General features: G+C 36.8%; 14 protein-coding genes, 1 non-coding gene and 1 pseudogene across 17 annotated transcripts in view; 10 read left to right on the top strand and 6 right to left on the bottom strand.

Moving 5' to 3' along the window:
- LOC137713674 (uncharacterized) overlaps positions 1 to 151 on the top strand; it is a 6143-nt gene extending 5992 nt beyond the window's left edge. For both annotated transcript variants that reach the window (XM_068453006.1, XM_068453005.1), the window contains exon 6: positions 1 to 151. This exon is cut by the window's left edge and continues 77 nt beyond it. The gene's annotated coding sequence lies outside the window, so the exon portion shown is untranslated.
- Positions 152 to 5625: 5474 nt separating this feature from the next.
- Positions 5626 to 6851, top strand: LOC137713766 (CASP-like protein 1F2). The gene is made up of 3 exons (XM_068453118.1): positions 5626 to 5952; positions 6065 to 6188; positions 6501 to 6851. The coding sequence occupies exons 1-3, from the start codon at positions 5741 to 5743 to the stop codon at positions 6714 to 6716; spliced, it is 552 nt and encodes a 183-aa protein (XP_068309219.1). The 5' UTR covers positions 5626 to 5740; the 3' UTR covers positions 6717 to 6851.
- Positions 6852 to 7487: 636 nt separating this feature from the next.
- LOC137714011 (U6 spliceosomal RNA) lies at positions 7488 to 7590 on the top strand. The gene has a single exon (XR_011065354.1). It is a non-coding gene; the product is annotated as a U6 spliceosomal RNA (small nuclear RNA).
- A 14864-nt stretch (positions 7591 to 22454) lies between these two features.
- LOC137713237 (U-box domain-containing protein 13-like) lies at positions 22455 to 24571 on the bottom strand. Its single transcript, XM_068452521.1, has one exon. It carries the CDS (start codon positions 24435 to 24437, stop codon positions 22770 to 22772), a length of 1668 nt encoding a protein of 555 aa, XP_068308622.1. The 5' UTR covers positions 24438 to 24571; the 3' UTR covers positions 22455 to 22769.
- A 16495-nt stretch (positions 24572 to 41066) lies between these two features.
- LOC137713600 (uncharacterized) lies at positions 41067 to 44423 on the bottom strand. Its single transcript, XM_068452923.1, has one exon. It carries the CDS (start codon positions 44138 to 44140, stop codon positions 43214 to 43216), a length of 927 nt encoding a protein of 308 aa, XP_068309024.1. The 5' UTR covers positions 44141 to 44423; the 3' UTR covers positions 41067 to 43213.
- Positions 44424 to 49373: 4950 nt separating this feature from the next.
- On the bottom strand, positions 49374 to 53512 carry LOC137713263 (sialyltransferase-like protein 2). Its single transcript, XM_068452552.1, has 12 exons — positions 53113 to 53512; positions 52944 to 53017; positions 52622 to 52711; positions 52260 to 52337; positions 51962 to 52062; positions 51685 to 51877; positions 51513 to 51603; positions 51373 to 51437; positions 51089 to 51243; positions 50911 to 50992; positions 50512 to 50621; positions 49374 to 50015 (listed from the first exon to the last, which is right to left on the bottom strand). Exons 1-12 carry the CDS (start codon positions 53198 to 53200, stop codon positions 49829 to 49831), a joined length of 1314 nt encoding a protein of 437 aa, XP_068308653.1. The 5' UTR covers positions 53201 to 53512; the 3' UTR covers positions 49374 to 49828.
- A 4674-nt stretch (positions 53513 to 58186) lies between these two features.
- Positions 58187 to 58819, top strand: LOC137712313 (uncharacterized). The gene is made up of 2 exons (XM_068451413.1): positions 58187 to 58312; positions 58502 to 58819. The coding sequence occupies exons 1-2, from the start codon at positions 58187 to 58189 to the stop codon at positions 58817 to 58819; spliced, it is 444 nt and encodes a 147-aa protein (XP_068307514.1).
- A 33-nt stretch (positions 58820 to 58852) lies between these two features.
- Positions 58853 to 59344, top strand: LOC137712312 (uncharacterized). Its single transcript, XM_068451412.1, has one exon. It carries the CDS (start codon positions 58853 to 58855, stop codon positions 59342 to 59344), a length of 492 nt encoding a protein of 163 aa, XP_068307513.1.
- A 7772-nt stretch (positions 59345 to 67116) lies between these two features.
- Positions 67117 to 69955, bottom strand: LOC137713781 (basic helix-loop-helix protein 80-like). Its single transcript, XM_068453132.1, has 8 exons — positions 69462 to 69955; positions 69050 to 69235; positions 68864 to 68929; positions 68683 to 68751; positions 68492 to 68575; positions 68107 to 68304; positions 67826 to 67963; positions 67117 to 67477 (listed from the first exon to the last, which is right to left on the bottom strand). Exons 1-7 carry the CDS (start codon positions 69828 to 69830, stop codon positions 67868 to 67870), a joined length of 1068 nt encoding a protein of 355 aa, XP_068309233.1. The 5' UTR covers positions 69831 to 69955; the 3' UTR covers positions 67117 to 67477; positions 67826 to 67867.
- Positions 69956 to 88840: 18885 nt separating this feature from the next.
- Positions 88841 to 91905, top strand: LOC137712311 (uncharacterized; annotated as a pseudogene).
- A 145-nt stretch (positions 91906 to 92050) lies between these two features.
- On the bottom strand, positions 92051 to 94956 carry LOC137713439 (mitochondrial phosphate carrier protein 3, mitochondrial-like). The gene is made up of 6 exons (XM_068452733.1): positions 94541 to 94956; positions 93049 to 93410; positions 92914 to 92957; positions 92604 to 92818; positions 92388 to 92512; positions 92051 to 92284 (listed from the first exon to the last, which is right to left on the bottom strand). The coding sequence occupies exons 1-6, from the start codon at positions 94829 to 94831 to the stop codon at positions 92239 to 92241; spliced, it is 1083 nt and encodes a 360-aa protein (XP_068308834.1). The 5' UTR covers positions 94832 to 94956; the 3' UTR covers positions 92051 to 92238.
- Positions 94957 to 96557: 1601 nt separating this feature from the next.
- On the top strand, positions 96558 to 97833 carry LOC137711953 (acyl carrier protein 1, chloroplastic-like). Its single transcript, XM_068451104.1, has 4 exons — positions 96558 to 96724; positions 97163 to 97253; positions 97428 to 97544; positions 97702 to 97833. The coding sequence occupies exons 1-4, from the start codon at positions 96645 to 96647 to the stop codon at positions 97831 to 97833; spliced, it is 420 nt and encodes a 139-aa protein (XP_068307205.1). The 5' UTR covers positions 96558 to 96644.
- A 2128-nt stretch (positions 97834 to 99961) lies between these two features.
- On the top strand, positions 99962 to 105939 carry LOC137712691 (coiled-coil domain-containing protein SCD2-like). The gene is made up of 17 exons (XM_068451823.1): positions 99962 to 100513; positions 100851 to 101020; positions 101129 to 101204; positions 101376 to 101417; positions 101561 to 101623; positions 102394 to 102443; positions 102522 to 102549; positions 102641 to 102715; positions 102819 to 102929; positions 103009 to 103069; positions 103342 to 103458; positions 103566 to 103684; positions 103796 to 103865; positions 104376 to 104417; positions 105027 to 105067; positions 105157 to 105283; positions 105554 to 105939. The coding sequence occupies exons 1-17, from the start codon at positions 100148 to 100150 to the stop codon at positions 105682 to 105684; spliced, it is 1689 nt and encodes a 562-aa protein (XP_068307924.1). The 5' UTR covers positions 99962 to 100147; the 3' UTR covers positions 105685 to 105939.
- A 5212-nt stretch (positions 105940 to 111151) lies between these two features.
- LOC137712692 (serine carboxypeptidase-like 45) lies at positions 111152 to 114458 on the top strand. The gene is made up of 10 exons (XM_068451824.1): positions 111152 to 111455; positions 111681 to 111782; positions 111932 to 112027; positions 112590 to 112682; positions 112782 to 112861; positions 112956 to 113237; positions 113437 to 113561; positions 113668 to 113760; positions 113840 to 113957; positions 114059 to 114458. Exons 1-10 carry the CDS (start codon positions 111188 to 111190, stop codon positions 114206 to 114208), a joined length of 1407 nt encoding a protein of 468 aa, XP_068307925.1. The 5' UTR covers positions 111152 to 111187; the 3' UTR covers positions 114209 to 114458.
- Positions 114459 to 116071: 1613 nt separating this feature from the next.
- Positions 116072 to 121487, top strand: LOC137712845 (dual specificity protein phosphatase PHS1-like). Of its 2 annotated transcripts, none has more exons than XM_068452019.1 (11): positions 116072 to 116545; positions 116788 to 116865; positions 117022 to 117143; positions 117250 to 117451; positions 117587 to 117763; positions 117849 to 118009; positions 118333 to 119407; positions 119525 to 119671; positions 119755 to 119982; positions 120204 to 120361; positions 120502 to 121487. In XM_068452019.1, the coding sequence occupies exons 1-11, from the start codon at positions 116492 to 116494 to the stop codon at positions 120857 to 120859; spliced, it is 2760 nt and encodes a 919-aa protein (XP_068308120.1). In that variant the 5' UTR covers positions 116072 to 116491; the 3' UTR covers positions 120860 to 121487. The 2 variants fall into 2 exon arrangements, with proteins under 2 accessions (XP_068308120.1, XP_068308119.1); XM_068452018.1 differs by having other exon boundaries at positions 117022 to 117164.
- Positions 121488 to 121610: 123 nt separating this feature from the next.
- LOC137712846 (ATP-dependent Clp protease ATP-binding subunit ClpA homolog CD4B, chloroplastic-like) lies at positions 121611 to 127290 on the bottom strand. Its single transcript, XM_068452020.1, has 10 exons — positions 127044 to 127290; positions 125778 to 126348; positions 125285 to 125400; positions 125071 to 125193; positions 124785 to 124970; positions 124384 to 124599; positions 123880 to 124097; positions 123562 to 123637; positions 123380 to 123469; positions 121611 to 123084 (listed from the first exon to the last, which is right to left on the bottom strand). The coding sequence occupies exons 2-10, from the start codon at positions 126337 to 126339 to the stop codon at positions 121906 to 121908; spliced, it is 2766 nt and encodes a 921-aa protein (XP_068308121.1). The 5' UTR covers positions 126340 to 126348; positions 127044 to 127290; the 3' UTR covers positions 121611 to 121905.
- Between the last annotated feature and the right edge of the window lie 15279 nt (positions 127291 to 142569).

Here is a 142569-nt window from a genome sequence, read left to right as displayed (position 1 = left end):
TAAAATAGACAGTTGCATACTTGCATCATCTGTAGTCTCTGTGTATAGTGATAGTTGTACATTCAAATCTCCGGTCATCTTTTGGGGCAATTCCCCGTTCAATCTGTAAATAACTGTAATTATCAATAATTAGTCTATTTAATATGTTCTACATGCTTGTAGATATATGATCACTTTGATACACTTTCATTTAGTCATTAACTCCTTTTTTCATGTTTCATTTCTATAAAACAATGTAAGCAAAAAGGGTAGTCAAACGCAGGATAGCCGGCGCGTGGGTGAATAGTCTTAACCAACTAGAATACAAACCAACCTCGATAGTTCGTAACTCGAGGATGAGACTAAAGCTTGGAGTTTTCGTTTGGGACTTAAACATGGCACCCTGAGAGCAGTTTGTTTCAAAGGCAGTGGAGTTATGTCAGCTAATTCAGCCATGGCTACTACTTATAACAAAGGGGCAAGCACATACTACCCTCAAATGTAGTAAATTTCAAAAGAACAGTATAAGGGGGATCCAAACCTCTTTTTTTTTTTTTTTTTTTTTTTTTTTTGGAGTTTTAACGAAACAATTTTGGTACTGTTCACTTTTAACGAAAATGACATTTTTACTTTAAAAATGTACTCCTGGTACTATTCACTTACAACATATTTTTGTCATTTTGATTAAAATTCAAAATTTTCAAGTTATTTTCATTAGTTTTTTTTTTTTTCCCCTTTTCGCCCATCATTCTTTCCCTCCAACCAACCACCAAACTGTAATTTTATTGTCTTTGTAAAAAGGGGTCATTTGAAAAGGAAAAAAAGAGAGTCAAGATTAGGTATACGAAGCAATAAAAAAGTAGGGAATGAGAATCGAACTTAAGACATTTTTGTGATAACTTTAAACTGAGATGTAAGAGCAAAGTTGTGGTTTTAGAGGGTGGCATTGAAAGGAAGAGATGGTTGTTTCCATGCACAGCCATTCCAAGTGGCTCATATGTAGAGGATTTTAATTAAGCTGAAAGAAAGTGTGAGCCATCCCAACAAACCTACTAGTAATTGTATTTGGTAACAACAATGATTTAGAGCATACTCGGTATCTGAGAATCACAATTTGACACGTAATAATATAACTCATCAAAATTACAAAAAGAAAAAAGAAACTATATATATATATATATATATATATATATATATATGTCAAATTGTAATTTGTTTACAACAGAAATTATTGTAAATTTGTGGTGTATGCCATTGTGCTAGAAAATATATGCGTGTCCTTAAGTGAAATCAGCTTTGGTAATGCACACATACATATATATATATATATATATATATATATATATATATATATAAAATATCTTTTCTGTTTCAATTGAAGATTATTTTTAATATATACGATATTACCAACACTAAGGATTGGAGAGTGATTAAGCCTCACAATGAGTTAACTACAATAATTTGATTTGAATTCACCTTTAACACAAATCAAACTTAAAACCTCCAGATTGTAGTACAAGTGGCTCCATTTCAATCAAAGTTAAGGAACCGTCGTCTTCTTTGTCTACAACAAATAAGAAGTGGTCCAGCTAAGAAAAAATAAGCATCCAAAAAAACTGCTTACTAAATTGGAGAAAATGCTTTGTAAAAAATAGCAAAATACAAATTTAGTTTAGAAAGAAAAGTAAAATAGTGCTACAAATTGAGGAATCTCATAGTTCTTTCATGAAGAGTTAATTTCCTCTAAGAATCAAAATGAAGTACTGATTGGACTTTATTTGCTATTCCATCAATATATACTTTTGATAAATCACAATGAAGTACTGATTGGACTTTATTTGCTATTCCATTATATATGCTTTTGATAAGTATTATTTTTGATAACAGGTGAGCATGGTCATATTTGATTCGGTTTAACTAGTTTTCAAATGAGAGTTTAGTTTTGATTCAGCTCAAGATTATACTTTTTCAGTGCAAAAACTTACTAAATCGCCAAATTAATTTGATTTAGCCAGTTTGAACAATTCAGACGTTGTTTTGCCCTCTGCTAATTTTGGTATTACTTCAAAACCTACCTAATTTCTCGAGTAGAAAGTGAAGGTGCACATTGATAGTGAAACCTAGCCAGCAAATCTCCCTCCCTAGTGCCTTACACACCCTATATATGTTGGGTTCTACAACACTGATTGCATATAGTGTGGTAAGTTTTATGGTCTAATATGATTGGATCTTTTACTTCCATCCTGAATTTGATGCCATATTGGTGCATTAGATTTTGACATATATGTGTCTCAAGTGCTTGCAGAACGACATACACAACACAACCAATATACAGTGGCAAAGAGGAAAAAAAGGAAGGTTGTTTGACAAAGATGTGAAATTTGAACCACATGTTAAATGAGTACACTTCCCTTACGCCATGTTTGTTGCATCAAATGAATAATGGACATCTATAAATCTTAACTACTCTTAGCAATGCGTGTGTTGCATTGGATATTGCTCAATGGTCGTTTTTCGTAGATGAATTTTTTATATTTAGACTTTGGATATAATGACAGAAAATGTTCTTTTGTCATACACCAAGCTCGTTTGGTGCTTAGGATAGAATTGGATTAGATAGCTCATATAAATAAAGGTATGTGTGATGGGCGTGGTAAATGATTTTTTCATTTTGAGAGGATTAGAATGTAGGTAAATTATTTTCGGATACCCATTTTTACTTCTTGCACGTTTTTTTTTTCTTTTTTCTTGCCATTATTGACCAAATTAAAGAAACATCAAAAGACATACTGTAGATGCATCTGCATAAGGTGAAAAGAGGTGGACATAAATTACTCTATAATTAACGTATATGCCATAAAGGAATAAGTTTATTTTTTAATAATACATCATCTACTTTCAGTTGGACAAAAGATCTTCATTTCTTCCTTAAACATATCTTAAATACAAGGAGTTATTCAATCCAATCTAATCTCATAAGCACTATCTCATAAGAGACGAGCCCATAGTATTTACATTATCAAGCTACAACAGCCTAATAATACATTTGCTTCACAACATAAATTTGATAGAGAACATTAATACTCTTAAGGAGCATGTGATAGGATTCATCATATAGTATCATCCAATCTTTTAAGCAATCTAATCTAAACCTAGACACTTTCATAGAAAGACAAGCCAGTAGTATTTATACCATAATTGTTTAACAACATAAGCATATAGTTGGCCCACAACGTAAAGTTAAATAGAGAACATTTCCCTAATGAAGCGCGTGATAAGATTCATCATATTGTATTATCCGGTCTTTTAAACAATCCAATCTGATTTTAGACACTGAATCAGCTCATAGAAAGACGAGCCCATAATATTACATTGTCAGACTACAATAATTTAACAACATAAGCATACATTTGCCTAACTTAAAGCTAAGCTAATGAGAAAACATTACCCTAATGGAGTATGGTGATAGGATTCATATAGTGTAATCCAACCTCTTAAGCAATTTATTTTTATACATGAATGCATATATTTTGGTTCCGTCTAGTCTCTATAATGTAGCTTGCCGAACATGGCCACCAAAACCTTGTAACTCAAAAAACCATGCATGGCATTGAATATGGTTAGGGAGTCGTATCCCGAGTCCCAAAACGTGTTGTGTCGACCTCTTTTTTCTTGTATCGATTGCAGCTTTTGAGAAGAACTCCCATTCTGAAAGCATCCTTTACCTGAAAGGTCGGAAAGTTGGACCAAACTTACATGATTTCCACCAATTTAAAGACAAAAGTGCTGTACAGTTTTCCAGTAGAGGGTTTGTAACTTTTTACTGAATGACTGGAAAAAAAGTGATAGACATGTTATGGGTTCAAAGCTCAAAGTTCTACATATGAAGTAAATGCCTTGAACAAAAGGTAAACTTTTCAATTGGTATGTAAATATGGATTGAGATTGTTTTTGTTAAACTCATCGGACAAATTTATATTGTTAGACTTTGAATATAAATTATATGTACGAGTGAAGATTAACATGACTAATAATTTAAATTTACAGTTTAATAACATAAACATCTTACTAGTAAGAAAACCTTTCTCGATCTACTTTCTTAGTTGGTAGTAAGTGTGAAGCCAAAAGTGGAAGAAGGAGAAAAAAGAAGCCAATCCAATTCACCATTGGCTTGGGAATTCAATGGGATCCTGAATTACAGGTCACTTATTTGGTGTTTAGCTCAGCACTACGTTAAAAAATTAGTAACCTTTTACATGAAGTCAACATGGTAGACAGATGGCTGTAATTCTCTGTTACGAGCGGTTAGAAATTATGTGAATAATGCCATAAGATTCATGAAGTTTAAACCAATTTGACTACACAGTACCTCTCTCTTCCAAAACTGACAAACGTTTCTGAACCACTCAAATGCTCTAGGAGCATCATCACTCAATCCGAGGGTAATTGAGTTTAATCTAGTTTGTCAGATGAGTATATTTTATCATTTGTATTTAAATTCGAATTTCACTCCTTATGTATTTTAAATGAATTTGTTATAATTATCTTGTTATTTGTCAAAAAAATAATAAAAACGAAGTACACTTTATGCAAATATCAAACCTAATTTCAAGAGACGAGTTTGAGTTAGAATCGTCATGAGTTTAAATTTAACGATGTACTAATTCTTGAACTTACGGTTTAAATGATTAGAATGTTTATTCTTTAACTAGAAGTCCTATATTCGAATTTCCGTTTCTTAATACCATTGCATTAAAATTAAGAAAAAACCATGTAATTGTCCAACATTATCCATGCCAAAATTTGGCAAATGAGATAAAATGGAAACCATTATACATAATTTGCACTTGAGTTGACAAGTCACACCAACACCCTCTTCGCAAATCGAACCACGATGCTTCTCGATTCATTTGTTCCCCTCACTCTGACTTCTCTTCTTTTTTCTTCGGACTAGGTCTAGGCCCTTCTATGTTTACAGCATCTGCTTTTATGGTGGTGCTCTGGAAGTCGGTGAAGAAAAGATGGGGATGAGAGGATGGGAGGGAGAAAAGATAAGAGGCAGATTGTCTGTTCTCCTGTTGGATGTCATTTCCATTCCTTTTTATATGTGCAGTCACGATTAAGGCACGTTAACATTTTATATTTATATTCTTTTTTGTCTTATTATCTCTATAAAAAAATCAATATAAAATATTGACATGGCTTAACCGTGACCGCGCAAAATAGGAGGGAATGAAAAAGATAACCAAACAGGAGGGCAGACAATCTGCCTTCGAAAAGATAAGGTTTGTAAAGATAAATTTAATTTTATATAGATAAGTTTAATTTTCAATAATTATAGCATAAAAATAATTTATTTTCAACAAGGATAATTTAGTAATCAAGCTAATTTTAATTCCGATTCCAGTAAACTAATAAACAATATATATAGAACCAATATAATTTGTATTCCGATTCTAGTTTAGTTTAGTAAACAATTTTAACAGAAATCTAATTCTGTTTTCTCCTCAATTCAATTCATCTTCAATATAATTCATCCTCAATTCAATTCTCCTCAATATGATTACGGATTAGTAAAAGAGCCTAAAGGTAAAGAATCTTCTCACCATTTTCTTCTTCTATAAATGCTCTTCTTAACTCCACACACTACTCAATATCTCCCCTTACCCTTTCCCTTCAGCACTTATTATCTGTTCTTTGTTTTCTGCAATTGTTCTTCCTCCTCAGAAACCCACCTCTGAAAACCCAAGAAATTTTCACCATGGCAATCACAGAATCCAAGTTCCAGCAAAACCCACCTCTGAAAACTCCTCTGAAAACCCAAAAGATTTTTCTTGGAGTCCAAATCTTCATGAGGACTGTCACAGTGGCTGCTACATTGGCTGCAACTTGGTTGATGGTCACCAACAAGCAGACCAGTCAGATTATTGGCATAGAATTTGATGCTCATTATTATTATTCACCTACCTTCAAGTAAGATTAAAGATCATAAAACCAATTTTTATATTCCCTCAAAAAAAAAAAATAATTATTTTTCAGTCATTTTGTTTAATTAATTTTCCATAATATTATGTTTTTTTTGCAGGTTCTTTGCTTATGCAAATGCTGTTGTAAGTGCCTTCTGCTTGCTCTCCTTGTTCCTCGTTTTTCTTATCCACCACAATGGCTCGAATCCCGCCAACTACTTCGTCTTGTTCCTGCACGATTTGGTATGCGAACTCGGTTTTATTTTCCTTAGTACCAAATAATTATTAGTCTAGCAGAGTTTCTGCGTGTTTCGTAAAAGATGTCTCAAGTTCGAATCTCTATGTTCAAACCATAGTATCTTTTTCCTACACAATTTGGTATGCCAGCTCGGTTTTTACTAGCATAAAATTACTGTATACCAACTATTGACCTAGTAGGATTTTCACCTTTTTCCCTATAACGAGGTTTCAAGTTCGAATCTCTGCATCAGACTAAAGCATCATTGTCTGATCAGCATGATGATATCTTTATGATGATTTTGGAATGGTTGGCAGGTGATGCTGTGTTTGTTGATGGCTGGATGCTCGGCTGCAACTGCAATAGGGTACGTGGGGCAATATGGGAATAGCCACTCGGGCTGGGCACCAATTTGTGATCACTTTGGGAAGTTCTGCAAAAGAGGGACTGATTCTGTGGTTCTCTCCTACTTGTCTGTCGTTTTCTTGCTCATGCTCACCATCAGCTCTGCAGCCAAGTCTGGAAAGATTTAGGTTTTGATCCTCTCGTTAAGTTGTTGTAGTAGAAGAAGAAAGAGGTTTTTTCCTTATTTTTGTTGTAAAAATAATGAGTGTGATGGAGGTGGACCTTTGTGAAAGTTGCACTGTGATATCTAAGAATATGTTGAGCTAGAGTCGTCCCAATACAAACTGAGGTCTAAGACGAGAATTTAACGAGACATTCCTAATTTGAGCCCTCGTGTTATCGAATCCACTCCCCTAAGATGGGTTTACCAAAAGCACTTCGTGAGTTAGATCAGCTGGTAAAAGCAATGTACATCACTTTGAACCAAAACTCGTTCGTAAAGCACTTCATTCGTGAGTTAGATCAGTTGGTAAAATCAATGTTCATCACTTTGAACCAAAACTCGAATTCTCTACTCCATAATTCAGAAGCATAAACAGTTGAACTCACATTTGGTTGTTAGCTTCTAAGTTTAGGGAAGCTTATGAAGAGGTCAAATTCATTGATGATGTCATTGCTAACTAGGGTCACCAAGCATTTTCTAGGACCATGCTATTCATACATCTGCTAGAAACGCCTCCTTTTTGGCTGTATTAACTCCGATTGTCCTACAAGTTCTTTGTAATTGTCGTCCTACAAGTTCATATTCCACTAGGTACCCCAGAATCTAATTGGCATATTGCGCACAAACGACAATAACATGGGTGCCGTTCTTAGTATAGAGGCGAGCTACCAATCCCACATCGAGCAGAAGACTTTTTTCTATAGCCTTTATATAGCATTCACTTGGAAACATGCTTGTCCCTTCGGGGACATCCGATAAAATTGGAACGATACAGAGAAGATTAGCATGGCCCCTGCGCAAGGATGACACGCATAAATCGAGAAATGGTCCAAATTTTTTTTTTTGCATCTTCCGAATTTTTCAAGATTTCTGAGTTTCGTTTTTCTTTTCATAACCAAGTTCAATTTTGTTCAATATTTCGAGAGCATATGAGGACTTGCACACTACATGTTTGATGAAATGAATCTGACAATCTCTCTATCTGATTTCTGTTGCTTATGTGAACTCTATAATCCTTTACTTATTGTAATTCAATGGGTTTTTTATGTGCACTGCACTCCGGAAACTTCTTCAAGCATGGGAACCATTTAGTTTTCTTCAATATCATATGAAAAAAAATACATTTAAAGCACCGTTTGGAAGAGAGAAAAAAGAATTGTAGATTCAAATATATATAATTGTGCTCGATTTTACTATAATTTAAACTAGTTAAAATTAAGTGATGAGTTAATATTATATATTTTATCATATTCTTAGTATAATTTGGTAATTATTTTGGTAGAATTTTGATATTTTACTTTATATTTTCGATATAGGATATTCGACTTCCTCTGGAGCAAAACATGATCAAACGGACGAATTTTGGAGTGATTCAAATTGAAGGATGTTCGTGTGTCTCTTGGATTTTTTGTGTCAAAATTTGGGATTTTTCTACCAAGCGGTTATTTTCTGGCGATTAAATAAATGAGCAGTGCGCGTTGCTGGAAATTAACGTTTCTAGACTTAAATTATGTTTCTGAAGCCCAAGATGACCTCAGATGGGTTCGTGGCCTTCTGCAGAAGTGTTCAGGATAGTTCAAGCTTTAAATCCAGCTATTTTGGGCCAGTTTTAAAGCTGACTTGGGTCCAAAACGTAGCTGTGCAGATTTCTAGGCGAATTTACAAAGTTAATTTATGATTATGTGTCCTATTTTATTTCAATTTCTTTAGTTTCCTAGTCTGATTCTAAGACCTTTTACTAGGAGAATTTTATTTAGAGTAGTATAAATAAGCCTTTTGGCAGACCTAGGGTCTCTCTTCTACAAGATTTGGGTAGAAGATTTTGGCTAAAGCTTAGATAGTTCAAAACTTATACTTTCAGGTGTTTTCATTCTTTTTCTAGTTTAATACACTTATGTTGATTTTAATTGTGAATATGCGTAACTAATCCTTTTGTTAGGGTGAGGTCATGATCCTTAGCAAGAAAAAATTGTAGAAGAAATGAAAATGATCATAGATCAAGATTACTCACAAGAAAAATTATTCATAATGCAGAGTTAGAGCAGAGAGAGAGAGAGAAAATTGAGAGAAGATTTAGAAAGAGAAAATCATCAGTTGAGAGAAGAAATTCAGGAGCTCGATCTTGAATTAAATTATGAGAGAAGTAAGAGAGATAACCCACTCCATAACCATTTAAACAGAAATTCTTATGTGAGGAGTGAATTTAGAAAATTACCATAAGAAATCAGAGTTCAAATTTTAGAACGAAAAGGGAAACAAGGCTCCAGTTTCTTTATTAAAGTTTGCCAATTCCTACCATTAGAAAGTGACTACCTAGTTCTTCAAACTGATGCATCAGAAATTGGTTGGGGAGCTATTTTGTTAGCAAACAGTTTATATGTGAGGTTCTTCTTGTCTTCTTCCTATAGTTCAATTCATAGAGTATTTCTGTTAAAATTAACAATGGAGTAAACCAATTATATTTGGCTTTTAAGGATAAAGTTATATTTCTTAACCATAAATAAGATTAATTGACTATATATAATTGGGATCCCTATAGAATTCACTAAGTATGAATTGACTATATATAATACAATTTTTTTTTCTTATGTTAGGATCCCCATCCTCGCAAAGCATGAAGTTTTGTTAGTTTGGGGTCGCCCTCTCTAGGAACAAAAAATTTCTTACAAGAAGGATCCTTGACGGATCGGTAAACCATACATGAGTATGATCATGCTTATGACCTATCATTAGCTTGCATATTAGCTTCACGATAAATAGAAGGAATTGCCAAACAATAAGAGTTCGTTTGAAAATATTTCTTTGAAAAGCACTTATGCTTAGAAACATTTCTAGTAATTGGAGTACATCAAAATTTTTAAGAGAAATGCAAGTGCCTTCTAGAAAAGCACTTGAAGTCCTCTATGGAGAAAGCATACAAGAGATGCTTCTTCCACGAAATTCTCCCTTTTCCCATCAAACACTTGTGGACATCGAAATTTCGGTGAAATGAATGTTGACCAATAATTAAAATTTCAACGCTCACGTGTCACATAAATTTTACATGTAGCGTGTGACTCAACGAAAAATCGAAATAAATTGGAAAAGTCATAAAATAGGACACGTGTCATTACCTGGCAGAAATGATTTATTTCATCTGATTATTTAAATCCAAAAATCAAGTTTTGGAATTCTATAAATAGGAAGCCAAGGCATTCATTTTGGGAGGAGAAGAAAGGAAGAAGAAGAGAAAGAAAGAAGGGAATTTACATCACACCAAAACCTTGAAGCCTTGAAACTCTAAAGCTCTCAAGCAAAATCCCGAAGGATCAAGAAAACACTCTTCGTTCTTCGTCAAACCCTCCTTCAAGGTCAAGCCCCAACGGCCCTTGAAGAACTTCCGCCGACTCAAGATCAAGCCCCGATGGCCCCTTGAAGAAAGCGTTCATCATCCGTTCATCCTAAGATCAAGCCCCAACGGCCCTTTGGATCAACAACCTCAACAAATCCACACATCCAATCGTCCTTCAAGATCAAGCCCAAAAGCCCTTGAAGAAATCCACACAACCATTATTCAAGATCAAGCCCCGACGGCCCTTGAAGAAAGTGTTCATCGTTCATCATCCGTTCATTCAAGATCAAGCCCAAAAGCCCTTGAAGAAATCCACACAACCATTATTCAAGATCAAGCCCCGACGGCCCTTGAAGAAAGTGTTCATCAACTGTTCATCCTTAGATCAAGCCCCGACGGCCCTTTGGATCAACAGCTCATCCACAAACCTACACCCTACGAAGATAGAATCAGAGGATCAAATTACAAAGAGATTGTAACCCCAAAATCATTAAATACAAAAAATATATTTTGTACACGTATTCTTGTTTCTTGTTTCAGGAATTTTTCGTGTTTACAAACTTGGCACGCCCAGTGGGACCATCTCTACCTCTCATCTCTGTCTCCGTTCAAGATATTCAAGCACAGTCCATGGCTTCAAACAAAGAACAAGTCATGACTATCGGCACTACCTCCATTGAAAGACAGCTGGTTCAGATGAAGGAAACAATTGCAAGGCTGATAAAGACTGCAGAGGAGAAAAACTTGCAAACCGCCGGACTCATCAACCGTCTGGAGGCACAGCATGGCGTCAAAGTGAAACCAAGCTCTCTTCCAACTAAGAGGACCGAAGAAGGCTTCAACCCAAATGCCTACGAACTCATGTCAGAGGCTAGGCATGACTTTGCTTCCTCTTCAAATCTTGGAAAGAAGGTTTCAAACACCGTCAACGACAAAGATCGTGACCTCACCAAAACTCAAAAGAAGTTGAAGGAGCATGGTTACGGAGTTGACAACAACCAAAGCACACCTCCAAAATCAATGGTATCAAGCAAGGGACAAGCCGTTCTTGCAACCACCAAGGGAAGAAGCATAAGCACTTCCGCCACAAATGGAGCATCCATTGGTGCCACAACCACTCCTCAACATGCCGCTGCAAAGTTGGTACTGCTAAGCAAGCAAGAGCAGCATCAAAGGCGCGAGTCGGTCATCCACCTGACCTTGCTGGGGGCACCAAAGCATGCTATTGAGGCACACAAGATGGCACCCCAAAATGGCCAATGGGGTTCTTCATCAGCACTATGGATGTCTGAAGGAAAGTCATGTCTATTGGCTGCACAAGTCATGACCATCGGCGTCACCTCTGTTGAAGAACAACTGGCTCAAATGAGCGAAGCAATTGCAAAGCTTACACGGACTGTGGAAGAGAAGGATTTGCAGATCGCCGCACTCATCAACCAACTAGATATGCGGCTCGACATGAAAGTCGACCCAAATGTTGGTCCATTAAAGAAAGAAGTCGACGAAGAAGAGGAGCCTCCAGTGGAGAAAGTCGAAGAGAAACCGAAGCTAGACCAAGCAACGGCGTTCATGGAATCTCTCTCTATCCAGCAGCTACAAGAGATGATCGCAAGCACCATCAAGACACAATACGAAGGAAGCTCACATGACTCAGTACTGTACTCAAAGCCTTACTCCAAGAAGATTGATGCTTTGAAGATGCCAATGGGTTATCAGCCCCCAAAATTCATGCAGTTCGATGGAAAAGGCAACCCAAAGCAACATGTCGCCCATTTCATTGAAACTTGCAACAATGCTGGGACGGAGGGAGACTACCTCGTCAAACAGTTCGTGCGTTCGCTAAAAAGTAACGCTTTTGACTGGTACACTGACCTCGAGCCTGAGTCTATCAACAGTTGGGACCAGCTAGAAAGGGAATTCCTCAACCGTTTCTACAGCACTCGTCGTACTGTAAGCATGCTAGAGCTGACCAGTACGAAACAGTGGAGAGATGAACCTGTCGTCGACTACATAAATAGATGGCGTTCATTAAGCCTGGATTGCAAAGATCGGCTTTCTGAAACCTCTGCCATTGAGATGTGCGTTCAAGGCATGCAGTGGGGACTACACTATATCCTTCAAGGCATCAAACCACGAACATTTGAGGAGTTAGCCACCCGCGCCCATGATATGGAGTTAAGCATCACCCGTCATGGGAAGAAAGAACAGATCGCCGACTACAAGAATGACAAAGTTTTGGGGCCAAAGGTGGATAAGGCTGCGTGGAAACCCACCAAGGAAGCAATGACGGTCAACACAACTCCAGTCAAAATCCATACACGAGGCAAGGCGATTCAAACCGAAGCTTTTCGTGATCAAGAGATACGTAGACGCACTTTGAAGGAGCTTGAGGAGAAGACTTATCCATTCCCCGACTCTGACGTGGTTGCCATGTTAGATGACTTGCTGGAAAAAAAGGTGATCAACCTACCTGAGTGTAAACGGCCGGAAGAGATGAACCGTACTGACAGTCCAAGGTACTGTAAATTCCACCGCTTCATTGGTCATCCGACGGAAAAGTGCTTTGTGCTAAAAGATCTCATCATGAAGTTGGCTCAGAAAGGGATCATCGAGCTAGATCTTAATGATGTGGTGAAATCAAACTACACCTCCGTCACTTCTGGCTCTTTGAACTCAAAATCTTCACCTCAACCGCTGGGGGCATGCTCCAAAACCATGTCAGTCAAATCAAGTGAAGATGAAGGATGGATTCATGTCACTCCAAAGAAAATGTACAAGAAACATAGGTCTCCTCCACAAGTTCACCAATCGGAAAGGGGGCAAAGCAGCTACCGTCAACCTTCAAAGCTACATGAAAGTGTTGAGGATGATGAAGTTATGACACAAAGATCGTCCGTTGCCATTACGATGCGCGATTTCTTCCCAGAAGACTTCTTCAATCACTCAGTCAAGACTCCTTGCTATGAAGATTGCAAGGAATGCCTCTCTAAGATCGTTTGACAAAATCATCAAAAAAAAAAAACGCTCCTCGTTCGCACGAGCATAAAAGGCGACAACCAAAGCTCCTTGTCCGCACGAGCATAAAAGGCGACAACAAACGCTCCTGGTCTGCACGAGCATAAAAGGCAACATCAAAAGCTCCTTGTCTGCACGAGTTGAAACTGCAAACAGCACCAAAAGCTCCTTGTCTGCACGAGTTGAAACTGCAAACGACACCGCAAGCTCCTCGTTCGCACGAGCCTAAAAGGTGACAACCAAACGCTCCTGGTCTGCACGAGCATAAAAGGCGACACCAAAAGCTCCTTGTTCACACAAGCCTAAAAGGTGACACCAAACGCTCCTTGCCTGCACGAGCTGAAACTGCAAACGGCACCAAACGCTCCTGGCCCACAAGAGCATAAACTGTGTACGGCAAAAGCATCATCAAAACCATCACTCATTTGAACTACGTTATGACTTGATCTCTTCTTTGGAAGAGTACGTAGGCAACTTGAAACTTCAAAACTTCAAGTACAGTCACATCAAAATAAATAAATAAATGTTTCATTAAAGAAAGTCAATTTTATTACAAAAGAAAAGAAAAAAAAAAAATACATATGTTACTATGTATTAGAAGAAAAAAAATATATATTCTCTATCAAAAAAAAAAAAAAAAAAAAAAAAGTTTCTTCAAAAGAAAAAAAAAATATATATATATATATATATATATATATATAAATTCCTTATATACAGTAGCAGCCCCAGGCTTAGCAGATGGACCTCAAGGCCCTAGACAAAACGGACGGTGCAGACCCTCGTTGAAGCCCAAATCCGGGCCCAGGCACAGCTTCGACAGCTCCGCTCGCTTCTTGGCTTCCGTTTCTGCACCTCATCTTCTGCATCTCCGCCCACGCCAAGAAGAATAGCCTCCTCCTCTGCCCCGTCTGCAGCACTGCCTGGAAGGAACTGCCGTTAATCTCCGTCAACAAACCACAAACCCAGCAGCAACCGCTGCCAATTTCATTGCCCAAGAAGCAGCAAAGCTTCATCCAAGAGTCGCTGGTCAACCTAGCCAGATCGCGGGGCATCGATCTCGTTCGGATCGACACTGAGCGCTCGCTGGCAGATCAGGGGCCGTTCGACTGCGTGCTGCACAAGCTCTACGGAGACGATTGGAAGCGGGAGCTGGCGGAGTTCAGGGTCAAGAACCCCGACGGGGTTATAATCGACGCGCCAGAGGCAATCGAGCGCCTACACAATCGGATTTCCATGTTACAGGTGGTTTCGGAGCTGAGAATCGAGCACGAGAGCGACACGTTTGGGATTCCAAAGCAGATTGTAATATACGACAAAGAAACGCTGTTTGATCGCCAGGCGTGGGAGGGTCTAAAGTTTCCGGTAATCGCGAAGCCACTGGTGGCCGACGGCAGCGCCAAGTCGCACAAAATGGCGCTGGTTTTCAACCACGATGGTCTCGACAACCTCAAGCCCCCAATTGTGCTTCAAGAGTTTGTGAACCATGGCGGCGTCATCTTTAAGATGCAGTGGCAGGAGGGTTTCCGAGAAGCAGGGGAATCTGCGTGCTGCTCTGTAAAAAAAAAGGACCTGGTACTACCATGGAGTTTGCTGTTGCACTGCTCGAGCAATTGTATGAGAAAGAAAAAGCTGATGAAGTTTCTGGGCCACTGGTGATGTGGTCCAACCATAGGGATGAATATGTCATAACTGAGCTAAACACAGTTGAGTGGACTGCCAGTGATTCCCCTAAGATTCTTGTACCCAAAGCTGTTGCAGCATCAGGTGCAAGAACATTGGTTCACCGTCGTTATGTGTGCACTCGAGTACAAGAACTCCGTGAAAATTGGAATGCCATCCAAAATGGTTCATTGAGCTTCTCTTCGAGTTCAATTAAATCTGGCTGCATTAGTAGTCAAAAGCCTGAAAATGGTGTGGTACTCCATGAAAGATCAGGCTAGACACAGTCCTCAGCTTCCACAAGTGGTCAACAACCGAGAAATCGAGACAGTTGTGGCTTAAATGATATCGACAAAGCATGGAAAATGATGGAAATTGCAAAGTCAAGAATGGACGCTGGTAAAAAGTGCAGCGGCAGTTCCGTCAACACAACAAGTGATTCAAGAAAACGAACTAATGTAAATCCTTGTTTTGGTACATCAAGTCAAGCGCAATCCTCATCTTCCGCAGGGTATTATCGACCAATAAATCAAGTTGGTTGTGGAACACGTGACATTAAGTCGAAACAGCACGTTCATACAAACACTGGCAGCAGCAGTGGCGTTCAGCACCCAAAACTTCTTTTTAGAATGTCAAGTGCTTCAAAAGAAGCAACAAATGTAACATCGAGTTTTGATATTTTGAGAAGCCAACAACTTGGAGCCTGCGATCGGAGAAGAAACCATCATCCTCCATGTTTGAACAAGTGGAGGAGAAGAACCCATCGTGCCCAGCGATGGTCCCGAAACCCGCCGATGATGCAAGGACGGTTTCGAACAAAACAACAGCAGTGACGGACGAACAAGCAGCAGCCTTTCCTTCTTTGCATAACGCTGCAGCAACCGCCGACGTCAGGCAGAAGCCCAAACAGAGACAGCAGATGCGCCATGTCTTTGCCGTCATCAACACCCTGCAACTTGTGATGTCCAACGGAGATTTCACCAAAACACAGCAGCAAACCGTGTTCCCACAGCTTCCTGCAGCCTCTTGGGTGTCTAAAGAAGTTTTTCGACATCTCTCTTTCTCTTTTCAGAGATGCAATGGAGAAGAAGCCATCACTCTGCACGTTTGAACAAGTAGGGAAGAGGAACCCAACATGCCCAGCTATGGTCCCAAACTTCTGTGCCATGGTCGTCTTCAAAAGCTTTTTGGTGTTCTTCATTGAGACAGAAACCCGAAGAAAGCCCAGCCAAAGAAGAATGGGCGCTAGTGGTTGCTGACCAAGTTTCATTCGAATTCCAGTTTAAATTAGGAATTGATAATAAAAAAAATAAATAAAAAAAAAAAATTCTTTCCTTCTGCAGCATCTCAGCCTGCGGCATATGGACAAGGATTTCTGATCCACCAATAACCTCAAGCTCGTCACTCTAGCAGTCGTGATCAAAATCGGCGAAGAACTTCAGTGACCGCTGTCAAACGACTAGCCGATCGCGAAGCTCGACGCTTTGCACTACTTCAAGCTCTGGCTGCTTCTGCACTTCCGCCATGGCTGCTGCCTTTGAATGTGATCAACAAAATCAAAGTTTGTCAACTCACACCAAAAGATCTCATCCGTCTGCTTGCCTCTGCTGCTGCCTTTGAATGTGATTGACAAAATCAAAGTTTGTCAATTCACACCCAAAGATCTCCTCCGTCTTCTCTCGGACTCGGCCTGGGTTTTCACCCACAAACTCAGCCTTGCAGATCACCATATAAAGAAAAAAAAAATGATGAAATCTGGATGGACAGCACCATCCCAACAAAAAAAAAAAAATATATATATATATATATAATAAAAACAATGATGGTGCTTCTGGAACCATGTGCAAAAAGAAAATATATATATATATATATAATAAAAAGAAAGAAAAAAACAATGATGGTGCTTCTGGCACCATCTGAAATATATATATATATATAAATGAATGGTGGATCAGTGCCACCGAAAGCAAAGAAAAGTAAAAAAAATAATAAATAAATAAATAATAAAATAAAATAAAAAGGAATGATGATGGACGGTGATGTATATGTTTTATCTGTATTTAGCACAATAAACTGAATAAAATAAAGCATGTCCATTAATCTCCAAGAAATTACAAGTGTGTACAAAAAAAAAAAAAAAAAAAAAAAAAAAAAAAAAGATGGAGCTTTCACAAAGGATGTTCACGTGAAGCCCCATTACTTGGCAAAACTCTAGAAGCGGAAGGCATCGGAGCAGAAGACATCGGAGCGGGAGGCATTGAAGCTAGAGCATTCCAGGCCTCAATACTTGGCCAAACGCTGGAAGACCCAGGAAAAAGGTGCCTCTGGAGGAAAGACGAAAACCTTTGACGGTCACTTTGAATCCGGCCTTCAGACTCTTGCAGCTCATCAAGCTTCCTCTTCATGCCCGTCGAATAGTTGTTTGCAAGCACGTGCAAACTTCTATTCTCATACTTCAGCTGCTTGATCTCTTGCTTGAGACTTTCCACCTCTGCCATCAACGATTCAACCTGACGGGAGCGAGCAAGTAGGCGTTGGCCCATGTTGGACACAGAGCCTGCACACTGAACGCTGAGAGCGAGGGACTCTTGAACGGCCAACTCATCGGACCGTCCTGAAAGCAGCCTACTATCCTTAGGAGTAAGGAGGTTTCTAGCTACTATCGTAGCTGTTGTTGCATCCGTCATCATGGAGTCTTCACCTGTAAGAGGACCGTTAGAAGATAAAAAAGAAGGGCGCCATACATTACCTTGACAGGGTGCAACCGGATCGCTGCTGAGACTCAAATCTAAGCAAAGGTTCGATGAGTTAGTCATTTTTCAAAGGTGTTCAGAGAGAAGGAGTGAATGGAGATAATTCTCAAAAGGCCGGAGACGATTTTCAAGAATGGGCAACTTTCAGAGTGTGTATGTTGGAGTGATCGATACCTCTGTAAAAAGCCAAGCGACACGACCACCGATTCAAAAATCCGGATTTTCCTGCGTGAAGTTCGGCGACGCGTTCGCGGCTTTTCAGAAAACGCGTTCAACTTTGTCAAAAGATATCTGACAAAGTCGAGAACACGTGGAGGCCATCATCGCAACTACACGTCTTTAGCCAACAAGCGCAAAGTTCGGCGACGCTTTCTCTGCTTTTCAGAAAACGCGTGCAACTTTGTCAAAAGTGGCGCTCGTTCAGAAATCGAAGAGGCGTCGTTCAGATATCAAAGAGACGTTTGTCGACAAGGGTAAAAGAACGGTACCACCACTTGCTATTAAGAAATCCCTATATGTGTCGACCTTCATCTCTTATGGCAAGGTAGACCTGAAGAAAATGCCCAACTCTTCCTCACCTCTGAGGGCGCACTCCCAGCAAAGCCTCTCGAAATACACAATTCTTCTTCTTCCTTTGAGAAAACCTATTCAACCTTTGAAGATACCAGATGCCTGGAGTACAGATGACCCAGGAGGAAACGATAGATTGAAGCATGTGCTGATTCATTCACCGCTTCTTCAAAAGCAAAGGTATCTCATATCATCAAGGGCGAAAGCAAAGGTATCTCATATCATGCTTTTTCCCTGTCTTTTCCTTTGTCCTTGTTCTTACTCGCATGGCAAAGTGAAAGAAGCAATCAGCCGGCACTTGGAGTCAGTCTTCTGATCTGGAACCGACTACCTGGAATCTATTCCTGATTGCTTACCTAGTATTGCTCTCGAGTAGTCATCTTCAACGGTTGATACACTGCCAGAGAAGGGACAAGGAAACTTCAATCTTTCCGATTCGTATTCAATACGAATTGGAAAGATTGAACAAAGAAACAGGTCAGCACCTCCACCTCGTACTTGCCTGCCATATCCTGAAACCGCTCGTAGACCTTCGGGGGGAGACCAAAAGAATCCTGCTGCCCAGTTCAAGAGTAGCACAAAGGAAAATCAACGAGCGGAGGAGACCAGAAGAATCCTCCAGCCCAGTTTTCAAGATCAAGCCTCAATGGCCCTTGAAGAAATCACAAGTCCGATTCAAAATCAAGTGTTCACCACCCTTGAATCAAATTCAACTCCAGATAAAAGGAGTAAGTTCAGACCTTCGGAGGAGACCAAAAGAATCTTCCAGCCCAGTTCAAGATTAAGCTTGTGGAAAATCAACGATTGGAGGAAACCAGAAAATCTTCCAGTCGAACTCAAGATCAAGCATCGATGGCCCTTGAAGAAATTTCCAGCTCAATTCAAGATCAAGCCCCGACGGCCCTTGGGTTGACATCTACATTAAGGGACTTCAAAACGCATCTTCTACACGTGACAAGCACATGTCTACGACGCGCCTTGAAGTGGGGGCATTTGTGGACATCGAAATTTCGGTGAAATGAATGTTGACCAATAATTAAAATTTCAACGCTCACGTGTCACATAAATTTTACATGTAGCGTGTGACTCAACAAAAAATCGAAATAAATTGGAAAAGTCATAAAATAGGACACGTGTCATTACCTGGCAGAAATGATTTATTTCATCTGATTATTTAAATCCAAAAATCAAGTTTTGGAATTCTATAAATAGGAAGCCAAGGCATTCATTTTGGGAGGAGAAGAAAGGAAGAAGAAGAGAAAGAAAGAAGGGAATTTACATCACACCAAAACCTTGAAGCCTTGAAACTCTAAAGCTCTCAAGCAAAATCCCGAAGGATCAAGAAAACACTCTTCGTTCTTCGTCAAACCCTCCTTCAAGGTCAAGCCCCAACGGCCCTTGAAGAACTTCCGCCGACTCAAGATCAAGCCCCGATGGCCCCTTGAAGAAAGCGTTCATCATCCGTTCATCCTAAGATCAAGCCCCAACGGCCCTTTGGATCAACAACCTCAACAAATCCACACATCCAATCGTCCTTCAAGATCAAGCCCAAAAGCCCTTGAAGAAATCCACACAACCATTATTCAAGATCAAGCCCCGACGGCCCTTGAAGAAAGTGTTCATCGTTCATCATTCGTTCATTCAAGATCAAGCCCAAAAGCCCTTGAAGAAATCCACACAACCATTATTCAAGATCAAGCCCCGACGGCCCTTGAAGAAAGTGTTCATCAACTGTTCATCCTTAGATCAAGCCCCGACGGCCCTTTGGATCAACAGCTCATCCACAAACCTACACCCTACGAAGATAGAATCAGAGGATCAAATTACAAAGAGATTGTAACCCCAAAATCATTAAATACAAAAAATATATTTTGTACACGTATTCTTGTTTCTTGTTTCAGGAACTTTTTCGTGTTTACAACACTATTAGAAGCGTTTTTGGTGATTTGAATGCGCATTTGGGTTCTTTTATAAGCAATTTCAAACTAATCCTAAATCATTGGCAGCGTGTCCTTTAAGCGAGTGTAGTGAAATTAGGATTTAAAATGATAAAAGACTTTATAAAGTGATAGATTTGATTTCAGAGATTTTATTATCATTTATCTAGACTTTAAAAATGATACCAAACTTTTAATCTGAATGATTTAACACATCTAAATAGTTAACATTGTCTCCACATTTAAATCATATAACATGATTATTGATGATTGAATTATTAATTAAGTGTTGATTAACGTGATTATTTCATACTGATGATAAAAATCATGTAATTTATAAATTGAGTCTAAAAATTGACCAAACTAGCCTTAGTCATTTTTTTTTCTTTCTTACAGCCCTTCATCACCAACCATCCGCAACCATTTTTTTTCCTCTTCAACCATTCTTCCGCCGTCAAAAAAATAAAAATAAAAACCAAATGCAAAGTATATATATCCATTTGGATTTTGGACAACAACCAAATGCAAAGAGAAATACACATGGGCCGCACTGCAGCATCTATTGACAGGTTCCGAAAGACCGCAACCCAAACTCCATTAAATTGACAAAGCATATTAATACGGTCCCTTATCTTTCAGCGCAGCAATTGCTAGTTGTATTAAGAATATATTGTAATTAATGTATAATATTGTATTTGTCTAAACTAGGAAAGGCTATTCCATGTATTGTGCGGATCACGGCTTTATAGGATTAGAATCAGGATTTGACTTTACCGCTCGTATTTGTGTGTGTGTGTGTATATATATATATATATATATATATATATATATATGGGCTACATAGCCTCTGTTCAATATACAGAAAAGCATTCAGCCATATTATTCATTCATATATTCTTCCATATATCAATCCCAGGAACTACCTAGCTCTTTCTTATTTAGTTGGTACCCCTCTCTTTAATCACACCATATCTATTACAATTTTTACACGCTCAAAAATTCAAAATACAGAGAGTTTCCACTTTCAACTAAAGAACCACACCGAGCTTACATGAGTTAAGTCAATTGGTCACGTCAGTATTCACGCCCTTTTAACACTCGAGTTCTGATTACTCTCTCTGTCGAATTACTCTCTGCAAACCATTTGGAAGGATCATGTTTTGGAATAAGTGGGAATATTACATCTTTTTATAACAAGATAAAGAATATGAAGATGGGCCACCCACACCTATACCTGAGGCTCATCGAACTCATAAATAGCTAGCTACCTACCTACCTGTCTTATTTCATTTCCAACTAGCAGCAATCCAACAGAGCAAAAGTTAAGTGAGCGAGACAGAGTGATAAGTCATTTTCTTTCCAAATTAGTTCATTCCGAGTCTCTGTATATGTGTGTGTATTAATATATATGGCAAATAATATGTTTTGGAGATTCGTCAACACAACAGTGCAAAATTGGGCGACCGATAGAACAAAACCACATGCTCCACCAACAAAACCACATGCTTCTTGACCACAAAACTCCACTCTATCATCACAATTTACATCTGTTAAACCATCTCATTAGCTGAAAATTACGTGATTGCAGCAACAAACCCAAATTGAAACCCGAATAAACCCGCATGAACCCCCAAACCGGAATTGTGAACATTAGGTTAGGGTTGCGTTGACCATCCAACCCGTCCAATCTGCCCGAGTTGTACCTCTAATAACTTGAATGGCAATCCGATGAACGCTATTCAATTACAAAATCAACTTGGAGAGACATTCTTAGCTATCTCCGGTTGTATATCTCCTTATCACGCCAGAAAGATAACATGGACCCAAGAGCCAAAAAGATTGACACTTGAAATGACCAGCGATGAATGCAGAAGAAGATGATAAGGTGGTGGTGGCCAATAAGGCATACCAAATTACAAGAATTGGCATTGCAGGGGAGGAACATTTAGAGACAGTAATGCAAATAATCTAGAACATGGTTCTGGCCCCACCCAAGTTAATTGTCCTCCAAGTCCAAATTATCATCGAATTAATCAGTGATTAGGTAAGCAGTGACCTAACTGCAAATTTCTTCTTTTTTATGCATTGACCAATACTCAGAAATTTGAGAAAATTGAACCCATGTGCATAAATTGGATCAGCAAATGAAATTTGGAATTAGCCACTCTAATAAATAATTAAATTGCAATTAAAAACCAATCTAAAATTTCAAAAATCTTGCTTTGAATCGATCATAAATTATACAGAGTGTGGTAAACTGTCAATTCCTGTATCAACTACTTCACAAAATAACAGCAAGAAAATGATAAATGTGGAATCAGCCTTCTTAAGTCAAATAGCGGTTAGTGATTTTTGCACTCCCGTTTTCTCCTTGGGCGGAAATTGCTACCCTAAATAAGGCTCAATCTTTACTAACTATGGTTGGCTAGATTGTGAAGTCAATGAAACAGGTAAATGTTGGCAACACAAGTATGAACTCACACCAGGCAGCAACATCAACCATTGGCTTTTTTGTTGAGAAAACAAAGCCTTAGATGCCTATCCAGTTAGGTCACCACAACTAGATACAATGAAGCTAATTTAATTTTTCTACCATAAACCAACAGCAATTATAAACAAGATATGAAAAAGAAAACAAAGGAAAATCAAAAGCCAAAACTAAAAGTAATCACAACTATTGTACATACAGAACAGTGAATCATCTTCGTGTACCTCTATACTCCGAAATTCAGCATTCGTCATGTCTCCTCTCGTCAAGATCTGGCAAAAACACCCCAAATTTTACCCCGACCGAGGCTTTCCAAAAGCTTCTTAGACCCCTCTACTTCCAAGTCGACGAGTTTCTGCAAATGTAGACAAGCACCGGCAGCAATCATTTGCTTCCTACACTTCTTTGAATGTGCAAGCGATGCCAATAAGGCAACAGGATATTTCTTATCCAATTTCTGAACTGATGGGTTTAAAAGCTGAACTGAACTCACAACTCCACCCCCATGTTTCTTAAAAATCTTTCGATTACCAGCGTATAAAATCAACGCGGACAAGGCCTTCACAGCCGATTCTTTCTCCTCAACAGCTTTACCATCCAACATTTTGATCAATGGGGCAATGCAGCCACACTCACCCATCTCCTTTTGAGTTTTCGAGCAAAATCCAAGCTCATAAGCAGCCTTAGCTGCTGCAATTCTCACTCCTAACACACCAGAACTCAACACCCCAACAAGCCTAGCTACAAACCCATCTGAAACAAGCACTTCAGCAAACGGAGAACAAGAAGCTAAGTGCCTCAAGAACTCGACTGCAACCTCGAGGTTTCGATTGTTATTGTTCCAGCCAGAGTCCCAGTAATTCTTCAAACATTCAATCCCACCTTCCCTAACAACCAAAAGCTTCAAACTTTCACTCCCAGAAACCAAATGACACAAACACCCAATCGCATTCTCTTGCGCCAAAGCCGTCCCAGAACCGGCAAGCCCCAAAAGCACACCAACCCCATTTTCCTCCACGAAATTCTCTTGATTCTCAGCAAATCCAGCCAAATTTCTCAGCACACCCGCCGCCGAAGCCTGCGAGCCGGGCGTGCCGCCCTGGCAAATGTCCAAGAGCGACGAAACCCCACCTCTGGACCCAATTGCCCTCGCGTTCTCCTTCGAAAAGCTCAGAGCTTGAAGCGCCAAACAAGCCTTTTCCTTCGCAAACCCACTTCCCGAATCGAGCACCCGCATCAAGTGATTCAATAGCGACAAACCCTCCGCAATCAAGACGTGCTTGCTGCTCTCCACCTTCGACACTATCGATATCGCAAAAACGGCGTTTTCCTTGGTTTCGATTGAGCTTGAATCGAGTAACCGCACGAGCACTGGAACAATCCCCTGCGCCACGGCGATCATCACGTGCTTGTCGTCCTCCTGCAGAAGCCCCAAAAGCGACTCCATTGCTGAGTTCCTCGACTCGGCGCTTCCGACTTGGAGCCGAGTCACCAGGTTCCGGCACTCGGCCCGGACCGTCTCCCTCTTGGAGGAGGAGCTGCCGGCGGACGAGACAGCGGAATCGACGAGGACGCCGCTCTTGATCAAAATCTCGGCGTCGGCGACGTGTCGGTCGAGGCGGGCAAGGATCGAGTCGACGTCGCTCTGAGTGCGGAGCTTGCCGGCGGAGAGATTGGAGGTCTGGCATTTGAGGGAGAGCGAAACGGCGTCGCTGAGGGTTAGGGAGACGGAGAGGAGGAGGTGGAGGGAGAGGGGGTGGGAGGTCGAGGTTGGGAAGTCGGCGAAGTCGACGAGCTGGGCCTGGAGCTCCGAGAGCTTGGCCCGGATTAAGGCCCATTTACCTTTGAAGTTTTGGATGAGTGGGATTTGGTCGTGGAGTGAAGAGATGAGCTGGGTCGACGATTCGATTGGGTCGTTCTCTGGTTCTTTCATGGCTTCTGCTCGTCCTGTGTAGAGAGAGAAAGTGAGGAGAGAGAGAGAGAGAGAGTTTGGGGGTTTGCTTTTTAGGGTTTACAGAGGAGAGAGAGAGTGTGTGTGTGTGGGGAAATGTTGGAGCAAGTAAACGACGACAGCAGGGGAGGTCGTGGCGGAGGAGAAGAAATAGTTGGGGAGGTGATGTGGAATTTGACCGGCGGCTTCGGCGTACACGCAACTGCCGACCGTAATTTCACGCGCCTTTAACTGACTTGGATTAGGCTACTGTTAAGTACGTTATCCATTTTATTCTCTAAGTTAGAGTTACTTTGATATTGTTATGCTTTTTTCTAAAAAAAAAAAAAAAAAAAAAAGAAAGATATTTTGCTGATACTGTGTTGTGAGTATAAATAGTTGTAAAATAAATTTATTAAATATTTAGTAAATTGTTCTGTGTAAAAGTGATTTTAACAGAAAAAATGTCTTAGTGTTTGGTAAATTTTTATATAAATTGCTATGAATATGTTAAGTGACTAGAAATTATATGGTATTTAATGTGATATAATAATTGTTACACAGAATAATGTAGGGGCAAATTTCTAATTTTGTTAAACATATAGAGGTATACTTGTGATTTGAAAAAAAAAAAAAAAAAAAAAAAAAAAAAACTATTTTTTTAGAAGTAGGGACTTCTACTTTTTTATGCTTCTCTACTATCATTAATAGTAGTTTAAAAGAAAATACTTTTTTTGTTAATGTTCTAAATTTTTTTAATAAGCTGTTTGCTTTTTTAAACACCACAATCTCAAACTAATCCTGAAAAGATGTAAACATTTTATCTAACACAAACTAAGTGGGGTGTATTCAATTGGGATTTTGAGAGATTTTAATTCTTTTAATGAATCTAGGGGTATTCAATTATGATTTTAAGATAGTTTATTTAAATCCTTAGAAATCCAAATGTATTCAATTAAGATTTTAAAGAAGTTTATAACATTCTAGGTGTATTCAATTAAAAACTGATTTTAAAGAATTTGATAAAATTGAGGAATTAGAGAGAATTGGAGAAATTTCGTAATGTATTTTAAGAATCCACAAATCTCACCTCTCCCCATGAGATTTTCGAGGGAATTGAATCAAAATTTATATAGAATCTCTACAAATCAATTAAACTCCATAAAAATTCATGGATTTATAAATCCATTAGAGCACTTCCATCGTGTGCTCTAGCTCGAGGGATAGGCTCAGGAACAGGGCTTGAATGCCCGAGTGATGAAGCCCAGCGTGTGCTGGTGAGCAAGCTCGAGGGAGAGGCCCGGCAATTCATGTCGGCTCGAGTGCCCAAAGGGAGTATGACGTGGGCTAATGTCAGGGCGACGTCAACCACAATATAAAATTAATAAAAATTAAAAATATTAATAAAAATTTTAAAAAATGAAAACCCAGGCTTCGAATTCAACGACTCTCGTCGGAGTTCATCGTCGAGGCTGATGATACACAAATAGACAAATGGCAGAGACTAAACCCAAGGGTTTCAACTCGAAACACATAAAAAACCAGAGAATAACTCAAGCAATTGAAGTAGGGCAATAACCTCATCTGGATTTGAGCAATGGAGGCTTGAAGCTCTCGGCTTCAATGGTGGATCACCCAAATGGTGCTCTGATGATGCATGCAATGATATATTCGAGTTCCTCTCATCCAGGGGATTGAGATTTCAGAGTTTGTTAGTTTGATTTTCTTCGGTTTCGAAGAAGATGAAGGATGAGAACTCTCAGAGCTGGAGAAAGAGAATGAGAGAGATTAAAGAGAGAGAGGTTTTAGAAATAAGAGAGAAGGGGCGTTGGTAGAGAGAGAGAGAAAAAGTGTAAGGGAAATGAGAGAGGGTAGGTGAGGGAACCAGTCAAATAAAAGGGACAAAGAGAGTGTTTAGGGAAAAAAAGGAAAAGGAATAGGAAAAAGGGAATAGGAGAAAAATTAAAAATTATTTTGTATTATTTTATAAATAAATAAAATACTAATATTTTATTGCTTATTGTCAAGGCTATTGAAGTACAATGGTAGAGATGTAAAAGGCGATTACTGTTCATTAAAAGCAATTACTGTTCACTTGATGGATATCATAGTAGCCTGAGGAGCCTTTCCCACGATGGAACTGCTCTTAAAATCTCTCAAATTCTCAATTGAATACACATCTCTAAACAAAGGAATTTGGTTAGAAACGTAAAGGGAAACGCAGACTCGGTCCGCGCCGTTTGTTTACCTACCGCGTGCAACACACGTAGCTAGAAAGCAAGTGAAGAAGCAACTAGTCAGAGTACCCGGCTCGGCCGAAAAATCGGGTTATAATAATCGGGACTTGAGCCAAATTCCGGTCCCACCTCCCCTCCAGTGACTGGAAGCAGGACCCACCTTCTTTTCAACAATACGCCTCCTTTATTAGAGTTTCTCAGTGACAGGTACGAAAGCGAAAGTTCCCAACCCTCCTGGTCTTTCTCCGAACTCGGTGGTAATCTTGCACTTGTAACTCAACTGCATCGTCACGGCCGCTTCTGGACCGTTGGATTGGCATACGAATCGGAGTCAGTGGTGGGTTTGGCTAATGCTATTGGGCTGTGACGGAAGAGGTTGACTGACGAGCTGCTTTTTTTTAATTTTTTTGGCCGAAGGTTGACGAGGTGCTTTGACATTAAGTATGTGACTTTTCGCCGGCTAGACTGGTCATATGTACGTGTTTATTGGTATCTGGGCTAAAAGTACCGCGTCTTCTTCACTGGATAAAAAAGCCCACCGAAAGATACTTTAACTATTTATTATTAGTTATATTTTTGGTAATTAAACTTTTTTTTTGGTAAAGGTAAATAACCATTTATTTATTAGTTGTTTTTTATTTGAAGTGCTTCCACTTAAAGATATTTTTTTAATGTCCCTATAACGATCTATGCAGATAACACATCATGTATCGAATGGCTTAAAAATGGACACATCAAAGGAGACAACATAATGCACATTGCATTGAAGTTCTTCTTCTCACATTAGCAACAAGAACATTAGAAAATTACAATCGAGCAAATCCGTTCCCAGGACAACTTGGCCATCCACTTCACCAAGTCTTTACCGAAGATGATGTTTCAAAAGCTTGCTCAAGGAATTGTTATGCATAAACTTTTTGAGTTGTAACATTGTTAGTTCTCTTTGGAATTATGTCAAACTCAGGAGAGTATTCTGAAATATACTCGCTTGACCTTAATGTACTCTTTTTTCCTTTGGGTTTTTACTACTTAATGAGGTTTTAACAAGACATCCATCTTGGGTTGGTCATACCCATGTGTACATCTCGTAGACGTTTAATTGGGGTTGCACTTTCGCACGTACTTTTCCTTATACTATAGAGTTATGTCTTGTATCAGATTTTACCATAGCCCTGGGGTTTTGTGAGACTTAGTTCCATATGCAAGTTCCTTTATCTAAGACTAGCGTGTTCCCAGGTTAGTGCCGACGAGTCGACTTTCTCAACTTACCTGATGACGAATCTACTTGAGTATTTACACACTCAAAGGGGAGTGTTATAAATGTTTTATTAAAGTGTGATTTTGTAAATCCTAGATAGATTTGGAGATTGTATTTACTTGGTGGACAAGTAATTTCTCTCATTTTAAATAAATGTACTATGTAGGGGCAGTGGCGAAGCCAGGATTTGTCGAGGGGAAGGGCGAAATTCAAAATAGTACAAGGTTTAATAAAAGCAGTTGCTTTCACACTACAAAGTGTAAAGTTTTGAGTCAATATTCATAGCAAAAAATAGTTTCTCTACCAAAGCGGTTGTAAGGAATAATATCAAAGCCAATGTAAAAAGCAATAATATCAAATCCTAGGCATGTTTTCTCACGAGGGGAGAGACGGCTGCCACTCCTTACCCTCACATAGCTTCGCTAGTGTGTAGGGGAATAACACACACCAATAATCCCTACACTTTCTCTACTCTCTCTCTCTCGTTCTGGCATCCATCTATTTCTTGTCATTGAAATAAACCACACCAATTTTTATTATATAGGAATTTTGTATAATTATTCTATCATTTGTAAAACAAAAAAAAGTGTATGCAGAAATACATCATGAGTAATCCTGATTATAATTCAAATGATGATTAATAGCTAAGCAATAATTTTTTTATTTTTATTTTTTGAAATAAAAGAGAGATAAACAAGAATATTTAACGAATCTTGAAACTATTGATCAACTTTTTTATTAAATTTATATTGGAAATAAATTAAAACTATAAACACAAATAATTATTTCCAATTGAATAGCCTAAGGAAATCCAAACAAAAATAAGAACAAATTAACTGTATTTTCACCATCCCATGGTCAATTGAAAATTAAGAATCGCCATTTCTTCAAACTTTTGGGATCGCTGGTCTCAGTTATAAATTATTAATACTAGAAAAGGTTATCGGTCAAGAATTTTAGGTGCTTACTATTAGGTTTAAGTTTGGATAACTACTCAACTATTGAGGGTAATTTAGAGAAAAAAAAAATTAGGAGTGATTCTAAATTGATCAAAACTTTTTTAAACATTTCAAAGAACTACCTAAAGTTTTAAAAAATGAACCTCTATTAAGCGTGTTTTACTGTCAAGTCAACTATGGAAATTTGAATCTCCAAATTGACGACATTTAGGTAAGCAAGTTTATGGTTTAACTTGGCTAAAGTGAGTTTATTGAAGGGGAGATTAGAACTCCAAAGATGTCGATTAGTGAATACTAACTTTAATATTTGTCCACCTCATCATTTAATGCTAGTAATGTCATCACTTAATGTGATAAAGTTTTTGATGATCCTGATGACACATTCCGACCCGGAAAGTCCACTAGGAATCCGAATCGAGCTGTGCTGGCCGACACCAGGAAGTCTCGATTTTTATTCCTTTCTTACCTCTACCTTTGATCATGTCACAACGAGAACTTCTTGATCACATCACATAGAGAAGTTGACAACATCCCATTTCTATCTTAGTTGTTTTCACAAGTGTCTTGTTGTTGAAATTTCAACGTCCATTTTAAGGAAGAAATCATCGTCCACTTACTAGCACCACTATAGGTTGATTACAAACTAGAACAACTGATAAGGAATTGGCTCTATGAAAGGGTTCCATAACTCTAAGGGAGAAAAGTACTCGCTATCTCCAATATTTTGCACCACTCATTAATCTAACAACTCACACTTCGGTGCCTATACTCATTGAATTGACAAGTAGATCACCCAAAAGAAATTTGAAAACTAGAATTGGTTAGGATTCCCAAAGCTAGAAAGAAGAATTCACTAATATTCTACTTTATCTCACCTGAGTTACGTATTCTCCTATCATGAGATATTTGGCATGGCATACTTTACATATCGTTTTTCTTTTTTTGAAGGTGATTTTGAGATATGTATATATTATATTATTTATGGGAAAGTATACAGGTTTTACGGTGAGGGGTTACAACCTTTGAGAAATGAAATGATTTTCAAAAACTTTGTTTTTGCCCACTCACGCTTTCTGTTTTGCGCCCCTCCAGGTTTAATTGCTAAAGGTTTCTTGTCGACGAGGATTCTGGGCAAATATTAGGATATGTGGTTACTTCTGAGGGCAAAATTCTTACCCGCTCTGCTGTACTTACTTATGCTTTATCATCACGTGTAAAGTGGGTTCATACCCGCTCACTAGCGCACTCTGGTATTTAGGCACTCTTAGGTTTAAATTTATTCACATTTTTCCACATCATCACGCATTATGGCTTCGTCACCTTCTAGGTGTCGGCCAGCACAACTCGATTCAGATTCCTAATAGACTTTCTGAATCGAGGTGTGTCACCTGACCTATCAAATGTTTAATTTTAAAACGTTAGATAATTATTAATTTGAAATATTTTAAAATTTTGATACTAATTTGGAATCACCCGTATTTCACCCTTATTATTATTATTATGATTATTATCATTATCATTATTATCATCATCTTAACGATTAAGCACGTACGTAAGAGGAGTTGTTTTATTGCAACTTAACGATTAAGCACGTACGTAAGCATTGCATGCACATATCATCGCCTGCATAATACCTTGTTTATCATGAATGTTGAATGAAGTCTCGATCATGTTGACATCATCGAGTAAAATAGCAACAACAATTAAAAACATGCCTTCCATTTGTGATATTTATTATTTAATGTAGAAAATTATTCTTTATAATCACAAATATTATTCTTTTGATGTAGTGGAGAAAGATTAATAGTATTCATATTCATTAAAAAGTCAATGACCTGCATCAATAAGTACGTTTTACCATGCATGCTTCCACCAAAAACAAATGAAAAAACTCATGCAATCGATTATGTTATTTTATATCTCTTATTTTATGTCCAATTTGCACCGTCAACTAGTTTAAAACTTTTTTTTTTTTTTTTGTCTTAGTACAAGCTATGATTACTCTTAAAGTATAATAATGGGAGAGCTTTTCTAAATACAAGCATGTTTAATCTTAAAAAATTCTAGCAAGCGACCCTTTACCACAATGATGGAAAGGTATTGAGTCTTTGCATGACGGCGTGAATTTAAATCCCGTCGATGACTAATCTAACATTTAATATAACAAAATTTATCATTTGACCCAAAAAAAAAAAAAAAAATCTTCAAAAATTCTGAACCGTAACCTGACTTGAAAAAAATATAAGATTATTTAATCAAGTCGGACCTGTTTAAATAAGCTTGTATTTAACCAAAATGATAGTGTAAATAAGAATAATCGAAGATTAAATCTATAAATTCATCAAAAGAAAAAACCACTACTGTTGATTAATTTTGCGGTTCACACTCATGAAAGTGTTGCGATGGGTTTGATAATGAACTTAGACATGCGTGGGACAAATCTAATGGGCCTATAGGCGAAGAACATTATGAACACAAACCGACCAATCTTGACCACCCTTAAATTGCATTGTGAGGTTCAAGTTGAAGTTGAAGTTGAACTTAGACGAAAAGGCCCTAAATCCTGAAGATATCGAGTGTTATCTTCGTACTGTCATATTATCATGTGATGTTACTATTTTTAAGTGTGCAACTAGTTAAGTTGTTACAATATCAATATGATTAGTAGTGGATTGCTCGCCCTACTTTGAAATCTTTACATGGGATTAGAGCGACTTCCTTCCAAACCGGCCAAAATACCGTTTCAATTGTGAACAAGACTCCTGATAGTTCCAATCGTGAACAAGATCCTGACCTGACCATAACTTGACTTGACTTGATGATTTGTTGCTTGAAATTAATAATAGACGCTACTAATGTGAACAAAACTCCTGACAGTTCCAATCGTGAACAAGATCCTAACCTGACCATAACTTGACTTGACTTGATGATTTGTTGCTTGAAATTAATAATAGACGCTACTAATGTGGAATTCATTGTATGTATGGCCCATTAAAGACATGGTCCTACATGAGGGGAGTGTTCTATTTTGGAAACATGACAAAATATATTAATACTTGTAAATCAATGACTCCATTATTAATAACATCGAAATCTTTTATGATAAAACTCATGAAAAAAAAAAATTTTAACTATCAAGTCAATTCACCGCTCATTTGGTTTTCCATTTTTTCTCCTGACATTTTTTCTCAAATACGTTTAGATGTCACCTCAAATCAAGTCGTCGGCCGGTCTACCGAAGAAGAATCAAATCAAGCCAAAACACATCCACAACCACAATTCCACGTGCATAAGTATTCTTTGTTATTGCCCTAGACAAGAACCAAAAACCAAATAAAGTTGAATGCCATTGAAGCGATGGGACTTGCTGCTGTCGGGGTAGTTGCTTTTTTGAGCAACAAGCTTGGAATATATGAAGAAAAAAGTTATTAGAGGGTAATTTTACCTACATATTTATTTTTATTTTGTATATATTCTTTTAATTTTAAATCATCAGATTGAATGAATTGAAAAAGATTAATAGATAAAAATTAACAAGAAGGTATGAATAGCACCCATCTTGCAATATGCTTAATTATAATTGTGATCCAACAATTGAAACGATGATGTATTTTCAAGTCAAACGGAAATTGGTGATTAAATTGGATGGTATTAACATTATTTTCCTCTTTTTTGGGTGGGGATGATGACATATTGGTTGAGATATTACCATCTTAGCAAGAATTTTGGAATAAAAGAAGGTCCAGGAGAGTCATGTCACCTCGTACCATAAATTCTATTAAATCTTTTAGGATGACGGATCGTTTGATCGATCAATCAAGGTCAAAACAATTTCATTTTCAAAGTTCTTTTCTAGTTATGGGAATGTCAATGAGAAAATTCGAAATAGATTGGGTTTGAATGGCTCCATGTAAACCAAGAAAAATGTATGATCCTCTATTTATTATATATTTTGTTGATATTGTACACTTATTCTTGAGATTAAAGGTATATTGTTCACTTTTTCTTATACAAGCGATTTTTTATTTTAAATTATACTAAATCAATGGAGAAGGATTTGAACCCAAAATACAATAAATTAAAAATTAAGACTATAACTATCAAAATAATCCACCACTTAGACCAACTTCAATGGTGGGCTAAAAGCCAAATTACCCCCCAAAATTTCCCCCCAAACCCACTCCAACCCAAGGGGAAATTTTGGGCTAAATGCTAAATGCTAAACCAATGCCAAATTCCCCCCAAAATTTAGCCCAGAAATCGGAGTGAACTTCACTCAATATTTATCGGAATTTAAATTTTTTTAGGTTAAAATGTTCATAAAATTAATTTACGATAGTGTACATATTTTTTTTTTTAAAAAAAAATTAATTTAACAAAAAAAATAGCCTAAGTTCATTCTTTAATAATCCCGGGCTAAAATTTTAGGCTAGAACGGTTGGAGTAGAAAAATTGTTTCTGAGCTAAAAGCTAAATTTTCCGGGCTAAAAAATTTGGCTTTTAGCCCAACCATTGGAGATGGTCTTATAATATTATATACTTATAACTACACAACGTAACTTCAATAGATAACTTATAGTTCCAGTTAAAAGTATTTATCCATATGCACCTTCGATTTTGTTTTCAATAGGTAGAGCTTTGTGAGTACAATTGTCCACAAGGACACAAGTGTTTGTCAATCTTTGATTGATGTGTGCGTCTCGCATACATATCAACTGCCTACAAAAACCACTATCTGCTAATTAAGTAATAATGCATTTCAAAGTGTTATCCGCGAAAGACTAATTATAACAGACTCAGAAGTGGACTATCGATGGGTAGGGCAGCAAAGGCCACAGTTGTTAGAATTGTGGCTAAGAAACTTGTGGCCTTACCATTTTCTACCATTGCAAGTCTAACTTGCTGGAGTTTATACATAAAGGGCGGATTGAAATTTGTGAGAAGAAGTAATCTAAATGGTATTAAGATCAAAAGATAGGAAGAATTAGACTGCATGCACAAATGTTGTATGAGCACTGCTTGAATTTTATTATTTAAGAAGTCATTTTTACTTAATTGCAAATTGTATCTCAGACACATACAAAAATATCTCAATGAAAATCATAAAAGAAAAATTTATGAGCATATGTCACATTCAATTAGTAATAGTAGTGACTTCTTAACTGTTACGAGCTAAATATTTTTCATGTAAGATCATCTCTAATGGATTTGGCCGAAGGCTATGTTTTAGCCCAAATAGTGATAAAACTCATCTCCAATAGAGGTCCAGCTAGAAGAAAAAGAGACCCACCAAGCTAAACTCGAGCCCCTTGACCATTGGGTTGGGCATGTTGATCCAGCTAGCCAGCCGGTTTGAGGGACCCAAGTTGTCAGCAGTCAACTTGCTACCTGACATCATGTAGTCGTTGGATTTTGATTTTTTTTTTTTTCAAAGATGAAATCTAAAAAAAAAGTTTAAATTCTAATTTTTTTTTCTATAAATAACTAAGCCATTTCTACATCATTTTCACCCTTCTATACTATCTTACCTTATTTTATTTCAATTCTTCACATTCCTTAAACTCCTAATTTGTTGTAATCTTTAATATCTAAGTTGCCTAAGTTGTGATCTTTGAATTAATGTCTAAGCTGTTTTTTTTTTTTTTTGAAGCGATAGTATCTACACTAAAGAGGAGGGGGTTGGCTTAGTCTCACAATGGGCTAGCAATAATGTGGTTCAAACTCGCCAAAGGCGAGCATCAAACATAAGACCTCTCACTTACAAGGGAAAAGAAATATCACTAGATCGTAGTACTAAGTGACAATTAATGTCTAAGTTGTTAACATACAAGTAATCAATAGAGTTAATGAACATGTTTAAGTTGTTAACAGACAAGTAATCAATAGAGTTAATGAACAAACTTAAAAATAATAAATTATTGTGAAAGCTAAAAAATAGCCTATTTGGTTTGAGATGGTATATAAATATGACATGACAGTATTCATTTTTGCACGACTATAACTCTAAACATAACTAAATATAGCCCTTTCAATTAGAGATGGCCTGATAATCCATATAGTACTGAAAGATCAAATGAAGATTGTGAACAAATCCACTGCAAGTTGCTTGACCACCGAAGACCAATATATTCTATTTGCTATGGTGGCGTGACATGCAAAAGTGAAACCTTTAATTTGTACCTTTTGACTTATCAATCTTGAGACTCAGTATTTATCCATGCAGATTGAGCTAGCTAGCACATCAAACACCAACATACATGAAAATTAAACGGATACAATTTGGTACCCTCTAATTGGAGGAACGAATATATTCGTTCCATATCTTGTGCACTGATACAGGGAACTACAATATTTGCGACAATCTTGAATCTGTTTACTCACTTTCCAGTGGCTATAAATAAAAGCTTAATTAGTTTAACAATGGAGAACATAGGCAACAAAGTTCAGAGGAAGAGAAGTCTTGTATGAAGGTGAAGAGCCGTGTTTGGTAGCCAAGGATGACTTGCCTAATTAGATATCATATATTCCCCAAGTTACTAACAGATTAGTACTTGGGCACATATATATTAGGGTTTCCAGCTAGGCAGTTGTCCTTCGGCTAATCTGACTGGCTCTTATCTTTCATGCTAGACTTTCCTCTCTTCCATACATATGGAGTTTAAGTTTTTGCTGATGTTGTTTTACTATACATTGGATATGCATTTTGATTGTGATTACTGTGCAGTACATACAATGTCTAGAGTTACAGTTTTACGAGTATGCATAGCTCACAATTTGCAGCTGGTGAATGAAAACGGTACGTCCCACACATTCAATCGCCACTCAAACCCTAGCAAGAAATGCGCATTCGGACAATAGTAGATCAAGGTATGCGACGAGCAAAAATCATATGTATTCCTCTCATACTTATTTGATTTTTTATACTACATGCAGATTTTTCGAGAAATTTATAACAATGTGAGTTATGGTAATGATGAAGGATGAAAGATTGCTTCAAAGCTCGTATAAATATGTTATCTTTCAAACAGTGAAGCCTAACAACTTGCTATTGTTGATATGCGTCTTGCACTTATGAAAAACAACCCAACACCGAAAGAAGGTTTACAAGAAACTCAAGGATCATAGAAACCAAATCTGCAGTATTTTAATTTATCTGTTTTGTATTAAAAGGCAATAATGGAAAGGAGATTTTGTAGAAGAATATAGAGAAAAGCTTCGAATGATTTTAATCTGCCAACATATGGTCTATATATGATCAAAGCGTCTGTTCAAACGGGACAACCGCCATTTGTCAACACCACTTGAATTAAGTCAAAACTCTGGGTGAGGAGTTACCAATTTCTAGAGATAATAATGGCCATTAGATTGCTATTTGAATAAGATCAATGGTCTATATTTCAAACAGCAGAATGACAGCTCTCTTCCCAAGACCCACCGCTTCACTTTTGTTTCTCCAGATTCCAAAATTCATGTCTGGAAAATTCCTACAATGATAGGGTGCCACTCGGCATCATAAGATTTTGACAAGTTGTTTGTAATGATCGTATTACTTTGTATCCATGTGGTTAGTAGATGTTTATTAGGATTACTATCAGATTAGAGAGGTCGGTCGTTGAGGAAAACCGGTTACTTCTCCCATATGGGGAATAGCGTGAACTGTAAACAGTTGTTGGTATTGTAATGGTCTTCTCAATAATACGAAGTTACTGTGCAATTGAGAAAAAAGTATGGAGGTCTTAACATACAATACAATTTCTTAATATACGATCGCTCACAGATTTCCTGATAGTCTGGTGCATTACTTGAAAAGGTGCAACAATCAAGCTGCGGCTTCACAGTTTTGGATGCGTGAACTGCAACTCTCATGCTTGTGTTGTGCTTAATATCGAACAATATATCTTGTCAATTTATTCCAGATATCTTATTTTACGTTATTAATATTTTACCTTCGAATATTTGAAGTCAATCAACAGCAGTAACTTTGACGGGAATGAATTTTCAATTGTCTCAGTTGTGTGGATAATACAAGAGAACTTGTTATATGGGATCATGCTTTAAGTATAAAGCATGAGAGTGAGAGATGCAGTCCAGTAGTAGCTTTGTTGGAATCTTGGACTGGAAGAGATGGTCAGGGGATGATTAGTGAAGGGGGTAACGTATACTTTAACATAGGTAACTGTTGCAACCATGTTTTATAAGGTTATGTTAGCCTGATAAGATTACACGATTAAAGCACAACAATAAAAAAACAAAAAAATGGCTGACGTGAAGAAGAAGCTCTAGCAGCAGCCATTAAATTGACTAGAACTCGAAGAAAGCTACAACGATACATAAATCTTCTGCCAGCTCCTAGCCTTATAAACCTACTCAATGAGAAGCGTTTTGTTGCATGGTTTAGGGCTTCAAGGACCTCAATATTTATGCTAGCTAAGAGACTACGATTGAGTCCATAAAAGAGACTCTCACAATTACTTGATTATCAAGGATTCAATCAGCCTTACTTGAACTCGAAGACACAAAATTATAAGACTGATATTAGGGAAACAAATCACGATCTTAATTTTGATCTCTATTATTCCATTCCTATTACATTGTAAGACTGTTTACGGTTCATTTATGTTGGATTAAATTCAACAGTTGTTCATACGAAAGTGTCATCTAATCATTCATATGTGAGTTGAGTCAGTTGGTCATGAAAATTTTCATGTCCCCTTTGCACTCAAACTCAAATTCTACTCTCCGTAAGTTCGTCTTAATAGGAAGAATAAAAAAGCATTGTTTTATTGACACCCTATTAATTGTTGAAGACACCCTCAATTAAAATTTATCCCAACAATTTCGGTTTTACTCTTACTTACTGTTGAATCCATCTCACCTCCCAAAACCAAAAAATTTCACAACCAACAACAGTACCGTCGCGCCAATAAATTCCTCTCTGATCAATCGAAGACAAGAGTGCTGCCTCGATATTATTCCGAGGAGCCTTTTCTTTTGCATGTATTGTTGTTTTCAGTAAATGAATCGAAATTGTGTGCTACTTATCACATCAAATCAATGTTGTATGGATAAACAAAAAACAACAGAGTATAGTTACAATATTCTAGGGAATGGATTATATATATCAACTCGCATAGAAAAGATGACTTGGAACCATTGATTAATGCTGGGATCTTTTTCAAAGTAATTTGGTTCATGCAGTGGTTATATAGCTGCATCCGAGGTTGGTACTTTTTGTTCATTTTTGTTAACCTAATTTTCGCTTATTATCTCCTCGCCCTCACATCAGTTTTGCTTTTCAGGATGTTATACGATTTCTTAAACATGCTTGCCCGGCTCATATGTATGCAACTCCGATATCACCTCCAGCAGCTCAACAGATCATATCTTCTATTAACGTCATTCTTGGAGAGGACGGTACCATTAGAGGGCCTCAGAAACTCAGGTGGATTCGTGAAAACAGCAACTTCTTCAGGTCGGAGCTGCAGAATATGTGGGCTTTCAGGTTCTCGGAGAGAATGATTCCACTGTAATCCTATAATGCTTTAGAATTCAGCAAAAATTCCTGTTTTTTTCTAGGGAATGTCTGAAGCAAAATGTGAGTAAATCGCCAATTCACTAACTATTCTCGTACATTTATATGTTCCTATTTACCACAGCCGTCTTTGAGATTTTAGGAGCCATGCGCGAAATTTATAAAAAGCCCCTCCTTAAGATATTTTTAAAAAGTAGAACAATATATTGATACTAAAAAACAATCACTTAAATCAAAACCAACTTTAGCACTCACTAATTGCAAGTTTATAAATATCATTAATTATAAGTAAAAAGTGTTGCAAACATAATATTCGCTAAATAAACAAAAGAAGTTCAATCTTAAATAACCAAACATGAAGAAGAAAAAAAAAAACCTTTAAAACTCTAACTTTAAAGTTTCACTTGAATATAACACATTATTATATAATAAAATCGGAAAAAAAATTGTTTTTAAAATGTTATTATTGACACTCAAAATATCTTATTGTACTTCAAATTTTTATATTTAGAAAGGAAAAAAAATTACTCTTATAAAAAATGGACAATAAGATTTTAACGTGCTACCAAAACCAACACCTCTCGCTTTTGGCTTTTCGAAAGTGAGAAAAAACATGTCCGTACAGGTTGCTGTTGTGAGAGTTAAGGGGCAGAGCGCGTATATGTGTATCTGCGTCGCACGGCAGAGCAGATCTTCTTAAGCAGACGTAGGACTCAGTGCAAAAATAGTCTGATATAATTTGGTTTGCACTTTTGGCGGGTAATCAGTCGAGTTGGCGATTTGGTGGGTATACATACTTCCCTGCTGAACCTAACAAGCAGGAGGGAAACGCCATCAAACTTGAATAAAGGGGAGGACTCGGCGTTGAGGTGTTGTAATGCAAAGAAACCAAAGTCTGATCCGACTATCGAACTGAAGCGTCTACCCCACGCATTGTGTTAAGGCTTCCGATTAAGATCAAGCACTACTGGATCTTCCCTACCGGCAAAATGCGAGGCATTTAGCCTTAAAGACAGTTGTGCACAATACCATTAAATCTTTATATCGAGTTTCTTTGTAGAATTGTATTGATGAAATTTGTTCAGATGCTGCTCCCATTTGTTCGAATACCAGTTGTGTTTCTAACTCAGCACTGTTGTATTTACTAGGAATCCATCTCCCATTCGTAAAATTGCACCTGTTTTGATTGAAAGTCAGTTGATGTACTGATGCAGCTTTGATTCGATTTGTTTAATATGTTATCAGGTATGTCTCAAACTCGGCATTCTTAGACCTAACAAATGCTATACAATTACACAACACATTGGTCAGTGAAACTCGCATTTGCTTCCCGTCAATGGAACAAAGTCATGCTTCCTGAAGATTGTTGAGAAACTAAAGCCAACTAATGAGTTGAAAACCTAGTACACTGCAAAACAGCAGCATTTACCTTGTGATTTGTTTAAGGTTCAAAACTATTCTGTGTTCAGCATGCTTGATGGAAATAGCGAAGACAACTGATCTCCGCCACTGCAACTTCTTTAACTACGAGTTAGCTTCGTTCCTGTAGTTCTTATGTTGGACAAAGTTAAATCATTATGTTGGACGAAATTAAATTTGGATTTGTTGAACAAGAACTACTGTGAACCAAGCTATAATCAACAAATTGTGAAGAGGAAGCCATAATTCCTTAAATGTATATGGTCATACAAGTCACTTGAACAAAGTAAACTAGTCATTGTCATCAGCCTTCTCAACCTCACCCGCCAGCGCCATAGCACCCTCTCCCTCATGCTCACCATTGGCCTTTTCCTTGTTCCATTCCCCGACTTTGTTATCGTCGAAGTTAGCTTGATTCGCCCACTCCCTTGGGTGTGTGGAAAGACGCAGATGAGGGAGCTAACTCCAATAATGGGAATGAGGTAGAAGGCAAACCAAGCTAACCTCACATCAAATATGTTCAAAGAAGTTGGTGAATGGAACGAGGAAGAGACCAATGATTCAACAACTCAAGAGATTAGGGTTTACATGTGAATATGAAGCTTAAGGGGGAGAAAGGGGGGGGGGGGGGGGGGGGGAGGGGGGGTGTTATTTATTTACATAGTTCATTTCTTGCTGGCGAGCATTGAATTAATTAGGGTTTGCATGTGAAGAGGAAGCTCAAAGGAAGGAGGGAGGGAGGTGTTATTTATTAACATGGTTTATTTCTTGCTGGTGAGGATTTGCACACAAAATGAATGAATGCAACCAAAGAATAGAAATTGTGAGGTGTTGACTGAAACAAAGTGGAGAAGCCGAGGAAGGAGGGAACAAGTTGGGCTCTTCAAAATACAAGTAGATCTGACAAAATGGGACCCAGTTGTTAGGAACACAAGGAAAAAAAATTTCAACGTACAAAACATGATTCGGTACACCAAGTGTCACAATGTAAATAGAAAAAAGTATTTTTTCAAATGTCCATCCACTTGTATTGTTGAGACTTAGTGTACTCATAGTACATTAGAAAAGTCTCTCCGCAGGAAGGGATTCTTAGCCGTTAGATCAATCTTAATGACTGTTGTGAAAAGTTTAACTTGTACTACAAGCCTACGACCAGTTCTTAGGAAAATTACTCTGATACATATGAAGTTCTCTACCATTGACCATAGAAAAAAAAAAGTGCTGCAGTTCGCAAGCAACAACTTAACCTTGTCACATTCTTTTCTTTTCTTTTTTAAAGAGATGGACAACAAGGATGACATTGAAGTGCAACCTGAAACGAGGACAACGAAATTGCTCGATTTCAAAAGTTTGTGACCATAATATGTCCTTCAACTTTAACCTAAATGGAATAATGATTTTTCAATTAAAAATTCATTATCATTGATCCCTCAACTCATCAAAACAAGCAACTATGGTACTTTTCGACAACTCCGTTAGAACTTCTGTCAAAATGAGTCACGTGTCATGCATGTGAGGCTGAATCAAAGGACAAATATAAAAAATCAAATAAGAAAAATTGTATCAATGGTCCCTCAACTTTAATTCAACTGGAGAAATAATCTCTAAACTTTAACTCAATTAGAGTAATGATCCCTCAACTTTAACCTAATTGTAGCAATGACCCTTCTAACATAACTTATTTTGATAGAATTTTGACGGAGTTGAGGAAAAGGATCTTAACTACACGTTTTGATTAGTTGAGAGACCATTGCTTCAATTTGATTAAAGTTGAAGGACCATTGCTATAAGTTATTCTTTGAGAGAGGTTGCCAAGCCAATCTTCTTGGAGGACAGTGATTTACAGGGCAATTCAATTCCGTCCTGATCTGAACCTCGGATCATCAGCAGGTTCTGCTCTAATGAAATGCCTCGGTCTCACTAGATCGAGCTGCCAAACTCTGAAAAAATGCAATACAATTATACAAGCAAAGTACACAAACTTATAGTACACTTCAGCTGAAATGGCCCTGAACTCTTCTTAAGTCAACATATGTTATGAAACTTCGCAGATTTTGTACACGTAAGTACAGATTAGTCAATAAAACTCGAATTTGCTTCCTGTTGATGGAACAGAGGCATGCTTCCTGAAAATTACTGAGAAACTACAGCCAACCAGTGCAAGTTATAATCCTGGTACACTCTAAAACAGCAGCATTATTTGCAACCTCAACCTTATGTTTTTGTTTAAGATCAACAAGTCTAATTAGATGAGGTCTGTATCAGCCCCACCACTTAGACAAGATAAATATGGAAAATTATAATCAAGATGCAGTGAAAGCTACTTAGTTTGACATGTATAACAAGAAGGCAAATCGTCGGCTCTTTGATGATTCGGTCTCAAAGCATGATTCCTAATACTAGACATCTATCTCTCACAAGTGAATTTATCCCCGTTATAATGGAAAGAGACGCACAAATAATACCCTGCCATACTCCAACCCGTTATTATGCAAATTCATGTACCTTACTGTGACTGGTGAATGCAACCTTTCCTTCTGAACAACTTAGCATTAACCCTAAAACCCTCATCAACCAAGGATATTCTAACAACAACGCATGACCTCTTGGACTCTATATCCCACTCCTGGTTCTACGAGAAGGATCTATCGGGAGAACATTCCCTCCCCTGACATTCAATCTACTGTTAAACGTCCGAAGATAACTATGCAACTCTGTACATCATAATCACAACTTTCAGGCTTTCCCTTTGCTAGCCACGACAAAACAGGTCAGACTGACTTCCAAATTCAACTCCTTGCCTAACGCCGCTATTTCATTAACCTACCAAAAGGTTTATAATTCGATACAATAGTTTTCTATATACAACATTAACAGCATAGTAACTAATAGATAAGGAAGATTAAATTCAACAGAACACTTCTACCTGGGAAATCATTATATATATTAAACTGTCCATCAGCTCAAAATTATTCTGCATGCTTGATGGAAATAAGAAGAGCGGAAACGAAATGACTCCAATTGATCCTTCCTTTAACCAATTATAGGCATTTCTTTTACCCATTCTGTCCTAGAGGTTACAACCAAGAAAACAACAGTTCTCTGATCAATGGATAACTATAACTAGTTCAGCATTACTACCAAAATGAAGTACAAGGATCCAAAATTGCACCGCATCAAAAGCATGAAAAATAAAGTAAATAGTGCAATGAAAACCAAAATCTACTTATCCAAAATACTACTGAGTTGAGATTTGAGAGAAAAAAATATAACCAAAAAGCTCAAACCAGTTTTACTTGCAGGCATGTCTCTTACGTTGCCATGGCTGAGGATTTTTTCGATTTTTCGTTTGCCAACAGTCACAAAAGCAAAAGTCAAGAAAACCCCTTCCCCAGCTTCTGAATTGCACAATACATTTTCCTTCTGGACCCAACTGCATTTACTCCCATATCCTTGAGGTCCTCCAATGTTAACATGGGCAATACCTCATCATCCACCTCATGAATTTCGAACACCGGCGCATACCGCCCTAACCCTAACCCATTGAGCCAAACCCTAACCCCATCTTCTCCACACCTTCCTCTTCCTTCATTCCCAATTCTAACCTCACTTGTCCCTCTACAATTCCAATCCCTGGCATCGTTATCCGACGGCCCGGATAGCTCAATACCATCATGGTTATCCCTACCCTCCGAAATCCTGGTCCTAATGGGTCTTCTACTTCCATGGTAAAGCAGCTCCCTTCCATTGGCATGCCCATCCACACCCAAATTCTCCGAACTATGAATTGGACTCCGCTCTTTCAACGGGCTTTCCGAGTTTTCGACATCAAAATCGCGATGATACCCATCATCGACGTCCTCCGCTCCACTGAATTTCTCGTCCCCTTCGCCGCCACCTTCATCGATCTTGGAAGATACCCAATTGGATCTGACCCGTTTCGTGACGCTCGAAGCCCGTTTCTTGGCGTCCTTGACCTTCCAGCTCCCAATGGCAACACTATCGAGATTGGCCTCTCTGTCTTCGCCGTCTAGGGTTTCATGGAATTCCCCAACGGAGCTTAAATTCGTTAAAGGTCGAGGCTTTGAGGACTTATTGACGTCTTTGCGGTGGTCCGGCGGGAGCCTCCACGGCTTGGTGGTGCGGCGCACCTGCGAATCGTACGGCTGGTCTCCTCCGATGTCGCCCAACCGGACGCTGGGCCTCCGCTGTCGCTTCGATCCTACCGTCTCGGACGAACCCATCAAAAACTGTCCTCCGCCGTTGATCTGAGGCACTGGCTGCGGTTGAATCTCCGCCATGGATTCCGAATTTTATTTAATTTCTTTCACCCCAAAAATCCAATTTTGTTCGCTGGAATTTGAGTTTCTCTGCGAAAAGACTCGAACTTTCCGAATTTGTGTGTGTTTTTTGTTAAGTGGAAAATGGGGGGAGAAGCAAAAGGGCTCTTTGGCCTTTGGGATGTAGCGCTTTCCTGCGTTGTGCCTACAAGTTTGTTCTTTTGGTCGGTTTCTAGAGAGAGAAAGAGAGGGTTTTGAAGTAAATGAAGTGATTGATGGGGGAAGAGTGAGAGAGAGAGAGAGAGAGAGAGAGAGAGAGGGGTTTCAGTGAGTGAATGAGTGGCTTTGGATTTGGGTGGTTGGGGGGAGAGACCGAGAGAGAGAAGGTGCGTTGGAGTCTTAGAGGAAGGTGACACGTGGCACTCTCTCCATATTATCATCAGATGGGAATGTCCCATTGACCACAAGAAATCATCTCTCTCAATCAAATAAAAAAATTCATAAATGTCACATGGAAAAATGTTTTTGGTTGCATGTATTTAAGTTAAATTTGTTGCTAGTTCATTAGGAATTTACGTTTATTTTTTTATTGTAAATAATATCGTCTATTTAGAAGAAAAAAAGTCGAATTTTTTGTTTAGCATTTTAAATGAAGTTTACGATAATTTTATGGAGTGCAAATCGCAATTGTATTCTGATTATTATTTTTGGCCAGTATAAAGTTTTTTATTAGACCATCTCCAACCAAAGGAGGGTCAGAGGGCTCTCTTTGGCTCTATAGCCCTCCAAAAAATTAATATTTTAATAAATAGTTTCAGGCCATATTTCTTACCATCTCTAACCGAGAGGCCAGAGGGTCATAGGTCAAGCATAGCCCTGTGACAAAAAATCATCTCCAACTGAGAGGCCAAAGAGATATAAGGTCAAACATAATTTGTTATTTTAATTAAATTAATATGGTTACTTAAATTAAACTACCTTAATAATTAAACTAACTCGATAAGGAATCTCAATAATTTTGTGTCTCAGATTTCGAGTGTCACGTGTCGATATCTGAGTGACTTTGCAGATTCTTGTTGATAAGGAATCTCAATCATTTTACATCTTAGTTTTTGAGTGTCACATATCGAGATGTAATTGGTTGTAGGGATGTTAGATAGGGTTTTTATCCGCGTGGCACTTCTTATCTTTAGCTTCCAATGTCCATAAATAGGGTGGATATTGGGCTATAATTCACACACCTTTAGATTCAATCTCTTTCAATTCAAGTTTGAAATGCATTCCAACTTTGGATCCTCTTCGGATTCCAACTGGGGGTCCTCATCCAATTCCGAACTGGAAGAAAAATGGGCGCAGATGAGAGGAGAAGATAAAGAGTCTAATGAAAAAGATGAAGCATGGCGCAACACATAATATGTGGCAGCCATAGCTACAGTCATGGCGTGTTAACCAACTGAGGAACAACCTCAATAGGGTGGCTCTGTTGTTGGTCGTTTTTACAAACCACGAAATAGAGTGATGGTGCATGCCAATCTAATGAACAACTATTTCAACCCCAACTCGGTCACACAAAAGAGGATTTCAGACGTCGCTTCCGGATGAGGCGTCATGTCTTCGAGCGTTTACTTCATGATGTCCAATAAGTCTACTTTTGACGGAAGCTGGACAGAGCAGGCCGCCCTCACCTCATCAGAAGGTTACTATTGCACTTCAAATGATGGCCTATGCCTTCCCAGCTGATTCGATGGATAATACATATGGTATGTCTAAGTCTACATGTCTTGATACTCTTATTGAATTATGTGACACAATTGTTCAACTTTACAAATAAGAGTACCTTCATGAGCCAAATCAAAAAGATCTGGATCGGCTCATTCGCAAAGCTGAAGACCATGGCTTTCGAGGCATGATAGGGTCATTCATGCATTGGCATTGGAAGAACTGTCTCACCGGATGGCAAATAGGCTTTAGTGGAAGGTCGAGAAAATTAACTATTGTGTTAAAGGCATTTGCCTCGTATGACACATAAATCTGGCATTCTTTGGAGTCCCTGGACAGTTCTTGGGTGTTCACCCTTCTTCAATAACCTAACGGAAGGTAAATCACCTCAACTTGACTACTACATCAACGGTCGTCAGTACAATATGGGGTATTACTTAGCAGATGACATCTACCCAAAGTGGGTGACACTTGTCTAAGCAATTCCAAACCCTGCGAATGATGTCGAAAAGTGATTTACCTTACACCAAGAGGCATACCGGAAAGATGTTGAGAGAGCTTTAGGTATTCTACAAGCACGATGGAAAAATCATCAAGGAACATGCAAAAGGGTGGAGTCGAGAAAATTTGGACTCCATCATGATGTCTTGCATCATATTACACAACATGATTGTGGAGCATGAGCGATATAGGTATATTGATGGAGTGTCTGATGACAACCAAGAGGATCCAAATAGGTTAAAAAAGGCTCGTGCAAAAATATATGATGGGCCTAATTTGTCTTTGAATCCAATATCTGGTAATATCTCTTTAAATGAGTACATGAGGCTATAGGATGATACATTCCCGTGCCACGAACAAGTACCAACAACAGAATCTTTTTGCACATCTTTTGGCCAAAAGAAGCATGGAGTAAGCGTTTAAGTTTTATGTTGTTAAATGTTTTTTAAAATGTTGTTTAAGTTTCATGTTGTTAAATGTTTTTTTTTATGTTGTTTAATGTTACTTAATGTGATTTAATGTGATTTAATATTGTTTAATGTTGTTTAATGTTATTTAATGTTGTTTAAAGACTTAGGACGTTATAGGAAAAAAAAAAAAAAAAGAATTTTTAATTTTTTTTTTTTAATTTGTAAAAAAAAATATTCAAATATAACGGCTAACTGACGTCAACTAGTAGTCGTTGCATTCAAAATCCAACCTGGCCTGGGGTTGGCTAGGTTAGGCCATTCGTTTGGCCTTTTTCTCTTTTTTTTGTCCCGGTGGGGCCCACAAGCCATTTGGCCTAGCCCTCAGTTGGAGACAGTTTTCGTGTTATTTTGGGCTATTTTCGGCCCTCTGGCCAGATCAATTGGAGATGGCCTTAGCTTTTTTGGTATTACCTCCAATCCATCCATTATCTAGGCCAAGATGGGTTCTAAATTTGAAATGAGGATCTTCTTCGGATTCTCTTTGTGAGGATTCTAAAGATCCTCAAATCATGTCCGTTCATCATACATCGTAAGGTCAATTTACATGTTCATGTTTAATTTTAAATAAAAATATTTAAAATAATTTCTAATTACACAACATACGATAAACGGATATAATTTAATGATTCTTGAAATCTTCACAAAAAAGATCTAGAGATGATCTCGTTTCCAAGTTTGGATGGTAAGTTGTACTGGTCCCACTGCATTTCAAAGAAAAGCAGAAGCCTGGTGGACCTGTCCCATTCAAGATTTTTTCCGATCTTTGTTTGTACGTCAAGTCTATTCTTTAGAAGAGGGACATTATGATTCTACACACAAAATATCAACACTAATTTTATATATAAATTGCTATAATTGCAGTATTTCTATATTTAGGTACAACTTGTAATGACTAGTCATAATAATTTAATTTAAATCTGTGTAAAAAACTAATGTCAAACTCAACATCACCAATATGCAGACATAAAACTTTTAAAATATGAAAGTGCTAAGCATACACTTATTTTTACTTTTTACATACTCTTAAAAATTTTGTCTATTCATATTCTTCAATTTATTCAATTCGACGGTCAAAAACTAAAAAAAGTATATAAAATGTAAAAATAAGTGTGAATAACAACTTCACTTAAATATCATTAAATCGTAATACTAATTCTCTTTTTTCAAAGGGAATTGTTATTACTTATTAGCACTCCAAAATTATTATTCTACACTTCAAACTTTCTATATTTAAAAAGAAAAATACACGAAGAATATAGAATAATATTTTAAAAATACTATTAACACTTTCTTTTCCAAAACCAACAAAAGAACAAAAACAAATCGAGACCCAAGCAAGTAAAAGGATAAGGTATGGAATTTAAAGGATAGACCAAATCTGGAACCTGCATTTAAGTTTCACCTTCTTACGAAAAACTTACGTACACAACATATCTTGTGTTGCCACGTGTGAATTCCAGCAAAAACAAGATGTATACACGCTAGAAAGAGGATGAGTTAATTTTCCATCTACCCTCTTTCATTCAACTAGATTTAACTAAAAAAGAACACCTCTACAATCCTTGCATTTTAAATGAAGAGGGAGAAGGATTTATATACAATGGGTTTACTGTCGACATAATGTTATGTTTCAATTCACTAATGTTGTGTTATATGTAAGTTTTTTTTCACATGACATAATATTATTGGATCGAGACGTTATGATGACTCTGTTTCATGCAAATTGTTATTATAATGAAACACATGTACTTAGTCACTTAACAATATTACAAAAAGAAAATTTCAAGAGCACGTGTCAAACTGTAATCTATCTTTAAAAGAAAAAAAAAAAAAAAAAAAAACTAATGAAAAGAATTTGAAAACGGTAAGTTTTAATGATAAAGACAAAATAGGAGGTAAAATAAATAGTACCAAGATTAACTTTTTAGTGTAAAAATATAATTTTTTGTTTAAATAAACAGTGCTAGAAATTTTTCCTTAAAATTTTCTTAAAAAAAAACCCCAAACATGAAAGCCAGGTATTTTTTTTTATTCCCTCAAGAAATTGGTAAGCAAAGAAGCAATTAAAGAAGCTCACAAAAGACTGAAAATCAAAAGAGAAAGAGAGTAGGCCCTGCAGCAACTTTCCCAATGAAAGCCAGGCATCAATGATCAAGGATGTGGATCCTCACCGGATTCCCTTCCTAGAGATCTTAGGGATCAACAAACACAGATCATTAATAAAAAATCGTGCAATCACAATGTTTTTCTTTTTTATATTTTTCACGTAAAATGATGGTATTTTATTTTTAAAAATATAAAAAATATTTAATTGGGACCACATGATTTTTTATCAACAGTTCGTTGATCCCTAAGATCTCCAAGAAGGGGATCCAGTGAGGATCCAAATCCAATGATCAATGCTCCATCAAAGTCCTAGATACCTCACTCATGAAAGTAGCAAAACACAACAATTTCAAATTTTGCAACCAGTCAACTGCAAGTACATCTAAAAGCAAAAATACAGCAGGGACTCTCAACTATGTCGTCAGAAAAAGAGCTGTGCGTACACACCACAAGTTTGATAAATAACACAAGCTATTTTAATTCCATTTTCCTCCTTCATACAAGCTATTGGATAAGAATTTTCAGATACAACACAATTTATATAAATCACAGACCTGTCTCGTGTCCAAAGAATCGTTTGTAAAACCCTCACATACGACACTGCTAATTCCGAAAAACAATCTGTGAACCGATGCGACGGACTGAATCTTCACATCTCATCCTAATGTTTTCCTTTTTGGCTATGGAAAAATCAAAATCATGTAAATGCAGGGCCGCAAGAAACTTACAACTCTTTCAAAACTCTACATTGAGTAGGCTGGGTGTTGATCTTCTTCCTGAACAATTTTGAGCTGCCACTCTTTTCTACGTACATTAGCTTAAGTTATGACGCTTGGACCCAAGAAATTGGGTTGACAGATTTGTCTAGTTGCTTCGGTGCAAGGGAGGCTGAGGAACCTCAACTTTAAATGGTTCACACAGTGCAAAGCATACCATGCCGAGGACTACGCTCCAGAGGGTACATGGTTGCACTTTTCACATATTTCTGATGGTCTATTGCGGCCTTTCTTAGACTTAGAAATGATGTAAGCTTTAGTTTGACTTGCTTCTTTACAATTGAACACATACGCAGTGGATCTACATACCCTGCTCCAACTCTCCTATAGTCATAAACAAAAGCATAATTAACACTTTTAAGTGGAACAATATAATCAAATACTTGCAATAGAAAACCGTTGCAATACAATGCAGAACTAAAAATCAGAAATGTACAGGAAAGATAGAGCACCAGGTGACGAATACAAGTTCCCTATATAAACAACCGGATATTGAGGAGAACTTGCATTTTTTTAAGTTCCATCAATGTAATAGAACCTCTTCTCTTACCCTATTTATTAACTTATTTCATGAGTTTTATTGATAGTCAGTAGCAATGAGCCAGCTGACTACAAGCAATAGGACTTATATCCGCTGACTGGGATGGGATTGTTGGGTTGCATCAGAAGTTCCTAACTGTAATAGCGATATATGAGATTCGTAAAGATATATGACTCAATCTTGGTTGAACCTTGAACTCAAGGTCGCAATAATAGTTGCACATTTTAAAGAATCAATTTGACTTTTTTCATTAAAAAGTAAATAAAATTTTTAAGTTACCTCAACAATTTCTCTGATGCAATTCTAGCAGCAGTAACTAAATTTCGTTCTGGTACCCATTGGACAACACGGTTTGGATCAGCTCGAAGAGGCGAATGAATTTTGATAAGCTTAACAAGAGAAAAAAAAACGTATTAATAACATAAGAAAAATTACCCACTACACATAAACCGTTTCTCTCAGAAAATAAGCACAAGAGGTAAGTACTTTTCTCAAATAGACAAACAAGAGACGCTACAGTTCTGTACACTTAAAACTTATTTGAATAGGCTAAAACTGTTACCATCTGGGATCCATAAAAGGAGGTTTCTTCCCCCATAGCACTTTCAAGAAACTTCTACTAATATTGCTTGCTTATGCAGATTACGGAATGACAAAAGGAGAAAATAAAACACTTACACCCAAACACTCCATCATCTGGTAGTATGCCCTACCATGTAGAGGAGTATGGCCTTGTCGAGCTTCTGAGAAGTATCTAGTCCTGAAAAAGTATGTTCAAGATCCTTTATCAGGTAAACATTTTAAAATTGTGAAGTAGGGCATGTTGGCAGCAGGAGCAGAAGGGAATTCCTTTTACCATTCTTTATATCCTGGATCTACAGTGAAACCATACATATCGACTGAGTCACATATAGAGAGCCCAAATTCAAGAGCCTTGAGCCCAGTTCCTTTTGCGGCAGAACCAAAGGATGCACCTAGCAGGAGATATACATGATTTTTTATTGGAATTTCCTGCAGATGGTAATCAAAATTTGTACAAACAAAACATCAGTACTCATTGCAGGTAAAGAAAACATATGCAGCAACAAGTACTTGGTTTGAGTGTTAAGACATCATGTTATTGAATAGCAATATACAAACCCGAATCATCTGGTTCATAGCGTCGTGAATTGTTGTTTTGATGATCAATACTTCCTTTCTTGACTCTGCAAGAATTTTATACTTAGTGTTCCAGTAAATATGCCATATTTATTTATAACGATGTGGACCATTTATCATACCATCTAACTCCACGACTTTATCAAGAGCTTTAGCAGATCCCCTATTAAGAAGCCGAAATGTGCATTTCTTCCCCACATAATCAGTGTAGTTCTGCAGAAGAACAAGGTAAGAAGTTTTCTCAAAGTCAAGTAAACATCACTATCCATACTCCTAAACTAGAGTTTGCTTGACCTGAATTGGTGCACCATTTTCTCTAATAACTGCATCATAACCATCAATCTCCTTCCCAAACCTTGTTTTCAAAAGATCTCCTGAGTTTCCAATCACAGCACATCGGCGAAACATCCGTGGAACATATGGTGGTGTTTCAGGGAGTACCAGTGAAAGTTTTTCCACGCATAATGTTTTATTCTTACAGCGGTTGCTGCAATATAGAAATACAGTTAATCAACTACATGCTCATCCAATAACTATTCATTCTGAAACTAGTATCATGAACAGTACTAACAGGCGATCTCCTTTATTAATCCTACGCCACGCATAATCCTCCCATCCATTTGGTAAAGAATCAATGAACTCCCTGGTCAGTATTGTGGTACTATTCCGCACCTGAGCAATCAAATCACTGAATAACAAATCAACTGTAAAGCATAAAACATAATCAAACCTAACATTGAAAAGGTAGATATAAAAAGGAAGAAATTGATTTCCACATGCAAAGTTGCATGTTTCAATTGATGACATAGTAATGAAAGATCTCAGTTCTTAAGTCTTTTGCAAATCTCTACAAATGATAGAAAGCTAACCTGTTCCCATGTAGCCACAGCCTCACAAAGATTAAACTCATATGATAATCCTTCAAGCTCACCGGTTTTGGTATCCTTCTGTTTACACATAAAATTCAGACAATAGATAAGCCCACGGGAGCAACTCAAATTAGTCTACAACCAAATCATCTCCCAAAGAGATGCCGAGACATTCCAACTTCTAAAGAGTATTGCTTGAAGAGACCATGAATCAATAGAAAACGGAGTTTACCACCGTTTCTTTTCATTTTAAAGATTATGGTATCTTATCCCTATTCCCAACTCAAATGGCAAATACACGCAATTGTCGATAAAATCTCATTCGCAAATGCAGAACATTTCAACCGGGAAAAAGAACTCACCCATTTAGGAATGGTGTCAGCAGGAAACTGCATTGTGACTTGACAGTAATCTTTGCCGAGCGCGGCTTTCAAACCTAATCCATTTGCAGCCTGCATCACAATCATATTAATATGACATCCCAACCTTACAACATTTCTGACAACACAAACAAAACCCATTTTGTAGTACCTCAATTCAACATAAATTACCATGTTCTACCAAGCAAAAGCATGCAAATTTTACAGTATATACACTAAAAAATCCAAAAAAAAAAAAAAGAAAAAGAAAAATGAATGTCAACTGATATCAGTACATATATAATAGAAAGTCCAGAAGGCTCACCACACACTTCTGGAAACCGGTGCGCAAAGAATGCAGCGCCTCCTCATCTTCTTCCGTAAGTCGATGCGTCTCATCTGCACCACAGAATTGAAACCACACACATAAACATACACAAATTCAACACTTGTAGAGAGAGAAACAGGAGAGAGAAGGAGAAAGATAAGCATACAGAGATCGGAGACGCCGATGATGTAGATGAGAATGGCGACCAATCCGAACAGAACAGAAACCACGAACGCCAACTGCAAAAGCCTCATCGGCTTCACAAGATTCAAACTTTCTGGCGACGCGCAGCTCTGAGTTTCTGATAATTTGAAGATTTGCTTTGGAAACGCTACCTCTGACTCTGAGCGAGCGAGCTCTGGATCTCGAGAAGAACTCGCTTTGCTTTCTTGCTCCTTGTGCTTACAGAGCTCCGACTAACAGGAAACAAGAACAAAGAAGACCCGCGTATTTGCAGTTGTACGTAGCCCAGTTCATTGCGGCCCAGATTTCCAGGCCCGACTTTGAACTTAATTGATGTATGGGCCTAAAAGCCCATGACACCTCAAACTAAGCTAAATTGTAAGGAGATTTGAGCCTACGAGAATATTTTGATGATTTGATTCTTCCGTCAGATATTTTCCAATTCGAAACCCTCCAGCTATGATGCATGGGCTGCTCGAGTTTTAGATTAATTTTTTTAGCTTCAGTGTTGAAGGGGGAGGATAATAGGTTAGAATTATGCTAGTTCAAAGTTCGAATGCTTTCTGTGGAATGTGTTTGGGCTTGAAATACTGGGTTTGGGACGAAGAGAGATAATTTAGTTGAAAGATTGTGATTCTCGGCCCAATGGAGATTTCTATGGCCCTAGCTTAGAAATATATAATATGATCGAGTCATAGCTGAGATAGGGCTTTTAAAGTATTAGATCTAGGCATGGCTCGGTCGAGTCTTGATTGAATCCAAATTGGTAAGAATCAGAACATATTCTGGTAAGATTCGAAGAATCAAAACATGTGAATGATCAGATAAAAAGTGAATCGAATGCATAAGAGGACTAAGTTCAGAGTCCTAGTTCAAGTAAAAAAGGTCGAGGTCTGATAGAGATGAGGTTTCGGCAGGATAGGGTTATGATGAGAAAATGTCAACAATATCTTGATGTGTGCCGAAAAATCATAGTCCTATTGGGATTCTACTTCGGTAGACTTGGTCATCACGAAATTCATCCCTATAAATCCAAGGTGCTTTATAACAGAAAAATGACCTTTAACTCAACAAACAATTCTCTATGGATATGTTCCTCAAAAAATCCAATTCGTACAGATTCTTCCCCTAACTAAAGAAGAGATCTTGGTGGAATTGCCGCGTATGAAATTGAGCACTCAAACGCTGTACACGAGACACTTGTCACATGTTCTGAGAAAAACACCAATTATCCTAATTCTCCTGTACATTATTTCAAGTTTATTGGTTATCTATCCAAGTTTCAGCCAACGAGGAGACTTGATTTTTTAGCCGAACGAGGTCACTTCATTAGGTTCCCAGCCGAGTGAAGTGTTCTATGATTGATTATTCTCAAGTGCACTTCAAAGTTCGGCATTCAAATGGTCGAACAACATTCAAAGACACTTATCTCTTTTGAGTGCATGTGTACATACAGCTTGATATCGATTCAGAACATCTATATTTTCACAAATATAGTTGAGGCAGTTGAACCTGGTGCAGGAGATCCTGAACTTTGCAATGATTTAAGCAACCTTGTCTTCAGGTTCTAAAGCCTAAGGCTGTGACGCGTTCCTTCCTCGGCTGTGATTGCTTGAGTACAGAAGTCAACAGTGCATTCAACACCACCATCACATCTATTCTACTCGTCGACTGAGCTCGGTCATGAGTTGGCACGCCCGCATTCACCATAATGATGTAGTTAGCTTATTCATTGCTCGATCTGCACACCACACAGCCTCATTAGTTTTTAAAAGTAATACAAGGAAAAACAAATAAGGCTTCGAGCTTTTACTGTACCAAAGTAAAATATACAAAAGAAATCCATCAGGATTTTGTGTACCACAATGAACATCAACATTTTTTTGATACAACAATATATTCATATTAAAATGAGAGAGGAATAAATTAGTATTGAACTCATTATTCCTATAGCTCGTACCTAAGACCTCTCACATACAAATAAATAGGAATACCATTAGACTGTATTATTAAGTGACACCACGATCACATCTATCAATACCAACTAATGTGGTTTGTTTGTAAGTGAATGAGGTTCATACCAAGCTAAACATAAACAAGTAAAATTTTGGAATATGAGTTGTTGAATTTGAGATGGTACCAACATCACATAATCAAAAGTCCAAAATATTTTATCCGTCTTCAGTCTTCTAGCTAAAAGAAAACCAAAATTTGTTATGTTGAAACAAAACAAAGGGGGGCCTAGTGCCCACATTCTTATGGGAAAATGTAGCTTTGTGTTCAAGGATCTCGTTATGTCATTAATTACATATTAACCATCAATAATATTTGGTAGGCCGTTTTTAAAACGAAGAAAGAAAAAATATCATAGAACAATTTTGTTGTTGCATTTACAAGAATGCATGAAAAAAAAATATAGAAAACCAATTGGAATAATCGAAATCCTAATTCCTTGTCCACTTTTCGGGCAAATGCCCAAATTGCCCATGCCCTTTAGATGCAAAGAGAGATATGGACACCACCCTATTAAATCAGTGTCACCTTCTTTCCTCTTCATCCATAGACAAAAGGGACAATGCCATTCAATGGCCAAGGGGTCCTTCGCATGCAGCTTTGCTTTCACGTAGGGCTATATATGTGGGGGCCACGGTCGAGCTCTCGGCCCCACTGGCCTGAACCCTGGGGTCCCCCATGCACCGCCCCAACCATTGTGCTTAGTTTGGTCTTTAACGTCCTTATCTTTGAAAGGCAGAGAGTGGTTGCAGGAATATTGTTGAGTGAATGCGCCTTTAGGGTTTTAGTCGAGCTAGCTAGTCTTTATTTGTAAGCTTTGGTTTGTTTGTGACAAGCAAACCAGATAACATCGGCAACAATGTTTCTTGTCTTGCTTGCGATCTTTCCCGGAAGTAGTGGTCAATTTGTGTTTGCATTTCTACACACACCATGTTCTAAGTTTTGCCGCATTAATCGTAGGATAATACTTAAGCATATTCTATGCGGAGGTGCACATATCTCCTGTTTGTAAATAACGTATCTTGATCAAATCAAATTAACGATTGGCCATGGAATCGTTTAATACCTAATCTTTATTGAAGATCACTCCTACAAAAAACCATTTGAATTGGAGATCGTTTAATCATCCAAATATATCAAATAAATGGATAGTTTATCATAAATATGTTACTTAATACCTACACCGTCAATTTATTCTATACATTTGACTGACTAAATGATCTCTGATTAAAATGATTTTTTGTATGGGTGATCTTCAAATGAAGATTAAGAAATTGAATGCTTCTGATTATGAAATTTAAAATACTCGTAATGGGGGAATAAATTCATCTCAAGAAAGGAATGCAAGCATTATCCTTAATAGTATTAAAACTGACAAATTTCATAACTAAATATGTTAAAATGAGAAACTTGTAAAAAAAAAAAATTTCTTTTAAATGAGAAACTTGTGATGTTCATTGCCTCCTAATTATCACGCCTTGATCATCTCCATTAATTGGCAACTTGATTTTTGCCTGCATAATCTAATTATTATTGATGTCCATTATTAATCTGGCTTGATGAGAAATTATATATGTTTAGTATATACATATATAGATAGTTATGTATGCATGTCATTGATTGTATCATTTGTCGAACCAAAATAGATACACACACACACACACACACACACACGCGATCCATCGATTCAAAGTGGCATAAATTGCTAGAAGCAGCTTTCTAGTTTGTAAATAATTTAATCATGATTATTGATGTCGATAATTGCCCAGAGAAAGAAGAAAATTATTGAAATCAAATTAAGTGACTTCTACTTCAAGTGACTAGCTAGCTGAGATCATAAGTCAAACTTATTGATGTGTATACATCTATCTGGGCTGGCATGATGGTCTACACCTGACTAATATAGATCACTCTAGAATTTAGAGGTCGTGAAAGTGAGAGTCCAAGTAATCATATATCTATGATTGCACTGCTAGCCAATATGAACACGCGAATTATGTTAATTATTAATTAAGCTCTTGATTGGTACACAAATTATATATCCCTCTTGTTTGGCCTTGTCAATCCTATTTGCGTGTGTGTGTTTGCATGGGATGTGTTATGTATATGTGCATCCACATCACATATCAAATGGTGACGATGGTGATCCGCGGTGATGGTGTTTTATTAGTTTTCTGGGGTATAGAGGGTGTGCATTTGTTGGTCTAGCATCCAACTCCACGGCCTCATACAACCAATTACATTTTTTTTATAAAGCTTGATTAGCAAACAATTTTTGATACAAATATTATAACATTAGATGTCGTCATCTATTTTTATTAAATATGAGTTTCAAATTGAATTTCATATCCCAAAAGATTGATATTTAGTGGAAAGCGAGTAAAGGTTTGTAACCCTAATTTGTATTGAACTCCTATGAATGTGTTATATTTTGGAGTTACCAACTCTGTTTTGGCGTACCGTTTAGTCTGGGGACATAACAAAAGACATTAAGGCCATCTCCAACCGAGGGCTGGCCAGAAGACTCATTTTAGCCCTTTGGCCCTCCAGGATATTAATATTTTAATGAACAGTACATGATCATATTTGCCTCCATCTCCAACCGAGGGCCAAAGGGCCAAACATAATTTATTATTTAAAAACTACAACTTAAATTCAAACCCAATGGCTAAGTGACGTCAGCTAGCCGTTGGATTTGAATTTTTTTCTTTCTATAAATAGGGTGGATATTGGGCTATAATTCACACAACTTTGAATTCAATCTATTTCAATTCAATCTCATTCAATTCAAGTTTGCAATGAATTCCAACTTTGGATCCTCTTCGAATTCCAACTGGGGGCCTTCATCCAATTCCAAATTGGAAGAAAAATGGGCGCAAATGAGACAAGAAGATGAGGAGTCTGATGAAGAAGTTCAAGTAAGGCACAACAAACAAAACAAAGCAGCAGCCATGGCTGCGGTCATGGTGTGTCAGCCAACTAAGGAACAACTTTAATGGGGTGGCTCTGTTGCTGGTCGCTCTTACAAACCACGAAACAGAGCGATGATGCATGTCAATCTAATGAATAACTACTTCAACCCCAAGTCAGTGTACACAGAAAATGATTTCAGAAGTCGCTTCCGGATGAGGCGTCATGGTTTCAAGCGTTTACTTCGTGATGTCCAACAGGTCAATCCATACTTTCGACAAAAGCAGGACAGAGTAGGCCGCCCTGGTTTCTCACCTCATTAGAAGGTTACTGTTGCACTTCGAATGATGGCCTATGGCTCCCCATCTGATTCGATGGATGAAACCCATGGTATGTTTGAGTCTACATGCCTTGATACTCTTGAACAATTATGTGACACAATTGTTCAGGTTTACAAAGACGAGTACCTTCGCGAGCCAAATCAAGAAGGTCTGAATCAGCTCATTCGCAAAGCTGAAGACCGTGGGTTTCCGAGCATGATATGGTCATTAGACTGCATACATTGGGATTGGAAGAATTGTCCCACTGGATGGCAAAGAGGCTTTAGCGGAAGGTCGAGAAAGCCAACTGTTGTGTTAGAAGCAGTTGCCTCATATGACACATGGATTTGGCATGCTTTCTTTGGAGTCCCTGGATCCCAAAATGACATTATAGTTCTTGGGCATGCACCCTTCTTCAATCGCTTGACGGAAGGTAAAGCACCTTAACTTGACTACTAAATCAACGACCATCAATACAATATGGGGCATTACTTGGCAGATGACATCTACCCAAAGTGGACGACACTTGTCCAAGCAATTCCAAACCCTAGGAATGAGGCGGAAAAGTTGTTTACCTTACACCAAGAGGCATACCATAAAGATGTTGAGAGAGCTTTCGGTATTCTACAAACACGGTGGAAGATCATCAGTGAACTGGCAAGAGGGTGGAGTCGAGAAAATTTGAACTCCATCATGATGTCTTGCATCATATTACACAATATGATAGTGGAGGATAAGCGAGATGGGTATATTGATGTAGAGTCCGATGATGACCAAGAAGATCCAAATAGGTCAAGAATGGCTCGTGCAAAAATATATGATGGGCTTAATTTACCTTTCAATCCAAGAACTGGTAGTTTCTCTATAAATGAGTACATGAGGCGCTATAGAATGATACGTTCTCGTACCACAAACAACTACCTACAACAGGATCTTGTTGCACATCTTTGGGCCAAAAGAAGCATGGAGTAGGCGTTTAAGTTTTATATTGTTAAATATTTTTAAAAATGTTGTTTAAGTTTCATGCTGTTAAATGTTTTTTTTATGTTGTATAATTTTTATGTTGGTTAATGTTATTTAATGTTGTTTCATATTGTTTAATGTTGTTTCATGTTACTTAATTTAATTTAATGTTGTATAATGGCTTAGGAAGTTATAGGAAAAAAATAGAATTAAAAAAAATGAAACAAATTTTATAAAATAGAAGTTATAGGAAAAAAATAGAATTAAAAAAAAATATGAAACAAATTTTGTGAAATAGAAGTTATAGGAAAAAAGCTAGAATTAAAAAAAAAGTTATAGGAAAAAAATTTTAAAAAAAAATATGAAACAAATTTTGTGAAATAGAAGTTATAGGAAAAAATGGAATTTAAAAAAAATAGAAACAAAATTTGTAAACTAGAAGTTATAGGGAAAAAATAGAATTAAAAAAAATGTATGAAACAAATTTTGTAAAATAGAAGTTATAGGAAAAATTTTATAAATAAAAATAAATAAATAAAACTGTAAAAAAAATAAAAAATAACGGCTAGTTGACGTCAGCTAGCCATTATATTCAAAATTTTCCATAGCTATTTGTGTCGGTTATAACCGACACTATTTCTTTTATTTATGTCGGTTATAACCGACAGCAAAACCGACATTTAAAAAAAAAAATCCAGCCAGCCCTTTAGCCCTTTCAGATCTCATGGGCCCCACGAGCCCTTTGCCCTAGCCCTTGGTTGGAGATAGTTTTCAGACTATTTTCGGCCCTCTGACGCTCTGAATCCTTCGATTGGAGATGACCTAACCTGTCATCAATGTTGGTGGGATATCTCCTATATTAAAATATTTTTTTTTTACTATTTGACTTTATTTGTTTGATAAATATTTACCACATATTTAAAAGATACACTACGCAATGTCTTTAGTTACATAAAAGTTTATTCCCACATATATACGGAGCTAAGTTTGCCAAGTGCCTTTTTTCATGGGACATAACAGATTTAGAAAGTGTCGACCTATAGCAAGTCAGCTGTGGACCTAATTATATATCTTCATTTTATCTTCTTCTAAAGTAAGCTGGTATAATAAATGACAATTATCTTTTAAGTTTAGACACCTGACTTGTCATGGAAAAGTTGATATAAATTGCTTTTATACGTGTGGCTTTGCTAGCTGGAGAGCTTGGAGATGCTCTCATTGTTCCAATAGAAGGAGATAATGATGATTAATTGCCTAGACTACCCATTTACTCAAATTAGTGAAATTCTCCTGAACTTAGTGGAATATTATGGAATATGGAAGACAGAACTTAGATAAGATTAATTAACATTCTTAAACTTGATTCGGTTTTCATTATAACCGACAGTTAGATAAGATTCCAGCTGCTAATTAGCAACTATACAAGACACACAAATTGATACAAACAATGTTTAAATGGAAATGGTAATTATTCTCCTAATTAATTTTTTTTAAACATTTCCAAAATACAAAAAAAAAATTAAAATAAGTTTGTACTATAATTTATATAAAAAGGTTTCAATTTTTAATCTTAGATCTACTCATTCGTAAATTTTTAATCTTTAAAATTACCCATTCTTATAGATGTTATGTATAAAATGTACTAATTTTTTAAATGTAAAATGTACCCATTTTTTATTATGTAAAATTCATTCACATTTTCAAATTCATTTTTTAAACTTTTATGGTTACATTCATTTTTGTTGATTTGAGAATGAATTCATGTCAAGTTAATTCGAATAAATTTATTACTGTTATTAAGCCTAACATCTATCTCCTTTTTTGTTTTGTTTTTTTTTTTTTTTTTGAAAAATATACCCATATTGGGGGTTTGAAGAATCTAACAAAAATTTGATGGTACAATAATTTTTGGTTCATTTTGATGAATTTACCCATGTTTATGTATTTATATATGTATACAACATGTTTTGTGTGTGTATATATGTACATACTTTTTATGGCAAAACATGATTTTCTATTGATTATGAATTTTCTTCTACAGGTTGGAGGTATAATTTATCTTTTAATATTTTCAATTTCACAAATTATGGGTTTTATTTAAAATCTCATTAATACAAACAACTACAAATTTCAATTTTTAAGATAAAAAAAATATAATAATCGACATGGAATTAATATATAGTAATGTCAGAGACTTCGATAAAAAATTAAAACCAATAATGTTTGAGTCATAGAATTTTGGTAGCTAGAAACTGCATTCAAAGTCTTCCTTGTTTTATTACGGCCCAATGGGGGAAACACGCATATATACTTCTTTTGTAGAGATGATTCAGATGAATGAAATATGAAAGGGTTCCATTGATATCTTAGTTCTTAAGGATACTAAGACTCGGATCAATTATCCAGAGTTTGATTTGAGATTTATCATGTGGTGTGGTAGTGTTAATCTTTTCCGAGCTTACTTTTGGAACAGCCATCTTGTTTCAGCTGAGCCAAATGGCAAATGTGCAATGGTTTGCATACCAAACAAAATTAAATTTTGTAGGCCAGCATTCTCCTTTGATTGGTCATGATTTGATATAAGGGTAACCTGCTGAAATAATCAATATATAGCCATGATATATTATTTTTGAGTATGACCTTCTCAATATGTGTATCTATGGATGAAAAAAATGTTATGGATTTACATTTTTATACCATGTGTGTAGATATCACGTCTTTATCTCGTTGTATGTTAACATTTGTTGTATATATCGGTTATCACATCAAATAATAAAGAAAATATCTATGTATATATAGCATGCTTTTCGATTCATGAACACCTGTGAAAGATAAAAAAAAAAGAAAAAAGGAATGAAATTAAAAGCAATAATCAAAGTTGGAGTCATCCATCGGTTGTTTCTTGGGCTCACCGCGCTCCACAGCTTCAAGAGATGGGACTGGAAGCCTGGACAACTATTGAACAACATAATTGCCAAACATGGTTTACTTTATTCTCTTTGGAACCTGTCGAATACATAAAACAATACGTGTTTTTTCTGATACCAATGATATTGGGAGAACACCGAACTTGAAACATCAATTGCATGAGGTGAATGTTCTTAACTAGCTAACCGCGTTTGAAGCATATGTGCTTTAGAAGTATATGCAATTCTTAGGGTGAAACCATGCAAGTAGAGTGGATGTGTCCGACTGATTGTCAATGACAACAACATGTGGGTCAACGTAAAAAGTATGTCGAACACAAAAACCACATGCATTGTCTTCCTCCATGAACCAGCTTAAGCATGTCGACCAATCCCAAGGAAAAGAGAATTTCCAAAACTAATATATGTGTCATTAGTTATGTTTATGGATATGTTCTATTTACAGGGCCATATTTAGTAAATAATTAATTTTAGTTATTTTTGTTTTTTACTGTAACCATTTTTTTTTTTTTAACAAACAATGGGGAGGGGGGGTGTTAGTCTCATAATGGGCTAGCAATAATGTGGTTCAAATTCGCCTTTGGCGACAATCGAACCCAAGACATTTCACTTACAAGTGAAGAGGAATATTATTAGACCGTAAAACTAAATACCTTAATTAACCATATCAATTACAAAATAGTATAGGACACTACTACAAAAACACTTCGCGCGATGAAATAAGTTTGTTGCGCAAAGTACAATTTCGTCGCACATGGTTCGTCTCGCAAAGCTCGTGATGATAGGGTTTGCGCGACGAAAATTAATCTTCGTCGCGCAAAGATAATGTTGCGCAAAGCTTTGCGCGACGAAATATTTTAAATTTAAAAAATTTTAAATTAAAATAAATTAATTTAATATTTTTCGTGACGAACTATTTTGTCGCGCAAGATTTTTGACTTTTTGTTTTATTATTTCTCTTATATTAATTTAATTATATTAATTGTTTATGCAACGAATTATTTGGTAGTGCAAGATTTTTCGAATTTTTACTTTTTAAATTTAATTTAATTGTCTGATTTTATTTTTTTAATTACTTTGATTTAAATTGACATATGAAAAATAGTGATCAAATTATCCAATATATATAATATATTCAAAATGTACACATAAATTAACAAAGTACAATAATAAAATCCTAATACAAGTCTATTGTGGTGGTAGTGGCGGGGGATATGTTTCGATAGCGTCATAATCCTCAACTTTAGCCGTCAAAGTCTAGACGATTCCCTACAAAAAAAAAATTATATATGGTTAGATAACAAAATAATAACATAAAATTGGCATAATCTCCCCTAAAATTGGTATACCCCAAATCCAACCCCAAACTCCACTTCTCATCCTATACTCAACCCCAAACCCCGCACCAAACTCAAAACTAACTCCAAAAACATATTCTAATGAAAAAAAATAAAAATTTGGGGAGAATATACCTTTTGGCAAGATTGAGAGTGAGTGAGAATGAGAGGGAGGAGTGAATGTGAGAGAATTAGAGGAGATAGTGAGAGAGAGATGAGAGAGTGAGTGAGAGTGTGAGATAGTGAAGAGAGAGAAGAGAGATTAAGTGAGAGGAGTGAGTGTGAGAGAGAGGGCCGGATTTGAGGAGAGGCAAAGAGAGAGGAGAGGTAAGAGTAGAGAAAGACATTGAGAAAATTGTGAATGAGTTATTTTGGTTTTAAAAATGGTATCACTTTGCGCGACGAAGGATATGAGTTTGTGTGACGAAATATTGGTCGCGCAAAGTTTTAAAAAAAATTACCACGTACCATTTTTTTGCTTGCCCAAAATTTTAGAGTTTTGCGTGACGAAGTGTTGGTCGCGCAAAGTTTTGCACAACGAAGTATTGGTCGCTCAAAGTTTTGAGCGACGAAAAATTGATCACGCAAAGTTTTGCGCGACCACTAAAAAAAAATTCCGCGGCCCATTTTTGGTGCCCGCCTAAATTTTTAGAGTTTTGCATGACGAAGTGTTGGTCACGCAAAGTTTTGTTGACCACTTGAATAAAATTTAAAAAAAAATTCTCGTGTCCCATTTTTGGTGGCCGCCCAAATTTTTAGAGTTTGGTCATGCAAAGTCTTAAAAAAAAATCCCACGTCCCATTTTTGACTCCCGTCCAAATTTAAGGATTTTGTGCAACGAATTATTGGTTCATCATGCAAAATTTATAAAAATAATTTTTATAAATAATAAAATTTACTGAAAATGTGACTTTACTCCCTTCAAATTCAATTTTTTTTTAAAACCCACAATAATATATTTTTCTAACAAAAACCCAATTCGCACTACAATAATAAATTTAAAGCTACTTAATAAATATATATACAATTCAATTTTTTAAGTGTTATACGTACAAAATAAATAAATTTAAAGCTACTTAATACACACACACACACACACACACACACACACATACCATTCAACGATCCAACCGTCAAACTTGTTTGTATATATTTTGGGACCGCATACGCCAAAAATCGCAAAAAACAAACATTTAAAGATCAAGTAACGGGACAAAACTTTTCGACGGGTATAAACAAAAAATCACGATTTAAGGGCTATTTTAACTCTGATTTTGATGATTTTTTACAGCTACACTCCTTGACCCTATATGAATACAATGACTGAATTCGATCTTCAATTTAAAATATTTACACTAGTGGATACCACAAAATCTTATGTTATACTTAATGAAAATATAAATAAACCCTTTAAATGTTAGTGAATCTATTGTTTTAATGGGATATGCATTCTACGAAATTAGTTTCAACGATCCAACCGTCAAACTTGTTTGTATATATTTTGAGATCATATACACCAAAAATACCAAAAAACAAACATTCAGAGATCAAGTAATGGGACAAAACTTTTCGACGGTTATAAACGAAAAATCACGATTTAACGGTTATTTTAACTCCGATTTTGATGATTTTTTTTACAGCTACACTTCTTGACACTATATGAATACAATGACTAAATTCGATCTTCAATTTAAAATATTTACACTAGTGGAAACCACAAAATCTTATGTTATACTTAATGAAAATATAAGTAAACTCTAAGTGTTAGTGAATCTATTGTTTTGATGGGATACGCATTCTACGAAACTAGTTTCAACGATCCAACTGTCAAACTTGTTTGTATATACTTCGAGATCATATACACCAAAAATCACAAAAAACAAACATTCAGAGATCAAGCAACGAGACAAAACTTTTTTACGGTTGTAAATGAAAAATCACGATTTAACGGTTATTTTAACTTCAATTTTGATGATTTTTTTACAGCTACACTCCTTGACGCTATATGAATACAATGAACTAATTCGATCGTCAATTTAAAATATATCTTTCTAACAAAAATTTGATCCGAACTATGATAATATATTTTTCTAACAAAAGCTCGATTTGAACTACAATAATAAACTTAAAGCTACTTAATAAATATATATACCGTTCAATTTCTTAAGTGTTATGCGTACAAAATAAAAAAAAGAAAATAAATTGGTTTAGGCGACGAAATATTTGAATTATGTCGCACAAAGATGTAAAAAAAAAAAAAATTATTTTTTTAAAGACTTTGCGCGACGATATATTTTTCGTCGAGCAAGATTTTGGGCAACGAAGCTTAGAATTTCGTCGCGCAAAGTCACTTTGTGTGACGATGTGTTTTTTGTCGTGCAAGATTTTGCGTGAGGAAGTTTGGAGTTTCATCGCGCAAAGTCACTTTGCACAACGATGTGTGTTTCGTCACGCAAAATTTGATCACACAAGGGTTTTTTTTACTAGTGAGAGGCCAATATTCAAATATTCTCTGCATTAATATTTTACTTACTCCTCATTTTTTTATTTTAAATTTAAGCGAAATTCTATAATGCATCAATATATGAGATGTTTTATTTTAATGGATGACTAAGTTTGCGTGTGTATAAAATTGGTGCATCACATACAACAGTGTATCATATGACTCTAAATTAAGTAAATCATTTTTAATGTGCTTGAGATCCCCTGAAACTTTTATATGTTTATTTATTTTCCTCCAAATCATAATTGTCGTTCCTTTGGTGAAACATTGTTACAATAGCCTGCCATGTTTCCCGGGTTTGTTTATTTCTTAGATTCAGTTAATTACTACCAGAACAATTACTTCTTGATTGGTCTATCTAGTAAAAGCATTTAATTGCAGCCCAGCATATGACTGTCATGTGACTTTATCAATTCAAAGAAATCAATGAATGTGGTCCTCTGCAAAATTTTATGAACGGTCACTCGAATTCTTACAATCACTTCCATACAGTGTGCGGATTTATGAATTTTTCTTTACATGAAAAACATTTGGTTAAAAAACTCAATTGGTTAAGATGTTCTCTTCGTGCATTCGACATCTTAAGTTTGATTTTCTTAATTTTATCGTATTGGTCATATAAAAAAAACTTACAATGACAAGTTCAAGCTACCTCGCATGCCTCAACATGGAAATTAGTTAGCCTTTTTTTTTTTCTTCTGGGTAAGTGAGATGTAGGTCACTTATACGCACTGTTTAGCTGCTGGTCTAATTAAGCTCAACGGATGGTTCTGCCTAGAACCGTCGGGTGGATAATTTGGGGGAATTAACCTCAGGTCATCAGAGAAACCGATCAGTCTCACAATAACGCCAAAACAAGACCAAAAAGATTCCACAAACAACAACTGCATAACCAGTCATGTCAACTGCAAGCCTACAGCAACAGAATCAAACAACCCTACTTTTAGGGTTTTACTTTCTCAATTCACGCACCACAAAAAAACACGGTTAAAAAAATAACTGAAATAACTAGAATAACTGAAACCATAGGAATTGGTCAAATACATTTAATGGTCAATATAATATTCTTCCTTTACATATTAAAATTCCAATTTTTCACCACCACCATATGGCTACGGGGCCTTGGAATTTGTGCATTGGATAATATAAGGCAAGGGATCTAGAAAAAGATTTGGTCTTTCATTGGTCGGTTGCTATCTGTTGTCCTTTTGTGTTCTTCTGCATCCACTGGTATTGCTTGCTGACCTTTATTCATGTTCAAAGCTCCCACTCCAATGGAACTGTAAAAAAGAGAACCTTAAGTTTTTGATTCATTTTCCACGTCTGGTTTTCTTTTTCTCGGTTTTTTGCTGCTTTCTTGTAGTCTCTTCACAAACTGGAAAGACCAATTAAAAAAAGAAGAGAGCTTTGTAAGTTATATAAGTCAACAAGGTGGACAATAACAAAATTATGGTTTTTTTAATATGTTTCGGTGGATTCTATACGAAATGATTTTTGGCAATTGGTCATTCATCAAGAATTCATTGACAAAGATCTAATGCACTGAATAATTCATTGATCAAGATCTTATACATCGGAGTACAGTAAAAGTTTCGTACAATGATTAAAGGCTATAATAAACACAAGTACGTGGTATTACATTGATTTAACTAGTAATAATCTTATCAATTTGTGTATAATTATGTACTTGTTTTTAAGTACGAGAAAGGAAATGAGGGCCAACCATATGCTGGTATGCTTGTGGGGCAGCTTTTTTGCATTATAATTAATTGAAAGAACACAAGTTGCTGTTGCTGAAACCACATGGATTATGAAAGTTTTGTCTTTGATCTTCCACATCCCACAACAAGCTCTCACTGTCCTGAAAACGATATATGTTTTGTCATGAACCTCAAGGTTAGAAAAAAATAGTATTAATTAATAATTCATTAATTAACATTTGTTTAAGTGATTTTCAAAAGAAAAATTGAAATTGGGTCAACAAATTAAGTCAGAAATATATACCTGAGAGAAGGTATTTGGCCTTTGAAGTAGATGTGAAGCTGAATTGTCCAGAAAGTGATAGTTGTTATTTGTGGTGATGGCGGCAGTGGCAGCGGCAGTGGTGGCAGTGATGTTGGTGGATGTATCAGCAAAAGGTGAGGACTGTATTGGGTTGCATTGTTGCGCAGGTGGATATGGTGATTCCATGCTACACAATCTCTGCATGGCAAAAAATAAAAACCGAATTGTAATTACATTAGTAATTTTTGGTTCATGAATTAGGTTTTTTGAGAATGAAACTCTCGTGTCTCTATTCCGATTAGATACGAACGGAAGATTTTCATTCCTGTGTTTGAAAACGATGTGAAGTGGAATTGAACATAACTGATACTTTTTAACTATGTACCTCTGGTTTAACCACTAAAGCACCCATGTCCATTCCAAATTCAAAGAACATTGGATTCGAAGAAGCAAGTTTCAGTGAGAGGAACTGATCGAAAAAGAAAAAAATAATTAGAAACAATTGGTTAAATCACATATTCAATTAAGATAATAAATTAACATGTATGTGCACGGATATCACAGTAAAAACTGTACCTCCACTTGATTTTGTAGGGACTGAACATAATTGATAATTTCATCCAGCATGACTGCCCTTCCAGTTACCTAATTTATTTATAATAAAAAGATCAATCACATGAATCTAGTCAGAAAAATTACATAATATATACAAATAAGGTAATGACAAATAAGCAAGAGAGAGAGAAGCTGGTTCCACCTTGTCACAGCCAGGGACAAGTTTTTGCAGCATCTTCATCCTCTCACTAATTTTCTCTCTTCTTACCTAAAAAACCAGAGAAAAAAAGAATACGCAATTATGAGATATAATAAAATGGTGGGCACGACAACAATTTTGGGAAATAAACTGTTGGGTATGTTTAATGAAATTTCATATTTTGTGTACCCTTTCTGCAAGGCTGTGACTATCTGTAGCCTCACCCCTCCTTGCTCTAACATGAATGTAGCCAGTTGGAGGTTCTTCTCTTACTTTCACCTGGTCTTTTTTATCTGATTTAATCTTCTTTTCCTCAGCTTTCTTGGTACCGCCACCAATCTTCTTTTGCTTCTTTCCCTTATGCTCTTGAGTGCCCTAGTGGAGTACATCACCATTAAACCCCCCAAATTTCCATCAATTAATATCTGAAATTCTGTAGAACTCACATGGAAAAAGGAAAATTTACACATACAAGACCAGTTTTATAGCAGGTACCCTGTTTTGTTGCACGCGACAGATATAAGACCATCTTAGAGACCATGTATTCACTATCTATATATATATATATATATATATATATATATATATATTATATAAATACCTTGGATTGAGCAGATTTGAAGGATGACCCAATTCTGAATTTTCTCTTCTTGTCCATAGGAGTTACTTTCTGAGTGACCTGCTCACCAATTTCAAGCCTATCCACATCCACAACAGTTGAGGACTCTGTGCTCTTGTTTTTTGTCACAGAAGGCTCATTCTCATTGTCACTAAAAGCAACCTTATGAGTGGAGCTGTGATCCATAGTGCAGCTGCTTTCAACAGCTCTTGAATTATTATCAGCTTGAATTTCCCGGGTTAAAGGCTCAGATGGGGAAAAGAAGTTACTGTAAATGATGATGTCATTGGTAGCCGGAGCGTTGGGCAAGAAAATTGAGTCAAGGCTGCCATTGTATGAAAAGGCTGCCATTGTATAACAATATATATATCTGGAGAGAGAGAGAGCTTTTGAAAAATTGGAAAAATGGTTGAGAGAGTTGTATGAAAGAAAGTGATAGAAGAGGGAGAGCGAGAGAGAGAGAGAGAGAGAGAGAGAAGGAGCAAGTCAAGAAAAGTGGGTTGTCTGCGAGAAACCGAGTGGGAAGTGGCTTATATAAAGGTAAGGAGGGGCCGGGAAGTGGAGAGAAGGGAGACATCCAAAAGATGTATAAAATCTTTTGGTAACTCATTCCCATGCAAATTTTTTTCTGTACATTTGACCAGTCTTATCTCATCAATCCCTTTCTATCTTTTTTTTCTCTCTCTACATAAATATACCTATAGGTATGGTTGTGTATAAAAGAAAAAAACAAAAAAAAACAGAGAAAAATAAATAGCTTATACTATCAACTATGGGGGTATATATATTACTTAATTTTGACTGTATATAAAACTAAATATGTTTTTTTCTTTTGATACAAGTAATATTGTGAAATAGAAGAATCACATGCAACTTTTAATCATTTCAGCTATAAGTCTTTCACAGTAAAATATGTTTTATACTGACCATGTAAATTGTATCAAAATTCAAATACTTTTCGAAAATGTATTTAATTAAAAGCATTTTTTACTCTAAAAGGTGTATAAAAAAGTAATACATGCTTCTTACAAAAATAAAAGCTTAAATGTGCTTTTATAATCTTTAAACACTTTTAACGTTTAACGTCAAACGTACTAGAAGCACTTCAATATGGTAAAATTGGTCAAGAGTTATACATAACAACATGGCTAAGCTTCTGTAAAACTAATGAGGTGACCATTTTAATTAGCAAAGGACTAAAACATCGTTAATCTACTTTTTTCATGTTCACTAGCTGGGGCATCTTTTGTACTTGTGAGGATGTGGGACTCTCTATAAGTTCTTACTAAGTTTTTCCTTTCACTGATTTGAGACTCTTTTACCGTCATATCATTTCGGTATTAACTATTTGGTTAAAAATGAAGTAAGATGTCCATGTACATGAACAGAAACAATTGCACTACGCAGACTGAGACTAAACGCAACCGATCGACGGGTACCATCAATGAGAAAATATCACTATCAATACTCAGTAGAAAGTAAGAGAAGTAAATAAGAAAGAGAGGAAACATTGAACATTTACCCCTAATTTTCTTCTGATTTTTCTGACATTATTTGAGATAAAGGGCTAGCTATGATGATTTTTTTTATCAGTTTGGTGAAGTACGTACTGCCTATGTCTTGAATTTAATTATAATCCAACGTTTTCTCTTGTTGCACCAAAAATATATAGAGATAGATTCTCTGTCCTTCTATTTTCATAATTTTTTATGTTTTTTTGTTTATGTGGTTATGATTAAATTACATCAATATTTTATATTAATTTTTTATAGAAATAATAAAACAATTTATAGAAATAATAAAACAAAAAGTAATAGGAATATAAAATGTTGACGTGGCTTAACCGTGATCACACATCACAGAAGGGCATGGGAAGAGTATGGAAATGAGAAGGCAGACAATCCACCTCCAAAATATATACCTCCAGCCTCTTATCCTCTTGTAATTTTACATAACTTCTTTTTTGAGATATGGGGTTCCAATCCTATGGCATTTGAAGTGAATCAATCACTTACAAAAAACAAGGATTTGTGTACAATAGAATTCGCATTGTGTTGGAATACTATTTAAACCATGCAATATTGGTCTATACCTTAATAGAGAAATTAAGGTGATCTATCAATCTAATGGTTCGAACGCATTTGTATTTGCATAAGAGTTTTGCGAAAGATCATTAATAAGTTGAATTAAGATAAATTTTGTCTAAGTGTAATTTTTTTTTTCTTTTCATATCAATAAAATTACCTTGTACCATCGAGGTTTTATAAAAATAAATAAAAGTGAATCATGATCATATATGGCTGAACTCATGTCACGGGGTGAGAAATGGTACATGGACTTTCTAACACCTCACAGTTTAACGTCAATTCTCTTCCCAACATTATAAAATATTGTGTAGAAAACATGAGGTGACAAAAAATACATAGAGAGTCCTACTTTTAAGAGAGTTTCTTGTACTTTTTTGTCAATCCGGAATTAAACATATGGATGTGTTAAAAATTAAAGATATGGATGCGTATTACCAATTAGGGATTAATTTAGACGAGTTTCCTTAATAGGAACAAATTAGGTCCACCGACTACGCTATGGGTACCCTATTCTTAGGGCATGTCCTGAAGGTCCCCCATTGTTTAGGCCGTAGACGATACAGCATTAGGTTCCCCCAGTGCTGGGCCATCAACACAAATAATAGAGACTTTCGCTACAGAGTCAGCCGTGCAAGTTACCCTATTTTTGCGTTGCCCGGCGATCAACATTTTCGCATTGTCGCTAGACCGGCATTTTTGCATTGCACATGTATCAACTGTTGAATGTTGATATATTTAAGATCAAGTTGTCCTTGATTGCAAGTTTAAGGGAACTTTAACGTAAAACTTCTAGTATTGTTCACTTTAACGAAATATTACATTTTTACATTAAAAAATCAATCATGATACCAATCATTTTACCCTTTATTTTGTCTTTATAGTTAAAACTCAAAGTTTTCAAATCATTTTCATTAGTTTTCATTTTTTTAAACCTAGACCACATTATTTAGAACATACAATATATATATATTTTTTTTAAAGAACGGCGTCGTTTTTTCGATTAAATTTATATATATAATGAAACGGGGGACCACTTATCCCCCATCATGCCAAGATCTCACCGCGAACAAAAAGAAGGCTGCGTGTGCGTCCCCTTTTGGAAGTAGGCGGCGGCAGGCAACCGCCTCCGCTGCCAGCCAATTGACCACCGCGCATCGTCGCCCTCCACGGCTCCAAGTCGTCGTCAGTCACCACCAGCCACAGTCAAATTTTAGGGTAAATCCCTAGTTTTTCAAATTTTAGTTATTTAAATTCCTAATTTTATTTAATTGATAACTCAATATGAAATTTTGTTAATGATTGATATGAATTTTGTTAAAGATTGACAAAAAAAATTGATATGAATTTTTGTTGATGACATGATATGAATTAGTTGAAATTTGAACCTTTTACCTTTTTAAATTTTGTTAATTTCTCAACAATTCATGACGCCTTTAAGTTATATATTGTCAAAAGGACAAAAAAAAAGGTTTCAGATTGCCTTCCGGCGATGACAAGCGAAGTGCATGAACCAGAGTCCACGCGTAGGTACGTGTACATGTGACGTAAGTCTTAGGGTTCTTTGCTTCTTTTGCCTTGCTCTTTTATTTCAACTTTGGTAATACCATCTTAAGGGGAAACTCTGTACTGTATGCATGTATGTGTTTGCGTTCATTTCTCTCACTGCATGAAAAGTGAAAAAAGCATCATCGTTTCGACAAAAAAGAAAAGAGAAATGCGCTAAAAATGAGACTTTTCATACTCTTTGTCAATTCAGAATTCTACATCAATTTTTATTCTAACATTATAGAAAAATAAAAAATAAAAACGGCAGCAGCATCCTCATGATTGAATTGGATTCGTGAATTGTAAGGTATCTTTCAGCCAGGAGCTCTCTGTGCCGTGCGTCTGCATGCACTACCATGAAAGCATCATTCATTCAGACGTTTCTAATAATGCCCTATTTTTCTCTCCATTTTTGTACCTATGACAGTGGTCACTTGTCCTCACCAAAGAATGAAATGCACAATTAACATTTCACCAAAAGGTGAATTGCTCTTTACTACCCTAAACTATTATGTTAGTGTCAATCTACCTGTTTAACTATTTTTTAACACGTAGTGCTATCCACATACTAATTTTTACTTCTCATACACTATTTTCAATTTTTAATCGTCAGAATAAATAAATTGAAGAAGATCAATAATCAAAATTAACAAAGAAGTGTGGAAGGTAAAAATGAATGTGTTAATAGCACTATCCTTTTTTAACCAATTCACTTTCTAAACTATTTAAAATTGGCCAATCTCAACCCCAACGTTAAGTTTTTTTTTTTATTTTTCATCCAATTTGTTATTATTGGCGGATGACGTGAACAATTTGTTGGAGAATCAAAGATAACCGAATGGGTTGTGTGTTCCAATGCGTTAGACGACCTGAGAGAATGAGAAGGGTGAGGTGGTGGCGCCGTACGAGGGAGGTTTGGTTGTGGCGTCGATTCTAATTTTTAGGTTTTTCAAATTGAATAGAAAAGTTGTACATGGGTAAAGTAGGAATTATAGAGAATTTTTGTTGTTAGGTGGGGAAAGATAATGCGGATTTTGATTAGGTATAAGAGAGATAGTTTAAGCTTATAAGTTAATCTATAGGTAGATTGATCTAATAATTCTTATTAACAACGACTACAACCGTCTTCAAAATGAAGACCTAGGTGAGTATCACTAATTTAACAATATAAAATCATGTGTTAGACCACTTAATACTCAAGTTTAAAATTATTCTTTTTCTCGTGAATGACGAATTTGATAATACTTTATTTCCAGTCGAAGATATTCTATAATACTTTACTATTTTCATAACTTCATTTTCTTTAATTTGCTCTAGTATTATATGTAAGAAGATCTAACTTCACTTAAGTTGGTAATTTGCCTGGATTCTCTGACAAAATTTGAACTTTCAGCCTCATCATTTATTCGAACCCTAGACTTCCATCCCATCAATTCCTCCATGCAAGAAAAATATATCCTCAAAATTTGGTCAGTCTGAAACTGATTAGATCTTGGCCGTCCACCTCTTTAAATGGCTAGTTTGGCCGGTCCTTGCTTAGGTAAACGACTGAGATCTTCTATTAAATGCAACATGTTGACTAGCTAGACCTAACCAGAAGCCAATAATAAAGAGACAACTGGAAACCATAATAATTTGAGCACATTTTCCTTGCTTTATTTATTTTTTCCCTTCTTCTTCTTCCTCCTAAAAGAACCTGCAGATGTCCCTTCGTCCAGCCCTTTGGATAATTTTTTGCAACTCTGACTGGTTGGTGCTGCGTTGGTTGTGGTGGGTGCATGTATATTGATGGGTGTAAATAGCATCTTGATTGGCTGTAACTGAGTCTATTACGCGTGAAGTGCGGTTGTCCTTCTGGTATATTGTCACCGTTCTCATATTCTAGTCCTGCAAATAAAGACAAAGTCGGTGCATGTAGCTTGGCACCCAATAAACTTTAAGAAGTCCAAACTCATGAGCTAATAAGATCGGCAGAAAACGATTACAATTGCATCTTTTACTAAAATATTAAAAAGAAACTCAGGACCCACTACTACAATATTAGTTTTCGATGGCGGATGATGGTGACGGATATTAGAAAAATCCTGTTGGTTATATCCGACATAAAATCCCGACGGATATTTAGTGGCGGATTCTGGTTTAATGGTGGCGATTATAACCGACAGAAATTTACTATTTTATTATTTTACTTTCTGTCGGTTATTATTTTAGTATTTTGGCGGTTATAAATGACAGAAATGAAAATTTTATTATTTTAAAATGTTATATTGATTAAAAATAAATAAATAAACACATATTTTAAATATTTTTTTTTTCACTCATGACCCTAAAGTCTAATGAACCCAATTCCCACTAGCCATAAATTTTCTGAGAGAATAAAAACAACAAACTACAATCTGAAGCTCTATGTCTGGCACTTACAGGCAAGCAACAAGATACAAAGAAATTCCCTCACAGGCAAGCAATAAGATACAAAGAAATTCAAACAATTTTTTTCAATGCGTCACAAAGCACATTGTCTGGCACAAAAACACACTTGAACATCTGGGGTACTCTATCATGTCTGATTTTATTATTTTAAAATGTTATATTTATTAAAAATAAATAAATAAACACATGTTTTTAATATTTTTTTTTCACTCATGGCTCGGTTGGATATAATCGACACGAACAAAGTAAAATTTTGGACGGCCACCAGAATAATCTCTGAATGTTTTTTTTTTTTTGCGATTTTTTACAAATGCTATCTCGGAGTATATACAAACGTATTTGATAGTTGGATCGTTGAAACTAGTTTCATAGAATGCATATCCTATCAAATTGATAGATTTAACAAACACTTAAGAGTTAATGTTATACTTCCATTAAGTATACAATAAGATTTATCCACTAGTGTAAATATTGTAAATTGAAGATCGAATTCATTCATTGCATTCTTATAGGATCGAGGAGTGTAGCTGCAAAAAATCATCAAAATCGGAGCTAAAATAACCGTTAAATTGTGATTTTTCGTTTATAACCATCGACAACTTTTGACGGTTGGATCGTTGAAAAAAGTTTCGTAGATAGCGTATCGCATCAAAATGGTTGATTAAACAAACACTTAGAGTTAATGTTATACTTCCTCATCAAGTTTAAAATAAGATTTTGTGATATCCTTTAGTCTAAATATTTTAAATTGAAGATCGAATTCGTTCAGTGCATTCCTATAGGATTGAGGAGTGTAGCTATAAAAAATCATCAAAATCGGAGCTAAAATAACCAATTAAATTGTGATTTTTTGTTTATAATCGTCGAAAACTTTTGTTCTGTTACGTAATATCTGAATGTTTGTTTTTTACGATTTTTTAAGTATGCAATCTCGGAGTGTGTACAAATAAGTTTGACGGTTGGATCGTTGAAAAAAGTTTCATAAAATGCATATTGCGTCAAAACGGTAGATTAAACAAACACTTAGAGTTAATATTACACTTCTATTAAGTATAAAATAAGATTTTGTGATATCTACTAGTGTAAATATTTTAAATTAAAGATCAAATTTATTCATTACATTCTTATAAGGTCGAGGAGTGTAGTTGTAAAAAATCATCAAAATCGGATCTAAAATAACCGTTAAATTGTGATTTTTCATTTATAACCGTCGAAAACTTTTGTTCTGTTACATAGTCTCTGAATGTTTATTTTTTACGATTTTTTAAGTATGTAATTTCGGAGTGTGTACAAATAAGTTTGATGGTTGGATCGTTGAAAAAAGTTTCGTAGAATGCATATTGCGTCAAAACAGTAGATTAAACAAACACTTGGAGTTAATATTATACTTCTATTAAGTATAAAATAAGATTTTGTGATATCTACTAGTGTAAATATTTTAAATTAAAGATCAAATTTATTCATTACATTCTTATAAGGTCGAGGAGTGTAGTTGTAAAAAGTCATCAAAATCGGAGCTAAAATAACCGTTAAATTGTGATTTTTCGTTTATAACCGTCGAAAACTTTTGTTCCGTTATGTAATCTCTGAATGTTTGTTTTTTATGATTTTTTATGTATGCAATCTCGGAGTGTGTACAACTAAGTTTGACGGTTTGATCGTTGAAAAAAGTTTCATAGAATGCATATTGCGTCAAAATGGCAGATTAAACAAACACTTAAAGTTAATATTATACTTCTATTAAGTATTGGTTAGACAATATTTAGTTTGTGTGATGACATTTTCATTGTACAATTATCTTTTTGTTTCTTTATCACATATTTTACATGCGTTATTATCTATTAAATCAAACAATTATTTATTTAATTTTTAAATATGTATTCTATTTAAATACATATTATTTATTTATTTATTAAACCAAACAATTATTATTTTATTTTTTAAAATCGTAACAAATTTTTTTTGGGGGGGGGGGGAATTTAAAATTTTAGTAGAAAAAAGAAATGGAAGCTGAGCCATCCAAAAGAAGACTGAAAGCCCCAAACCGTCTCTCCGATTGCACCAAGACCATTTCCTCCATCACCGCCCTAGCCACTGCCGCCTCTTCGCAGTCCTCGTCCTCCTACACTGTTAAGCTCAAACGCCAGAATCCCAAGCTCGCCTCCGTCACCGATAACCTCATCTCTGCTTTAGACCCTACGCCCTCGATAGTTCTGCCTCCGATACCCTCCACTTATCCTCGCCCTCATCCCATCTCGTCCTCCGTTTCTGGTAATTTCTCTGCTCCGTTTTTTATTTCTCCGTTTCTCGCCTTGGGTTCGGGTGTGATTTTTGCTTTGTTCTGGTTTTAATTTCAATTTAGGAATCTAGGGGTTCTGGATTTTTCTAAAAGAAAATGAGGTCTTTGGAATTTGTTTGTTTCGATCCTTAATCATACCTTAAATTTATTGATATTAGTTGAAATGTGTTGCTCTGTGTTTGCATTTGAGTGCGCATTTTGAATGCTTTGTTTGAATACTTGAATTGAACTTGATACTATGCTTCAATAGTGGGAACTTTAACGAAGTACTGTTCAATTTCATCAGATGGTTAGTTCATGGTGGTCGCGGAACCTGCAGATTTTGTGCATATATATATATATATATATATATATATATATATATATATATATATATATAGCACAAAGGCAGATTACAAAGTGCGGCGAGAGATTGATTTCTTTGGGGAGATATCCGGTGTATCAATGAGTCCCAATGACAAGTCTCTGTATATAGGAATTTGGGACCGAAGCATCTGGAGAGAAAAACCTACAAGATGAGGAAGTAATCTTAACTCTTGGTTTCGCCTGTTTTAGGGTTGATTTTTGTTTATGTTTTCCTTTGTTTTTGTCCATTACATGAAAGGTTTTGTTTCCTAGTGGAAGATGTGGGTTTTCTCTTTTGTTTTTCTCAGATGGATTGTTGTGTTTTGTGTTTGGGAAGAAGGTTGGTGGAGTTGGGTTTTGGATCTTTTGAATTTGAGCTTCAAATTCCATCGTGCATGGGGGTTCAAGCAGGTTTTTCTGGTTGTATATTAGCTGTAGATTCTGATTTTGAGCAGAGGGGGAGAAGAATGCTCAACGAGAAGAAGGGAGAATGCTCTCTTGTCCTTTTTATTTTTTTTATTATTAATATATTTGCTGTCGGATTTATCCGATAGAGAATGCTTTACTTATTCATTATTAATATTTCCTGTCGGTTATAGCTAACATAATTTTTGTCGGTTATATGTATTTTCTGTCGGTTTTATCCGACAGAAAATGCTCTTATTTATTCATTATTAATATATTTTCTGTCGGTTCTATCTGACACAAGTTATGTCGGTTTTAGAGTATTTTCTGTTGGAAAATTCATTTCCTGACGCTGGCAAATTTGTCGCTTATTTTATCCGCCACTGCATCCATTTTCTGTCGGATTTTGCACAATATTCGACAGTAATATATGTTTCTTGTCGATTTTTGGACCGCCAACAATAGATAATTTTGTAGTAGTGACCTAACTCATCCCAACCAAATCTCCCACCATGCTTAACTACATGCGTTGCCACCAAATGAGCTACACGAATAAATTGCCGAAGGATAAAGCAAAACTTCACTAACTGGAACAAGCTCGCCATCGTCCAAATATCTTGGAGATAAACATCGAGTGCCACATCAACTGTGGCCTCCTTGTTAATCATTTGGATCAACCCCTTTGAGTCTGATTCCACCACTAACCTAATCCCAGGCTTCATAACATCACTAGCAATAATCATCTCCATCCCTTGCCTAATCGCCTTAGCCTCTACCATAATCGCAGTAACAAAACGCTCCCCACCCATGCCTCTCTCAAGCTTTGGAAATCCCTCCAACCTATACCACCCACCTTCGTAGCTTTCTGCCATGCAGCATCATAGTTAAGCTTTAAAATGCCAAATAAGGGTTTCGTCCATGTGAATCCATCACCCCCAACCCCATCTGTCTCACTACTACCCACATTTGGGTCCCTACTCTTTTGTTTCTCCCCCACCTCCACTACCATAGCCTCATTGAACTCGATGACTTGCTGGTGTCATAAATCAATTGCAACATGGGGTAGGATTTTATTTCCATTTAATATAGCTTCATTCTTACGCTTCCAAATTCACCATAAATCAAACGCGCCATGCTGTAGTACCAACTCCGCATTCACCTCCTTATCCATTCGCTCTACCAACTTCTGCCAACCCTTCAGAAAATCATTCGCCCCCATAGATGCCATATCAATTTGCAAAGATGTCCCAGACCAGAAAGCGTGACTAAATTCATACCAAAAGAACAGGTGAGCCTCAGTTTCGTCAAGTGCACCACATAATTCACACTTATTCATAACCTGAATCCGTCGTCGCTCCAAATTATGCCTCACTACCAACGCCTTTTGACATGCCTTCCAAATAAAGAATCTAATTTTATTCGGCACCAAAAGAGACCACTTTTTCTTCCACACCCCCACCATCGAACTAGACAAACTCGACATTCCCTCTTTTATAGCCAAACTTACCATTCTTCATCATCTCCATTACTACATAGTATCCCAAGCGCACCGAATAGATCCCATTTTTCGTATAATGCCAGATTCGTTTATCATCACATCCACACCAACTAATGGGAATTGTTTGAATCAACTCCACATCTTCTGGTGTAAACATAACAGCTAGCTCATCATTTTTCCACCCCTGCCCTTCCGTAGCAATTAGTTCACTAGCCACCCTGATAGATTCAACGTTACCAACCCGCCATCGAAGCCCACGAACCAAAACTTGCCTCCCTAACAATATACCTTTCCATCCCCACGATGATTTGTTCTGTTTGTTGGCCCTTAGAAAAGTAGAGTTGGGGAAATATTTGTCCCGAAGTAAAATCTCAAGAACCGAGTTAGGATTATGTAGAACCCTCCAACTAATCTTGGCAAGCATAGCCAAATTAAAACCTTAAATCTTGAAAAGCCAACCCTCCAACCTTCTTACTCATCAGCAATTTGTCCTATGCCACCCAATGACACCAATTGGCTTTAAATTTCCCTTTTTCCACCAAAATTGTGAAATAACTCACTCCATTTCCTTTCAAGTGCCCACTGGCAATTTAAAACACATAATAGCATGGTTCGGCATCGCCATAACAACTAATTTAATCAACACTTCCTTCCTTTCAGGGGAAATAAATTGCTCGGCACAACCGTTAATTCGGCTTTCAATACCACGACGTACTAATTCAAACACCGTCTTCTTTGAGTGACCAAAATCTGCCTGAATCCCCAAGTATTTGCCGAAACCATCTCTAGCTTGAATATTCATTTTCGTAACGATTCGCTTCTTTTGCTTCTTCAGACAACCCTTCCTAAAGAATATTGAACTTTTCTCCAAGTTAATAATTTGCTTAGAGACCTTACCATAATCCTTTAATATTTTAACCACTTAACCATCATCCGTCTCATTAGCTTTACAGAAAATCACCAACGTCCGCAAAAAACATGTGAGTTATAGGTGTTGCATTTGTCGCCAACCGCCCCCATTAATTAACCCCTTCATCTCATGCTTCTAAATATATGACGGGAGAGCTTCCACAAGAAAAAAAAAAAAATGGTGACATTGGATTTCCTTGCCGTAAGCCCTTCTCAGGTTGGAAATAACCTAATGGTACACCATTCACCATAACACTGTAGGTAGTGGCGGGTGCATTGAGGGGCTGGGGGGTCAGCTGAACCCTCCCCCCGAACTTTGGTGAATGTCCATAGATACCTTGGGTACTGCCTTTTTGAAGATTAGAGTTGACTTCATATATGTCCTCCAACTGACTTCAGGTCTACCAAGACTTGGTGAATGTCCATGGATACCTTAGGTGCTGCCTTTTGCATACATTAACAGGTGTGCAATATGCATTTCCAAATGATTTCAGGCCTACCAAGACTCGATGAAATGGTGATATGCATGCTATTTCTGGTAAAAAAAAAATATAATATTATTTCCTGGATCCGCCACTGACTGGTGGACACCGTAGATATGCATTCCTGAATCCAATCACAAAATTTAGGATAAAATCCTAAATTACCCATAACCTTAGTAAAAAATCCCCACTCCACTCGATCATAAGCCTTCACCATATCTAGTTTAATTGGCATACTACCATCCACCCCTTGCTTTAGAGAATGCAAGATTTCATGTACTACCAAAAATATTATCATGAATCTGACGCCCCGGTACAAATGCCGACTAATTTAAACTAATAACCCGGTCCATCACTTTTTTTAATCTCATCGTCAAGACCTTAGCAATGATCTTGTATACAACATTACCTAGAGAAATATGTCTTAGCTCAGTCATCAGCCATGGATTCTTCACATTCGGAATTAATACAATATGTGTATGATTAACCTTCTGAAGCAACAACCCCAAATGATGGAAAGCTTTCACCATCCAGATAATATCCCCACCCACCACATCCCAATGGTCCTGAAAAAACCCAACCATAAACCCATCCGGTCCTGGTGATTTTGTTGTCGGAATTTGAAACACTACTTCCCGAATTTCATCATCCGTGAACGAACGGATGAGCTCCTCATTATCCCGAGCATTCACCTTTGGCCCCACACAACCACCACTGCCCCTCCCTGTCGTAAGCCTCTTGACTGAAATAAAGCAGTAAAATAATGAAATGTTATTTCCTGCATACTTGACAGAGTCTTCTGCCATACACCGGTATTATATTCCAACCCATGTAATCGATTATTCCTCATTCAATGTACCGTTTGAGCATGAAAGAATTTAGTATTTTTTCAGCTTCTTGGAGCCATGTATTTCTTGATTTCACCTTTCAGTAATGTTCTTCCTCTTAATAGCCATCAAAAGCTCATTTTTCTTAACCTTTATTTGCTTTTGCCGAACAGTAGGTCCACAATCCCCTAAACCTATTTATTTTCGTTTTTTATTTTTGCAAAGTGACTTTGAGCGACGAAACTTTAAACTTCATTGCGCAAAGTCTTTACAAAAAAATTAAAAATTTAAAAAAAAAAATTATTTTTAAATCTTTGCATGACGTAATCCAAATATTTCGTCCCCTAAACCAATTTTTTTTTGTTTTTTATTTTGTACGTATAACACTTAAGAAATTGAACATTATATATATATATATATATATATATATATATATATATTTATTTATTAAGTAGCTTTAAATTTATTATTTTAGTTCGGATTGGGTTTTTGTTAGAAAAATATATTATTGTAGTTCTGATCGGGTTTTTGTTAGAAAAATATATTTTAAATTGATGATTGAATTAGTTCCTTGTATTCATATAGGGTCAAGGAGTGTAGTTGTAAAATATCATCAAAATTGGAGTTGAAATAACCGTTAAATCATGATTTTTCGTTTATAACCGTCGAAAAGTTTTCTCCCATTACTTGATCTTTGAGTGTTTGTTATTTTCCGATTTTTGGCGCATATGATCTCAAAGTATATACAAACAAGTTTGACGGTTGGATCATTGAAACTAGTTTCGTAGAATGCGTATCCCATCAAAACAATAGATTCACTAACACTTAGAGTTTATTTATACTTTCATTAAGTATAACATAAGATTATGTGGTATCCACTAATGTAAATATTTTAAATTGAAGATCGAATTCAGTCATTGTATTCATATAGGGTCAAGGAGTGTAGCTGTAAAAAAAAACATCAAAATCGGAGTTAAAATAACCATTAAATCGTGATTTTTCGTTTATAACCATCGAAAAGTTTTGTCTCGTTACTTGATTTCTAAATGTTTATTTTTTGTGATTTTTGGTGCATACGATCTGAAAGTATATACAAACAAGTTTGATGGTTGGATCGTTGAATGGTGTGTGTGTATATATATATTAAGTAGCTTTAAATTTATTTGTTTTGTACGTATAACACTTAAGAAATTGAATGGTATATATATTCATTAAGTAGCTTTAAATTTATTATTGCAGTTTGGATTGCGTTTTTGTTAGAAAAATATATTATTGTGGGTTTTATGCAAAAAAAAAAAAGAAAAAAAAGAAAAAGAAAAAACGAATTTGAAGGGAGTAAAGTCACATTTCAAGTAAGTAAAAAAAATATAACTTGTGCAATGCCACAATGGGGTCATTGCGCAAAAACCAATAACACGACGCTATACTGTATACATGTGACATCCTACATCGCCCAGGGGAGTGATCCTTATATGTATATTCTCATCCCTACCTAGCACAAGGCCTTTTGGGAGCTCACTGGCTTCGGGTTCTACGGGAACTCCGAAGTTAAGCGAGTAGCGCGTGAGAGCAATCCCATGATGGGTGACCCACTGGGAAGTTGCTCGTGAGTTCCCAAAAACAAAAACCGTGAGGGCGTAATCGGGGCCCAAAGCGGACAATATTGTGCTACGGTGGTGAAGTGGGCCCGAGAAGTGATTCACCCCGGGCCGGGATGTGACAAATTGGTATCAAAGCCTAACCCTGGCCGTGGTGTGCCGACGAGGACGTTGGGCCCCTAAGGGGGGTGGATTGTGACATCCCACATCACCTAGGGGAGTGATCTTTATATGTATATTCCTATCCCTACCTAGCACGAGACCTTTTTGGAGCTCACTGGCTTCGGGTTCCATGGGAACTCCGAAGTTAAGCGAGTAGCGCGTGAGAGCAATCTCATGATTGGTGACCCACTGGGAAGTTGCTCGTGAGTTCCCAAAAACAAAACCGTGAGGGAATGGTAAGCCCAAAGCAGACAATATCGTGCTATAGTGGTGAAACGGGCTGGGGAAGTGATCCACCCCAGGCCGGGATGTGACAAATTGGTATCAGAGCCTAACCCTGGTCGTGGTGTGCCGACGAGGATGTCGGGCCCCTAAGGGGGGGTGGATTGTGACATCCCACATCACCCAGGGGAGTGATCCTTATATGTATATTCCCATCTCTACCTAGCACGAGACTTTTTGGGAGCTCACTGGCTTCGGGTTCCGTTGGAACTTCGAAGTTAAGCGAGTAGCGCGCGAGAGCATTCCCAGGATGGGTGACCCATCGGGAAGTTCTCGTGTGAGTTCCCAGAAACAAAATCATGAGGGTGTGCTGGGGCCCAAAGCGGACAATATCGTGCTACAGTAGAGTCGGGCCCGGGAAGTGGTCCCGCTCGGACCGAGATGTGACAATACATGTGTTGCGCAAACCAATTTTTTTATATTTTTTATTTAATTTTATATTATAAATTTTAAAATATAGTTGTTTTCATAAGTTTTTATTCAACGAATGTCAATGTTTCGTCTCCTAATCCTTATTTACTTATTTTTATTTATTTTTATGTTTTATATTGTTAAACTAAATTATTTCTTTATTTTTTATTATTTTCTTTGCGTGACAAATACACATTTGGTCACCTAAACCTTATTTATTTTAATTTATTTATATTTTATATTGTAAATGACACATCCCAACCGGAGTCAAGGCATGCTGGCCATCACTTGAAGGTGACGTAACCAAAGTGCGAATGCTGCAGGAAAAAAATGTGGATAAATTAAAATCAAAACTAGAACTTAATTAAACTAGTTAAGTGAGTGCACAGTAGTGGTTACAACCCATAAACTACAAATATTCAGAGCATAGATAACATAAGGGTAAAGCAGTCGAACGAGAGAAGTACTTATTACACAACTGGAGATAAGTTCCTACGTTAAAATGTAGATATGTCAGAATCACCGGGTAATCCTCGAGTGCCACAGAGTAGGTTAGCTAACTAGGACCTGGAGGGGCGAAAAATAGAAGGGTGAGTGGGCACAAAAAGAAAGATTATAAAATCCATTTGTTTTCTGAACATACTAACCCCTCGCTATAAAACAAGTATAGTTTTCTGAAAATCATACTACGTATAAGTATGAAATCAAATGCATGCTAACAGTAAAATATCTCAACGACAATATAAATATAATCATGTGCTCAACAATCTATACTAGCACGCAGTCGAAGTCACCTAATGTGACATGTACGACTGCACTTATTGCTCATCAATCCATGCTATGAAATTTGGGCGGGCATCAAAAATGGGATGCGAGAAATTTGCGCGACCAATATTTTGTCGCGCAAACTTGTATTCTTCGTCGCGCAAAGTGATACGGTTTTTAAAACCAAAATAATTCCACCATTTTCTCAATGTCTTTCTTACTCTTACCTCTCCCCAAATCCGACCCTTTCTCTCACACTCACTCCTCTTACTTAATCTCTCATCTCTCTCTCACTATCTCCTCTAAATCTCTCATACTCACTCCTCCCTCTCATTCTCACTCACTCTCAATCTTGCCAAAAGGTATAGTCTCCCCAAATTTTAATTTTTTTTTTCATTAATATGTGTTTTTGGAGTTAGTTTTGAGTTTGGTGTGGGGTTTGGGGTCGAGTATAGGGTGAGGAGTGGAGTTTGGGGTTGGATTTGGGGTATGCCAATTTTAGGGGAGATTATGCCAAATTTTTGGTATTATTTTATGTTATTTTTTTGTGACCATATTTGTTTTTTTTTTTTTTTTTTGTAGGGAATCGTCAAGGCTTTGAAGGCTAAAGTTGACAATTATGTCGCTATCAAAGCATATCCCCCGCCACTACCACCATAATAGACTTATATTAGGATTTTATTATTGTACTTTGTTAATTTGTGTGTACATTTTGAATATATTATATATAGGATAATTTTATCACTATTTTTCATATGTAATTTTATTTTGAATATGTCAATTGAAATTAAAGTAATTAAAAAAAATAAAATCACACAATTAAACTAAATTAAAAAAATAAAAATTTGAAAAATCTTGCCCAACCAACTATTTCGTTGCGTAAACAATGAATATAATTAAATTAATGTAAGAGAAATAATAAAACAAAAAGTCAAAAACCTTGCGTGACAAAATATTTCGTCTCTCAAAATATTAAATTAATTTATTTTAAGTAAAAAAATTAAAAAAGAAAAATCTTTGCGCGACGAATATTAATTTTCATCGTGCAAATCTTATCTTCACGAGCTTTGCGCGATGAACCATGAGCGACCAAAGTTTCGTCGCGCAAGGTTTTGCGCAATGAAATTGTACTTTGCGCAAAATGTTTTTTGTAGTAGTGATATGCGGTTGATAATTAATAACCCAAATGCAAGCTCTTTGGAGTAACGCATATGATAGATTAGCCTAATAATTAGCAATTATGTGTCTAAAACATCTTCTCTGCTCTTATATATATATAGCTAATCAACTTATAATATAGTGTCGGCATGCATCTTCTCTGGCTCTTATATATGTTAGTTCACGACTCTATCTGCCGACTGTATCGGACAAATCAAGGACCTGTAGTCATCTTCTTTGAAATCTCGTCCACTAAATATTACCAAACGTGTTGAGATAGTACGCAGTTAATTGGATGCCAAGCTAGCTATTTCATGTGCAATTTTGTCAACCTGATTTATTTGTACAGTGAAACTTAATTAGGAGGGTCTGGTCACTTGTCCACATTAACACTTATTGTCCAAGTCATAAGTAAAATAATTTGTATTTTTAACGACCGACATTACAAATCGTATCTCTAATAGAAGTTGGATCTACTTATATGACAATCAGATGTCGCAATCTCCATGCACGCCCGTATCTAAATAGATCCTAATCATATAAAAGTCATCCAAGGGTCAAGTCCAAATTAATTTTCTTTGGACACAGCAGATTGAATTTTCACATAAACATGTGCGTCATATCTTGGATCAGTTCGATTTTATGATGCGGGATGTAAAAGCAAAATTTATTTCCAAGAAACAACAACGTCGATCGATCCAAGTTGTTCAAACTGAAGTGTTCTTCTGCTTGCATACATAAATTCGACATTGCATGAGAGAAGTATACTGTGTTCGCATAAACAGATGGACTCTGGCCTGTTGACAAACTTCTCCCATAAATAATTAAAGAAAAAAAATGATCTGAAAATGTTGAATTAAAAAGATGTTCGTATATAAACGTTTTGCAGTGAAAGCAATGCATGCATGTAGCCAAATACAGTAAGCACGTTTGCGGTTGTTGCTTGCCCTTCTATCTTTTGTGTAACATCACAATGTTTACACCTATCTTTTCCCTCCACCTACTTTGGCTTTTAGATTTTCTTCTTCTTTCTTATCGTGTTCCAACTTTCAATCATGTTTTCTACCTTTTTTTCTTTTCTTCTACAGACTACAATTTGATTGATCAATTAACTACTGGTACCTATTCAACAATGGCTACGGCTAGTTTTATCATCGATTATTTTATTATTATTGACGATTTTAACGACCTAAGATAAATTTCTAGGAGCATAACTCACACTTAGCAACATGTAGCATTATGTTCGAGTATAATTCATCTTTACTTGTAAGTGGAAGGTCGATGCATATAGATATATACTAGGATGTGTAATTTTTATGACCGAGTCCATGTACAAAGTACTCTAATCGGAAATCCCCATCAACATCGGCGTTTAAATGGCTCATGGGCTCCTAAGATGAGGGCTCAATGCAACCCTTCTTCTCTAAATTTGGGTCCACGTTTGAGTTTATAGTTGCCACAAAATTGAATTGGTTAATTTGGGTTGGACATGTATACCAACCCAGTCCAACTAAACTAAGCTTTAGAAAAATGAAAAACAAGAATTAAAATTGGGGCAAGTTAGTACCAGCACAATTTTATTTTTAATACGTACGATATTATCTATAATATGAGGTAAGAGTATGTTAAGTCTTACAATGAGTGATAATTTGGTTCAAATTTTCTTTTAGTGAGAATTGATTCTAAAATCTCTCACTTACAAATCAATAAGAATACCACTAAACTGTAGTAGTAAGTAGCGCAACGTGAGCCCTCCTTTCTACAACACGAACATGGGCCAAACCCGTTACAACTGACGTACCCAGGACAGTACACATGTAGCCCAAGCTAATCCAACTGTGGCTAAAACATTTCCAGTGAGGGTCTCTGACTTCTGTCCCTGTTTTCTAAAACCCTAACAATTGGGTTTAAGCTCCGCAATCCAAATCCCTAAAACCCCACTGGGTGAATGAATCAACTCGGATAATGGTGATTTCGAGCTTTGGAAACGCTTGCCAGCCCCATTTCTGCCTCCGTACTCCTCCGTTTCACTGCATCAGCAAGGTAATTTCACACATGCATCTGTCAAATATATATATACACATGTATATCTATGTGAGTTGCTTTATGAGCCTTTCGTTTCAATCAATTTCGGGTGCAATTGAACTTAGTCGCCGCCATGGAAGCTCTTGATGAACCGGAGGGCCTGTTTAAGGACAACAAAAGCAGTAATTCTGCCAATGGAAGAAGCAAGTTTCGATTCTTCGATTTAATTTTCATGCCTGTGATTTGGGTTTCGTGGTTTGGAGCCTATAAATGGTTCTTTTTTTTAATTTATTTATTCTAGCTTTTGCTTTGAATTTTTGGGGGTGTAGAAAATGTAAAGATGCCGGTGTGGAAGAAGCTGAATTCCAAAGAACTTGGGATTACTACTTCAATGATCGACAAGCCAACCCGAAAAGTTCTTAATGGGCTAAAGCGAAAGGGTGCGTGTTAATATAACGTTTTGATGGTGATCTAGTTTGAATTTGGTTTGTAACTTTGTATTATTAATGTGGTTCTTATTCTGTTGTAGGATATGAGGTATACCTTGTAGGAGGTTGTGTAAGGGATCTTATATTAAACCGTACGCCAAAGGACTTCGACATAATAACTTCAGCTGAACTGAAGGAGGTTTTGCTCTGAATTTTTTACTTTAATGTTATCTAGTTGTCGATATCGTAAGTTGTTTCCAGCTTGTAGCCCTGTAGTATCTGCAAATGATATTTTCAGGTGACAAGAACATTTTCTTGGTGTGAAATAGTTGGCAAGCGGTTTCCTATATGTCATGTGCACATTGGTGATAGAGTTATTGAGGTTTGTTTTTGTTTTAATTCTAAGCTATTTTTCAACTAATAATGAACTATTAATCTAATGCATTGGGAGTGCTATAATTTCGTTCTCAAATACCACGAAGTTCCTTGTACATTAGCACACGGGCACAACACACTCATCTATGCACGTTGTTCTAATGTCATGTTAATTTTGCACTCATATCAGGTCTCAAGTTTTAGCATCTCCACACGAAAGTCTGGCAGAAACTTAAGTAGTGATTTCGGGAAACCAAATCACTGTGACGACAAGGATTATATGCATTGGAGGAATTGTTCGCAGCGTGACTTTACAATTAATGGGTTGCTTATAAAATCCTTTTTACTTGAAAGTTGGCACTTAAAACTCTTCCTTCTTTTTATTTCTTATAGTCTTCCCTTTATCTTTTGCAGGTTGATGTTTGATCCTTATGCAAGGAGAGTGTACGACTACATGGAAGGCATTGAAGATATTAGAAAAGCTAAAGTGTGCTTGTATTCTTAGTAGTTGTGGTTTCTTAAATTGTTTTAGCCTAGATGGCAAATACATTGTCCTCCCATCATCTTCTTTGGGCGTAGGTCCAAACCGTGATACCTGCAAGTACTTCTTTTCGAGAGGATTGTGGTGAGTTTGTATTTGCAGTTTGATTTGTTTTGTGTATGTATACATGGGTATTGCTAAATGCAGTTTGTGGAGATGCTAAATGCAGTCACTTGGCAAACACTTTATCAAGTTTATGGAGATGCTAAAATCAGATTCTGCATTTTCTGCAGCTCGCATTCTACGTGCAATAAGAATTGCTGCCGTTTAGGATTTTGTATTTCCAAGGAAACAGCTCATGCTGTTAAGAGTTTATCTTATTCAATTCTTAGGCTTGATAAGGTATTCCAAGAGCTCTTTGACTTTCATTTCACTTATTATTGTAGAGTTTTGAGTTACTTTCTCATTACTTCATGCTTTAGGGAAGGGTTCTCGTGGAAATGAACTACATGCTAGCGTATGGTTCTGCTGAAGCTTCGTTAAGGTTATTATGGAAATTTGGACTCCTAGAACTTCTTCTTCCTATCCAGGTACGGGTCTCATAATAAACTTTCTACTTGTCCACTCACAGTACAATTAGTTCTAATACGGTATCATCTTGCAGGCAGCATATTTTGTTCGCCATGGTTTTTGTAGACGCGACAAAAGAACTAACATACTTTTGGTAATTGTTGTTGCTTAATCATTCAGTTACTTGTTACATGCTTATTCATTAGTGATTATAGTTCGAAGAGGCATTGCCTTGAAGGGCATGATTTCATTAATTCTTTGGCTTTCCGCATGTAGTCCCTTTTTTCTAACTTGGATAAACTTCTTTCGCCTGACAAGCCATGCCACAGTAGCTTATGGTAAGGTGTTCTCAAGAACAGAATGCTCATTTGTTTGCATATGTCATTAATAGCAGGAAATTGGAAAGGTATGAGCTCTGCTTGAAATTAGATCCTCTGCTTGAAATTAGATCTATGGAGCCTTATTCTTGCCGTTTCATCCTAGTTCTTTGTAATTTGTTTGCTTCTTTTTCTTTTGGGTCTGAGTGGTCTAAGCATATTAAATTGCATATTCCCTTGTATATTAGACATTTTAGGATATTCTTTCAAGCTCATTACAATTTGGACCAAATGAGACTCAACACAGGTTTACACTTCCAGGGTTGCGATCCTAGCATTCCACAGTGCACTATCCGAACAACCTCGGGATCCATTGGTGGTTGCTGCACTTAGCCTTGCAATTCACAATGGTGGAGATATGTTAGAAGCAGCAAGCATAGACAAGCGAGTCACTAAAGTACATGATGTTGGCTTTCACGAATTATTAGAAAGTCAGAATTTGAACCCTCGAGCATTGAGAGATGAAGTTAAGAATCTCGCAGCATCTCTTATGCGTGCCCTCAATAATGACTGATGAGCAAATAGTCTCTCAGGCAATGGCAGGGTACCCACAAGCACCATATTTGGATCTGTTGAGGGCTTCCTTTTATTTTTTCTTATCCTGATGAAGTTGCATGCTGATATAGTAACTCTTCTTCTCATTTACTGAGAAACTGCAAAGGGCACGCCTTATTTGATTTAATCTCAAATCGCAGGTACTTATCCCGTGGGGGTTATCTTTGAGAGTCTGCTGGATTTTTAGCTGCATAACGTTTGGCGCAGAGAGGGGATTCATCCCGAAGCAGGGCAGCAAGATTGATTACGAGTCACTAGCTCATGGAGCCCAGCCGGAAGTTCGGCATATTTTCGCAAGAGTTGTGTTGATACCATATATCCTCTTAGCCTAAATCGTGATAATTCGCAAACATGAACACATGTGAGAACAAATTTTCGATATCTTGTAATAGTAAAATGTGGGAATCGTTTATTTCCTTTTGTTCCCTTCTCATATGAGCTCTTGGCAGTTCATTATCTGACCGTAGACGATTAAACAGTTATTGAATACCGGGATGTTGCCTCAATTCAAGGTAATTTTTTATTTCTATGTTACATGTTCATCCATGGGGAAATTGACCCCAGAATCTCCCTTTGATCAAATCGAGCAGTGTAACGTGAATTATACAGACAAAATTACTGTATAGAATACGGTCGTGTAGAAAACAGTAATGCAGGATCAATGACACCCTAAATTGAATCAACTCATCACTTTGAAAAACTTCCCAGAGCTGAGACACGGGGTTGTCAGCTATCCGGTATGGATTCAAGCCTTGGCAACCTCGGCCGCGACGGGACCACCAGTAGTCGGCCTGAAAAATGCAATTGACCACACATTGTCACATTTCATTAGCCAAAAAACGGAGCATTTTTGGAAGAACGAAACGAAAGAAGTCGAATAGAGCAGAAACTTACAGCCCTACAAGAACTTTGAAAGCATCATAGAGAACCCATTGACCTCCGGTTAGGGTTCCGACCATGACGATACGCAGAGGAAGCCCTCGGGTGAAAAGACCTAATAGTCCCAGATTCTTCACGGCCTGCAAGACATCAATCACAATAAAATTAAAAACTAACTATTACGTACGTGTTAGTAAACGCAGAGGAAGCCAAGAATACACGAACACTCACATCACCAACGGTTGCTCCCTTTGCATTGTTGAGGAAGGAGACCAAGTTGTCAGCTGGGTGTGAGACAACAGCACAGAACACACCAGCAATATACCCACTAGCAAAGCTCACACCCAGCTGCAAGGGTATGCTGCATTGCTCTTTGGGTGTTGAGATTACATGCTTGTACATGAGCTCGATAGTAGTCTCGAAAGATGCGAATTTCATCATAGTATCTGTAGAGATCATGACCATTTTTTATATACGTATTAGTAAAACGCAGGAGAAGTTATGAATCAGAATAAAAATAGACGGAAGGGCTTCAACTCACAAGGAACCTGGCGTCCCCAAAGCGGAACCATCCCTTTATACAACCTACAACATAATGAAAACTCATTAGCAACACCATATCAAAACTTTTCACACACAATATTCCTCCATCAAGTGTTTCGATTTCAGTTCATACCCAAGTGCGCCTTCGGATTTGATGATCTTTGGGAAGCCATCAGCCAAGCCTCTGGCAAAACCAGGCTGAGTTTGGACACGAACTTTGACGGCTTCCATAGGACAGAGGGCAACATCGGCAATGACTTCAGCTGATGCAGAACCTGCAAGGTAGATCAATGTTTTGTACTTGGCTGCGTACTCGGGGCCAGCAATGTCTGAGTAGTACTTCTTGAAGAACTCGTAGAATCCGAACTTGCCGGCTCCCTGGGCACTGTAACCAACAAAAGTTGGTGCCCAACCTTTGAAGAAACCTCTTATGCCCTGCTCCTTGAGCATAACTCTGAATCCGGATGTGATGCTATTGTACTTGATTGGGTCAATCTGAAGAAGGGTTTAGGGTTTAGAGGCATGATAACTTCAGTAAGCTTAGAATCAACACGAGTAACGCCGCAATGTCCGTTTGCAGATCGCCATTCAAACTCTCTATAAAAAGAAGTTTGAGTGGGACTTGCCGACGCTTGTAGTTTTTGTCTTAAAATTTATGTTGCAGTTAGTTTCATTGTAGCACGATAAAGAAGAAATATCAGAGATGTTGGTTAAGTGTGAGCTGCTTGCACATGTGTTGAGAGGGTCTGAATAGCATTTCTCTTTGCAAAGATATGAAATGGGGCACTTTGATGTGTAAATGTAGAGTTGGTCAGACTAAGTGATGTTACAATTAACGTTAACTACTTAATTGTGGGGGACGATAGCTAATGTTAATAGAAAATATTACATTTCAATGAAGTTAGAAAGGTATTTCAAAATTAAGTTTAATATTTTTAGAGCATTACATCATCTTTAAAGGAAATGTCAAATTAAAACAGTCAAATTACAATTGATAGCTGATGTGGCAATCTAAAGTCTTATGTTGAATTTTGTTCTCGAAACGAATTGTCAGAAGCTATTTTCTTATTAATACAAGGGGTTTAAATGGTTGTATTTATTAAAAAAACTGTTAAAATAAAATTTTTATGATTGAAATGCAAGTGGAATAAGGGGTCCACAATTAAAATTAATTAAAAATAAATTTCAAATTGATTTCAAATTTGACTCCTAATCACAAAACTTCAGATCTAGTAGCAAATAAAACTTTGATCGGAAGGATTTTAATGTCACATATGCACAGTGACATTTCCACCTAGAATTTGAAATATCATTTGGAAATGCTCTTAACTGTTATATAATATTTTATTTTGTTTACTTTTTACATGCATTTTAAACCTTGTTTATTCATGAATCATAATTAATGACTATCAAGTTACATGAACAACAAAATTTTGCTTACTATTTACTCCCAAACTTGTTAAACAACAAACAAATTGTTAACGAAACTCATGAATTCCAAAACCAAATGAAAATTGAGTTGGTGTTGAATACCGCATAGAATCGATAAATGAACACTACAAAATTGGATGCTTGCTCATATTTTCAAAAACCAAAAGGAAAAAAAAGAAGCGGAAGCTGATCACCTGCATATTACACTTGATGACATCGATAGGCGTGACGGCCGTGTGAGTGAATCCGGTGCTCAACATCCCTGCTACTCCGCACGCCGCGTAGAACGCCGGGGAGTACATCTCCAACTTCTCTTTAGGCGCCGGAACCACAACCCTTTTCGACAACAAAGCCACCGCCGACGATGATGAAACCGAGGGCGGCGATGCATCAGTACTTGTCCTCATTGAAGAAGAAGAAGAAGAAGAGTACAAGAAGCTTGGGACGAGAGAGTGGCGATGAGCGTTGCTGAGAGAATCTGCCATTTTTGAGCTGTCTGAGAAATGAGAGAGGAAATTGGAGAGAGGTTTAAAACGTTGGTGGAAATACGTCGAAAAACGTGTGCGTGTGGCGCAATTTATAACACCTTGTGGCCGGACTTGTGATTTACCGGAGAACTAAGTTGACGTAATCAAATTTGAAGGCCTTGTCTGAGACTCAAATTATTGGTTATAGACCTTCAAGAAGGCAGCGCTCACGGTAAGCAAGGACGTAACAAGTTTCGTTTCTTCCACATGATCAAAAGAATAGTCAGACCTAGAAAGATGAAAGAATCTTCTTCCTTTTGACCCAAAAAAATGGGAAGAATAAGAGTATTTTTATTCATCAACCCTTAGTAATAATGATGTTCATTATCTTATTTATTTTTATTAGATAATTTTAAATTTTGAGATATGTGTAATAGATAGACACATATTTTAAAATTTAAACTCATCTAATAATGATAAAGACGGTGGTAAACATTACAATCAGTTAAGAATGAAGAGCAAAAATGCACTCTTTTCATACAACATTTGTATCACATCCATAATAGTATTAAGGCCCACCAACACATGCATGTTTCATCTCTATTAGGGATTAGGATTATCTCTCCTCATCTTTTCATCCTCTTCCATCCCCTCCTCTCACATTCTTTTATTTTGTCTTTCTTTTGCTATAAAAAATTAATATAAGATGTTGAAGTGGCTTAATCGTAACCGTTCAAATAGGAGGGGAATGAATGGGAGGGAAAAAAAGAGGGGAGATAATCCTACTCCCTCTATTAGAGAGATAATACAAATGTAATATGAAAAATATGCTAAAATAACATTTTTTTAATAAGTAATGATTATCCTACAATTTGGCGATAGCAATTTTTTATGGCACAAGTAGATTGCAATCCTAATTCGCTTTGTATTATATTATATTATAATATATTAATTTCAATACATCATATAAGGTATGAGCATTTTCATCATTTTAACAATGTTTTTTTAATAATTAATTTTGTGTGTGTGTCACATCCTGGCCTGGGATGGATCACTTCCCGGGCCCGCTCCACCACCGTAGCACGATATTGTCCTCTTTGGTCGGCATCTTTTGTCAAAATTTCAGTCGGCATTTTTTGTCCAAATTAAAAGCTTTATAAGATTTGAGAAATGTGAGGTGTATAGAAAATATGGGCTGTATGTAAAAATGTAAGGTGTATATTGAGAACGTGGGGTGTGAGGGTATTATAAGAAAATACATAGGGTATATTAAGATAATTTTTAATTGAAAAAGCAAATGTGAGGTGTATTTAGTATGTGAGGTTTATTCAACAATTTGTGGGATATTAATATAATAAGCCTTAAACTAAAAGGATTTTTGCTATAAAAATAAAAATAAAATAAGTAAAATAAAAAAGAACTAAATGGATTAACTAGTGCTGGATGCCTAGTCGTTAATTTGGGAATTGGATCCTCTCCGAGGCAAATCCTTGGAATCCTCCTAATCCAATAATACGAGCCGTTGGATTTTGATTCAATAACTACAAACAGGGGAGCCTCTCTAAAAGTTATAATAATTGTAGCTATTAGATCAAAATCCAACGACTCGTGTTAATGGGTTAGGAGGATCCCAGGCTCGAAGAGTAACCAATTCCGTTAATTTGTCCCATGTGGCAACTAGTACCTGGCTTTTGGGAACCCACCATGATGTCCGGGTATCTGCCACGTAAGTAGTAGATAGGGCTCTGTTCCAATAGGATAATTTAGCTCACTTTCACCATATCTCTGTTTCAAGTAACCAAGTTTTTGTGTTTCGCTTTTGTGAGCTCCAATGGCTTCTGCTTCAGCAACTTCTCTCTGCAGGTTCCAAACCTTTCAAAACCAACCAATCAAGACTAGCCAGGTACCAGGGTTTCGCTTAGTTTCACTTTTCTTGCTATTAATTTTGAGGGAGACTTTCATAGAATGTCTTCACTATCACTATAGTGTCCCAAACCACTAATACAAGTCTACGTTGACTACTCGAGACGCCACAGTGACGATGAACTTGTCCCATTTAAGTCTTCAATAATTTTGGTCTCATTTGGTCTCCTAGTACTACTAACACCAAAGTTTGTGTACTCAAGTCAACGTTTAGCTTGTTGTTCACTTGGATTCTCTTCAAAATTTTGGGTTTGTTTTAGAGAAAATCTTGCATCTAAGTTGTCGCACTACCTCTCAGATAAAATGTGCTGAATTATTTCTTGAATTATTTGCCTAATGGATGGTTTTTGAGACCAATAAAATGTGCTGAAAAGTGAAAATACATGAGGCAATATCTGCTTGTGAACTAATAAAGTACGTAACAAGGACAAGTTCAAGTTTAAAGTTGGTTTCTAATGGATGGGCCAAGAGTGGCTTCTCATCTTTCAGGACCTCTCGTCTCCAAATTTGTTGCACTGTAAGTTTTTTCGAACTTGACAAGTTATTGTGTCTCTCGAAAAATTGATAATTATCCTCAGTTGTATATTAATTTGTGTCTATTTCTCTCATTTAAAATCGGTTGCAAGGCAAGATTACTTGCGAATTTGAGAATAACAAGTTATATTAAAACCACATAAACGGACATGCCAAGGCGGAGACAGTGCAAAAGGTTGTGGAGATTGTGAGGAAGCAGCTGACTTTGCCTCCGGAGTCTGAAGTCTCCCCCGACTCCAAGTTTGCATTACTTGGTGCCGACTCTCTCGACACTGTATGTCCAATTTCCTTATCCAAATTTATCAAATTCATGTTCGGTTCTATGTGCATATTAACATAGCAAAGTTCTCAAATAGCGCTATCAAGTTTCGAGAATATCGCCAGTATATTGATACTTTATTCGAAGAACTAATTTGGATGATTTGTTACAGGTGGAGATAGTGATGAATTTGGAGGAAGAGTTTGATATTAGCGTTGAAGAGGAGAGTTCTGAGAACATAAGCACGGTCCAAGAGGCAGCTGATTTGATAGAGAAGCTCATTGAAAAGAAATCAGCTGCTTAATTAATTAGAACTAATTGAGTTAAGTTTATTGGTTATGTGCTCATTGGTTTAATTTGCGACTTTTTCTTGTTTGATTTGGTGAGGTTGGTTTCCAAGTTCTGGAATTGAATTGACTTTGATTTGATGTTTGTGAACAAATAGAGCGTATCATAATTCCGGCAGTGTCAAAGTTGGAAACGGAAATTTTATTAAGGAAAACGATCGTATATACTAATTTACAATGAGTTTGAACTTGGAATGCAGTGGTTGAAGAGAAAGTAACTAACCGTTGGACTAATCCACCCCTTGTAGTTGAGACAGATTTAAATTATCTCTTAATACGTCCACGTGGCATTATAAACAAATAACATTATGTTTATTTCTCTAAATGACACTGCGTTATTAGTTTGAAATGATAAGATGATGTATGGGAGTAGGTAAATCTCTCTCGTCAAAGTTGCTTGTGCTTTACCATGATTTATGAATGAAGAGTGTTATTGTTTAATTTCTCAATGTTATTTTCATCCATTTTTTTATAACCTTTTACATTTAGACTCCGAAATCAAAATTCTGGATCCGTCGCTATGTCTAAATGTACGAAAACAACTCGGAACCATTAATTGAAAAATATTACAATATGGGGGCGTTTGTTTGCCCTCACTAAGTTAGACTGGACTGGACTAGCTATTAGTCCAATACCGTGTTTGTTCCATGCTGGGACTAACATTAATGAGACTAAAGGGGACTAGCATGGACAAAACCCTTCACTAAGAGGTCTTAGTGAGACCCCCCAATAACCATGGGACTAGCTAAGACTATCCTTTCTTTCTCGTCCTCGTCATGCTCAACGACCACTCCCGACAGACTCCTCGTCATCTCCGGTCACCTAGATCAATCATTAACTTTCCAACTCTCTTTCAGATCCATTTCACAACCAACTTTCATATAAAATATACAAAATTGAAGCTGGGAGTGACAAGATTACGATTCTACCTGAATCAAGGCCAAAATGTGGTCGAATGTGGCCGGAAAATGGCCTGGAAGTCTCGGCCTGTTTGTGCTTCTTCAAATCCATGACAGATTCGAGCATGCAAAGCTAAGATCTCGGTCCAGGGATGGTGATGAATTTTTTGGCGGTGCTAACTTCATCCAATTTAACGAAGGTTGACTGGAAAACACATCGGGAAACCTACAACTCGTCGGAAAAATTGGAGCCGTGAGGTTCCGTTCGAACAACGCATAGCTAGAAAGGAAGGGAGGACAGAGAAATAGAGACTGGAATCGATAAGGAGTTTGACCAGGAATGAGAAAGAGACATGAATTGAGAGGTCTAAGAGGAAAAAAAAGGGGTGAGGGTGGGACGAAGAACTGAGAGAAGAGGAAGAGAGTGGGACGGAAATGGTAGGAAAAGATGGAGAAAAAGATAAGATCATAATCAAATATTAATAATTTATATATTAAATAATATAATATTAGAATTTGTTATTATCCAGCTGTTTAGTCCAATACTGCACCAAACGCTTCACTAAGTTAGTCCAGTTTAGTCTAGTCTAAGCTAGTTCAGCTTAGTCCTTGAAGCTAATCTAGTCCGAGATAGTCCGACGCAACAAACACCCCCTATTAGTTTTACTTTGATCTATAAATTGCATCCAAAACAATACATGACTGCCTGGTAAACTTGACTAATTAAGCTCGATTAAAAATATATCTTAATGAATTAAAAACAATTGTGAATTGTTAATTGACTTTAGTTTTATCAATCAACCACAGAAATCCAACACAAGGCATAATTGTGACTTGACTTCTCTCTTCCAAGTAGGTGGGTGTGGTTGGATAAATAAATCTTAATTATTTAGTCTTAACAACTCATTGTCCAAAGCTTTCTCCGCACGGAAACGCCAACGTTTCATGAACCTCGTCTCGTCCCAACGTTAGTCCTTGCCCCGGAGCAGAAAGTCTACGTGTCCGAAATCGCCGACGAATGAGTCATTATCCGAAATATCTGGCATCGGCCGCCACCAAAGTTTCGGGCCCACGCCTCCTCATTTGACACGTCACCGCCGGCTCCCGCGAAACGTGCTTCGACGTCAATTAAACGCACAAACGCCACCGTTTTGCTCTTAAGCACAGAGCAATGCGCATTTCAACCCCACACAACCTGTCGCTGACCCCCGAACTCAAAAGGGAAACACACCTTCCCCTATTTCTCTCGTCTCCCTCAGTCCACCCCCCGATTTTCCTTCTATTTTCTCGAGAAAATCTAACTTCGAGAAAATTTTCTCGAGAAAATATCGGCTTTCATTTGACAGCAATACACACACATACACATAAATAGATGGATCGGAGGAGACCTGCGAGTCCGGGGTACTCGCGCCAGTGGAGCGGAGGATCGAGCAGCGCAGGCTCTTCTCCGGCGATGTCCCCGGCGCACCCTCACTCCCGGCTTAATCCGTCGGCCACCGGAATCTCCACCATCAAGCGAAATCAAAACTTCGCCGCTAAAGCCGCGGCTCAGCGGCTAGCTCAGGTCATGGCTTCTCAGTCCACCGGCGACGACGAAGACGACGACGACGATCTCGGTTTCCAATTCGCTCAGCCGCGTCATGGACCGTCTTCTTTGTCCGGAAATGGTTTTACTAACGGCGCAAAGCCTCTTCCGGCGATTCCGGTTACTCGGCCTAATAGATCTCCGTCTCCTGCGGTAATTCAGAATCTACGCTGATGATTACGTGATCTGAATTAAGTGGAATTGAAGTTTTTATTTATTTATTTAGTTTAATTTCGTTAATGCTGTTTTAAGATCTGAATTGTGCTTAGTTCGTTGTGTTTAGATTGAGTAGGAGCTTAATTTTATAGAGATTTTAGTTAAATTCGAGTCGAATTGAACTTAAATTATTTTTCCTGCTAGAGTTTTGTTATTGCCTTGTTCTTAATTAGTGTTAAGTTAATTATTTTGACTTAACTTTCTATTAGTAAGCTTGTAAGAGGATTTGCATGTGGTGATCTTATGGCTGATTGAATTCTGGTATTTTAATTAGTTAGGTAGGAACTTTGTAGAGCATACAACATCGGTTCGTTCCACATCAGCAGGGAGACCCTCTATATCAGTTCGTTCAGCGGCAGTAGTACCACCACTGAGCAAACCCTCGCTTAGAACTCCGGTAACCATACCTCCAATTGATCCTCCTACTAGGAATAGAGATAAAAGGCAAGTTCCGAAGATATCCATTTCTCACTTGCGTTGTTGTAGCTAGTTGATGTTATCAAAGTTTGGGAAGTATGTGTAGCTAATATATTTAATTTGTTACCGGGACAGGTTTACGCCAGATATTGGACAGTTAAACCCCAAAGCCCCAGGAGATGAGCGTGAGGCTTCTGCACTTCGTGATGAAGTATGTCATTTTCGTCCCTCAAATTCTGTCTTCATAACAGACGCTGATAACCTTTACCTGTATTTAAGGATACGTTTATCACTACAATTGAATTTAAGATTGGTATTTGCAGAACCTTAAGTGTCGGTTTTTAAGAAATAGTCTTGAAACTAACATGTACTGTAATTGCAGCTTGATATGCTACAAGAAGATAATGAGATTATACTCGAGAAGGTGTGCTCTTATACATTCTAATACACCCAAGCTTATGCAAATACTCTACATCATAATACAGACATACATTCATAACCACGCATGCACAGAACATGACTCATTATATTCTATTTGTGAAATTTATGCCTAAATATGCATTACAGCTTCGCCTTGCTGAAGAAAAACATGCGCAAGCAGAGGCCAGAGCAAAGGAACTTGAGAAACAGGTCAATCCTTTTATTCATATTTGATTTAACTGTATAGCTTGTAAATCAGAAATGTTGCCCTTTAAAAATCAGATGTTTCCTTTTATCATGCCTTATATGTTCCTCTACACTGTGTTTGGATGAGAAAATTTAAGATTATTAAGGAATTCTAAAATGATAGAATTTTATTTTCTAGAACTTGTGAATTTTCTTGTTGGGTTAATTTAAAAGAACAATGCAATTTGATACGGAATTTAATGTGTGTATAAAAAATGTGCTAGTAGTGGTGGCGGCGGGGGTGATGATGTGGGTAGCGGTGATGGCGGTGGTTGGTGGCGGCAGCAGTGACGGGGGCCACAACAGTATGTGGTGGTGGCAGGAGCCACAATGGTGGTGATGATGGTGGGTGGGCGGTGGTGGCGGTGTCAACTCATGGTTGAGCTTTTTTTTTTTTTTTGGACTCTGAATCATAGAAATTTGGAAATGACACCTATTTACATGGAATTTAAACTTGGGAATTGGAGGTCCCTAATTCCAATTTTTTTTTTCCACACGGAAATTAAAATTTCAGTGTTTATGAATCAACCATTTAGTGGGATAAGGCTTTGTTGTTGTTGTATGAATCAAAACAAGGTAATTGGTGCGTGTCAATTTATAAATTCTGCCTATTGTCCAAATTGCAAGTTTATTTCCCTCATCCAAACATAGTGTTATAGTTTTGACAATATTAGCTTAAGTTTGCTACAAAGAAGGTAGCGGTGCTGATTCAGCTTTTTTTATGTTCAATACAGGTTGCTAATCTGGGTGAAGGTGTAAGCATGGAAGCCAAATTGTTGAGCAGGTAATGTTGAGTTGTTTTGCATCTGTTCTGCTATTATTTGATATCCTGGTTGTGATTATTTAAATGATTCATCTGCAGGAAGGAAGCAGCTTTGCGTTCAAGAGAGGTAAGTGGGGAGGTTAAATTATTGATTGAAACTTGTTCCGTTAAAAATGACGTAGTGGCTATCTTTAGACTAAATATTATTGATTGTTCAGGCTGCTCTTCTCGCTGCCAAGCAAAACAAGGATGGGAACGAGGAGGAAATTGCAACTCTTCGTTCAGAAATTGAGGTATATTCTTTAGATCTTATATTGAGGTATATTCTTTAGATCTTAATCATGTGTTTCTGATTTATGTGATAGCTTCATGAGTTTATTCTCTTGTTAAAATCAGAATATAAAAGACGGGGCTGAAGCAGCAGTTGAACAGCTTCGAGAAGCAGAATCTGAAGCAAGGACTCTTCGTACAAAGACGCAAAGAATGATTTTAACTCAAGAAGAGATGGTTTGTCTACTGAAACTTGAGTGAGATTTATTTTTATCTGTTCATACTCTTAAGTTTTATTTCTGTATCCATCTTTTAGGAGGAAGTTGTTTTGAAGAGATGTTGGCTTGCTCGTTATTGGGGTTTAGCTGTGCAACATGGTATTCTATTTCCTACCATCTTCTCCTTCCTGAATGAGGATATAAATTGCATGCCTAAATCTGATATCTCAGCTTGCTGAGGAATTTTGCACTTTATTTGGAGATTTGGTTAGTTTCAAAATTGTCTATTCCATCATGGTCATAACATCAAGAAAGTGTATGGTGAAGTGTGTTTATACATGTGTATATGTGAATATGGATTTGAATGAATCAATTTGTGGATTTATAATTAGTTAGATTTTGCTTTATTTGCTGTTTTCTTTTGTGCTTAGGCATATGTGCAGATATAGCAGTGTCAAAGCGTGAGCACTGGTCGTCGTTAGCTCCTCTTCCCTTTGAAGTTGTCATTTCTGCCGGACAAAAGGCAAAGGAGGAATCTTGGGGAAAAAGTTAGTTTATTCATTCCTTATATCAAAGAAGACGATTTTGTTCTGTCTAATTTGGTTTTTCATTTGATGCACTCAATTAAAATTTTGTACTGTATGATGTGTACCAGGTGGTGATGATCCAGATAGAAGTAAGCTGGCACGGGATTTAACCGACCTTACCGGCGAAGGAAATATTGAGAGTATGCTTTCAGTGGAAATGGGTATGAGGGAACTATCTTCTCTAAAGGTCTATTCCTAATCTTTGACATATAAATCTTTGTATTCTTCTTTAAAACAATATATACTTTATATATTATCTGGCTTTCAACTTCTAATTTCTGCACTGCATTTCTTTTAGGTTGAGGATGCTGTTGCGATTGCATTGGCCAAACATATACGTCCTAATTCCGTTCGGCAGTCCATTTTAGGTATTTTTCTTAATTGTCTCATGTTATTCTAGAGTTCTTTTTCCTCCCCCTTTCTGGGGCAAAAGTGAACTTTATTATTGCATGATCTTATCCTTCCATTCTTTTCACGCTTGGTTGTCTATTTTCAATGTGAAAATATGTGTCGAACTATGTGTTTTCTTTCATACGATAGCTCGAAGATGTTGTGGAGAAAATGGACTTAATTAGTTAACTCTTTTTCTCAGTCATATGCCCTGTACTTCTTTCTTTTCATATTCTTGATTTTAAACTATAACCATTTCTTGGCAATATAATTAATTTGTTGTGATTCTGATTATGGTTTTTTGGTAAACTATTCTGATAGTTACATCCATATGCTTAATAGTTCAAATGCTGTTTGGCGCAACAATTTTATTCTTGCTTTCAAACTCTTTCATATTGGCTATTGTAGAGTTGTCCAAGGGTTTTTAAGGAACGGAGCAGAAAGAATCTCATAAAAAATGCTTACCTTACTTTTCATTTGAATTTCAGATTCCAAATCACCTGGCGACCCTAAGTTCATGGAGGCATTTGGTAAGAGAGAGATTTTGATCTGTTGCACAATGTGTCTTCATATCTATTATTTATGCTGAAATTAAGGAATCTCAACGCACACAAATCTTAATCATACAAGAAAATATTTGTATTACTATTTCTCAAAGCCTCCATCTTTCGTGATGACTTTTCCTTGTAACTTATGATTAGTATAAGTTTGGCCGTTTTGTTTTAGGTGGGGTTAGGCGAAGGCATGTGATTGACTAGAAAAGGTGACCTCGACCCTATGTCGAAATTTTTTAATCGAACCTTTTTGTTTCCTGAGTTTAATTTTGGTACAAGGAATATTGGGGAAAGTTTACTAGTAACAGAAAAAAAACTGCATGTGAAGAATGGTTTATCATATTATGAGACCTTTTATATTCTTCACCCTCCCCGTGCCCAAAAGCGATCACACGTTTTTGACCTAAAAAAGTGAACACACGGTGTGTTTTGGGGAATATCCAAGACCAAGCAAGTAGTTCAAAATTTGCCTGCTTAAAGTTAAGTCATCTGATAGAATTATGTTGTATTACACACCCAGTTTATAGATGGATTTAAACTGATGGCAATTACCTTTATCACTATCCCATCTTTCTTTTCTTGCAGATCTTAGTGATGAGGAAATTGAAGATATTTCTTTCAAAGTGGTCAGTTGGTTTACCCCCTTGAATATCCCATATATGCTCTCGTTCTGCTATCATGCTGACATTGTTTGAGTACTCCATTGACATCGCAGGCTTGGCTGACTTACTTTTGGAGAAGAGCTAAAGTACATGGTGTGGAAGACGATATTGCAGATGACCGGCTTCAGCTATGGATAAGCCGCAGTGCACAGACACCAACTTGCCATGATGCCGTGGATGGTAAGCTTTCTTCATTACCAAATATCAATCAACAGTGGCACTTATCAGGCCAGCTGGCCTTGCCTGTATTTAATTGAAGGCATTCTTATTAATGATGGGCTATCAATGAATTCGTTAGTTGAGTTGCTAAAATAATGCCATGACCTTGACCGGAATTAAACGGAGAAATAGAAATACGTAGATTGGGAACCTTGTTTGTGTTGCGAATTCTGTAGTTTCTATCTAATGTTGTTGCTGTACATGAACGTATAAGTGCTTTACTTGTGGCAGTGGAGCGGGGTTTATATGAGCTGAGGAAGCTGGGGATAGAACAGCAACTTTGGGAAGCATCTCGTAAGGAAATCGATCAGCCCATCTCGGCTTACAAATCAGCTGCATCAGATTTTGATCCCTCTTCGTGATAGCATATTTTGATCCCTCTTCGTATCAGACAGCAGATTTTGGTCCCTCTTCGTGATAGACGCCGCCTTCAGATTGTTTGTTATGCCAATTCTTTTTTCTTTTTATACTTTTCACATAAAGTTCTTGTCCACGCTGCTAGCATTTCTCTCTCTCGCGCATAAGCACTAGAGTTCCCTGTATAATTAAACAGAATTGGGATTGTGGTACGCGTATCACTCAATTTTTTCTATGTATCAAGTTCGCATTTTTTTTTTCTTGCGAGGGTTTGTGAATCGAGTCATTTCTCCTCCTCTGCTCTTGTTTATATGGATAGAAAATCGCAATTGTTTTTGTCGTAACTATATTCTCAGTTTCAGAGGATCTACCGGTGCCAGCCATCTTCGTATGGATTGTTAGCGTCAGTCGTTCAAGATTCAATTTTATTTATTGACATATGAATTGCGCACGTACTGGTTGACGATAGCATTCTCCGCATCATACGTAGTATGCAAGATTATCTTTATAATTATGTGGCCCAACATTACGTCGATAATGGTCATCTTGTGTAGGTTGTATCGTGATGGGGAGGAGTCAGGAGTGAGCTTGTAATCTGTAACTTAGGTTCAGCATATAAATTCAAGTTTTCGTTACAACTGCAGTTTGAACTGTTGTGTGTATGGGCCGATCCATATGGGGACCATGGAGTCCCACGACCCACCGGAGCCTACGAAACACAAGTGAAGGTCTGTCTAGTGTCCTCTGAATGTTTGGTATGAGGCACTGTCGAGAAGACCGGGCAAGGGGTCTCGGCAGGGGCACTTAGCAACACTTAGCAGTTGACATGCGCAAATCATGGCTCGTAGACAATAATAGCCCCACCAAGTGCTCGACAAAATGCCCTTAAAAAAATTGCGCCTCTACACTAGGACCCCTCAAAGTTATAACCTAGATGCTTGGAGCACTAGTGTTGTGTTTGGGTCAGTAACGTACTAGTTGAAACGATGTTAAAAATTTGTGTTAGCACGGAGTGGTCTAAAACACTGAATTCCTCTAAGTAGATAACAAAATCTTCCTAAAAAAGGCAATCGCCAAACAGAAAACAACATAAGCATCTCCTGTCAAAGCTATTATGCTTTACAGCGCCCCTAAATTGGGAAGAGGATTCTCTCTCCTTCCCTCCTTTCCTACTTAAACAGTTACGGTTAAGTTACGTCAACATTTTATATTGATTTTTTCATAAAGAAAATAAGATAAAAAATAATGTATGAAATGAGGGAAAGGAAAGGGATGGAAATAAGAGGGGAGGGAATCCTACTCCTCTAAATTGAGGAACATGATATATATATATACATACATATATATATACATACATATATATATAACAAAAAGAAGCAACTCATAAGCTAGCATTTCTTAAAGTTAAAGTCAACCTGCTTTATGGACACAAGTTGTGATTTGTGGCACTTACTACATGCCCTTAAAACAAGGAACTCAATAATATTTTCCCTTTTTTTGACAAATTTTTTATTTTATTTTATTTTATTATGAAGCTATTTAAATATAGAAAAGTTGATGAGCTTTTCTCCACTACGAATATAAAAATTATAAATTTCATCAAAAGGGGTTAACATAGGATGAGGATCCTCTCTCCTTATCCTCTAGAGATTCTAAAGATTTTTACATTTTAATCATTTGTCGTACATTGTGTGATCAATTTTCGTCATGTACTATTTATATTTAATTTTAAATAAAAAAATTAAATAATTTATAATAGTACGATATACAATAAATGACTAAGATGTAAAAATCTCTAAAATCCCAACCATTTGGATACGATGAAATCCAAATCCGTTAGCATATGTAAAAGAACAGTGGAAGAAAAAAGATGAAAACTTTGCTTGCATGCCAGGAGATTATAAAAATATATAAACTCTACTCTGACACATTTTCCAACGGTGATGCTCCTAACCACTTCCCATTCATACTTTTTTTTTTTTTTTTTTTTTATTTGAATCCTTTTTTACCTTATAATTCTAGACAAGCTTCAAAACTATGGTATCATGGAACAAATTAGAACATATCAAAGAATTTCAACATTTTTATGAAAGGATACAATCGAATTACCTTTTCACAATTTATTTTTAATTTTTATTCACAGAAAAGCGAAGATTCAAATCTAAAGCTTTTTTTGATATCAGAAACAATCAATGACGAAGGCAGCTAAGACCTACTAAGAGCAATTACCCCAACTAAAGTTCTATGGAGGCAAAAAAAATAAGGATGCTTACAGAATTAAAATTTATCATATTTATGTACTTTAGTTAGAATTTTTAAATAATACGTATAATAAGCTATCATTGTGAAAAAAAATGTCTACAAGTTGGCTTAATGAAATTTGATAAGAAAAGAAAAGCAATGGAATTATAGAAAAAAATCCTACTATCGTGAACTTTTTTCCTCAAATTTGGAGGTTAAGAAGGCCGCCCCCGCTAAAAAAAGTTTCTAGCTCCGTCCCTGGAAACGACCATTAACCTAAGAGCAAATTGATAATGTTGAGCGTTTGTTAGATGCCAAAATTATGACCTTAAAAATCAGAGACAAGGGGTTGAAGCAATGATGAAGAAGACCATCCATATTCATGAAATGTATGTATCTTGGGACCATGTTTCTGCCATAACCAAAGCATGGGATATATGAATGTGATTTGTCTATTCATACCATATGGCCCAGTGATGGAATCTACTTGGATATCAAATGCAATGACTTCATGATGAAGATTTTATCTTATGCTTAAACATCATAAGTGAATATCTAGGTTAAAGATGAACATTGAGAACAACCATCCATTATTTCGTCGATTCTGGTTACTTCATTTAGTCTTCACTTTATCGGAAGAGATCTTAAAAGAATATTATAGATGATCGATGTTAAATTAGAAAGAAAAATGCAATTGTTTGTAAATTTGAGTTCGTTTTGTGCCCTTTTTGTTCTTGATAAACCAAGGAGGTGTCACCTTGAAGTGTTGATCCTCTTCTTCATGGTCGAGGGTAAACACTTGCATCATGTGACTCCACTAGAGAGGTAATCTCGTATGATGTTTCATTTAGAATAACATGAGAAGCTAACTAAAATGATCGATTTACAATCTCAAATGTTAAACGAATCAAAGCCAAATACTGACAGTATTGCTAAGTTAAAATTATATTGGGTTAAATGGGCAGTGGCACGTGTCAAGTAGAGGAGGTTAAATGGGTGTACTTACAAAATTGCTAGTTTAAAACTATATTGGGTTTACCTCGTATTTAATGTTTGAAATGTCACATAAACTTATATATATTTTTTAGTTTGTCATATGTGTCATATTAACTTTTTGAAATCGTTAATTTGTCATCTCATCCTAACACCGTTAAATTTTCCATCCAAAGTACTTGCACATGACCTATGTTTAAAGTTATTGTGGACATTTGACGTCATTTTTATTTCATTGTTTGCCAAGAGCAATAACTTTGTAAAAACAATGTAAGTTTGATGATTACCATTATTTTAGAGGACAACTATACTTCAGTAACATGTGATATATTATATATTTTGAGCACTATATTGTTAGAGAGAAACTCGACCATAATTATATCATGTCATTCTACTAAATTTCCTTTTTGTTTTAGAATAACAAATATTATTCCATTGCATAGTCATTTTCATTTTGTAGTTTGTAAAAACTCTAGATTTTTGTTTCGTTGAAGGCAACTTTTTAGAAGGCAATGGAGAGTTAAAATGTCTTAAATAATCTCAAACACAAATCGTGTACAAGGCACACGATTTATTTTAGATGAAAAACCTGACGGAGTTTGATGTCAACAAAGGCACCCCTTTAACTACTACCACCTTTTAGATTTAAAAATGCAAAAGGTGAAGTTTTTATAATCTCGTATGACCATTTTTCTCAGTGGTCATTGGGTGAGATGCAAAATCATTTGTTAGAAACGCCACGCACTGCAATGTGTTGTTGTTTTTTTCTTTTAACAATTGAGTTTTAGAGAAGGAAAGGAATCAGATCGGGTCCCATTAGAATTTAGAAGCAAAATTACTTGTTGTTTGTGAAGCTCTGACGGGGAACATGTGGTGTCTCTGTGGACCTGCATCCTTGTGAGTGTTCAATTCATATAAAATACGAAAAGAAAATGACAACATTACCAAAAGTTGAATACATCATTGTTATAACAAAACACTTTTTAACAAACTCTTTTGCAGATAAATACATAAAGGTAATGTTTGAGAGCTCTTGATGATAAGTATCCGCTCAAACTATAGCATTTGTGAACTAACTATCACGTAACTCAGCGATATTTCTCTTCTCAATTTCATTTTTAAGTCTTAAATTTAAATTCAGTAATAATTTGGTTTAATTTCAAATTTGACCGCTTCCAATTCAGAAGTTGTATCTATGAAACAAAGTATTGGAAAAATTCTGGGTGCGAGTTTTCGTCGCAAAAGTTCTCAGTTAAATTAGTAGCAAAATCCTTCAATATAGTTCGATGTGAGATATGCTTCAATAAGAGAGTCAATGTCCTATATCAACTTTCAAATATTCTCTAAATTAGAAAACTAGATATGGGATTGTACTTGTAGATCAAGAAAAGTTATCAAATCAAGCCAATTTTTTGGGAAAACCAAAAAGAAACTACAAAGCTATCAAAGAAATATATTCATATCAGAAAATTACAGGAAAAACATGAGCTTAGGAAAAAATACACACACACACACATTTACATATATAATGCTATTTTCCACACATTTTTCTGAGATGGAAAGTAATCTCCTGTAAAGCCACTTTCCATGGATCATGCTCAATACTGTTTAGTTGAAATGGAAGAAGAATATTGCAGAAATAACAAAACTGAAATTTCTGAGAATTAATTCAGAGCTCTTGTAAAGCAAAGGCCATTGATTCCATCATGCTCTCTACGATTTTCAAAAGACCAAATAAGTACAGACCAGACTCACTCTCTACAGTCAAGTCATTCTGTCTCTTACACATCTCTTTCATCACCGTTTTCAGGCCTGCAATCAAAAAGCTAGGAATGTAATCATAATATAAAACAAGGTAATGGCATTACACATGTAGGTCACGCCAGTTGGCACGTTCGTCCTCTTACATTTGAGTTTTAGTGACGGTCTTTTAAATTAGAGTAGTTTAGAATAACAGAGATTGCTATAATGATATCTCAAGTCAATAACGCATTACTGCATGAGAAAATTAAAATGCATGACAATAGGTGATTGATTTGAAATACCGTTATAATAGCATTATAGTAGGCTAAGCACACATTATCGCGACTGAAAATCAAAACGGGTAACTTGAAAATACAACTGCAAAGTCTACAATGGCATTGGTTTAGGTAAGTTTCTCTCCATCTATATAGTGCCCCCACTCTCACCCTCATGCCCTCCACTAACATTTAAACACCACTCCCTCTCTCTCTCTCTCTCTCTCTCTCTCTCTCTCTCTCTCCTTCTGAAACAATGTGTCCTTCTGGGACATGGAAGGCCATGTCAATGGCTGCAGCAATTTTTCTTCAGCTCTGCTATTCCATGGAGGCTGTTGAGTCCTCTTCTCATCACCACCCTGATCACAAGATTATCAGCCTTCCTGGACAACCCCCAGTCGGATTCCAACATTTTTCTGGTTACATTACCGTGGACGATCACAACCACAAATCTCTTTTTTACTACTTTGCTGAAGCCGAAATCACTCCAGCTTCAAAGCCTTTGGTCCTCTGGTTGAATGGAGGTCAGTAACTAATTACTCCCCTTTACTTCCTTCAATGTGAATTAAATTTACAATGCGGTTGCTTCATGTTTTTTTCTTGACACAATTATATTCTAAATTACTCTAATCTATGTGCGGGATTCAAACTTGAGTGAAAAGAGTCGGCACACTTGCCTGACTAACTGGCCTAACTCACACATGTAATGCGGTTCCTTCATTGTTGGGTTATACTTTGTTTTCATGTAGGACCCGGTTGTTCTTCTCTTGGGGTAGGAGCATTCTCTGAGAATGGACCTTTTAGACCAGATGGTGAGGTTCTGGTTAGAAATGAGTACAGCTGGAATAGAGGTAATGATCAGTTTTAGTTTCCGCTCTCCGCGCTCAATTCTCCCTTCCCCAATATCGCTTGTATATTAAAAAGAACGATGCTAGGTGCGGCTAAGCTGCATGACTTGGAAATTAACACATTCATAATTTTGGCATTTGATATAATGCAGAGGCAAATATGTTGTATTTAGAGACACCAGTTGGAGTGGGATTCTCTTATGCTAAATCAAGCTCCTCCTATATAGCAGTGGATGACGAGGCAACAGGTATACTGTCCATGTTCTATCGCTTCCAATAATATCTGTTCATCCTTTTGTTTCTTTCTTTCTGCTTTTGTCCTTTTGAAAATTTGGTTTTCGAAGTGGACTGCATTAAAGTTGGTTAGGCTTTTCAAGAAGTGACATTTCAAACTGTTATTCTTGGCTGAAATTTCGCTGCAGCTTTTGCTTTGAGCTCCCTAGGTTTGTTTTTAGTAGTGAGTCTACCGGGTAGTTCGACTTTTTAAACTATCTTCATCATTCAATTTTTTAGAGTCATTCTTCACAATTCATTTTCTGGACTACTCACTAGTCCCGAACTATTGAAGAAAATTTGCAACTCCCCCGTGAAGAAGAGATTTTGCCGTGCAACCAAGATATATCATATCACATGATACGAGATATAGAGAAAAGAGATTTTTCCTTTTGCCCCCAGGAGCTCAAAACTCTTGAGCTGCAAATCTCTAGTATTAACAAGCTCTTTTCATTTTTTTTCCTTTTTATATTTCTTTGTCCTAATTCATAATTTAGAACTTATGATATTTTGGGTTTCTGCATTTGACTTCTCAAGCGAGGGACAATCTTGTATTCTTGCAACGCTGGTTCAACAAGTTCCCCCAGTACAAGCACAGGGATTTGTTTCTAACAGGAGAAAGTTATGCAGGTACTGCAAATAACCATTGCCGAGAGTCGTTTTCGATTTCCTGTTTCATCCACTTTCTTATTGTTATTTTCTTCTTTTTCTGATTATTATTAATTCCAGGTCACTACATCCCTCAACTTGCAAAGCTTATGATTGAAATCAACAGAAAGGAAAAGTCGTTCAATCTAAAAGGAATTGCTGTGAGCAGAAGCACTTTTACTGGAAGTTTGAAACTAACATTCGTCGTTCAGAAAGTTGAATCAGCTAATATATGGATATTTTCTCTTACTGCAGCTGGGAAATCCTGTTCTAGAATTTGCCACGGACTTTAATTCGAGAGCGGAGTTCTTCTGGTCTCACGGGCTAATATCCGATTCAACATACAACATGTTCACTTCTGTCTGTAACTATTCGCGCTATGTCAGCGAGTACTACAGAGACTCGATGTCGCCTGTTTGCTCAAGGGTTATGAGCCAAGTGAGCAAAGAAACAAGTAAATTTGTGGACAAATACGATGTAACCCTCGATGTCTGCATTTCATCTGTGCTCTCACAATCCAAGGTTATAAGCCCCAATGTAAGCCTAATTCTCTTCCTTTTAACTTTTTGTTACACCCATTTTCTCCACCCGCACATTCCTTTTTTATAGCTTTTGGAATGAATAAATCATAGGATATTAAGGAACATCAATAAACAGGAGCGCACGGAGATCAGTTCCATATTTTTCTGAAATTTTTTCTCATTTACATCTAAGTGTTCGTATTATGTGGCTGCAGCAAATGACTGAGAGGATAGATGTGTGTGTTGAAGACAAAACTGTGAATTATTTGAACCGGAATGATGTGCAGAAGGCTCTCCATGCGCGGCTTGTTGGCGTTCGGAGATGGGATGTTTGCAGCAAGTAAATTCTTTTTACTTGAGATTAAAGAAAAAGCTGATGTGGGAATTCTAAACAAATACAATTTCTGCAGCTACTAACAGAAATTTCATACTTTTGCTGCCTATAGCATTTTGGACTACCAAGTGCTCAACCTGGAAATACCTACAATCTCACTAGTCGGATCGCTTGTGAAGCAAGGAATCCCAGTCTTGGTGTACAGGTAGCTATATTTCAGTCTCACATGATATATGGATACTTCTAGCTGCTACGAAACTAATTCATAAAAAAATTCAATTCAGTGGAGATCAGGATTCTGTAATTCCATTAACGGGAAGCCGAAGTTTGGTATATAGATTGGCAACGGAGTTAGGATTGAACACCACTGTCCCTTATCGAGTTTGGTTCGAGGGAAAGCAGGTATTATGTCGCAATGCTTATGATCACCCTTTTTTGTGCCATTCTAAGAATTTACTTGTTACAAAAAATGAGCAACGGAAACATTCTCTTGTTCCGTCCAGGTTGGTGGGTGGACTCAAGTTTACGGAAACATTCTCTCATTTGCCACCATCAGAGGTGCCTCCCATGAAGCTCCATTCTCACAGCCTGGGAGATCACTGAGGCTGTTTAAGTCATTTCTGGAAGGCAGGCCTCTGCCTGAAGTTTTCTGATACAATTGTTAGGTCCATGGTGTTTGAGTTTTAATACATTTTTCAACTGCACAAGGAAAGGAGGGAGATTTTGTGTGTGTGTGTGTGTGTGTGTGTTTGTGGATTTTGTAAATGTGATGACTGTTTGGGTTGGAAATTTTTTGTAAAACGAGATGAAGAAGATTACGAGAGTGAAAATCACAACGTAAGTTTTATTAAGACACTTATACTAACCGAGACTGATGTAGAGTCCGATAAGATTAAAATACAATAAATCACATATTTAAACTTGTGAAAGACGTCATACGCAAAATTTTCTCATAAAGCAAAAGCTCTAATCACACTCAAAGCAATTTTCAACATATTTATAATGCATGTAGGTTGGGCAAGAATGTGGTCAGTATAGCAATTAAAATGGGTTAATTACGACAATGGTCTTTGCACTTGTCCTCGTCTTTCATTTTTGGCATTTGATTTAATTTTCAAATTTTGTGATCCTCCAATTACGTCACTTGTCTTTTTAGTTATTGTCAGTTTCCACCTGCTTGACTACTTTACTACCTTTTAATTGATCATTTTACTACCCTTCAATTGATCAAATAGATGGATAAGTAAACAATAATGTAACGAAAAAACTAAAATAGGTAGACAACGCATTTAAAAGATTATAAAATTTAATAAACGGAATTGAATGCCCTTATAAAACTTAACTAAATGACCAAAGTGAAACATATATGTTCGGCAACCAACGTTGTAATTAACCCTTTCGAACTTAAGTAGGGTTTATCCGAAAAGTTCAATTTGCTTTAGTTCCACCAAAATATTCATCATTTGTACAAACTTGTTTTAGGACCTTTATTATTTCTTCTTCTTTAGGAGAAGGGTACTTTTTTTATTGGATTAGGATATTGACTCGAGATATCACAGTGATGTATACGGGGATGGGGGTGTATTCAATTAGAAATTTTTTATGAATTTTTATGGATTTTAATTTATTTGTAGAGATTTCATGTAAAATTTTGATTCAATTCCCTCAAAATCTCATGGGGGAGATGTGAGATTTGTGGATGCTTAAAATACACTACGAAATATCTCCAATTCTCTCTAATTCCTCAACTTTTCAAATTCTTTAAAATCAAATTCTAATTAAATACACGTGAAATGTTATAAACTATCTTAAAATCCTGATTGAATACACATTGAATTTCAGATAATCACTTAAAATCCTGATTAAATACACCTAGATTCATTAAAAGAATTAAAATCCCCCAAAAATTCTAATTGAGTCTCTCCCCTTGGTTAGTCCCAACCCAAGATCCCATCCCCAAATTATTTTTTTTTTTTATACAACGAAATTTAACATCAACAAGTAAAAAGATTGGGTTAAGACACACAATATGCCCGCCATAGCAAGTTGGTATCAAACTTGTTATCCAATATAATATCAAAAATCTCCCTAACTTGAAGAATAATGTTAGGAATATCAAATTTTTTAAACTAAAAATCAAATGATGTGGTTGTAGATGATTAAATTATTAATTAAGTGTCAGTTAACGCGCCTATCTTTTATTGGTCACACATAATTTAATTGTACAAATTTGATTTAAATTTTTAATCTCTCTAATATTATCCTAACTTGAATGCAAGTTTTGCTAAGAAAAATTTAACACATTTCCCTTTTAACTAAGTTTCTTTTCCAAAACAAGAAAAGAACCCTTGGAGATCTATTCTAGACAAAGTACACAAACTTAAAATTAATTAATTAATTTTTATTGATTAAATTAAATTAAATTCAACAATCATTGAAAAAAGAAAAGAAAAGAAAATGATAAACAGAGAATCAGTGGGTCTCATGCAGTCTGATTAAACAAATCAAAACCCAAAAGCAGAAGAGTGTGATCCTCATCATACCTTCAAGCAACCACCACTGCCAATTCCCCTTCCCGAAGCCCCATCTTACTTTCAGTTTTGCAGGCCAAACCGCCACCAAAACCACCGCCATCTTCCATTTCCTCTCTCTCTCCACCGTATAACACCGTATAGTTTTCAGAACAGCGAAAAAAAAATTGAAAAGGCGCCAACGTCCAACCATCTCGCACTCTCTCTCTTAAAAAAGCACACTCCTCTTTCTTTTTTGAATTATACTTGTCCTCCTTTGCACTCTCTCTCTCTCTCTCTCTCTCTCTCTCTCTCTCTCTCTCTCTCTCTCCAACTGGCTTCAAGGACAGACAGAGAGAGTGGTACCCTCCTTCCATTCTTTTCATTTTCTAAAGAAAAACCCCAAATATCCCAAAAATAAACATTATGGCAAAAGAGCAAATCCAGGAGCCTGCAATCACCAACCCTCTGCAGCTCCGGGTATTTCCCTCCCTTCCCTTTATATTTCCTTCCTCTTTCTTAAACCCAGATCGTTAAATCTCGGATTTTGCCTAATTTGAATGCCATTGTGTTTTTCTGATGTTTTGGGATCTGGGTTTTCTGTGCATTGCTTAAATTTTGCATCTTTTTTTTTTTATTTTTTTTTGGGATTTCAATCAAGAAATGAAACATTTTGGGGTTTCTGATTTCGTATTGTTGTTGTTTATATGCTGGAATTACAGGACAAGGAGGAATACAAGGAGTTGGACCCTGGATCTGATGAGCTTGAGGCCCCTTTGCCTCTCACCGTCACTTCCCGGGTTAGTAACTTTTATACGATACTGCATTTTTATTTCTTTCTTTGAGTGCTGGTGTTGTAGTATTAATTTTGCATTTAAAGACATGTAGTGACTGAATTTTAGAGAAAGAGAGATGAAAATTAATCATGGTTGTTTGGGGGTGTATGTGGAATGCAGGTCTTGTATATGTTGGGTGACGTTGCCGCAGGGCCGGCATATAGAATCACGCAATGGCTGGAACTGGTTCGTAAACGGAGTGCTAAGTATCACTCGTCTGGCTTCCCCCACCGCCTTCCAAGGTTTGACAGTATGCCTTCGAGGTTTGTTTCAAGTTTTTTGTTATCTTATTCTTACGTTGAAATGTGGTTACAATGTTCGGTAGTAGTCATCACGGTTGCCAATCAGTGTAGGAGACTTTGTTGATGATTGGAAAGGTTCTCTTCCCTGTGAGCAAACCACGGAAGTCAATCTCTGGGAAAGACTTGGTAAAGCTGCTACATTGGATATTGGGTCGAGTTATTTTTCCTGGGATAGGCTCTCGTCGCTTCATCACACTGAGCATAGTAGCAATGACAATTCTGAGGATGACATGAATAAAGCTCTTGAGGTGTGCAATCTAAATTAACTACATTATATGGATTTTTGTTTTATGTTTACTGTATTGAATTACAGAATAAATATGTGCGTAATTATTTGTATTCTTATTTGCTGCCCCGTCATCTCTTCAGTTGTGTGCATATAGGTAACTGTAAATTCAGGGGGTGTTGTCTTCTTTGGCCTTTTCAACCAGCCAGGGAATGATGATGCTTCTACTAAGGAAGCGGCGGCTGTTATAAAGATTTCATCATCAAGGATGGCCACGCAATCTGAACGCCTTGGATATGAAATTGCAAAGTGGCTTGGAGTTCGAACTCCTCAGGTAGTACATTGTCACTCAACTCACTCCTGGTGATAATATTATACCTACAATAATACATATATGTTTTGTCTGTTGGATTTTTCAGGCCAGAGTCATTCATAATTGTAGCTTGGAGTGGCTCCAGATTATGGAAGCTGCAGAGAAAGCAAGAGATGCAGCAAGTGCAGAAGGAGATGAATGTGGGGAAATGACGTGTTCAGAACTTTTGGAAGCTCTTGAACTTAGCCGATGCCTTTTGCTCATGAGGTCTAACTATCATCTTAGTGTCTCTATTTCTAATGTAGACAAAAAGTTAATTCTGTATGAAATGTTATGCTTCGATCACCATCTAGCATGCACAGAACTAGTTAGTCGCAGCAAAAATGTTGATCGCTTGGTCTTTTGCATGCTGTTAAATTGTTCCCATATGTTTTCTAGAACCTGTTCTTTGCCCCTCTTCTTGTATACTTTTAACAGAAACTAAATGAGGAAGCATCACGTTCCATGAGGTGCTCTGCTAGAAAATGCTTCATAGTAGATAACTGGAGCTTTCATATGTGTACTGAAGACCAAAGCTTTAATTTTTGCAGCTATGTTCACGGATCTCCTTTACTTGAAAGCCCAACTGTATTTGAGTCAAGGGAAACTGCAGAAAAAACAGCGGCTGCTCTTGGTAGGATCTTGATGTTGGATCTTGTCATCAGAAATGAGGATAGGCTTCCTTGCCATAAGCTCAGATGGCGTGGAAATTCTGCAAATCTATTGTTGGCTGACAAAATGGCTTTGGGAAATATGGATAGTTTGGGGGAATCCTTTGATTCTGCAATCAAGCGATACAAACCAAGAGTAATCAGAGGTCTTCATAAGGATAGAAGGCCAACTTCAGTAGATGGCAAATTAGGTACTCATAATGCCGTATTGATACCACAGACTTCTGAACTTTCAGATATTGTAGAGTCACCAAGATCTATAAAGAGTGCACTATCAGATGATGCAGTGCATTCTGATTTTCCAGTTGTGGCTATTGACTCTGGGGTTCCTCGTCGACCTCCTGCTGGAAAGCGCTCAAATGACCAGGAAATTTATCCCAGGTTGGTTGAGTTACTACTCAACAGTTCTGAGTACTCCTCTAATGTGTTGCATGAAATAACATTAGGGAAGTTAGGACGTTCTACCATACAAGAAACTCATGCATCTGATATGCCGGCGTTTGAGATGGCTTTGGTTGTTCAAGAATTTCGTAGTGGATTCCGAGCTGCTCTTAGGGATCTGCAGGGATTCCATATATTCTTACTCACACTTCATCAAAGACTGGAGAACTTGTTACGAATATTCTTCAATATTATAGATAGAATATCCTCAGGGGAGTCTGACAAAGAGGATTTGGCAGTTCCTGAGCCTTCCTCTCACGCTGCTGGAAGTGTTCATTGTGCTTCTCCACCAAGTAAGGAAAGACTTATCAATGAGAACAATCCTGATTTTAGTGATTCCGAATTACAGAGAACTGCTCCAAGGTCTTCATATTCCGGAAATAAAGAAGGCTATGACTGCAGCTCGCCTATGTCAAGGGATAGTTTGCATGGGAGGTTCTCTAAAGGAAGTGCGGAGCCCCTCCGTAGTCTGCGATTGACAGCAAAGCTTCGGGATTTCCATAAATACGCCAAGGTTGGACGTACTTCAAGCAAACTGAATTTTTTCTTATATGATACCGTAGATGAGGAAACAGAAAGTCCTTTCATTATGCATAATTTCTCCTAAACTTCAATATATTACCATGCTCAGGTTGATGCTGAATCAAACAAAGAACTGGAACAGTGGAATGAAATGCTAAAGTGTGATGCTGTCAAACTATGTCAAGAGAACAATTTTAATTCTGGGTTTTTCGAGGGTAGTGACAACAATGGTGTTGTCGATGCTTATGAATTGAAGGTATATTTGTCCCTTCTTTCCTTTTCTGTGATTTTTCTTCCTTTCCTTTCTCCTTCTTGTAAACATTTCTCTATAACTAACAGGTTAGACTTGAGCACATTCTTGAGAGGATTGCATTGATATCTGGGGCTGCAAATACAGAGAGGCCATCTCGAGTTACAAGTTGCATGTTCATCGGTGGGGCCCTGGCTGCACGATCTGTATTCACGCTGCAACGCTTGGAAATTACTCATGTATTGTGTTTGTGCTCCAATGAAATTGGACAAGCAGATTCTCAGTTTCCTGATCTATTCGAGTACAAGAATTTTGCTGTAAGGGTTCTTTCTCATCTGTGTCTACACATCCAAATAAGCCCATGTGAACATTATCTAATGACGTCTTCTCTCCCATAATCCACGTTCTCCATTTATACTAAATGTTTCTCTTTTGAATGTTTTAAACATTTACCCTAACTCTGCATGTATTTCATTGTGTTCGTAAATTGTTTGGCACCTGCATTGTTCTGATTAGACTGCAAACCCCCTTTGAACAGATATGCGACAATGACGATACAAACATCAGCACCATCTTTGATGAAGCTATTGGTTTTATTGATCGTGTTGAACAAAAAAGAGGGAAGGTTCTCGTCCATTGCTTCGAGGGGAAAAGTAGAAGTGCCACCCTGGTGCTTGCATACCTAATGCTGAGAAAGTAAGTAAAATCTATTATACTCCTCATACACGTGGCATCAACCGATCTTTGATGTCCGTATTGCTTTACTTGGTGTAAATTGTGATTCCAACAGTATTACTTCGAGAAATATTTAGCTAAGTAATCTTCCTATGGTGCAGGAATTGCACTCTATTAGAGGCGTGGAATTCTCTAAAACAAGTTCATCGTCGGGCACAACCGAATGATGGTTTTGCAAAGATCCTAGTGGATCTGGATAAGAAACTTCACGGGAGAGTTTCCATGGAGTGGCAACAGCGGAAGCCTACAATGAAAGTTTGCCCAATCTGCGGGGTAAATGCAGGTCTGAGTAGCAGCTCGCTTAAGCTTCATTTGCAGAAATCACACAAGAAGCTATCGTCAGGTAGTGTCGACAGTGCAATGACAATGGAGATTCAAAAGGCTTTGACAGCGCTAAAAATTAGCCGAGGCGGAAGCGTCAGCCCTAAACAGAGGTCTCATTCAGATGTGGAAGATTAGGGATTTCCAAGCCTCCTTTTTATTTGTATGAGGTGCTTTGGGAGACGATGGACTTGCTGCATAAATGTGGCTGGCCATTCTTGTAGATATAAATATAGGGATTGTTGAGTTTGCCTTGTACATCAAGGAGAATGGTGGTGTGGTTTTATGTGTACATCTTGGTTTCAAGTTCAAGTGTATCATCAGTAGATTATCAGACAATTTAGGGGTGTATATTGGCAGTGCTGTATCCTGACAGTGTGATATTATAATGTACTCTAATTTACGGGTTAAGGGATTCGAACGTAGGTTTAAAGGGACAGGCACACTGACCTAACCCACATCTGTGAGCGTGCACCATTTTACATGTGTACATAGATGATTAACAGCAGCAACTTATCTTTGAACTCAAAATGGATTTCATTTACGTGTTAATGATTCATGTAACAGGAGCGCTCAAACACTAAATAGTTAGTAACTCGAATAATCAAAGTTGTATCATCATTCTCGTAAAAATTCATTCAAATCAGAAATCATTGTCTTGGTAAATATTTCATTTTTTATCTGCAGTGTTGTGTTCATCGTCTAGTAAACTGTGTCAGAGAGAATCTTCCAATAATAACCCAAAAAATGTCAATTCAAACTAAAGTGAGCGTAATCAAGTGGTGGTAATATGTTACTAACTGGTTAACGCTTGATGAATCTTCATGGTAAACATAGAAGCACAAAACTTATCTGAGAGCTAAAAAGTTTCACAGTTGAGCCACATGAATGCGTTAAAAATCTTTTATTATAAACACCAACACTAAATTCAGCACACGAGTGTAAAAAGAAGAGTCTAACCCTAATATATTTGGGAAACTGAACTATGCAGATGCTATTTTTCTGTGATACTGCTACAGCTTGAGCATTCAAGTGAAGAACCATTAAACAAACAGCTTTCAGTTACCGCTACCGACTGGTCCTTTCCGGCGACCGTAAATCAGACTACGTTCAATGGCAAAGTGCAAATGGAAAAAATACAAACATATGCCAAAAGATCAACGAAATGGGGCTACGTGAACTTTTCAAACAGGAATCGGCTCTGGCAAGGACTCGGGAGAACCGCTGCTGCCGTTGAGCACGGTCACGTTTCCATCAGAATCGACATCCACAATGACCGAGTCGCCTTCTTTGATCTCCCTTGCAAGCATCTTCTCAGCCATGCTGTCCTCCAAGAGTCTCATGATAGCTCTTCTTAGAGGCCTGGCTCCATAGCTCGGGTTGTATCCTTCGTCAACCACTCTATCTCTGAACCTCTCTGTCACTTGAAGCTCTATCTCTTTCTTCTTCAACCTCTCGAAAACCTCCTTGAGCATTATATCCGCTATCTCCTTCACCTCCAGCTTGGTGAGTTGTCGGAAAACAATCATTTCGTCCAACCTATTCAAGAACTCTGGTCTGAAGTACTGTTTTAGTTCCTCCGTCACCAAGCTCTTAATTCTATTGTAACTGCTATCCTTCTCATCATAATCAAGGTCAAATCCAATGCGTCGGCCTCCTTTCTCGATCACACTGCTTCCAACATTAGATGTCATTATCAGAAGTGTATTCTTGAAATCCACGGTTCTGCCCTTGCTGTCGGTTAATCTTCCATCCTCGAGTATTTGGAGCATCATGTTGAAGACATCGGGATGAGCCTTCTCAATTTCATCAAAAAGCACTACAGTGTAAGGACGGCGTCGAACAGCTTCAGTCAGCTGACCTCCCTCAGTGTAACCAACATAACCCGGGGGAGAACCAATGAGCTTGGAAACAGTGTGCCTTTCCATGAACTCACTCATATCAAGCCGAATCATGGCTTCTTCAGAACCAAAGTAGTAAGCAGCCAAAGCTTTAGCGAGCTCAGATTTCCCAACACCAGTGGGGCCAGAAAAGATGAAACTGGCAATAGGACGATTAGGATTCTTCAGTCCAACACGGGCTCGGCGAATAGCACGACTAATAGCCTTGACTGCTTCATCCTGACCAATAACTCGCTTATGGAGGGTCTCTTCCATCTTGAGGAGGCGGTCTGATTCATCGGTTGATACTTTCTCAACTGGAATTCCAGTCCAGGAGGACACAATATGTTGAATATCCACTTCAGTCACAAGAGGACCTACATCTCCTGCCTCACTCTCTGCCTTGCTCATCTCCTTGCCTTTATCAACAACAGCTGTGATCTGTGCCTTTAGGTCCATTTCTTTGTCACGTAACTCCCCCGCCTGTCCAAAATGCAAATTGTCAGCTTCACTTATGCAAGTTTTTTTAAGCCACAGGCGTAACAGATGAAGATGTTTTGACAATTTAAATCTACCATCAGAAACTCATTAACTCTGATATCAATTTTACAACAGAAAGAACTTCAAATTTTAGAATTATTTCTAGTTGCTACTTCTATTGATTCAGTACGTTTTAGTAACCCTAGATCACAGTGGCCTTATCAGATTCACATACATGCCCTCGAGAAATTGAATGTGTATATTGATGCAAAGTACATTCGGAAACAGAGTTCTGTACCTTTTCAAAGTCTTGACTTCTAACAGCCTCGTTCTTCTCTTTAGTGATCGCCCTCAGCTCTTTCTCAATCTCTCTGGCTTCTTCAGGTAGCTGCAAAAAATATTTAGTATGTCCCCATAAATACAAGCAATCCCTGAGAATCCAATGATGGTGGCTGTCTGAACTTAGAAATGAGGTCATACCTGTGCATGACGAAGGCGAACTCGAGAACCAGCTTCATCAACCAAGTCAATTGCCTTATCAGGCAGAAAACGATCACTGAAGCATACAGAATTATCGATCAGAACAAAACTATACATGCATAGGGAAAGAGATAGGTAGCTAACACCATCACAAAGTGGAGACCAACTTAGTTCCACGGATGGGTTATGCCGAGGGAATGCAAGCAATAATAAAGGACATCTGTACTGATCAAACACCATCAACATTTTAACTATTTTGAACAAGCATCAACAGCATCCACCATTAGCACATTGCACATAGAAGTAGGGATGTCTTACCTGATGTACTGGTATGATAGCTGTGCAGCAGATACCAAGGCTTCATCAGTGTAGCGGAGCTTGTGGTGAATCTCGTAACGCTCCCTAAGCCCTCTCAAAATCTGAATGGTTTCATCCACAGTTGGTTCAGGAACTTTGACTGGTTGGAATCGCCTTTCCAAAGCTGGATCTTTCTCAATGTGCTTTCTGTACTCATCGAGAGTTGTGGCTCCAATGCACTGGACCAATAATCAATAGAGATGAAACTTACTATTTGGATTCAAATAATAAAAAGCAGTAAGCTAATATAATGTAGGAAATATATCATTCCTAAATCATCAGGAATTCAACAAGCACAAAACAAATGTAAAGCTCAACTCCCAGACAATAAAAATCTATAATTGCATCCTACAGTTTAACAAATATGTTTGTTTAATATACTCGATATTGGTTCAGGTCAAAAAATGAAAAAACTATTTATATACTTTCTATCCGTGCATCGCTTTTTAATATCACAATTATTACCTGCAGTTCACCTCTTGCAAGAGCCGGTTTTAATATATTTGCAGCATCAATTGCCCCTTCTGCTGCTCCTGCTCCAATTAAAGTGTGCACCTCATCAATAAACAAAATAATCTCATCACTTTGTTTGATTTCCTCCATTAGCTTCTTCAATCTTTCCTCAAACTCTCCACGGTACTTTGTACCGGCAACAAGAAGACCCATATCCAGAGTTATAACCTAGAAGAGTTTCAAGGAGGGGAAAAGGTCAAATGTATTATTACATTGCTTTTCAAGATATAACTAGAAATACTGAAATAGAAGGAACGGTTCCAAATAAGTTTTAACTTATTGATACCAACTGCTGTAAACACAATAATGTTGCATATGACATTGCCGAGAATTATAAATAAACTCTCACCCACCTTCTTTCCCTCTATTGTTTCAGGAACATCACCAGTTGAAATCCGTTGAGCAAGACCTTCTGCAATTGCAGTCTTCCCAACACCAGGTTCTCCAATAAGGCAGGGATTATTCTTAGTCCTCCTACCCAAAATTTGGACGACACGTTCAATTTGCTGTTGTCTTCCAACAACAGGATCCAACTTACCCTGTGAATTGAAGAAAAAGTATCTCAAAAACAAAAAATCTAAAGCAGAACCATTCTACAACATGACATAAAGGAAAAGGAATAAATGAGTTCGTTTTTACCTCCTCTGCTAGCTTAGTCAAATTGGTCCCATATTCTTCTAGAGTCGGCGTTTTATTACCACTGGTCCCTCCTCCAACACCAGCACCAACAGCTTCTGTGCTCTCACCGACCATACGAATAACCTGCCCACACCAAGAAAGTTTTTATGGTTACTTTCAGTTCTGATGATGAACTCTCCATAAAGAAAAACTAACACAAGGATGCTACGCTTGCCTGTGTGCGAATGTTACTAGGGTCAGCACCTAAATTCTCAAGAACACGAGCTGCTACACCCTCACCCTCCCGAAGCAAACCCAGAAGCAAATGTTCGGATCCAATATAGTTATGACCTGAAATTCATCATTTATGAACTGTTTAGTTCACAAAAATTTGAATGTATAGCAGAGAAGCAAAAGAAGAAATAAGAGCTATCAATTTGCATAGAGATCATATTTCAGTCTTCAATTTCATGTATGATCCTACATAAATTTAAGGCTGTTCAATTGAAATATCGATTTACTCCACAAGGATTAAGTTTGACGCCAAACAGTCTACAATTTTGCTCCACCTACTTTAAGTGAAGCTTTACACATCTAAAAATTACTAGGAAAACCCAGTCCATAAAAGCAGGATGCCCATCAAGGAGAAAAAGGATGCTTCTTATTAGTTTCTATCAATGTTTTCGAGGCATTTGGTGAACAGGAGGAAGAGAAAAAACAGAGGGTACCAAGTTGGCGAGCTTCCTCCAGTGACAGCTCCAAAACTCGCTTTGCACGAGGAGTGAATGGAATTTCAACAGCAACAAATCCACTACCCCTTCCAATTATCTTCTCCACTTCAACTCGTGCATCTTTAAGATTAATTCCCATGGACTTGAGAACCTTGGCAGCAATCCCAGTCCCTTCACCAATAAGACCCAAAAGTATCTGCTCCGTGCCAACAAAATTGTGACCTAGTCGCCTTGCTTCCTCTTGTGCAAGCATAATTACTTTAATTGCTTTTTCTGTGAAGCGCTCAAACATGGCTTTAGGCACACATCTGCTAGCTCGTTCACACCGTTTAGTGTTTGCGAATTTCACAGAAGAAAATAAGTCTCGCCTGGGCTTTACGCTAATATCTAAAGCATTAACACTCCGGAGTCCTGTGTAACAGCTCATTCTCAATGCAGGTGCTCGTAAAGTACACAACATGACTGTCCTTCTAGCATTCCCAGATCCTTTAGAGTAGCCAAGCCTTCTCCCCGTCACCAAACTCGGAATATAAGTCGACTGAACCAGATTCGTAGCCATGATTCCAACCTATTCCACATTCAGCAAAGACCAAACAAAGATTTAGTTCACAGTTCAAGACATTAATGGAGACACAAACTCAAAAAATAGACTTCACCAATACTAGAACTTATGTTACGTGCATCAAACTACCGAGATTTACGCAGCAACATTTAACTAGTAAGATTGATAGTCAAGATATAGTAATGTCCTATCACCCAACAAAACAGAACATATGCATCAACTTACCAAATGGCAACTATAATTATAAAACTGCGAAATCCTTTACTCACTCCATTTTTGCCATCAATGATACATAAAGTTTCAATCTTTCATCCATTTTAGTCTCCGAGCCCAGCATACAAGTGACTAACCAAGCTCAAACATCAAAACTAAACGACAATTACAAACATATAACCTTAAAAAAGTTCAGAAACATAGTAACCACAAAAAACAACGGATACCCAGATTCAAACAAGACCATAAAACCTCAAAAACACAAAAACATCACATAACCATATTACAGCAACAACATTAGCAAATCCGAAAAACATCAGATGCAGATTTCATTAACAACAGATAAGAACAATCTATTGAAAGGGGAAAACCCCAGAAAACCCAGAATCCAGATAAACCTAAGAAGAAGTTAAAAAAAAAAACCCAAACTTTTCGCACACAGAAGCAGTGAATCCAAAAGGGTAATCAGATTGAAAAGAAAAGCTCACCTAAAACCCCGTTATCCGGATAAACTTTCGAATTGAAATACAAAAAAATTGAATTTCTCGAGAGACAGATAGAGAGAGGGTCTTTCTTCGGAGACGAAGAGAGAGACCCTATTTTTAGTATGATATGGTCGGCCGAAAGAGCAAGAGACGGAAGGTGTGGCCTTTAGAGAAGCTCTTTCTCTCTCTAAAACTCTATAACTCTCTCGTTTCTCTCTCTTGCTTTCCTTCTGGCTCTATGAATCGATGTTATCCATCTTTTCTTCAACATGAAGGTGCACCTACGACCGCGAGTGATCGACGGCAGCGAGTTACGACACGTCGTATAACAGTGTGAGATTGTGGCTTCGAGTGGGCCCACCAGCCTAATCCGTAAGTCAATGAGAAACTGTGAATGTTACTGCAGTCCCTCTCTCGGCCCGAGATATTTCGTTGGATGACGGTTTTGCCCTTGATACGCTTCGACTTCATTCGCCAGAAATATTCCGGGTTTGTATCTGAATATCAATACGTCGCTGTTTTGGTGGTGACACAGCCGTACACGAGACCAATTGCTCAAGCTTCTTTCAAATTCTTCTCATTTTTCCTTCCTAGTGTTTTTTTTTAGGACTCCATTCATGTTTTTCACGTTAATTAATATTATTATAATTTTTTTGCCATGTAGGCCGTGTTTGGTATTGTTTTGTTTTACCAAAAAGCTGCTTTAAAAAAAGAACTTTAATGAAAAGAGATTGGGTTAAGTTTATTTTAATAAAAACTCATGTTATAACTTTATTTAATAAAAAAGACAAATTTTAATGAAAAACTCTTTTTTTTTTAAATGACAAAAGAACTTAAAGTTTAATTAAAAAGACATAATTTTAATATAAAAAAATTGACGCATGGACCTACGCTTCCTCACATAAGTTGTTTATAAAACTTATTACACTGTTTATGAAACTTAACGGTACTACACTGTTTATAAAACTTAACAGTAATAGTAGATGAAGATTAATTATATATGTAGTTATATAATAATATATATGTGTAAAAACAAAAGAAAATTCATAATCCTACTTTTGTGTATATAATCTACAAGGGACGAATTTGAATAAATTCGTGCATAAGCAGTAGTCTAATACAGATACGAAGAAAATATTGGAAAATATAAAATTGTTAGAAAGAAAGAGGAGAGGCGTTGTTGTCAAGGAGAGTAGTTGATGGTGGAGAAGGAGATGAAAAATAATGAGGCGATGATGAAGTATTGCACGCGCTTTACCTAGGTTTTTTTTTTTTACTTCATTATTTTGTCTTTATCATTAAATAAAGTTATAGGATGGCTTTGATTAAAACTCAAAATTTTGAAGCCGTTTTCATTAGTTTTTCTTTTAAAAAACGAAGTTTAGCCTTTAATAAATGTTTTAAATTCTTGTAAATTGTAATACCTTATCAATTTTTTAAAATGACATTTTCTCCCTCGGAGAACAAAGTGACCACCATCATCTACCAGTAACACTACAACCATTAACCTTCTATCATCACTAACACTACAAGCGTCACCACCACCGCCATCGTAGTTTCCGTGACCACCACCACAACAGCCACAATCGCAACACAATTGCCACCTCTAGCACCACAACTACCATTAGCACCATTGTTGTTGTTACCATCGTCATAATTGTCACCACCTCCAATACCACAATCGTCACCAATGCCGCTACAATTACCATCGTCATTGCCACCGCCTCTACCACCATTATAATCTCTACACCCCAACCACCACACCCATAATTGTCACTACCGCCACCATCACAATTGTCACCACAACCATCATCGTCGCAGCACCACCTTTACCACCATTGTAACCTCTTCACCCAACCCCATTATTAGCACCACCACCATACCCTTACAATTGTTGCTACCATCAGCCACTCACAGCCACCATCACTGCTAGTACCACAACCATTTTCGTTGTCACCACTACAATTGCAACCACCAACATTACACAATTGTCGCCTCCCTAACCACCACACCTCAGTATTGGCAGCACTAGACACATCCACCATTGCCACTGCCGCCACCACTAGCCCATCCACTGCTATCATTGCCACCACCCCAACTACTATGTCAATTCTTATCATTATATAAAATTATATCGTTTATACATTACACTTCTACATTGCTCTTCCTATTACAAAACTTATAAAAATACAAATCAAACACTCACCGCTTTATTTTACAACTGATTATTTATAAAGCACAACATAATTGTTTTTTTTTTAAAGACGATAATTCCAAACTAGCCTTCGAAACTATGGTTTAATAGTATTGCTCCTCACAATTTTAGCTCGTTTGTGAAATTATTTGGTAAATTTCACAACTCACATTATAATATATAAAGTTCTTGCATTGCGCCTATTTGGAACTCTTTTATGATGGCTAAAGAATAAATAAATGCATTTTAAGCAACTTTTTATTAAAAAATTAAAATTATCTTTTGGTTATAACAAAAATTAAAAATACTTACAAAAATACTTTCATGTGCTTTTTCTAGAAGACACATCAACTATTGATTAAATTTGGGACATTCTTCTAAAAATATTTTTCTGAGCAAAACTGTTTTCTATAGAAGTTTTGATGTATAGAAAACAATTTCTTTACAATTTTGCTAAAATTTGGGGTTGCTAAAATTTTTTGAGAAACAATTTCTTAAAAAAGTTAGAGCCTTAATTGTGTTTGGTAAATGAAAAAAAAAATGGTAAATTACATTTTACCCTATCAGGTTTTGGATTGATTTCAATTTCTTACAACATCTTTAAAACATTTCAATTTCATACATTTACTTATCATTTTATTTTAATTCCATACATCTGTTAGAAAATCCATTAAGTAATGACGTGGCAAATATATAATTCACATTTGTGCTGACGTGGCTGCCAAATTTGTACCACGTGGCAAAAAAAAAAAATTTAGCATTTAAAATATTATAATAATTTACACTATTTATTAAAAAAAAACCAAAACCCATCTTCCCCCGACCCACCTCCTCCCCCGCAATCCCTCACCTTCTCCATCTCCTTCCACTTCACCTTCCTAACCTTCGTCCTTTCCCTTCACCACCAAAACCCCAGCGATCCCACCCCACCCTACCTCCCCCTCAGTAACCTTGACTGAACCTAAATTGCAAGAATTCGACCTCAATCTCCCATCAACATCATCCATCATCGAGTTTTGTTATGCCCTAACCACATTCCCCATATCCACTCACCATCTTCCTTTCATCCGTACAATCCAAGCTCTTACTCATACTATTTGGTTGCCGCAACCTCGCAGGCCACAGCTGCTGCTCGGTCGACGAGGAGGAGGGCGGCCTTACGGTGCCATTTTGAGGACGACTTCCTCCTTGGGACGCGGCTTTGGGGTTCAATGTCGTCAACACAGCAGGTACCATTGCAAAAACTCAAAATCCCATTCAAATCTCATCCTCCAAAAACCTTGACCCCTCACAGATCAACGAAATTCTAGGGACCTAAAAGCAAAACCTCCGACTATCCCTGCGAGTTTAACAGCTCTCAGATAAAAATTTAAAAAGTCACAAAAATGAAAAATAAATTAGGAAAACAGAGCGAGGGGAGAGTGAGAAATTGCAGAGTGAGAGGAAGGTTCTGGGGATGGGCGGTTTTCTTCTGCAAGAGACGAAGGTCGAGGAGCTGAAGATAGTGGAGGAGAAGGAGGGGACGAAGGTTGGGGAAGATGGGTTTTAGGGTTTGGTTTTTTATTTTTTAATAACTTTTCTTTAATTAATTATTTTTAAATGCATTAAAAAATTATTGTTTTTGCCACGTGGCACAAATGTGACAACCACGTCACTTTTTAACGGACCAATGGATGGAAAATGTAACGGAGGTACTATATTGAAATAAAATAGTACGTGAGGTATGAAAGTGAAATTTTTTGAAGATATTGTATGAGGTTGCAATAGACCTCAAACTTGAGGTGGTAAAGTTAAATACCCCAAAAAAAAAAATGTGTTATTTTTTTCTTTTTAAAATCATAGGTCCAAAACACCAGAAAGCAAAAGTAGCTCTACACATATTTCTCAATTTTTTTCATTGGAGGTAGATGAACAATACCAATTAATAAAACTTTCATATTAACAATCCTACCTCCTTTTTTTTTCCTTTTTTTTTTCTTTCTAAAAGTACTTTTAGCACTATATTTTACTAAACACTTACCAACGTTTTTTCATAATTTTTTTTATTCTCATAGCACAACAAAAGCAATTTTGAAAAGAAAAAAAAAAAAAAAAAAAAAAAACATAGCAAGCGTTAGTCTTCTTAAGTTCTGAAGCCAGTGAGCTCCCAAAAGGCATTGTGCTAGGTAAATATGAGAATATACATATAAGGCTTACAGGATTCACTCCCCTGGGCGATGTGAGATGTTACATGTTGGGTTGTTGTCCAATTTTTCAGCCCTTTCCATAAAAGGTTTGTTGGATATATGTCAATAATCTGTGATAAAATTATATATGCTAATAAATAATAAATGCGAATAGGAAATTAACAAAGTATGTACAATGAAATAATATTGAACAGAAATATTGAAGATCGAGGTTTGTGTACCGCAATGTCCTTGAAACAGAAATTTCGTCCCTACTCAGTGCTTGTAGTTCTAGGGACGTCTGCTTCACCAGGATTCAACGATCAAGTCAGAATTCCAGCATCGGAAAACTTGACTTCTGGCGAATTTCTATGTGGTTCTCTCAGTAAAGATGCTTTGGATTATAGAAGAAGAATTGTATTTTCTATGTTCTAAATGTCATGTAGATGGATGTATATATAATATGATTATGCATGTTCTCAACAAGTATGAGAAAGGGATGCATCTGTTGGGAGACATCTTCTCAGAGGTGTGTTTTCTTTCTGCGTTCTTTCACACTTCAAACTTCATCTAAAAAGATGAGTCTGTTGATAAAAAATAATTAATTAATTAAATTTGAAATTAATTAAAAATAATTAATTAATATAATTATTAGAGCTCGAGCCCAAGAGCCCCAAGGTCCAAGACCTATCTTTTGATAATTAATTATATATTAATTGCCAATTAATTAGTACACCTCAAAGCCCAACCCCAAGAGTGGGCCCAATTTTAATCTTCAAGACCTATCACTCCAATCACTTTTTATAAGGGACAAAGCTTTATAAAGCGATGAAACCTTTTGGGAATAACCAATGTGGGACAAAGAAATTTCTACTCAAAATTTCCAACAAGGTTTAGTCCCAATATTTATGTTTACTAGACGATTAGAACAAGTGATGGATTACCATATTTGTTAGTGCATTTCTCTTTAACTAGACGTGTTCTGGCTTTAAATATCCCCCCTTAACGTAGTTTAAAGAAGAAATTTCTTGTATTAAAAATTAAAATTAAAACATTACTCCAATTGAGTTGAGATAATCTAGTTAATCACCAAAGTAGAAGGTCTGAGATTTTCATTCCTGAGATTCTCATTTCCCTTTGCAATTCAATTATAAAATATAGTGTAGATAATGGAGAGGAAAATTACAAATTAAAATGGGGAATTTGGTGGCCTTTTCTTTGACAAATTCCTATGATTAGGATGCGTTTGGTTGTTTGTACGTGTAAAAATATCAGGAAATATTTATGTTGATTGGGGTCGGCAGCCTTTAGTTTTGGCCTTGGCCTTGTTGTCAATCCAGCGACCATAATTGTGATTTTTTCTAGTTTGTTTTACCTTTTGTTTCGTAAACTTTTACTCTACTTCTTTGTGGACAAAACACTCATTCTTTACTTTTGTGGGTGCGTTTGTTGCACCGGACTATTTTAAACTGGATTAGCTTCAAAAACTAAGTTATAGCGGCTTAGAATAGATTAAGCTAAACTAACTTAGTGAACCCTTTGATGCAGTGCTGAACTAAAAAGCAAGATAATGAAAAAAAATGAAAAAAAGAACCCATGATATATAACAAAATACTCATGTTATCTGCTTCAAGTAACAAACATGGACTACTCTTATCTATAATCCAGTCTAGTCTGGTGAAGTTTAATGAAGGCAAACAAACGCACCCTTGTAGGCTTATGGTAAAGGTGCTAGATTTTTTTGGGCCAATTGCCATAGAGACTATGTCAAATTCAAGATGATCCACTTGGTCATTCTATGTCAAATTCAAGATGATCCAAAAGTAGGCTGGCCAAGATATGTTTGTGGGTTTTCAGGCCTTTTATGTTTGGCCCAAATCAACAATCCTTTTTCTAGTACGGGCTCTTGTTTTTTGGGCGGAGTTTTGCAGTTTGGAGTCATTGGACTGCAGAGTCTAAGATGAGGAATTCAAGATCACATATGAAGGGACGAGAATCATGGAATTAGGAAGTAAACTGAACTCTTGACCTGTTAACTTACTCTAGATCTTATTTCTCACTCATCTTCACCACTTTGGGTAACCCTAAGACAATTTACAAGTAAGATACAACTAATATAGTATTTCTTTCGGATTTCAACAAGCTAGCACTTCCGATTGAAACGAATCGTTCTTGCTGTAAATGTAACATTGTAACATCTCACAACATGACACGTCAGATTGTCTTACAATTAATACTGTTACTACCTTTGTAGTCAATTTAGTGATACTCTTTACCATATCGAACTTTGTCATTAGAGGCGGAGCCATGAAAGGACCAGGATGGTCCCATGCTTATGGCTCCAATCCGACGTTTTTACTTTGATTTCTTTCATCGGGTTTGATTTGAGGTTGGTGGCTCCTATGGAGTTCAGGCAATTCGTTGCTTGTGAGCTTTGAGGAAGACTCTAGTATAGGGATCAGTGGAAGGACAGGGGAAAAAAGTTAGAGAGGCATGAGGTTTAAAAAAGAGGATGATGAGAATGAAATCATACCAAACATAAACGATGGTGGTCGATTGCTTTCATAAGATTAAGAGAGCATTATCCATACCAATTCTTGCATCACCAATAAATTCCATCATTATGTCGATCTCCTTAGGCCATCTCCAATTGAAGAAGGGCTATAAAGCTCCTTTTAGCCCTATATCCCTCCAAGAATTTAATATTTTAATGAACAGTGTCAGACCATATTTCTTACCATCTCCAACCGAGGAGCCAAAGGGTCATAGGCCAAACATAGCCCTATGACAAAAAAACCATTTCCAACCGAGGGGGCCAAAGGGTCATAGGCCAAACATAATTTATTATTTTAATTGAATTAATATGGTTACTTAAATTAAACTATCTCAATAATTTTTTGAGATGGAATGTCAATAATTTTTCGAGATGAAATCTCAATAATTTTACGTCTCGGATTTCGAGTGTCACATGTCGATATGTGATTAACTTTGCAGATTTCTTGCCGATAAGGAATCTCAATAATTTTATGTCTCGGATTTCTTGCTGAGAGTTTGAGGTTGGACTAAATGAGAATTTTTTTTTTCTTATTTTCTCTCAAATATGAGGTGGAGAGATTGTAATATTAGGAGTTAATGATTTAGTGATTACTCACCACTCTAAATGTGAAGGTGGAAGTCTACATAAGGGTGAGTTGGCAAGTTTTTATTCATTAGGAATCTAAGAGTTAAATGTTTGGTGATGATTCATCCCTCCAAATTTTGAAGAGGTGGGATTCATATCCCTTAGACTTTGAACGTGGCTTTTGAGTGTTTGTTCACCTTGCATGATATTGATTAACTTCACATTTGTTGTTTTCCTATTGAACCACATATCATGGTTGATAATTGGTGAGGATTCATTCCCCAAATTGTTTGGATGTGGCCATTGGGTGCAAGGAACATCTTGCATATTATTCATTAGTTCATAATTAGCTTCACATTTGTTGTTTTGCTATTGGACCGCATTTCATTGCTAAGGATTAAGACAACATTTGTTGCCTTGTGATTGGTGTGTTTCTATTGGAACACATTTTATGTCTAATGATTGGCGCTACGCTTGCTTTCTTTCTATTGGCACACTTGGGGAGATTCTTTGGAGAGAAAGATGTCTTGCAATCTCTATAAAGGAAGGAGCACTCACCAAACGGAAGACATGGAGAGAAGAAAGAAGAAAGAGAAAAAACAAAGAAGAGAACAACTCCAACAAAAAGCCATCCCCTTTTTAATACTATCTCTTTATCTTTCTTGAAGGCTTTAAGCCATTTTTCATTGTATTTGTAAGTCCCTCATATATAGTAAAATACAATGAAAGCAAACCCCAGTGGATGTAGTCGATTTGGCAAACCACTTAAATCTTGTGTGTTTATGTGTTTACATTTTGAGATCATTGACATGAGAAGCATTTCCACCAAACCATCAAAAATATCCATTTACTTCCCTTGAGAATGTTGTACAAAAAGTGTGAAACAAATCTCAGAAAAATACATGAAACCTTACCCAACAAAAATCTCCACCAAACTCACTGTCATTTTCATCTATTAAAAGAAAGATATCCAAAAACTAGAAATTCATCCAGCCTATTTAACAGATCAAAACACCATCATCCATATATTATATCATAATACTTTCTTCATGAGAGTTGTTCGTCTGTCTCTTTGCCATGATATATCCAAAGTTCAGGAAAATCCAACGGTGCGATCTTCCAATATGTTTAAAATACCAACTCAGTCTCTAATCCCGCAGAAAACCGGACAGCCATGTTATGAGTACCAAAACCCCATTTTTCGTAGCTCCAATCGAAACACTTCCTTCACAAAAGTTGTTCCTTATCATCTCCTCTATAACATATCCAAAAAACAGATCAATCTAATCTATGTGCTAACTTATATCCCAGTTCGAACAGCTGATAGTTTCAGCTATATTAAAGAAGAAGAAGTAGAAGTGGTGGGCTAAAATAAAAATAAAAGATGATGTTTGAAAAGGGAAAAGCTAGAAACATGATTCCATGCCTTGTGGCCTTTGAGACATATATTTCACTCTAACAATTATTTTCTCTAACATGGATGTCTCTTCTTTTCTAATAAAAACAGGTTGCCCGACCAAGATGGACAAGACGTTGGAAAAACATATATGGAGTGGTCAACAAGCAACATTTTATATGATGGATTATAAATTATTACTTTGTTATTAATACTATGATTACATTCTTCTTGTTACTAATCAATTTGATTTATGTTGAAGCTTGTAGGCTTGTAAGCTAAAGTGTGAGTATTGATATCTATATGAACATGACATATACATATGCATTGCAAAGCAAGAAAAAGAGTTGTGTTGTGCTCACTTGTGTAAACTGTTTGAGTTGTGAGGATATTCAAGAGCTGAAGTTTGCCTTGAATAATAATGAAATCTTGTATATGTCAGGCGTAGGGTACATGGCTTGAATATACATTTGGGCATCGGGGCAAGTGTATGTTTAATAAAGTAGAAATTGAGAGTTTAATTACAAAATTTGGGTTAAGGGATGAACGGGAGTTGACTCATATTCTAACATACTCGAAGTCAAGTGGTATAAGCATGATATGGGACGTGCAGGCTTGGGTGCCTTAGGTATGTGTTGACGAGATTAGAAGGGAGTGAGTACATTCATCCATCTCATCTACATATATTTCATGCATTTGAAAGAATTGTTACAATTTAATTATTGTAGATTTTGTTGTGAATTAATTTGTGCACTATAGTTATTCCGCTACGTATTTTAAAATTTTGTATGTAAGATTTTGTTGTTATAATATTATTTTATTTTCCACCATATCTTGGTTGTAGAATTTATTTATGTAGCTAAGATATAGCTCACACCCTAACTCGTGAATAGTCTATATTCGCGGGTTGGGGCGTGACAAAATTGGAAGATAAATGGGCGCAGATGAGACGGAGAAGATGAGGAGTCCGATGAAGAAGATGAAGCATAGCGCAATACATCATATATGGCAGCCATGGCTGGGGTCATGTCGTGTGAGGCAACTGAAGAACAACCTCAATGGGGTGGCTTTGTTACTAGTCGCAATTACAAGCCACGAAATAAAGAGATGGCAAATGAGAATCTAATGAACAATTACTTCAACCCCAACTCGGTGTACAACGAAGAGGATTTCAGACGTCGCTTCTGGATGAGACGTCATGTCTTCGAGCGTTTACTTCATGATGTCCAACATGCCAATCCATACTTTTGACAGAAACTGGACAGAGCAGGCTGCCCTAGTTTCTCATCTCATCAGAAGGTTATTATTGCACTATAAATGTTGGCCTATGTCTTCCCAGCTGATGCGATGGATGATACATATGGTATGTCAGAGTCTACATACCTTGATAATCTTGTTGAATTTTGTCACACAGTTGCTCAGCTTTACAAAGAGGAGTACCTCCGTCAACCAAATCAAGAAGATCTAGATCGGCTCCACTATTGTGTTAGAGGCGGTTGCGTCATTTGACACATGGATTTGGCATGCTTTCTTTGGAGTCCCAGGATCCCAAAATGACATTACAGTTCTTGGGCATTCACCTCTCTTCAATAACCTGATGAAAGGTAAATCACCTCAACTTGACTACTCCATCAATGGGTGTCGGTACAATATGGGGTATTACTTGGCATATGACATCTACCCAAAGTGGGCGACACTTGTCCAAGCAATTGCAAACCCTGTGGATGACGCCCAAATGTGGTTTACCTTACACCAAGAGGCATACCGAAAAGATGTTGAGAAAGCTTTCGATATTCTACAAGCATGGTGAAAGATCATTAAGGAACCAGCAAGATGGTGGATTCAAGAAAAATTGAACTCCATCATGATGTCGTGCATCATATTACACAACATGATTGTGGAGGATGAGCGAGATGGCTATATTGATGGAGAGTCTGATGACGACCAAGATGTGAGTACATGAGGCGTTATAGGATAATACGTTCGTGTGCCACAAACAAGTACCTACAATAGGATCTTGTTGCACATCTTTGGGCCAAAGAAGTATGGAGTAGGCATTTAAGTTTTATGTTGTTAAATGTTTTTTTTTATAATGTTGTTTAAGTTTAATGTTGTTAAATGTTTTTTTTTTAATGATGTTTAAGTTTCATATTGTTTAATATTGTTTAAGTTTGATGTTATTTAATGATCTTCCATATTGTTTAATGTTGTTTAATGGTTTAGGTAGTTATAGGAAAAAAGAATAGAATTTTTTATTTTTTAAATTGTCCCAAAAAAAATTCAAATCCAACGGTTACATGACGTCAGCTAGCTGTTGCAGTTTAAACCTTGGGGCGCCCTGGAGCTGGCTAGCTAGCTGGATTGGGCCAGCCGATTGGCCTAATTTGGTATTTTTAGCCTAGTGGGGCCCATGAGCCATTTGGCCTAGTTCTCGATTAAAGATGATTTTCGTGTTATTTTGAATTATTTTTAGGCCTATGACCCTCTGGCCATATCGGTTGGAGATGGCCTTAGTGTGATATTGGCCACTTCGAGAGAAGGCTAGGCTGGGCGGCTCAGCCCAAACTACTCCGTATCGACGTAGCTCCTTATGTTCAAATTGAAAAAGCATCGGGCCGGCATGGGATGTACGTGTAAATAATTTTCTAAGTTGGGATGTGATAATAAAAAGAACGTTTCCAATGCAAGTAATGAGGTAGTGTGGGGTAACCCTAAATAGTAAGGGCAGACTTTGGATGCCAATGGGACAATGTCCATTGGCTCACGAGGATAGTCCTTGAATATTAAAGGCAGCTTAGCTTTTTCCCTCTTGCATTTGCAATATTATTATTCTTGTCGACCCCTCTCTCTTTCCACTTTTGCATCTGTTTATGTTTACATTGATTACACTTTCATTGGGGTCCATAATTTTAATTTTCACTAGTCCTTTATGTTATTTTTATAAATTTGGGGGGCCCATAAGTAAATAAGGTTTTGTTTTCTATATATTTATTTGATATGCCATTTCTTTCATAAGCATTTGAATTCAAGTTTCAAAAAAAATTCTTAGTTTTGGAGGGTTTTTTATTTTTATTTTTTTTAACCATTATTATGAGGAGGGGGAGAATTGGAAATCTATTACGATAATTTAAAAAAAGGGAGAGTTTTGAATACAAGACATATGCTCGAGATTTGTAACTCAAAGGTCAAATAAGGCCTTAGGTTACAACGATAGTGTGTTGTTTATATTTTACCTTGATTACACTTTCATTGTAGTCCAATATCATAGTGAATAGGATGTTAGGTTTTTCCTCATGCATCATGGATTCGGAACTCTTCATTTTCTAAATTATTATAATAATTTTGAACCTTCTTCACTCTCCTTAATAATAATAATAAAAAAAAAAAAAAAAAAAAAAAAAGCTCGACACAAATTTGATTAGATTAGGTATTTCTTAACTTGAGATTTTCTTTCGAAAAAGATGAAGGTCTCATTTAGTTGGGGCTGAAAACGTTCAAACCAATCCATCGATTCAAGTTGCACCTCTTTATGAGTTGAAGTAGCTTGCTTGACATAAAGGATCAAGTTAGAGTAGTTTAAAATAAAATATTATCTTGATAGAAGTCAATATATATACCATCTCATATTAATTATTTAAAATTCATCAACAACATGCACATTTATAGGATAATGTAATGGATATGGCATTGCCACACCATCTTCTCCTCTTCTCCTCAAGTACTTTTTCAAGGAATTGGATCCCATCTGGATCTACTTTATGAGAATCTTAAGGATTTCTATATCTTAGTCATTCATGATATATCGTGCGGTTAGAAATCATTTGACTTTTTTTTTATTTAAAATTAAACATAAAGTGGATTCGGAGGGGATCTTTTTCCCTTTTTCAATATTCTTCAAAAACTTGTGGCCCTATTCCAAAGAGAAATTAAATTCATAAAATTTGAACAATATGATTGGAGTGTGTAAGGCTGCGTGATTAGAGTAACTTTCACATTTAATATGATTAGTGTCATTTTCAGTGAAACTAAAATACAAATTAAAGATGTTATATTTTGTGAAGACTTTACAAATGACGTTATCCCAAAAACTTGTATGAAAGTTTGTCTCACTCTAGATGGGGATGGGGACTTTGATTAGTACATTAGAAATAAAGGTGGGAGGGAGGGTGAATGAACTTGCACTCTCACAAAACAGCAACTAGACTAAAGGGCAAGGGCAGAGAGAGAGAGAGAGAGAGAGAGAAGAGGAAGTAACCGTTGAGCAACCACAAGATCTTGAAAATCCAAAGGAAAGGTGAGTGGGAAAGAAAGGTTTGATTGGGTGGTAGGTGCGGTGAATAGAAAGAAGCTCACGAGATCCTTGGCTTTCTTTCTATTACCTCTGAAAATTATTCTCTCTCTTTCTCTCTGTGTGGCTGCTACTGCTGCAATTCAATTTCAATCCCATCTTTCTCTCTCTCTCTCTCTCTCTCTCCTCTTTACTTACTACTACTACTACTCTTCCTATTCAATTAGTGATGTGTCAACCACATGCTTGAGATTTGTAATTCAAAGGTCAAATAAGGCCGCCCTTTGGGAGTTCTTAGTAGTAATTGGATACTACAAGTCTATGACAAGAGTCATGCAGTAAAGGATCGGCATGAGACGAGCTGTAAATTTAAACAACAATCGGGTAGTATAATGATGAGGATGAAACGAGCTCGTTGAGATGTAGTTCAAACTTTACATAGGATAAAAACAACAATCCAGTAGTAAATGGATAAGTGGATAAGCATTTGATAAGATGTAAGTCAAACAACAAGCTAGTGTAAATAGAATGAGTATGAGACGAGTTATAAACTAAAAAACAATTCAAAACATTTAAAACGGGTAAACGAGAGATAAAACAATGAGCATTTGATAAGTTGTAAACTTAAATAACAACAGAGTGTTAAAAGATGACCGTACGGTTGTAAACTTAAATTAGTTGCAATTTTTGAAAAGGGTAAAAACAAGGGGGAGCGATAAAGGATGGCGGTGAGAAAGGTTATAAACTTAAATAACAATCAAGTGGTAAAGGATGAGCATGAGACGAGTTGTAAATTTAATTGTAGTTCAAACTTCGAAAAGGATAAAAACAAGGATCTAATTGTGAAAACATAAGCATGGGACAGGGTAGAAATTAACATTGGGATTTACCCCAAGAACATTATGTGTTATAGAATATTACCAAGAACATGTAAAACATGCAGCAAACAAAATAGTTGGTGAAACAGCAGCATCACCTTTATAAGCATTTGTAATTATACTAAGCCACCTTACTTTTGTCTAATAGTTACCAACCTTGTTCAAGAACAGGAAAAACAGCAAAAAAAAAGTGGTTCTGCAGCGAGATTAGAACTAAACTAGGGTTGCAGATATTCCAATTAAAATTTCCCTAATCTGCAATTTCAATTTATTCATATTATGTGTTTAGATTTAACAACTATAAAGCACATTTTCTGTGACATGTGATGTTTGATATATGTTGGGGCACGTAGCTGCATGTTCTTGCTCATGATCAATGCAAGACATAAACCTAGAAATATATATATTGCAGCAAAACATATGCAGCTTACTTATCATGTTGTGAATAGGGACAGGTATCGATTTAGACCACTGACGGAAGATTATAATCGCACACCTCAAATTATTTTCCCTACATTTTTTTAATTTTTTTAATATTTTTCTATCGAGTGTTATTGATGTGTAGAAAATATTAAAAAATTAAAATAATGAGAGAGAAGTAATTTGAAGTGTGTGAATATAATCTCTCTAAATACAATTCCAGCCTATCCTTCCAATTGTTGACATGCATTGGCTTTTATTGACGCAAATTTTGAAGCAAAGGGATAGAACTATCACTATTTTCCTACACACACGCAGAGAGAGACACAGAGACTGGCTTGGCTTTCAGCTGTATTTATGCCTGAGAACAAAATACTTTTGAAACTCTAAGTAGTTTCTTGAATAGTTTGAATCCAAAATAACTTTGGCATCTATGTTGATCGAATGCGGCGTGTCTTATGAACACATGGGTTGTTTGGTGTCTATATGAGATTGGATTGGATAACATGCTAAATTAATTTAAGGTATGTTCAAGAAAGAAATTTTGTCAAAGTTAATCTCTTTCGATCCTCACGAAATGATAAGATATCAAAACTGCTAAGTCATTCACCTCTACTTTCATTCTTACTTCAACGTGCCTTGAACCTTGGTTCTTAAATCCAATCTAATCACATCCAAGGCCCTAAACGAGCCCTTTTGGACAAGGCATGCACCTAGACACCTAATAAAAAGAACCGCCTAGGCCCTCACACATGCCCTGCCTAGTCCCCTACACGCCTCTCGACTAGCGTCTAGCGCCTTTTAATTAGAACCTAAGAGAAGGACTTAAATGAAACATGTGTAGTATTACTCAGGTATTCAATGCCATGTAAGTTGCTTTTAGTGACAATGGGGTAGGGTAAGTGTGCTGCACTAGAGTTAGACTATTTGGTAGAATTTTCTCTAATTTAGAGGATCGGAGCACACCCTATCGTCACCTATGATTAATAAGGATACCAGAGAAGTATTTGTGTTAAATATATCTTACCTTCATCACATAACTTACAACATAGTATACCATATGTAAT

Source organism: Pyrus communis, chromosome 13 (assembly GCF_963583255.1).
Source record: "Pyrus communis chromosome 13, drPyrComm1.1, whole genome shotgun sequence".
Lineage (NCBI taxonomy): Eukaryota > Viridiplantae > Streptophyta > Magnoliopsida > Rosales > Rosaceae > Pyrus > Pyrus communis.
This window is presented reverse-complemented; position numbering and strand designations above follow the sequence as displayed.

Excerpts from the sequence above, each read along its gene's own strand:
- LOC137713766 (XM_068453118.1), top strand. The coding sequence starts at position 5,741 with ATGGCAATCACAGAATCCAAGTTCCAGCAAAACCCACCTCTGAAAACT. Across the intron at positions 5,953-6,064 it reads TATTATTCACCTACCTTCAA|GTTCTTTGCTTATGCAAATG; the intron begins GTAAGATTAAAG and ends TTTTTTTTGCAG. Across the intron at positions 6,189-6,500 it reads TCTTGTTCCTGCACGATTTG|GTGATGCTGTGTTTGTTGAT; the intron begins GTATGCGAACTC and ends AATGGTTGGCAG.
- LOC137713237 (XM_068452521.1), bottom strand. The coding sequence starts at position 24,437 with ATGAAAGAACCAGAGAACGACCCAATCGAATCGTCGACCCAGCTCATC.
- LOC137713600 (XM_068452923.1), bottom strand. The coding sequence starts at position 44,140 with ATGGCGGAGATTCAACCGCAGCCAGTGCCTCAGATCAACGGCGGAGGA.
- LOC137713263 (XM_068452552.1), bottom strand. The coding sequence starts at position 53,200 with ATGAGGCTTTTGCAGTTGGCGTTCGTGGTTTCTGTTCTGTTCGGATTG. Across the intron at positions 51,604-51,684 it reads AAAATGGTGCACCAATTCAG|AACTACACTGATTATGTGGG; the intron begins GTCAAGCAAACT and ends GTTCTTCTGCAG. Across the intron at positions 50,622-50,910 it reads AGATGATGGAGTGTTTGGGT|CTTATCAAAATTCATTCGCC; the intron begins GTAAGTGTTTTA and ends TCTCTTGTTAAG.
- LOC137712313 (XM_068451413.1), top strand. The coding sequence starts at position 58,187 with ATGATGCATGTCAATCTAATGAATAACTACTTCAACCCCAAGTCAGTG. Across the intron at positions 58,313-58,501 it reads TACTTCGTGATGTCCAACAG|GTTTACAAAGACGAGTACCT; the intron begins GTCAATCCATAC and ends ACAATTGTTCAG.
- LOC137712312 (XM_068451412.1), top strand. The coding sequence starts at position 58,853 with ATGGGGCATTACTTGGCAGATGACATCTACCCAAAGTGGACGACACTT.
- LOC137713781 (XM_068453132.1), bottom strand. The coding sequence starts at position 69,830 with ATGGCAGCCTTTTCATACAATGGCAGCCTTGACTCAATTTTCTTGCCC. Across the intron at positions 68,576-68,682 it reads CCCTACAAAATCAAGTGGAG|TTCCTCTCACTGAAACTTGC; the intron begins GTACAGTTTTTA and ends TTTTTCGATCAG. Across the intron at positions 67,964-68,106 it reads GGCCAAATACCTTCTCTCAG|GACAGTGAGAGCTTGTTGTG; the intron begins GTATATATTTCT and ends TATCGTTTTCAG.
- LOC137713439 (XM_068452733.1), bottom strand. The coding sequence starts at position 94,831 with ATGGCAGATTCTCTCAGCAACGCTCATCGCCACTCTCTCGTCCCAAGC. Across the intron at positions 92,819-92,913 it reads TTGGGGACGCCAGGTTCCTT|ATACTATGATGAAATTCGCA; the intron begins GTGAGTTGAAGC and ends TGATCTCTACAG. Across the intron at positions 92,285-92,387 it reads TTCAAAGTTCTTGTAGGGCT|GCCGACTACTGGTGGTCCCG; the intron begins GTAAGTTTCTGC and ends TGCATTTTTCAG.
- LOC137711953 (XM_068451104.1), top strand. The coding sequence starts at position 96,645 with ATGGCTTCTGCTTCAGCAACTTCTCTCTGCAGGTTCCAAACCTTTCAA. Across the intron at positions 96,725-97,162 it reads AAGACTAGCCAGGTACCAGG|GACAAGTTCAAGTTTAAAGT; the intron begins GTTTCGCTTAGT and ends GTACGTAACAAG. Across the intron at positions 97,545-97,701 it reads GTGCCGACTCTCTCGACACT|GTGGAGATAGTGATGAATTT; the intron begins GTATGTCCAATT and ends GATTTGTTACAG.
- LOC137712691 (XM_068451823.1), top strand. The coding sequence starts at position 100,148 with ATGGATCGGAGGAGACCTGCGAGTCCGGGGTACTCGCGCCAGTGGAGC. Across the intron at positions 101,418-101,560 it reads ATGAGATTATACTCGAGAAG|CTTCGCCTTGCTGAAGAAAA; the intron begins GTGTGCTCTTAT and ends TATGCATTACAG. Across the intron at positions 102,716-102,818 it reads CTCTTCGTTCAGAAATTGAG|AATATAAAAGACGGGGCTGA; the intron begins GTATATTCTTTA and ends TGTTAAAATCAG.
- LOC137712692 (XM_068451824.1), top strand. The coding sequence starts at position 111,188 with ATGTGTCCTTCTGGGACATGGAAGGCCATGTCAATGGCTGCAGCAATT. Across the intron at positions 113,761-113,839 it reads ATCCCAGTCTTGGTGTACAG|TGGAGATCAGGATTCTGTAA; the intron begins GTAGCTATATTT and ends AATTCAATTCAG. Across the intron at positions 113,958-114,058 it reads TTTGGTTCGAGGGAAAGCAG|GTTGGTGGGTGGACTCAAGT; the intron begins GTATTATGTCGC and ends TGTTCCGTCCAG.
- LOC137712845 (XM_068452018.1), top strand. The coding sequence starts at position 116,492 with ATGGCAAAAGAGCAAATCCAGGAGCCTGCAATCACCAACCCTCTGCAG. Across the intron at positions 116,866-117,021 it reads CTCTCACCGTCACTTCCCGG|GTCTTGTATATGTTGGGTGA; the intron begins GTTAGTAACTTT and ends TGTGGAATGCAG. Across the intron at positions 119,672-119,754 it reads TCGATGCTTATGAATTGAAG|GTTAGACTTGAGCACATTCT; the intron begins GTATATTTGTCC and ends TATAACTAACAG.
- LOC137712846 (XM_068452020.1), bottom strand. The coding sequence starts at position 126,339 with ATGGCTACGAATCTGGTTCAGTCGACTTATATTCCGAGTTTGGTGACG. Across the intron at positions 124,600-124,784 it reads AAACAATAGAGGGAAAGAAG|GTTATAACTCTGGATATGGG; the intron begins GTGGGTGAGAGT and ends AAACTCTTCTAG. Across the intron at positions 124,098-124,383 it reads TTGCAAGAGGTGAACTGCAG|TGCATTGGAGCCACAACTCT; the intron begins GTAATAATTGTG and ends TTATTGGTCCAG.